Raw genomic sequence first — 132085 nt, 5'->3', positions numbered from 1 at the left:
TGGAGTGCGACTTGGCGGCTATTATTCGTTCCGGCCAGCCTCTTACAGATGCCCACTTCCAATCCTTTATTTACCAGATCCTCTGCGGCCTCAAGTACATCCACTCCGCCAACGTTCTTCACCGAGACTTGAAGCCGGGCAACCTGCTTGTGAATGCCGATTGCGAGTTGAAAATCTGCGATTTCGGCCTTGCTCGTGGCTTCTCTGTCGATCCCGAGGAGAATGCCGGGTATATGACTGAGTATGTTGCCACGAGATGGTACCGTGCGCCAGAGATTATGTTGAGCTTCCAGAGCTACACAAAAGCTAGTACGTTAATTTCGGTCTCATATCCCTAGGATTATTCTTCCTGATGAACGAATTCTAATCAAAATCGCAGTTGATGTATGGTCTGTGGGCTGCATTCTTGCTGAGCTCCTGGGAGGTAGACCGTTCTTCAAGGGTCGTGACTATGTCGACCAGCTTAATCAGATTCTGCACATCCTCGGAACACCGAATGAGGAAACCCTCCGCCGCATCGGATCGCCTCGTGCCCAGGAATACGTCCGCAACCTACCATTCATGCCTAAGAAGCCCTTCCCAGCTCTGTTCCCCGATGCCAACCCCGACGCCCTTGATCTTCTCGACAAAATGCTTGCCTTTGATCCTTCGCAGCGTATCAGCGTCGAACAGGCGCTCGAGCACCCGTACCTTCACATATGGCACGATGCGTCTGATGAGCCCGACTGCCCCACGACGTTCAACTTCGACTTCGAGGTGGTTGAGGATGTTGGTGAGATGCGAAAGATGATTCTGGATGAAGTTTTGCGTTTCCGACAGCTTGTGCGAACAGCCCCTGCTTCTGGCGGTCAAGCCGCCGCTCAGCAGATGCAGGTCCCGATGCCCCAGGCTGGTGGTCAATGGACGGCAGAAGATCCGCGACCGCAGGAATACTTGGGCCACGCCAACGGGCTTGAGCAGGATCTTGCAGCAGGCATGGACATTAGGAGATAAATGCGTTGAAAGCAATCAAGTTACAGTTTAGCATGCATGTCTATTGGTGTTTGAAACAAGAGTTATAAAGAGGTCTTATGTCAAAAGGCTCCATCCATCACCCATGGATTTACAATGGGACAGAACCGCGAAAATACAAGAGAGGGGAGTTACTTTATTGGGAAGCAAGTTTGCCGACGCTGGAAACAGTATTAGGCCAGCCAAAATGCGTGTGTTGAAATGGAGCGAAACTTGGGACGAATTCTGGACATCTACGATACACTTTCCATAGCCCATCCGAGCATAATTTTCTGAATGATTAAAACAGCCTTTGTGCCCATCCTTTTCGTTAAGTCTGCTCCTTGTTGTTGCAACTAACTCACTCTTCTTTTTTCCTAGTGCTGATACTAACAGGCGAGGCTGACTTCCACGGTAGTTGTCGTAACTAAACGATAGAACTAGGCCGTGCAGCCCATGTAGTGTAAAGAAAGACAGGATCTAGGGAACATTATAGAATACAATGTAGGAGAATTTAATAATCTAGCCTCAAGTCTTGTGGCGTACGATGTTAAATTGCCAATGCTACCTAGGTTCTCGTGAGATTTTAAAGCGAACTGGGGGGCTGAACCAAAGCCAGGCTACGAATTAGCGAATCAGCTGGTCAGTGGTGGATTTTGAACAGTCTTAATCACCAATTACCAATGGCGCATATTTTTGGACTTGCAACGATTCTTTTGAGAACAGCAGAGTGTTTGATTGTAAGGACAACCCTGTAAGTATATTCTCTCCTAACATGAAATCTATGCGTAAAATAACTCCTAAAACGACCGGAACTATGCAAGTGAGGTAGGAACCTCTCCCAAGAAACAAACTCATGTATACATTTGCTTGCCTAAATCTTTCTTATTGGTGCCCAAAAGTCGTCTTGCTTTGCCAATAAGAACTCCTCCCAAAGGATAACTAGTAAATCGTCGGAGAAAAAAAAAATGAAAAAAAGAAAGCCAGTTTATCCAATTCCAAGCCCCTTGTCTAATATTCTTTTTGTTCAATCAGAAAGGTATAAAGAATAATGAAAATTAGAAATTAAAAGGAAAATATAGAACGCAAGAGAAGAGCCTCTTATTTGGGGCCGTAGAACCAGTACTGGGCAGAGTAGCCGGTGCTGTCCTGGCCAGCAGCCTGAGCGCAGCCGTGAGAGTTTCCACCGGCAGTCTCAACGCGGTAGACGAGAGAAGCACCGCGAGAGTTTGCGTTTGCGTCGAGGGCCAGCCAGGCCACGGCGCCGGTGCCAGCTGGGCCGGGATCAGCGCTGCCAGGAGCCGGGACGGAGGCCTTCTTGGCGGCGACGACGTTGATGCTTCCGCGCTGCAGGATGAAGGTGGGCGCGCCGTCCGAGTTGAAGAAGTGGCGGCCCAGGAAGGGGATGCTGCCGTACTCGTCGCCCAGGTCGAGGGGCGCGGCGCGGGTGAAGGGCCGCTTGAGAGAGGCGCCGGGGCCTTCGATGCTGACGCGGCCGACGGTCGAGTCGTTGAAGTGCAGCGGGATGTCGTGGTGGTTGAGGGCGAAGGCGGGCAGCTGGTTGAACTTTTCGATGGTGAGCGCGTTGGGGCCGGATTCCGGGTAGAGCAGGCTGATGTCGTAGAACATGGCGAGGGCGCCGGTAGAGACGGCGGTGGCGCCAACGGAGGCGCAGGTGTAGTTTTGGATGCCGAGGCCGAGGGCGATGACTTTGAGCTCGAGGTTGTCGGGCACGGGAGGGAGTTCAGTGGCTGAGGAATTTGAATTAGCATTTGATGTTATGTAGATGTATAAGAAAGCAAATCTTGTAAGTGAAACTTACCGCCGCCAGTGGTGGGCAGAGGAGGGTCGGGTATGGGAGAACGGCAGACAACGTCTCTCTTCTCTACGGGAGAGCCGAGGGCCAGAGCCGCAGAGGCGAGGATAAATAGAGATTGGCCGAGCATCTTGCTGATAGTAGGATGATTGATGAGTGGTGGTCGTGTAGGTAATCAGAGGTGTATGTATACGACAAGCCTTGGGAAGAGGAAGCTGGAGTGAACTAGAGAGCTGTCGACCCGAGAAGCTGGGGAAGCTCAGGATAGTTATAAGCAGGGCGAGATGGGCTCAAGAGGACCCTGGCAGCGCCATGCCATGCAGACAATGAGCTAGAATAGGCCCTACAACCGAACGAGAGCAGAAAATAGAAATAGAAATCGGGACTACTGTAAGCACAAGGAACCACTTTCTCACGCCCCCCCATGAAGGGTGTGGTTGAGCAGCCACGGCCAGCGCAATGGTCAGGGTCTCCGCTTGGGCGCTTAGAGCGGCGGGATGCAGTAGTGCGGTCTGTGTAATGAAGTTGTGCGAGGATTTGAATTCGTACGAGGACTTGTTTTAAGCAGGACTTATTTTAAGACGAGTTCTTGTATCAAGCATGAGGACTTGTATTCAACATTGGGGCTGGTATTGAGATCCATCAGGTATCAACAGTCTGGAGCGGCTGGAGTAGATCCTGCGTGTGTCTAAATCATAAACAATAAAAAGAGCTGGGCTTCTTCGCAGCATGCAAGGGCCTGGATTTGGGTAGCAAGAAGATGACTATAGAATGGTGTGTGGATGGACAGTTCACGGCGAGATTGTATTACAGAGACGCCCCCTTTCTTCTTTTTTTCCTTGGGGGCGTCTTTGTGTCTCTCATTCTCGGCTGGCTGCATCCGGATCAACAGAGGGACCCAGTTGCGATCCCACTCTTCTCAACCTGTGTCAGCCATTGCAGATTCTGTGCGACAGGACCGGGTTGCGGGAATCTGCAGTAGCCAAACAAAAGCACATTTGCTTCCTTTTGTGTCTCTTCTATTTCTGTTTTATTATTGGCGGCTGTACGATCGGTATCGCCGTATTGAGCTGAGAATCGCTTGTTGTTTTCTGTAGTACTCGATTTGGGTGAGACGGCATGGCTTGGCGGCGGCAAAGAGAGTGCCTTAGCCACTTACTGCCTACGATCTCTACTACGCAAATTCTCCTTGTTTGTTGGTATGTTATTGTTATGGCTTCATCACAGGAATAAGCCACCCGGTAATACACATCTCCGGCCTTTGTCACCGCCCACTGGCGATCGCTGCAGTATAATTAGCATTTTGGAATCACAGGTATTGTTGTCATGGGATTGAGGTCATACCTGGGGCCGTCGGGTCCGGGTTTTCTGGGAGCGTTGAAAATAGAATGCTGACCGAGGTGAAGGCTGGACTTTAGCGTTGGGGGGGAATGCTCCCAGCTGCCTTTGTGGTCAGAGAAAAAGGGATGAGAGTTTTATTCTCGCCTTTTTTCTTCTTTCTCAAATGTTCAAGTTTATGGCGATCCGAGACGCAGTTTCTCTATCTTGCCTTTCCTATCCCGCGTATATCGTACATGCATCCAGGTCGAATCCTACAGACTGTAGCTATCGCATTTCGCTGCTAGTAAGAGCTAGAACAGACACCAGACCCCTAGCAAAACAAAATATCCCTGTTAGGTCGCGCTTGGGTGGGAGGGGTGCAGGGCTTAGCAAGGCCATTGGCCGCTTAGCGACCCGGGCTGCTTCTGCTTTGACCGTGGCTGGAGGTCTAGGCTAGAAAGACGCAAGGCTGGAAAGATTCCATGAGGCCGGCTTGATTCCAAAAGGGTCTTGGCGTCTGCGTGAGATTTTGTTGTTGAGGACGGAAAGTTTGATACCCGCGGCTCAGCCACATGGCATGGGAAGCTTTGGGGGAGTCTACTAAACAGAGCTCCTGTTTTTGAAAATGATTGCTAGTTTGACTGATGATTCTTGGTTTTCTAACACGGCGATATTACACCGGTGCAATTATGGAGAGAGATTGAAGGCAATCAATATTTGGGGACTCTATCCTTTCAGCCAATATAGGCATGTAATATTCTGCTTACTGGTTGTTACGGTAGCATCGAGCTGCCGACAAGGTCTCTTTGCACGCAATCTTCCCTGTGTCTGCTCCACGCTGGCTTAAGCTGCTGTGGGCCACCTGGTGCTACCACGCGCAAGGCTTCGAGGCTTCTCACCCACTGCAGATTCACTTCGGATCAAATCCTATCCGATTGAATGCAACGCTACTTTACTCGCAGCATTAGCATGTCGTACTATCGCCCGGCGTTCTGCTGTGAATAGATCGCGGAGTCCCCCAAACAGACCGTTTGGCGATCTTGGTGCCCACCACGCTCGCTATTTTTAGACGCGCCAAAAAGTATGGGACCTCTTTGGCTTGAACCCTCTCCCCATCCATTCAGTGTCTTGAGTCTCCACCTGTCAGCGGACGGTGTCTTGAGCCGGCGAGATAGACGAAGGAAACGAAAACCGAAAGCGGGCCCCAAAGTGAAGTTGTGCGTTATCTGACGCCGATTTTCCTATGCGGAAGGTCTATCGCTGGAGTTGATTCCAGAAACTATCTTGGCATTGTAAATACAATTCCTGCAGGTCGAGAATCGTTTGTAATTGAAGCCTTGTGTTTAATGACCAAGCCAGGTATCGCTTCCTGAGTTGAGATAGCCCAGTCCTCAATCCCTACACAGACGCAGGTGTCAAATTACTGTGCTCAACTTGTTAGCGTACAAGGTTCTCATCCTCCTCATCCTTCAACTAGGCGATTTAGTCTATGCAATCTCATTTTCTCCAATATGTTGACCGAATACAGCAATAGTTAACCTTTTGTGCAAATTGGAGGAATACTATGTCGTGATTCCAGTTGGCTTATAACCACACCCGAAAAACGATTGTATCACAACAACAATAACCCATGATCTAGTCACGACGAAACACATGCCCTTTGCTTAACTCAAATGGCTATACTAGAGCTTTACGAAGCGATTTTTTGCTGGTTCCCGAACCGAGTCGTACATGGCCAACAAGTTGTAAGTAAAACAGTAAGTCTGCCTTGAACAAGCGCCGCGAATATGAAACTTCGAGTACAGGCGGCTACATGGCCGGTGTGGCTCTGCCAGGCGACTTTTAGCCGCCCTTTGAGCGAGAAGCCATTTATTGAATGCGCGAATCTTCAGCCACATAGAAGAAAATTGGTTGTATTGGTGATTGTTGTGTGGTTGGACTGTTCTATACACACACTAACAATTTGTGCGCATTCAACATTGCAGAAGTTCAATATTAACAATTATCTTAAAGTACTCGTAGCTCAAAGAAGTACATATTTGCCTAGAGAAGATTATTACACATTATTTTTATTTTGTGAGGCAATACTTGGTCTGCCTTAACCCGGCTCAGTTCATAATCTCTAACCCTGTTCACGAAGCTGCGGGTGCTGCTATACATATGGATAACTCAATAGAAAGGCTTTCCCAGGTCTATACCAATTGTCTTCCCCATGAATATTGTTTGCATCCCGGGGATCAAACTCAACGTTGAAATGATTCACGCGCTTTACAGCATCTGCTCTGATATCTTCTATACTTTAACACGGCGAAATCATCAACGACGACGAGTCATCATCCGCCCGCCTCCCCTGTTTCGATGTGAAGAATGCCTTTTGAGGAGTCACTGGGCGTATCTCGTCGTCATACACGGTCGTCTGAAATGCAGTAATATTTGCTGGCATCTTCTCTCGCTGCCGGCTCGATATGCGCTGTGCAGGCGGTTCTGACATTGTAGAATCTGGGTCCCCTGATGCTGACGTGGAATCTTGATTGGCTTTGGCGCGTTTATTCGACTTCCGCTTGTTGAAGCGATATAGAAGAAGCCCGCCAACCAAGAGAACGAGACATACGCCAAGACTTACGCCCCCTTGAATCGGTGGTGTGAAGCCTGAATCGGAGTCGCCTTTGGGCATTGAGTCGAGTGGCTGGTTTGAGGGTGCTGGAGGAGTTACATATGTGAAGACTGGAGCTGTGGCTGCTTGAGTTGTGGACTCAGCTGCTGGCGGTTTAAGCTGAGTAGATTCGCTGGCCGGAGTAGCTCGAGGCTCTAGCGAGACAATTACAAGTGCTGATTGAAATCGCATGGCTGTGATATTCCTCAAGTTTTGCCGTAGAGGGAATTATTCGAGGCAGATATCCTTTGATGTAATACAACATGAAGAAGCAGCAACTCTTGATTTAAATGCGCGTAGGCCGCAAAACTCTTTCAAACTGCCTCGTGGTTAAACTGGTACAAGACATTTCCCGCGGTAGCCTGACTCATATCCTCCAACAGTCAAGGCACAACCATCAAATCACAGCATCGTTAGCCTCCCTCGCTGTCTGCAAACGAGGTAGCAGATGCCCCACGCTTCGAACCGAAAAGGACTAGGCAGGAGAAGAAAGGATTCGAGTGTTGGAACTAAATAGATTGCAGCTGTTTAGATTGGCTATAATGCGTAAGGAAGCCGGTTGATATAGAAGAAGCCATACTATATTAGGTCCCGCCGAAAGTCTTTGCACCCAAAATCGGAATGATGCACAAGTTAATAACATGCAGCACCGCACATGATCAACTCTGGGTACGTTAATCATGCGGCTAACGGCTTGAGATAGCCGAACAAATTTTAATCGATAGGTAGCAAAGATTAAATGGCATAAATCAAATCGACGTTTACTCTTTATTCATTTGTGAACTGTGTATGTAAAGAGATGAAGCCAAGCCTCGCGATCTGCTGATATAAGTGAAGTGGTGTTCTAGGTGGCCATAGCTCAAGCTCCAGCCGCCCCCACCAAATCTTCATCCTCCAAAGCCGAGCTCGATCTACGTCTCCATCGACCTTCAGCTTCCGCCAATCTGCATACACCAGCCTCACAACCGCTAAAATGTCGCGCCGTCCAGCAAAAGGAGATTACATCGAGACCGTAAGACAGCAGACGAAGCTTCCCTGGCCAGCATCCTTGCAAATTAGACGCGACATCTGCTAATAGCGATCCCTTCTTTCTACTAGGACACCGGTAACAAGGTCTCCCGCAAGGCCGTCCTCGTCGGTACGCAAAACATCATGCTGGGCGGCAAGACCGTCATCCAGCCCGAAGTCATGATCCGAGGCGATCTCGTTCGAACAGCAACAGCCCAGCCGCCGTCTGGTGGAAGCGCCGCTCCACCAAATACCACCGCCGTTGCCATCGGTCGATACTGCTTTCTGGCCCGTAGTGTGCTGCTTCGGCCGCCCGGTCGTATCTACAAGGGCGTCTTTACATATATGCCGCTGAGGATTGGCGATCATGTCTTTATTGGGCAGGGAACGGTGGTGCAGGCTGCGAGCATAGGCAACCACGTGTACATTGGAAAAGGCTGCGTGGTCAACGAGTTTGCCATCATCAAGGACTACGTCAAGGTCCTGGACGGGACGATTGTTCCCGCGAACATGGTCATTCCGAGCTTCTCCATCGTTGCTGGCCAGCCAGGGCGTGTTGTAGGAGAGCTGCCTGATGGTGCGCATGAAGAATTCGAGCTGAGAGACCTGTATAAAACGGTCGGCAACAACCCACAACCCGCGGCGGCTTGAAGGGTTCTATGGACGGCATTTCATCGCACAACGATAGAACGTTGACTTAATCCATGGAGCATCTCGTTGGATATCAAAAGAGTATCCATCGAAAGAGATTACGGCTTGGACAGCCCACACAGGCAACGGATAAACGCTCGGATTTCGAGCTACACAGAGTAAAGCACGACACTCTGCTTGGCGCCTGCACCGACCCATCGGGCCCGTCACCTATAAGCGACACGTCTTCCTGTATGAGGTTGGATTACTATTCCAAACAACAAGGTAGTCATCGGTTCGACTACCGGATGGCACCCTGACAGCCACAAAGACGCCCGAGAACCGACCGGACACATATCCGATGTCAAAGTAGAACTTACGGAAAAGTAGCCGCGCACCTCGGAATACAGCGTTATCCGCACGGAATACTACAATTATTAGATCTCATATCTATATCTCCCTTGCTGCCGGGAAGCGTAGCAGTAGCAAGATGAACAACAGGGCCTCTACTACGCATGCAATATCAATTTCACGATTATTTAACGTGAAGCCCCCCTGAAAAGAATATAAGTCTCTTGCCAGTCATAAGGTTCCATTAGTTCTATAGGCCAGTACGTTGCTTTAGCTGTCGAACAAGTTTCGCGCATTTGTTATCAAGGACAATATTTCCAGAAGTGTTCGACCGAGGCACGCTCTGTGCAAGAATATACAAAACGAGAGATTGGGTGCTCCAGCTAATGCAAGTTAGGACATTGGGTTTTGGGTCTCATGGCAATTATTGAATAAATACCTTTATTTGTATTGAGTGCGATGCTTATCGAACCTTTTTGTCAGTGAGAGAAGGTGGGTAAGATTAGTAGTCATGATCTCCGCCCTAGATGTATTCTAATTAAGCACAGCTGTATGTCACATCCTTCGCCACGGTCGAAGTGTGATGGCGTCTTGACCCTGTACCAGATCTGCCCCTTCGCCTTTTGAACTTGTGCTTCTTCTCCTCACGACGTTTCACAACGTGAAGGTGACCTAAGCAGCACTTGATCAGTATTCTCACCAGCTAATTCTGCAGTTCATATATTTTGTGAGAAGTGGCCAATCTTCGAAGGAGAGTCAAGGAGAGCAGATCAGACCCCGAGAGTAATTGTAGTGGGAGTTTTAAGTGAATAAATAATCGCTAGAGCTTTTGCTTGGATTTTGAAAGATAAGCATACTCTTTAATCTAGTAAGTCTAGGTTAGGGCTCCTCTCAGCGTTGAGTTACTATGGCTATGGCGTTCCTGAAGTTGACTACGGCGAGTGGAAGACGCAGCTCGAGGACTTTGTCTCGGTCGGCTCGGTTGAGAAGGATCAGGAGCAGAATGCGCTCATACCATTGCTCCATATGGCCACATCTGACCTGCCCTCCACTACGCGCGCCCCTGAGCTGGACGATAGGAATGCCGTGGTTACTCTTCAGAGCGACGCTGATCGCTGGACGGGCGTTGATGACAGTGCTGGCGAGGGCATTGCGCGCGAGGATATCAGATGGTATTTGAGATTCTTGGTAACGGTGAAGTTATTGCCTTGGCCGGCCAGTCGCGGAAGCAAACTGCCGCCTAATTCAGCTGATGTTGCGCAGACCCAGGCATTACGGGGAAGTGGGTGGTCGTGGTGGTGCGACTTCATAATGTTCCCAACGCTGGAAGTGATGGTGCGAGATGGAAGTTGAAGCTCAGAAGGCTGCGAAAAGTTATCCTGTTTAGAGCAAAGCACCAATGTGCTTGGAATAGCATATACTCTTAATTGCCATTGTCCGATCTGCCTTGTCAATAACCTGGCCACATTACTCTAGGTGGCTTGAGAGTATTCAGTGAGTTCTGAGAAGTAATTATGGTTGAGGTGAGATACATGAACATAGAGGGAAGAAGGGGAGGCTGGCTTTATACAATTTTCGTTTACGCAGGATGTCGGCGGTATCAACCTTGGTGTTGGTATACTCTGCTTTGAAGAAGCGGTCCTCTTTCAACTACTTGTGAGGGGCTGCTCGCTGTTTGGAGCCAAGGGGAGGAGACAGACTTCTTCCTGGCTCGATTCTAAGGCTCTTACTGTGTGAAGCGCTAAACAAATCCTGCATGGTTATTGCTGTGCCCGAAGATCAAAAAGGCAACGTAAGAGAGATGTTTCTGAAGAACAGAATAGCGTTGCTTACGGAGTTGGTTGGAATCTTGAAGGCCGGATCGCCTAGATCTCTGGAAGATGGATGAAGCCCTTCTTCAGAGAACAACTCTCAATCATACAGACCACTAGGTTAATGACTCAATACTCATATGATCAGGCTTAAGCTACGACTGCAACAGTTCTTTACAATGACATGCTAATGAAAGTGCAAGTATGCCTTTCGGATGATATCTTTTACAGAAGACACCACGCATTACTTGACCACCATGACCTACAATTTTGTGTCAAAGGCAAAACGGAAAGAAAAAGAATACTATCTTGTTGACTGAGAGCAAGCAAAAGGTGAAAACATACACATACAAGAGGGATCAGTAATAGGCTACAGTAATGGGTAGTTTATCTCTCTACCTTTTGCCCCTGTATAGTCTAAAGTTGACAGAGAGTCACCCCGTCGGCCTTTTCGACCTACCATGTTTACTGAGCCGTCTATTTGCGCAATTTACTCCTTCCCAAGAGATAAATTATCGGGCATCTCGCGCTTCGGCACAAGTCACGAACCTCGGTACTATCGCCGTTATAAAAGATTACTGAATGTTGAAGCGAAGACGCAATTCCAAACTCATTACAATCTGTCAGCCGATCCCTAAAATGTGCTAGGCACCGTACGGTGTAAGCAGGGGTAAATTTCCCTCGGTTCCATCGGCGGGGAGATTTCCACTGCCGTCTTCTTGGGTCCCGATCCTATTATGTTGTTGGGTCAGCCAGGTTATTGTCGGTGACTTTGCACATAGCGCTCATTAGCTCGATTGATATGTTTGTGATAGCTTGGTAGCTGCAGTCTTTTCAATTTGAAGTCATGTTATGAGATACCTTCGATATATTGGGATAAGTAGACATTGACTCCAATAAGCAATAAATTCCTCTTCCAAGTGGATATAAAACTTCTACTCAAATAAATTATGTGCTATTCGTCCCGTATTCGAGGCGGGCAATATGTAAGAATAAAATGTTCTGTTTAAAAATGACAAACGCCATGTGTAATTATCAATTGGGTATCTCTACTTCAGCTTGGGCGAAAACATTCTATGAAAATCCCGATACCTAGTTCCAGCTCCTAACTCAGATGCGCCTAGTCCTAATAAATTTGCCTTCCCAAGAAAAAGAAATTGATTCTCTTCATATCAGCTTGAATCCGCGCTTCCGGCACCCCTGATAACATGGCCTCGCTCGTTCTGTTTCTTCATGACTTCCACTAAATCCCACGGGTGGCATTCAAGGACATCCATGTCTGCTGGCTGCAGCCAGCCCAAGGCCTCGACGCCTTCGAAGCGCTTATTCCACGGCTGTAAATCGCATTCTGCTGCTAGGGTATCCATGAATTCGCATAGCCTTTTTGCTTGGGACTTTTGAACCAGATCTTCAGGGTCTAGGGATCCGAGAGCCGGGCGATTTGACCCTAGCCACCATATTCGACGCTTATCGCCGCTGTTATTAGTATCATTGTTGCAGTAATTATTCTTCTCTTCGGAAGCTGAACCATCATCTATGGACCCGAGTATGTTCTTCCATTGTGTTTTACGCTCGTCTTTCTTTGCTGCTTGTGAGTGCCAGCTGATTTGTTTATCGGACCACGTTTGTACTGGCCTATTGGTGTCGACGCCGGCCGTCACTTGCATACTCAGATGATTCGGAGACCACCCCTCAATGATGAGATATAGCTTCCATATTCCTCTATATTTAGCGTCCCACTTATGGTCTGGGTGGATGGGCCTGTGAAGCTTATCGATGAATTCTGGTATCAAGGACAACTGTGCAGCGTCGTCTTCGCCTTCGCCCTCGTCAGGATGGAGGTTATGCATGCTCATAATCTCCGTTGGTACACATACGGCAATTCGTCTTGCCGGCTGTGACACCCCAGGCGAAAGGGTAAATGCATTCCCGGGAGGAAGCTTAGCAACTTGAATTGGGGGGAAGCACAAGACAATCAAGTCTTCGGGAGGGATCCAGTCAAAGGTGCGGAAATCAGGCGCGTGAGTGCAGTCTTTGATCCTTGAGCCCGTCACAGCGCACGTCAAGCCTTGCCATTGGCGCGTGTAGTACGTTTGGGCAGCCCGTCGTGATTCTCGACAGGTCGATAGGAGAGTGTATACTGGTCGATAGCCAGAGTCGCGAGCCGTAGTAGCACGCACGCGGAACTCTTCGCTAGACCAGGAGGTAGCTAAATGGCGCTTGCGCTGGTGATTCAAGACGTCAAAAAAGTGCACACTTGGTTTTTTGGGAAGCAGTTCAGCCCAAATCCGATGCCGAATTTCTGGCGGGAGTTGCTTGAATCGATGGAACGCTGGTTTTGTCGGCCGGTCGTGTCCTTGAGAAGCGACTTGCCCTCTATTAGATGTGTTTGACTGCTTAATCTCTTCCTCAATCATGGGAATCTGGTCCAAGGCCCAGCGAAGAAGCAGCTCGTGGCGCTCCGATCTATCCAAAGCAAAGCGATAGGCGTGTGTTTTGCGGGCAAAATCAGCAATGACATAGGTCCGTTTGTGAAGAGACCTCAAGCGTTCCTTTGCTTCCACCAGCTGACGATCCTCCTCTTCCGATTGGTGATTTCCAAGAGCATTTCTCCACTGAATCTGCTTCTTTGCATTCTCACACTCCTCTTCTGCCTTGCGACGCTCTTCTCTCCTCCTGGTGATCTCAATGCTAGTTGGCCGGCAAATATCGGTTGTTGGTGTTCGTATCTTCTCAAATGGCCTCAAAACGTGTGCTTCCAGCAGCTGGGCTAGTGCTGCATCATAGCCCGGCTGGCAAGTCTCTAGCCATTTGTCATATTCGTCATGCCTCGTAAATTCGTAATTCAAGTATTCAATCCATGTTGCTAGCTTGTCTTGTCTGTCCAACTGCCTGCTGAATCCGGATGCAGACTTCTTAAATGAGTGAGGAAGCTCAAAGTTGTGGCGCTCAAGCCGTTCATTGAGCTCTTCGACGTAACTGGGAAATCGTTCCGGCTCTCTAGATGCCCTCTGGTGTGCTCGAAACATCTGCCATCTTGATAGTTGCTTGCCGAAAACCTGCCACTCGTCTGACTGGTCTTGCCAGAAAGCCAGAATGTCGCGATACTGGCCAGGTGAAGCAACAATGGTCCGCAAGTGGCTCAGCGGGTGTGACGGCCGACCTCCTTCGTTGATCAAAGCATGATAGGCGATGGACTCGACTTGACGAGCCTGCATCAAAGCATCAAATCCATGGCCTTGATCTGTTGACGGAGATGGACTTGATGCTTCAGACGAAGGGTCGTCCACGTCCATCATTCGGCCTTCCAGGGATGCCAGCAATGAGAAATGAGATTAGATAAGACGGAGATGCTGAAACGGTAAAATGGCGATAAAAGGCAGAGAAATAAGTAAACTGCCGAATAGAGGCTCGTGAGTCCTAATTAAAAGATACCAATAAAACGGAGTGAAAACCACGAGACTGATTCGATCTAGATGAGGTGATCAAGCGCCTCTGAGGTTCTCCTTGTAGAGTATGCTTCTGCCCACAACCGAAAAGCAACCCTTAGGCACGAGGCAACATCCAAGTGTGCGCCACCAAAGACCTTTGAGTTTCTGCTGAGTCAGATTTCACACTGATTCTGATGTGGACGAAGCGATTGATTTCTGGAGTTTTGGTCGTGATTGGTGTCGGAATCGGAATACAGTAGGCGGCGCTGACTAAGGCAACGGTATTTCGGAGCGATGAGCGGCCGATGAATCCTGCGACACGTGAGAAGAGAAGCTGAAGAGAAGAAGCAGTATGGCAGTGTATTTTGCGAGAAAAGAGAAACGAAAAGAGAGAAGAAGTAAAGGATCAAGCTAAATGCCAGACCGAGAGCTGTTCATTAATACTAAATGTACCTACGAGTAGCTGCTCTTTTTTTACTGGGCCAGTATACTGAGTTAGGCTTGTGGACCTCCCCCCTTTCTGGATGTTAGTGGAGGAGCTGAGAACGATGGATGAGAAAGGGCTGCCACTTTGACAAAACAATTTATTCCATGCGTGGCTGTCTGGGGCTATGGATGGCTGCAGATCCGAAAGGCTCGGTCGTCGGCCATCAAGCCGCATGGAGGCGCTCTTGACTGTGTGTAATTGTAAATTGAATATACTAGTAGATATATGTAAATGATTACAAGCACCAGCGTTACATGCATAGATGCCGGTCATCTTCTCCGCTGCGATATGCGATATGCGATATGCGATCGTCTTTCTTCTTTTGCCAACGACGAGTCATACGTCTGTTTGGTGGGAAAATTATTGAATTGTCTGCTCCAGAGTGGCATCAAATACCTCTTTTCGCTATGATGACTGCCCGTCAGCATCGTCGGAAATATTGCCGCGCGCGAGCATGTAATTCCTCCGCCGTGGACTCAGCTCCCCGAACCTCAGACTCGTGAACTTTCGGACACAGTGATAAATCCGAACAATGGCTGTTCTTTATTCAGTTTGTATGGCGGAAAGGATGCTAAATGGACACGGATCCATCTCGATTACTCAACACTTGTCACTGTCTGTGACTGCATACACGCCCAGCCCAGCCCAAAGCAAAAAAAAGTGATTACTATTCACATCAAATCTCAAACGAACACGGCATTGTAACGCCATTTCCCTCTGTTATCTCCCCCTCTCCCCTCTCCATCTCTCTTCTTCTTCAGTCGAGCCCACTGATGAAGAAATCCACCACCTTTGGTCCGGACTCTCGCAGGTCGTCGTATAGATCAAAATGGTTCTTCCCTGATATCACAAACAGTTCCTTTGGCTGCCTCGCTCCGTCGATGGCCGTCTTGCTGTAGTGCAGCGTCTGCGCCGTTGATCCTGCAATCATCAACAACGGCCTCGGCGCTATCAAATGCTGAAAGTTGAATGAGTCGTAGCTGATCATCAGGTCGTAGCTCTGCGGAGGAACTTTGTGGGTACTTCGTTCGTGTTTGCCGCGTTTGGTGCCGTAGTAGGCTGCTGCATCTCTGAAGAAGGAATCCGAGTCCTCGTCGACTTTGGAGGGGTCTGTCTCAAACATGACGGGAGCATCAGGCTTTGATGTTGGGTTCTTGGCCGCGTTGGCGCGCCATTGGCCGGCGGCCTCCAGAGCTGTGGCGATGGCCTGAGGGTTCTCCTTGACATATGGATGAACGCTGCCGTTGCGTGTCATGCGGCCCACACAGGCTGCACTCACGGTCGCGAGGCACTTGATGCGACTATCGGACTGCGTAGCGTAGGAAGCATAACCTCCTGAGGCGCAGATGCCCAGGAGCCCGATCCTTTGGGCGTCCACTCGGCCACTGAGAGTTGTCAAGTAGCTGACCGCCGCTTTGATATCCTCCACTCGCTGGTGGGGGTCTTCCAGACCCCGAGGCTCACCACTGCTTTCTCCCTGATACCCGGCGTCAAAGACGAGGGCGTAGAAGCCGGCTGTGGAGAGGAGTTTGGCGTACTTGGTTGATGTCTGCTCTTTGACGCCGGTCATAGGATGGCTGATGACGACGGCTGCTCCCTTGCGATTCGGTGATCCTGACTCTGGCGCAAAGAGCTCGCCACATATCTGCAGCTGAAATGCGGGAAAGAAGACCTTTGTAGGAGGGGTCTCGGTCTCTATAAACGACAGCATTGTCGCGACTGCTCTGTGAACGGAGATCTGATATAATGCTCGATGAAGGTAAGCACTTTGAAATTCTTTGGATAGAACACCCAGATTCTAGAATGTCGATGCTGTCTTGGCATCCGAAACGTTAAAATCTCTTTACCACTATTCCGGCCTTGCTACGTTTATGTGACGTCGGCGGTGTTTGTGCGGGACACGCAAACTCTCTCTGAGGATTCGAACTGATTTTCCGCTTTCGACGAGACTCATTTAAGGTTTGCACCACCGCCCCGCCATTGAACAGTGCCTAGAACGCATATAAATCGTATAGTTGAACTTTATGGCCGTTTTGGTCCTTGTCAAGTGTTTAATATGAAGCACTTGACAATGTGTGGTCGAGCCAGATAGCAGTCTTGATGACGAGCCCCGGGACCGAGATGTTGGCGGCCGGAACTCCACTTCCGGCGAAGCCCCACAGTTCCCGGAGAGTGCCCTATGTCTCAGAAGGTTTATGGCATTCGTTTGTAGTGGAATTAGAAGACGAGCGATAAGAATAAGAGATAATCTATTCAAATTTTGACCTTGAGAAAACATGGATAACATACATTTGTGGCATCTACCAGTTTTGAGTGTACATGCTATATAGGTATAGAAAGCCATCCAGATAACACTTGTCCGTTATACATCCCCATATATCCAGCCCCAGCTTCAATCCTGCTCATGGCTTAAAGTGGAGAGCCATTGCATCGGACAAGTTGTCAAACATCAATTTTCTCTTCTCCAAGAAAATCTGAACATCTTCTGCGGCAGCGCCGTGAAGGTTACCAATGATGATTTCCTCTTTGCCCGAGGCAAGCGCGGCGTATGCTTGTTCAGTAAACTCAGCGAGCGGCATGCCCACAGCCCGGCCGCGCTCAACGCCCATGTAATCGTGAAGTTCAGCTAATGAGGGCAAAGTAAAGAAGAATTTGTTAGCCTAGATGCAATGCACCATGACGATAAACGAGGATAGAAAGGGGGACGACTGTAAAAATATGTGAAGCGCTTACTTTGAACGGCGGGAGGCAAAATTTCGATAAACTTGATCTTTGAAAAACCTTGATGCTGTCTCCGAAGAGAGTCCCAGAAGGCTCGGAGAGCGGCCTTGGATGCGCTGTATGCCGGCATCAAAAATGCGGGGACCAGTGACAGAAGCGATCCTGTAACGATTACGCTGGTGGGATAGTCTTTCTTCTCAAGGTGCGGCAGAAACTTGATTGTGAGGTTCACGACGGAAATGTAGTTGACTTCAAATTCGTGGTGGAAAGCGTCGAGATCAATCTCAGCTGGCCGAGTTAGCTTGGCTTGAGTCTGGGTTCCTGAGTTGAGGAAGACGCAGTCCAAGTCGGGATATGTTTCGACAACCCTGCGGCAATTCGCCAATTTTTAGCATTTATTTACAACAAAAAGGTAACTGGAAGCAATTATTCTCTTACTTGTTGACGAAAGCATCAAGGCCAGCGCGGTCAGTAACATCGTATTTGATAGCGCTGGCACGCTCTGGGCCGTGCTTGGCAACAAAAGCGTCGAGACGCTCTTGACGGCGACCAACGGCGATGACTTTGGCGCCTTCTTCGACGAGCTTGTCTGCCATGGCTGCGCCAATGCCAGCGGTGGCACCGACGAGGAGAACGCGCTTATACTGGAACACCATTTTGGCTGAGTCGTTTGTTGAGTCTGTTTGTAAGTTGACTTGGACGAGTGTGTTGTAGTTATTCCTCCAAGTCGCGGAGAAGTGCCCTTTATATACATCAAGACGACTGTCGGGATTAATATGTAGAAATCACTAATACCGAATTTGTCCTATCCATTTTGCATTCACTTGTGCTCTGTCGCTTGACAAAGCCATCTTCAGTCTCCTCTTTCGCTGCATACATGGCCTGCTACCGGAACGCTAGCTGTATAAGGTCCAATATAGGACATGTAGTGTTGATGGAGATTGCACTAGTCTGTTCGCGGACTTGAATCCGCATGAATGATACATTAGTATACGTCACGTCAGTATAGAGAGAGCCCCTTGATCTAACGATTTCGAACCTCTCTGTCTAGAATCTGCGCCAAACATGTATCTGCATCATACATCGATTCATCGTGCCTGTCTTTTCAGTGGAGACAGATTTAACACTCCGGAACGCTAGCCCTTATAAGCCTAGCGCCCGCTGTTGAGATCTGGCCCATCTCCGACGCGGACTTTAGCTCCGAGAGCGAGGACTCTATAGGTTCCGGAAGTTGGGAGAATCGCAATAATGAAGCATCTTCTCTCAACAAGGACGACCGCATGGAGCTTCTGCGATCGTTGATTGATTAGCGTCCTGATAACTTGATTCTTACGCATTTAGTCATCCGCTAGAAAGGACTATCGGCTTGCTTTCCCCTCATGGTTTACCGAGGACCCTCCAAAGACTGCTTGCCATGCAGGAAACGCAAGCTCAAGGTACGATCTCCAATTTTTATCCTATATGTGGTACTATATAGGTATATCCGTATAATCTTATCAGACCTCTGCGACTAACAGACGCATGGGGGCCTCGTTAGTGCGACCTGCGCAAGGATGGATGCGGCCAATGTCTGCGGGCCAATATCGCATGCTTTGGCTACCGGGATACAAACGATCTCATCTTCCGCGACCAGACACGCAGCGTCCAGCGCAAGATGCTGTCTTCCAAAGCAACGACTGTATCTTTACAGCTTGGAGCTCTCAACCATGTGATATTGCCCAACGGCAGCCGTCTTTCACCGCAGCCCCAGCCGGCTTGGCATGTTCGTGCCCGTCATGACTTCTTTGCGCACTATGTATACGGCCTATCCAGCAGTTACGATATCCTGCCTGCCTTGTATGAGAAATCAAAGCCGGGAGACCACTTATCTGCTAGTGTAGATGCGGCCAGCCTTGCGTTCTTCGCGAATAATCACGCGACATCATCAACAGAGCTTCTGCGGCTGGCCGCTGAGAATTATATGCTTGCCCTGAGGCAGATTAACAAGGCCCTATCTAGCCGCGAACTCGCGAGTGCTGACTCCACTCTGCAGTCAGTGTTACTTCTTGATCTGTATGAAAAGATTATGGGCCGCGACCTCATGTCGGAGCAATCTTGGCTAGCCCACCTCAACGGAGCTCTGGCACTAATCAAGGCTCGTGGCTACAATGACATGACACGAAGCGAAGTCAGTAGAAAATTGGCCAACAAACTTTTCACGACGCTTCTCATCAGCTGCTACATTGCGTCTCAGCGGATACCGGAAGGCGTTGCTGAACTGGGGCGGAGACTGGACATGTTCCACGACAAGGATGACGCCAAGTGGCGGCTTTCCAATATGAACTGTAAGATGATCAATTTCCGAATCGATGTCGCAGAGGGAAAATTGTCCAAAAATGAAATTGTCGCTCAGGCTAGGCAGCTTGAGGCCGCTTATTACGAAATTGAAGAGACATCATCACAGAGATGGCAGCCTAGGCATGTCATGGTATCGGAGGAGGACCCCGACCGGTCCTCCATCTTTGGCGATCACTATGATGTTTACAGAGACCATTTTACAACACAAGTACGCAACACGGTTCGAATAATGCACCTCCAACTTCAGTTTTACATCCAAAGGTCCTTGATAGGCGACGAGTCCGACGAAGCCATTCGCATTCGCTCAGAGTCAGCCGTCCTTACGGAGCGCTATGCAGAAGAAGTCTGTGCCTCAGCACCTCAGTTCCTTCTCCCTGATGTTCATCCAAACAACTGCATCCCTTTCACTCCCGTCCAGGCTCTGAAATGCGGCATTCTCCTCCCGGCTATGTTTATAGCTGGCAGTGCAACAACGAACCCCAAGTTGCGCCTTTGGGTAATTAACACCATGAGGTTCATAGCCGAATCTGGCCATTTGCACGCCGCATCGGTAACAGCAATGATGTTGGAAGAAAATCCAATGCTGGATTTCAGATTCATGTATGCTAAATTGGGAGGGTATGCATTTACTTCCTGAAGCGTCCTTCAACAAGCGGTCAATATATAACACGATGTTTTACTAGTCTCATTATTACTTTCAAGTGCCACGATTACATCGACTGAGGGTTGGGTATGTGGACCTTGCAGTTTCTCTAATGTGTAAACTATCTCACGCAATTAAGGATGCAGCAAGCATGACGAGTCCTCCAAAACCATCTATTCCCGAACACCACTCCTCCCAGCTGGCAGTGCTTCTCGGCTGGCCCCTAGTCTCCAAGCATTTGTACGGCAACCAAGCATCGCTGCAAGACAGCTCACGATCGTCCAGCTTGACAAGTCCACCATGCGTTGCCAACCCAAAGGCAGTTTTGGCTCCCATCTCTCTCTGCCCCGCGGCCTTCCACACAAACTCATCGCCTGCTTCCCATAGCTGTTTCTTCGCCGGTAGTGGCGCTAGAATGAGGTCAGAAGGCAGATCGCACATGGCCATTGGATCGAAATAAACGAGCATATTCACGACTCGATACACGATTCCTAGTCTTTGTTCAGTTAGCATATCAGCATAGAAAGTTCGCAACGAGGGAGAGGTCCAACCTTCGTCTTGATTCTCTAAAAACCCATTCTTTCCAACTAGTTTCCAACCCATTGTTGCAATGCGCGCACTCTGTATGAAATGTTGCATCGTCAAAGCCGTTGAACCGCTGAGCTGTTACCTATGTTCCATTTTAGACTCAAGGCAGTAGAAAAAGCAGGGGTTTGGCCTACAGTTACAGCTTTCAGCAATAAATTATCAAAGTTATTGTAATCTGTTGCTCCTTCATCCAGTCGTATAAGTACGTAGATAAGGAGTGCTTGCATAGCAGTGAGCAGTTCATATTTGTTTAACTTTATATACTAAAAAGGCTCACTAGTTAGCCTCCCAACACCTCGTTTTTAATAATAGTCAGGACATTCAATGTACCTCTTCAGATAGACGTTCACATTCCATCCGTACGTTTTTCCAGAACAACTTCCGACTGGTCTGGATCCCGGTGCTGATCATTTGAACCAGACTGAGGCAATTGGTAAGTGACTCCAGGTGTAGATTCTCGTCATTAGAAGCAATCATGCTTGGGTGGATAAAAGGCGGAAGAGTGCTGGAGCGCAACAGCATCAAGGGATAGGATTGAAGTGTGTGGGAAATTAGATTGGATACCCTTTGGGCTGCGGTATGTGTCCTTTGTCGGCGGATCATTGACCGGGCAGCACCCGGCGCCAAGGGTATGGAAAACTTGAGCGATGACAAGTCCTGAGCTTCTTGGGCCCCGCTATCTGTTGGAGGCGACAAGTGATGAACTGAAGGTGGCTGCGCCGCTGAAAGGTGCGAATTGTTGATATTGGCTTGAGGATTCAAAAGGTCTTCATTAGGGCCGATGGCGATGTCATCCAAATGGAGATAGTTTCCTTCCAGGTCTGCGAAGCCCAGTTGTGGCATGAACAAAGTATCGTCAAGAATGATATCATCGCCGTTGAGATTAATGGAATCTGCCACCAATGAGTCTGTCGCTTTCTGCCGCTCAGTAGAGGCGCCATCGCTATGCGGAGCCTTTAGCACTGGAGCCCTGGATGTCTTTGCTGGATATTGGCATTTAATCCCCTTGGCTATGCATCTTGAGCAATCAGGCTGCTTCGCATCACAACGCGCCTTACTCTTCGCGCAGAGAAGACATGACCGACGCCGAGGAGTACTATCACCTCTTTGAGACCGGCAGTAATACCCATGTCGCTTGAATGTAGACTCTATATCCTCTGAGTGTCAGTATGCGAAACAAAGTCGAGTACAAATGGCAGCTCACTTTTGTTGAAAGGCTTATTGCATTGCTCGCACCGTAGGATGAAGTCCATACTGTTCAATTACCGTCAGAACAGAGCTAGTATATCTTGGAGAGTTTGTGAGCGGGATGTTGTCGTTTTGTCGTTGCAAAATGTCCGCGCTGAATAATAACATGATGGCTGTCCAGCATTAGTAATGCCTGGAGAATGGTTAGTGCCCCTGATAGCACGCGACACTAGAGTGCTTCAATTGACGTGAGTGCTCCATACTTACCCGAGGAATAGGGGGTTCATCCTCCATATCTGGTAGTTACCTATTTAGGCAATGTGGTATTCTGCAGATAGATGCTGTTTGCATTCCATGACGTTCAGAATACATGGCTACGGAGTACATATCAATCGATGAAGAGTCTTGTATATGATCATAGTAGATGCAATTGCTTTGTCAAAGATACAAGAAATGTGCAGCGCTTATTAATCGCATCATCTACTCCATTCTAATTTAGAGCAAGCCGCCGGGCGGAACAAATTGTAACGGGGAATGTTGTAAAACTATTCAATCTTGCTTCAACCACGTTTTCTTTGACAAATTGTAACTTTATGTCAGCAATTCATAACCACTCTGATAATGACGTTCTCATATATAAAGTCAGTTATTGCTCTCAAAAAACTCTACTCATCATTCACCACCTTTCTCGACCATCATCATAAACTACATCCGCACTTCTTACAATCATCATGGCTCAAGGTCTCTCTTTTCCGTCCCCAACTAAAGCTTTTCACCACAAAGCACAGCCATCTACACTCCCTAGTCGTCCCGAGGTATCTGCCAAAGGCAAATCTGTGCTAGTCACGGGAGGAGGCACCGGCATTGGCGGAGAGACAGCTCGCTACTTTGCTGAAGCGGGCGCCTCGAGAATCGCTCTGCTCGGCCGCCGGGAACAACCACTCCTCGACAATAAAGCCTTCATCGAGAAAAACTTTCCCGGTGTCGAAGTCATTACTGTGTCCACAGACATCACCAAAAAGAGCGATGTGGATGCGGCATTCTCCCAGTTCGCCGGCAGCGGGAAGATCAACGTCCTTGTTCACAGTGCAGCCGTAATCGGACCCAAAGAGGGTGTTGCAGAAGCAGACGGTGAAACTTACCTCGAGGCAATTCAAGACAATATTGCCGGTGCGCTCTGGGTTGCGCAGGCATTCCTCCGACACGCGACTCCAGATGCAGTCGCCATCATTATCAACTCGTGGGCCGCGCATTGGAGTGTGAACGATGTATTTTCCTCGTATTGCGTCGCTAAGTTGGCCGTCTATCGGCTCTGGGATACTATCACCATTAACAACCCGAATTTGAGTGTCTTTCATACGCAGCCTGGCGTGGTACTTACTGAGATGAACCTGCGCGCGGGAGGCGCCGCGAGCTTTGACGGCATTCAGACTGACGATGGTGAGCGGAATGATTCCAATGATGGGCGTATGAGCCAAACTAATCTAGATGCATTTAGTCTCTCTTCCGGCTGGCTTCAATCTTTGGCTTGCAAGTCCCGAGGCCCGATTTCTGAGGGGTAAATTTGTATGGTGCAACTGGGACGTGGAAGAGCTGAAGGCCCAAGCCAAGGAAATTGAGGAGGGAACGAAGTTTAGTATTGGGATGATGGGATGGCCATTTGAGTATGTTAGCTAGAAGACTCATGCTGTCACCCGGAACAAACGAGAAAGCATGGAAACGACAACTCTATAACAAGCTACCCATGCATTATCATGCGCTCATATACACAATATCAGGCTTATTCATTAATATCCACCAACAAACCAGATGAGAGAATCCGTGGACAGTGCAAAGTAATAGATCATCAATCCAGCAGCCGAACAATAGGACCCAGCCAAGTATCATAATCTTCGATTAGTGTAGCATCTCCACCCAACCTCAAGATGCTAAAAAACCATCTGTAATCACCAGATCCTAGCGTGACATTTGCACCGCTGTCATCTTTGACTTTTAAACCTTTGCCTCCAAGGGAAATAGATTCGGGTTGTGTCAGTCCTTGTGCGATCCAAAGGTTGCCATAGCTTGGCTCTCCAAACAGTGTCGACTTAGGCTGGTTTGAAGAAGCAAGGTATGTGTAATTGGACGGAAAGGTAAAGTTGGCAGCATTGAAGTGAGCCTTCAAAGTTGTGTTTGCCGGGACAATATCCACCCTCGAGAGATTTGTGAACTGTTGGACGTGTACGCTGAATGAATATTGCCTGGATGAATCGACAGAAGAAAACCCATCGTTGTAGTTAGTTCCACTGTTATTTGGGAATGAGAGCCATGGAAGACCTGGATATGTCGGGGTAGCATTCAGATAAGTGATATAATCCATATTGTAGGGCGAGAAGCCAGGACCAATATACGGGATGCTCAGATTGACCCCTGTCTCGGGAACTACATCAATATAACCCGAAAAGAGGGGTAGCCGGCTCACATCGATACCAAGAGGTGGATAAGACAACCGTATAGGGATCTCCGTAGTCTCACCGGGCTCGAGCTCTAAAGTAGGAGTTGCAAACTCTGCGGTTCCAAAATTGGCCATCTGGTCCCTTTCGCCGTAACCGACGTTCTCAAACGTATAGCCTGCTCCTCGATGACCAAGCGTGTATGTTTGAGTAGAGTTTCCGTTGTTTTCAACAGTGATATTGACTAAGCCGAATGAAGTGCTATTGTTATCTGTCGCAGCTAGCTGTCCTGGAGAAACGCGAGTGGCTGTTGTAATGGCATCGTATACATTGACTAAGCCTGCTCCCTGTTGAGCAGTGGCTGCCAACATGCTCTGATTCCATGCCCAAGCAGTTGGCTGAGCCGTAGTCTGCAATGAAACCAAGATTTCATCGACTGACCAGTCAGGGAACTGAGACTTTACCAGCGCGAAGCAGGCAGCAATGTAAGGTGTTGCCATTGACGTTCCAGAGATGACGCCATAGCTACCAATGCTCTCTGGGAACGTGGACAGAATATGGCCACCTGGAGCCGCGATTTGTGGTTTGAGCTCATACGTTAGCCTAATTGGCCCCCAATCACTGTATGAGTCAACAATTCCACCCAACCCTTGCTTAGGGTTGATGTATGTTGAGTTACCGAAGAACAGCTTATACTTGCCATATCCGCCGGAAGCATTGTAGTTGCTGAAGAAAGTGTCCGAATCGGGCTCTAGCACGGTGTATGCTTGGGTAGACCCGTTATTAAACCGGTATGGCAAGATACTTTCATAATCTAGATCATATGGATTTGTATCGTTACCGTAAAAGCCAAGTAAGTAAGGCGGGGCTGTGTTGCCGCAGCACGATATGCCTGACAACGTACAAGACGCGCTGACACTCAGAGCAATGACGGTGGTGCTTAGATTACCCGATGTCTGAATGTCATCGACAACTCCGTTCCAGTCAATCGTATCACACGCATCACCCGGAAGCAAGTAGACATCAAGTCCTTCGGTTGCCGAAATAGGATGCGGATTTGAATAGTGAAATTTTGCGCCGTACTTGTCCGTTGCTGTATAGACCAGTGGGTAGTTCGAGTTGGCAATTGAAGCAACTGCAACAACACTTGAAAGCTCGCCGGGGAACGTTTCGATGTAGAGGTTGTTTGCGTATAACGAACCTGATGCGTCATTCCCCATGGCAACAATAATCGCAACGCCAGCGTTCTTGATTTGCTGCGCAGTCGCTGTCACAGGGTCATACGATGGTAGCCCTCCAGTCATTCCCCCATTAATCGACAAGGACATACTGATAATATCGACCCCATCTTCGAAAGCTTTGAGCATTGCCTGTAAGACCAGATCGGTAGTACCCCCTTCTCTAGCGCCTCCGCCTAAACCGCAGCCGAAGATGCGATAAGCATACAGAGATGCCTCAGGGGCAACGCCAGATATAGGGAAGCCATCCGGGGCCTGTAATGGGTCCATTCCAATGATGCCTGGGTAGAAGTTCTTAGCTACTGCCTATTGTCATAAGTACTTGGGAAGTTTCTTTACTAACCTGCCACATGTGTCGCATGGTCTGACTGAGGACAATCAGAATAGGGATCGTCGCTGTCAACTAGATGTCCTTCATCCGTAATGAAAGAGTATCCGCCGACAATCTTTTTGCCACTTCCAAAGCCTCCGCCAAGGGCAGGGTGATCATAATAAACTCCAGTATCAATGAAGCCGATACTTATTCCCTTTCCCTTGATGCCTAGAGCGTGGGCTTTGTCAACGCCTCCCATTTGTAGAGTGAACCCCAAATCTCCAGAGACATCCCCGCGACGTGTAAGTGAAGAGCCAGCGCTTGGAGGAGAGACAGATGTGCTTTTTATCGGAGGGATCTCATATTGGATAATATCGGCTACGCCGACGACGCCAGGTATCGCGTCAAGGCGTGATTTTGCTTCTTTCAAATCACTGCCGTCAGCTATATCGATAGCAATGCCGGTGAAGATCCCGGGGGTTTTGAAAGTACGCCGGACGGTATAGTTGATGGCGCTGGCACTCTGCGTGAACGCATCTAGAGTGGTTGATTTCTCATCTAGTTCAATGATGAAACCTCCGCCAGACTTTTCAGAAGAGCTTGCCACAAGAGCGGCTGCCAGTGGAACAAAAAGTGACCGTAAGAGAACCATAGTTCAAAATTCGCATTAAAGGACAAGCATCCAGAGGGGAGCAGCCTACCTTGAAACATTAGCTAGTGAGAAAAGCCAGCCTTGCGTGCTCTGGACGCCATTTTATATATATATGACGTTCTCTAAATCTTCTTTTTTTTTCACTCGTATAGATGTAGAAATGCCTGTGGCACACATTTTTCACAACTGCAGAAATTGTATAAGTCTATTTTCCTGTTGTCTGTATCTTGAATGAGACCGTGACCCATCCATTGCCGTTCTAAGCGCACACCTGCAGATGCATCGACAATTCCGGCAGCTGCAAAAGCCCTAAATATCCCAGACCATTCGAGAACGCCCAACAAATATGATCTCAACATGGGTTGCTGCATCGTGAGTGGTTAAGAGTAGTTAATCACCTGGACGTAACGTCTCTTTGGGAAAGCTTAGCGTTTGCCAAGGCCCGGGATTTGGGTGCGTGATATTGACGAATCCAGGCTTTTGCGATAGGTAGCAATCAAATGATAAGGCTACATGTTGTAAATGGGGCAAGATATGATGTTTAGTATGCGACCGCAAAATATTGGTAGACGAAAGCGGGGAGTATTAACACCCTTTGGGAGTATGGACACCCTTTTTGTCTTTTTTTGTGGAACGGCCAGGCAGGGTCTACGCATTAATGTGAGGGGCTCAAAGCTTTGAGATATTAAAATACGAGTAGTATTGCGGTGAAGAGGAGACGAAGGATTATGATACAATATTAGAGAGGAGCCTTATGCATAATCTATGGTAATTATCTCCCATGTCTTTTTTTCTCCGATAGCACCCCTGGTCAAACTTATGTCAGCTAAGGTATAATACTTGTTTGGAAACTTCCGACGGTATGATTTGATATCTCCGTTTGAGTCAACTTGGCTTAATGACTAGAAGCTGGCTGTGTTTCCCATATTCTCCGAGATGAAATAGCAACGCTTCTGCATTTAGGTTTTCAATATCTTAATAGGCCATTTTGACCGGGACATCTGTTCTTGTTATTTCTTAGAGGCAGAAAAAACAAGATTGGTTTCAATTGTAAAGCTCTCTCAAGGTGTATTACTTTTCAAAGTAAAACTTTTAAAATACTCGCAGATTACTCATTAAGTGTGAGCAGTCTCTATGAAGACAAAACTTATACACCGCGTATATTCTCCATACTGAGGGCTACAATATAAGTCACTATAAAACAACACCCTTTGCCATACTACGCTACGTTGCTGAGAATTCAAAGGTTTTCTTTACGGCCAGGCGTTTTGGGCGTAGTTACAGATATGAGATATTTGCAAACTAACGTGATATATAATTCAAGGCTTATATCCTTACACCATTATTGGGCTGCGTGTCACTAGTATAGAAGCATATATCCCTTTGATAGGATTGATAGATGAAATTGATGTAGTTCATAGTTTGATGTATAAAGGAGAAATAAGTAAATAGTTGGCATATCATCCAATATTGCGGAATTCCAAAGAATCTGAGATTCTATTGGCACTTGCATCTTTGATGTGATGAAGGAGCCTTGAATGTTACTGAAATCGAACTTGTCTCTGGAGAGAGACGAGTGACTTGCCAATTAACTAACATGGTCGATGATCTACAGTATTGACTCAGTGAATATGGTGTGCCATTAGGTCACTGAGTATGAGCCCAGAACCATTTCAATGCCAGATAATTTTGAGGAGATATTGTGAAACGCCTTCTCCATTCAACGGCCGGGTACGAAATCAATTTTGGTATTGATCATTTAAGGATTATACAAATGCAGATTTGTTGTTAGAATTGCAAACAACAAGCCACCTACACACTCCTTCAATCTCTATTGTGGCTAACCTTGATGTATTGCTGAGTTGATAAAGCAGCCATAGAGACTTGGTCCTATCAACACAAACACTTTCGCTCGCACATGTCCTCGATGAGTCAGAGTCCATAGAGGGACAAAACAGTGTTCACATTGTCACTTGCAGCACTGTATCCAATGTTGAATCACCGTCAGACGTGCATCATATCTTGACAACTTCTAACTCAGTCACAAGCACCTTATTCAGGCGTCAACTCAAGCCCAACCCTCATAAACTCCTCCCCAAACTGCAACTTGGCCCTCCACCTCTCCGGCACGCCATCAACACCATCCCTCGCGCCCAATAGCCCTCCCGCCACGGCACCATTTGTGTCTGTATCGTTGCCTATCCTCACAACGTCGACCAGCACATCCTCCAAGGGCCTCTTATCCAACACCGCCGCTATCGCCAACGTCAATGTCTCCAGCACAAACCCGCTACACGCACCCTTCAATTCGCTCCGGTCGGGACCATACCTCGCCATCCGCGCGATAGACACCGTCCTTGCAAGTCTCACAGCCTTCAGCACAGGCCCGTCTTTCCCCTTCTCAAGCCTCTCTGCCAACATTTCTCCGGCATCAACTGCGATTTCTGGACTTGTGTCTCGTATCAGAGCCGCAACGATATGGTTATACACTGCACACGCAATCGTGCACCGCTCGTCGTTGTGCGTAATCATGCTTATCCGCATGCTCTCCTCCACTAGCCTGTCTGGATCACTCTGGAATAGCCCCGTTGCCAGACATCGCATCAAACTGCCGTTGCCTGCCTTTCCCTCACCCGCGCCAGCCTTTTCAGGATCACGCGTCTTTGAGAACTTCTGCAGCCCTGCTCTTGTGGCCAATCCCACATCTCTGGGCCGCGAGCCGGGTTTCCTTCCAGGCCAATCTCCCCTGTACCAGCTCAGGAAAAGCTCCCCCGCGAGGACGGCGACATCTTGCTGTGAGCTGTCATGGAGCTTACGGTAAGCAAGGAGCACGGCGCGCGTCATGTCTGTGTCGTCGGTGGCATGGCCGGCCGGCCAAGAGAGTAGTCCGCCGCCTACGATGTCACGGAGGCCATTGGGATATGCGGTGCGTATCTGGGTGTGGCATTTGAACTCGAAACTGGCGCCAAGGGAGTCGCCGGCGTGGAGGCCGAGCAGGGCGCCGACGACTTTGGATTGGCGTGGGGTGAGGGGCCCAGCGGGCTCAAGGGCCATTATGATGCTGTTACAGACAGAAACTATAGGGACGGGCCATTTGAGCTCGGTTTGAGACAGAAGTTTGTGCGAGCCTGCGGGCAGTATATCTCCGTGTGGCTGTCATCAAACTGCTGCCAGAAGGTATCTTCAGGTGTAATACATAACATGAGCCAGCCACACGTATGTTGCCACTGGGGCTTGCTGATGGCTTAGAAGCGGGTGGGATTTCCTGCCGCTCATTATGTAAGTCGTTTTTGCTTTTAGTTGAAAAAGCATATAATATAAAAAGGAGGATTATACATAGATATATGCTATACTGTGGAATCATGATATTATCTGAGATCATGATACTACCATCATGACTATATACAGTAATACTTTAGTTTTATCATGAAATAGACAAATGAATGTTGCATTCATGCAATACATACCTAGCCTACCTAGTACTCCATATGGGCTGTATCCCTGTCTGAGTAGCGTGCATATAATCCCCCCGGCGCCCGTCGAATGCCCGCAAGGTCAATTACATGTAAATACATGTACTCTCCTCGTCTAAAAGATCAACGTGCTTTGATCTTAGAAGCTTTCCCAGCTTGGTTCTACCCACTACCGGTAAACATCATTTCACCACTGCAACGACACAGCACAAGATGCCGAAGCCACAGATAAACCAGTTCTGGATATGGACCCTAAGCTCTGTGGCAGTCATGGTCCTCTTGATCATCACATTGCCTGTACTGCAGTCTCTGTTGACAGGCTTGCCTACCAATTTTTCGAAGCCTCTAGGTGGGGAAGACACACAGCGCACCATTTACAATCCAAGCGATGATGTTTTACGTGGTTCCAGCGCTTCTAAGGGAAACTCAAATTTTCTCTTCGAATTCCTCGAGCGCCCTGATATCGAGTCGCTTGACAGCACCGTTGACGGAGCATGGAACCAAGCGATGAACACTCCTCTTGGTGGCTTCCTCCTGGTCCGGCATAACGAGACGTATAGCCAAGGCTGGGGCGTGAGCATGTTTCACAGCATCCATTGCTTGGGAATATTACGCTCAACAATGCAAAACTACTTTGGTCTTGCCCCAGAGAATGGTGGCCATGCAGCGCATGCGCATGGCCAGCGCGACGGTGCAACTTTGCATGTAGACGAGAGAAAGCATGTCGAACATTGCTTAGGATATATCGGTCGAGTGCGTAGCCGTCCTTTTTTCCCCAGCTCCTAAAGATGAACGTCTGCTAATAAATTATTACTCTAGGCCCTACTATGCAATGGAGACGACACCTTGGAGCCCCCATTTACAAAATATGATGCTGCGGGCAACATACTTCTGAGTGGCGTCAATGGGCAAGGACATCAGCATTCTTGCCGCGACTCGACGCTGGCTTGGAAGACTGTACTTGAGGCAGAGGAGAATCCTGTCGAATCCTTCGACTGGTCTCCGGGAGCTACAATTCGGAGTGTATTTGGGAGACAATAGGTGAATGAATTACTTACGGGATATCGAGAAGAGGCCTTGGCTCTTAATGATACTGGCATTTTAGAAAAGTGTACAATAAATTCTCTGCAGATGCATGCTGCAAGCATCAATATTCACAACTATATACAACAACAGCGTGTCTATTCTTTATATCATTCCAAGCGACCCCATAATGATGCTTTCTTCCCTTCTTTTGGCTTGCGTCTCGCATCTTAAAGGCCAATCAGTGCCAACTATCGACCCTATAGTCTCCTGGTCTAGGGAGCAGAGTGCGATTAGAGTCTGGAGTAACCATGTGCTCCCTCATCCAACCATGTAGGGTCTCGAAATCGCGGCAGGTGTGCGTCCGACTGAATTCAGGATCTGTTCCGCCATCATCACCAACCCAGAAGAAGGGGACCAGCCCAACGTCGGCGGTGCACATGAGTCGTTGGCGCAGACTGTCTATGCAGTGGTCTAGAAGAGAAATCCCATTCTTAGCATGCCAAGACTCAATGATACGTGCTTCATCGGGGGTTACTACATACCGACATGGACAGACAGGGTTTTATCAGGGTGTCGAAATTCATCAGCTCCGAGCTTTCGATAGTAGTCATGATTATACCACGTCGCCTTGCGAATGAGGTTCTGCAATTTACCACTTAGTCAACAGTCCTGAAAAAGATACAAAAACGGTCGCTATACCAAGCAGTGTATTTGATGAAATACTTCAACATTGGCAGGATAGCCTTTCAAGTAGGCTTGATCAGCACCGCCGGCGAAATGAATGTTATTAGTTGTCAAATCTGATTCACTTGCTTGTTCCTCAGGGATCAGAATGTACCCAACTACTTGGAGGTCAGTTTCGCAGTGATATAAAAGGTAAGTCATGGAAAGCAATAGAATACATATGATACATACAGTTGGCGCCTGCATAGTTCCATGCGGCATCCGTCTCCGGCGATGGGGGCTTACGATAGCGACTCCCTTGGCTATAGAATGTCGAATCAAACTTGACATGTATTGTCTTGAGATTCAAGTCTCGAAGCATTGGCGTCAGGCGTGGAGGCTCTGCCACTGACTCTGTCCTTTGGCATTGTGGTCTTGCCGTTGCTGTGATCCAAAACGTAATGAGATTGGTCGCGCATAGTAGCGCTGAGAAACCGATGATAACTTTGTACCATCTATACCACCGATTACGTGAGCTTGTCGATGTTGTTGAGCTGCTTGTGTCTGTGTCTGTGTCCGTGTCTGTGTCTGTGTTGCTCTCTAGAAGAGCTTTCCCCAACTCTGCATCATCAACGTCTGCAAATATTTTGCCGCCAAGCTCTTGTTTTTTGACTTTGTTCATGTTTTTCTCTCTTTTCCTTTCACTCCTCGGTTATCTCTGGCTGGGCATCCAGACTGGTGCCGAGTGTATGGCATTTGTGAGTGGAATAGAGGACGGGGAGGGTACCTTTGCAGAGAGGTCTGTGGACTTACACCTGCAGCACATAATCAGTAGACGAAGGTGGGTTCAGAGGCCGTTTGCCTAAGTCGATACGAGGCGTCCCATGAAGCTAAACTATCTATCTGCGAGCCTGCAGGCGTGGTGGCCTTCAGATTCGCGCTCGCATTAATACACTGGGCGAAGATCGATGGATCAACTGGTAATTTAGTCCCGAACAGGCAACTGGCCTGCTTCCGGACTGGAGCTCGCAGTGCACTAGACAAAGGTTCAAAAGTCCGTTGATAATCTACCCGATATCTTCTTTTGATAGGCAACTGCATGCAGCTAGAAGCCTGTAGATTAGCACTCTTCATGCATTAGACGAGGGGTCAAAGATAGTGTGCCTATTGGAGTACTTGAAGCGAGCTATCCTATGGTTGAAGATGGTAAGCAAATAATGAGCTAGCAGTCCTTTTGCCGTGGGGTCGAGTGAAAACACCATTGATCTGCCGGTATGGATCCGGATACGATAGGCATTTGCTTAGGTACCCAAACAGCCATATGAGGTGTGATCACTGCAGTAGCTTGCAGTGCTAGTATCACTAGCTTACTCTAAACTGCAGAATCTTGCCGAGCAAACTGGAGCTTCTCCTCACTTACTAAGTACTAGGCCTAGTTCAATATCATATTTTGTCATGAAGTCCGATTCAGCCCACAGAATAGGCCTAGAATTAAAAAACTTGATTGGAATCGATGACCATCATAAAGACAACAACCTTGCTCGATGAGAGCGGGATGAGTTATTATCCAACAAAAAAGGTGTCCTAGTGAGTCCATTTGTCAACTTCGCCATCATCAGCAACAAATCGCGTGATCGCTTAGAACGGGTTTCTTGTCGCTATCAGAATATCCCCTTTGATGAAAACAATATTTTTTTGAAGCAACCCCTCCATCGTATCCTCGTAAATGCTTGTTGAGGCGGGGTAAAATGTGTTTCACCCGTCGGTCCCGCTATCCAAGATTTACGTACAGGTAGGTAAGCAATGGTGGATAGTTGAGATAGTAATCATGCATGTATCTATCTAGCATCTACAGGCATATTTACACCATGGCAGTTTTGATGATATCAATTCTACAGCATTGGCCAATTAGCTCGCCCAGACTGTATTTCTACATCGATAGAAGCCAAGCTCCACTTCATTAATTGCATCATCTCCTTCAATGTGTCCCTCCACAATCTGGTCCGCGCAGTGCTTGGAGTGGTGAATGCTGATTGTTTTGTTGTCAATGTACCGCTCCTGGTTCTCCATGGCAAACATGACCTTTCGCCACTGGAACAAACAATGTTCTGAGTGGTAAAGATGCGTGTAGACTTTGATATTGTCGCCACGCCAGAGTGCTTCCGCGTCAAGCTCATTCTGGTCAATAGGTCAGAAATGCGTCCAAAAATATTCCAACTCCAAAGTGAAGGAAACAATGCATTACATACAACCATATCCTGTTCAAGGAACCACTTTCTGTCCTCGAACACGGGATAGCGATCAGAGAGCTCCTGATATACGCACTGCCTTGGCATCCAGCCATAGAATAAAGGCTCCATGACACATCCGCGTCTCACAGCTTCTGCGCTTGAACGTCCACAGTGATTCCAATCTTCATCTAGAGCATTTCGAGGACCGCGTGTGACCCAAATCCAGACGCTCAGGTTGGCAACAGCTGCCAAAGCAAACAAAATTGTCACTGAGAGGGTGAGTTTGCTCGGTCGTTTGGCACGTCGTACATTCGATGGGGCTCCCACTTCTTCATAATCGATGTAGTCTTGAGTTTCGTCTTTTCTCTCCATCTTGGATACGGATGATTGCCAAAACAGCTAAGAGGCAGAAAAAATAGTCGATACGAAGTTGAACAAAATTACAATGAAAACGAAGAAGACGTGCGAATAGAGTGCAAAGGGAGCATGCGAATTTCGAATAAAGAGGTTAGTTAGGCAATGTAACAACGATAACAGATCCAGCCCCAATCCTAGTCCAACGGGGCGTATCCCACTCCGTGTGGGGTGCAGTTGGGGTGCAATTGGGGTGCAATTGTAGAATGAGGGGTGGGCACTCAATGATATCTGAACAGCAGGGATTGCTGGAAGATCAATATTGGATTCAAAAACTCCGCGTCAGGTAGTTCTGCGTTGTCACTCAAGCATTACACACCTGCTGTATTGAGTCAAGAACGGCCACTATTAACTGCAGGCCAGGGTTTTAACCACAAGCATACTTGATGTATACCCAATCTAAGTAGCATCTCCATATACTAAATATCGTTATTTTTTAGCCTGGTTTCAAAGCTTTATATTACTGATATATTATGCATCTTGACGTAAGTATATCAATACCAAGCTAATTGTAAGCTCGACGTTCCTCCTTGTACGGTTGTAAGTCGCCGGGAAGTGACATTTGGAGAGACAAATACCCGCGGTTCATTCGTCTTATTACCAAGATGGGAGTGGTACTTGCATTTAACATGCGTCGGAAATTTCATTCCTCTTGGTATGATCAATATAAACGTGGAAACAAACTCGTGCTGGGTTTGTAGTCGGGGTAGGACACCACACAAATGAATACCGGCCGGTCTCTAATGGCAGCGGGTATCAAGTCTCGGTCCAATGTCCACATACAGTTAAGAAAGAAACGCAATCATGATACGATATGCTAAAATCGGTACGATATACCTCATGCCTGCTAGTTTTGGACATGCTTGCTTTTAGGTGTACTCTAATACGGTAGTTAACATAGCTACGCTTGCAACTAACGGTCAATGTTTCGTAACCTTTCCTATAAAGCTATTTTGTGGATACTGCGTCTTTTAATTAATTTCAAATACGATAGATGAAGGGAGGGGAGACTGTATCTAGTGATTATTGCTTTTTCTAGCGTCTGAGGGGGAGGCCCATGGATCTGAGCAGCAGTTCATCCATGTTAAAAGCTGCCCCCGTCAAATCTTTTAGGGTCACATTGTATCACTTTTGACATTTTAGTCGACTCAAACTACCCATCAGTCAACAATCCAATATCTTATTCCATACATCATCTCAAGATGAAGGCTACGCTCGCCCTATTTGCACTTTCCTCAGTGGCTCTTGCTGCGCCAGTTGCACAAGACGGTATGAAACCATTATATCCTCCACAGCAGTTAACATTAATGTTTGTCAAAACAATGTATTTATACTAATATCTATCCCATGGTGTAGCCAAGCGTGAACAGCTCCAAAATCTCTTCTACGTCCCTGCCGGAGCTGAGGGCGAGACTCCAGCCAAGCGCGAGCAGCTTCAAAATCTCTTTTACGTCCCCGCCGGTGCCGAGGGTGAATCACCGGAAAAGCGTGAAGCTCCCACCAAACGTGAACAGCTGCAGAATCTCTTCTATGTGCCCGCTGGCGCTGAGGGTGAAACACCAGCAAAGCGTGCAAAGCGTGAGCAATTGCAGAACCTGTTTTATGTACCTGCCGGTGCGGAAGGCGAGACTCCAGCCAAGCGTGAGCAATTGCAAAACCTCTTTTATGTTCCCGCTGGCGCTGAAGGCGAAACGCCAGCCAAACAGTAAAAGAGAAGCATATTATTCATCCACAAAAACATCTTTGTAACTTAGCTTAGTCTCTATATTTAAGTATATGTAGCTATGTTTCAAAGTTGGAGTCACATTAATGAATTTCTGATGATAGCCTCTACTCGATGACATTGTATCTAAAGGCGGATGCAAAAGCCATATCCTAAAAGCCATATTGTGACGTCTTCAGAGAATTTTGGTGTTTCTTTTCCAGTATATCTATCACATGCAACCTCCAATCATCCCAGCTCTCCTGTGTTAAAAGGGGCGCAGGCCATGATGCCGCTTTTTTAATGGAAGCATCCTGAGGCTCACCCGGATAGAGTTGTTTTTGGATTCCTAGCCACGTTAATTCAGATGACACGTTGTTGACATCATAGAGATCGCGACAGTCATTCTCGAATATAATATGGCACATTTTCTTCCAGATTGTGAGCAGCGACTCATACCGCACGAGAGTTTCCTCGGCAGCTTTTTTGTAAATCCAACTGTTATCTTCCATACAACATACTTTGTAACACTCGGCTTTCACAAAACAACTGTGTTTTCGATCGTCTGCCACAGTGGTTCTCAGACGAAGTTCTCGTAAGATGCATGGTTCATCAAAATTGGTGTCTCTGCTGCTCTTTTTCAAACGGGCCCCATGGTAGCAGAGGTATTCGACAATTTCTGAATCTAAAATGAGACCAATCGCTAAATCTAATGGTCATTGAAATGTATGAATGATTTTAATGGGGGGTCTTCGGTGACCAAGTGTGGTGCTATCCAGGTCTTTTTCGGAGATGGATTCAATTGAAGCTGAAGCAGCGTGCTTCGAAAGGAGATTTTTCAAAATAGGAAGCTTTCGAGAGGCTAAGGCTGGTAATATCGCTAATTGAGTGTTTATCCGAAAGACTGAGGGTCGTAATTTTGGAAGGTTGGTCTTCAATTCTGAATACTGATTGTCCAAATAGAAGTTGAATTCATGAATAATGTGAAGAAATATATCCAGGTCGTGTATGTTCTCTTTATATATAAGTTCAGCGCATTTTTTAAGAATGGATTGATTCATTTCTGAACAATCTTGCGGGGAGCAGCTTATTTTGCAACCTCTTTTGATATATGACGACCATAAATTCCACGACGTCTGTACTTCTCGCCATTCATCGCAAGAGGCCAATCTCAGGAGTGACCGGAAGAGGAAGATCAGGCTCATTCCGGGTACTAATAGCAAGATTTTCATGGTATTGAATCTGGCGTGATATTGCGCGCAGGTCCATAGCACTTTCCATACTTGTATGAGTACTTTTCTTTCGGTATTCTGTATGCCTGTCTGTAACAAAACAATATCATCTTCCTCTATGGCAGCTACCAAGCTTTCCAAGTTGTCGGAGACCCGCTCCAATTCGAAATCTATGCGCGTAAGAAATTCTCGAAGATGTTTTGTGTCTTTTTTCAACAATGAGCAAGATATTAAGCAGCCCTGAGATACTGGATGGAAGGTTGGGGAGCGAACCCCAAAAGCTTTAAAAAGCTCTGAGAAGGCTTCAAAAGAGTCGGAAAGCCAGTAGATCAACATCCAGATACAATGATGCTCCAGATTCCATTGCTTAGAAAGAAATTAGGACGCTGTTTATATGACTCGACAGCGCGATCAACCATTGAGTGAAAAGAAGAAGATACGTGCATGGCTGATGGGATTTGAAGTTGTTGTTTAGATCGGATTAAGGTATTGATGTCCTCGTAGGCCATATCAAAGTTAAATGTATGGTCACAACAAGCGTGATTAGCACCAATACAACTCTGTAAAATTGCAACTGAATATATCATGGATGCATCTATAGGGCGCGGTATAAGAGACCGTCGAATCACAAATAGAGATTCAAAAATCCAGTCCAAGAGCCGCTCGTCTATTTATAGCGCATAAGTATCTCTTAATCTATGAATCGAACTATCGAACTAACCTTGCTTTGTGAAGAAATTTATTGGAAGATCTTTGCCGCGCATTTTATCATTGAATTCGTTAGATATTGCTATCAGAAATATGAACATAAGCAGCTTGATTGGCGTACATGGAATTTTTGTGCTTACACTTTTTAAAGATGTCTTGCCCTATAGAATTTTGTAAAATCAAGTTAAACCTATCTGCAGATTGCTCATTTGGCAACTCGACGACCACTATGCATTCAATAGGCAAGTTTAGCACATCATCTTGGTACTCGGCAAATCTGTGAAACTCATTAGCAGTTAATCGCGAACTACTTCCAATAAGCTTGCCTTTGAAATAGAATTTGACCATCTTGTGTCTGCCATTTCAATTCTTGCTGATTGCTTGAGTGTTGACGGCTTGGTGTGAGAGCTGTAGAGATTCCAAACTTCCAAACTGCATGTCAAAAGATCTTCTAACCGGGGCGTAATTATTGAAAGAGATTTGAGTTTAGATATGGATCCTTGTTTTTGTGTAAAATACCATTAGTAAACAATGAACAATATATATTTTCGATTTACTTGCTTGAGTAAGGCGCTGGATATGGTGCGCTCGGCGGTCATTTGATGCCCCCAGGTGATATCGTTGAGGGTGTCTGTCTATAACTTCAGTCAATATCCAGCATGCTTTAAGCAAATTTGCATATCCTTGATTGTATATAGCCCTCTCTTCACCAATTTGCAGAGCGACTGTCAGCTGCGATTGCGCCTGCTCTCTTTCATCAGCCACGATCGCATGTGGTAGCATATTTAAACACTCTACCTTCATAAGCCACCATTGCCCTATTTGAAGCCAGCTACCAATACCAATTGAGGCACAGGGCCGATTGTCAGGCTCTGCATTCTGCAGAAATACATTTTTCAGCTCCATCAAGATATTTGGATCTAATGACGCTGTAAGCATCGGCTGATCTCGCTGAGCGGGATTGAACACGATTAATCGTCGTAGCTCGTCCAACTTTCTGTCGGTTTGCGCATTTTGTTTTTCTATACGCTCTAAAGATGAACTTCCAACATTTAGTTTACTTCATGATATTTCCAGCAATGACTTACTTTTGAGCACCTTGCAGGATAAGAGTCAGATGAGAATTATGAAGCATTATCTGTAAGATGTTCAGTGCACGACGCTCGGTCGAGGCTGATAAGATGCTGTTCTTACTTTGGATCTCAAATCATTGATTTTTATTGACCTCCTGTGAAAACTTCAGTCTGTCCCAATAAATAAGCAGCCTGCGTCGCTTTCCTTGCGCGGTAGATGGGGTTTGGAGATCTGGATAACGCTTAGAGAGCTCCAGCATATCGTTGAGGGTTTCTCCTGAGTGTAACATGATTTGACGAACGATGCCGTTTCGAACTTCCCCAGAGTTTGACAAAATTGAGTCTTTGTTCTTGAGCTCTTCTAGAAGTAGCTGGATAGAATTGTGAAAGTTTCCCAGCTCTTCATTAAGTCCACGGAGTTCTTCGGGAGCATTTCGCGAAACTTTATAGACTTGAGAATAAAGTTTCCAACAAAGCTCTCCCACCGCGATAAAATCGCCTATTAGCCAAAGGACATGGTAATTTTTGCAACGGGAGTTGGACAAAGCGCCAATGTCAGATCCAAGGTGTATGAGAGGTTTGTGCATCGCGAATTATTAAATACCAGGTAGAGTGGGTCTCAGTTGGGTATCAGATGCCCAAGAGTGGTTACATGTATGTATGATTGGTGACTGCTCATAGCCAGATGAGCGATTTCAGTACCTAATCCAGCAGGCAGAGTACAAGGTATACCAAGGTACATGTACCTACGTATATAAAGTACCTAGGTACGTTTCCCTTAACACACGTACCTAAGGTATCTTAGCAGATTACTACCTACCTAGGTAGTAAACAAGGTAGGTACCTATCCGTCTGTGCGGGGGGGCTACTTGGCCAAGATGGCCATTTTGGACAGCTACCTTACCTAAATCTACGTATGAGTAGCAGTATCTTGAATATTTAATGAGAGACGTCAATTATCTAAACGGCAGTATCATTTACGAAACTGTGCGAGTAGAGATTTTGCATAGCTTTCAATAACGAAACCAGAATAATGATAATGACGTGAGAAGTCGGGTGTTGATGGGTGCCTTATACATATATTCTTTACAACAGTGGCCAGCTGCTGCTGCTTTCAATCGCGTATGGACTTCCTAAAGCTAATTTACCACGCAACAAAACTGTTGCTTACACTTTCGAAAGTATTTTTGAAACTGCAGAGAGTAAACTCCATAATCAGCCATTTTTGTAGCCTTCAACACAGTTGTAAAGAATCCTATAGCTTCTTGAAAACAATATTTGCTTGAACCGGTGCAGGAGAAAGGACGAATCTGACAATTTTCCTACATATACTAGGTTCTTGTTCTTCAATAATAGGTTAGTGATTATAAAGATAGCGCAGTATCGCTAAAATTGACCATATCACGAATTGCTTCTTTAACGATTTCCCCCCATCTTTGTTGAGATGAGAATCATGTCTCATGACTAAAAAAATGCTTCATGGACTTTTGACAGGCGAGAGTGTTGTCAGTATAACTTTGAGTGGCAAAGCCAACGTCAAGCAGGATTGTAAACAATTAAAACAGCAAAGACAGTAGTCAGATAGTTCAAAGTCTTTTCAAACTCGGTCAAATATTGAGGCCGAATAAGTCTGAATGTGCCTGTAGTATTTCGTAGGTTTTGCTTATGGGGTGGTCTTAGCTACAGTTAGCCGTCCGAGGCCGTGTTTTGCCATAATGATCTCTCCGTCGTCGGGCTCTAGCAGTGTTACACATAACGTACTGTTCACATGTAATACACCAAAAATCGCCGACTCAGTAGGTGGCTCTGCAGCTTAGTTTTCAGCGAAAGTGAATAAATTTACTCAAACAGCTTGACTGTTGTCCGCCTTAGCATAAACAGAGGGTCTAGTATCTCCCGGTTGGATGTGTACTTTCTTCCCTATTGCAGGTATTACCTCGTTTCTGGGAAATAATCCACGCTTTTTAGGTATGCAACTTCGTATAACTTTTTAGAAGCAGTTGCATATCAGGTGATCGAAGAGATCCTTCACAGCAGCGCATTATGGCAAGTGAAACAACACCAATAAGTTGGTAAAAGGAGGCCCATGTAGCAAAGCTTGGAAGAGCAAATTACGACTGCATAGGTACATTTACAAATGTCTTACAGGCCGTCGCATCAAAAGCTCAAAATCACATCTATACCACATAGAAGTAGTGAGATATTGCCAGTTCAAATACGATATTATATGTGTACCTTTCTTCTTTTCTTTGGAAAGACTTTCTCTCCACACCGCGCTCTGGCCTGACAAATCATAAGTCTGAGTACGTCTGCAATTTGAAAGCTATAATTTGATCCCACGAGAATAGTTACAAGACACGTCTACGCACATGTGGACTATCATACATATACGTGGCCGCAATAAAGTTTATTTAAGCTTACTTATGGGTGTTTTTCTGGAAGGGAAACTAAAAGTCGTGTCTGCCTACATGTAGGTATCGCTGCAGCACTATAGTAGACGTACCAAAGCTGTCTCGGGCGCTGGAGAAGCTGCGCAATTAGTGACACCTCCACCTGGAGGCATGTCCCGTGATTCTTTGGCGAATTTGGCCCAGAATCTAACAATTGAAGGAGGTGGTCTGATCCATCGCTGGAGACAAGATGGCAGTGCTGGCATGGTCCGTGAACTGCGCCGTGAATCCAGGCCCGACTTCCGAAAGAGCCCGTGGCGGGTGGCAAGACATGCTTTGAGACGTTTTTTGTTTGTGGAGCGATGTTCCGGTCGTTGGCCGAGACCCCCGTCCAAACATGTGAATAGACGTACGCTACGATACGATACTGTTGTATCATTTAGTAGCATTCATAGCGTAGCATTTGCATCTGAAAGCTGGGGATCCGGGGAAGTAGCCCAGCTCTAATTCCTGCAGGCACAAGAGATCAGCGTAGGAGCGGACTAGTTGTCAATGCAAAACATTCTGAACGGGATCCTGTTAACACTACCTACTAAGTACATGTAGTTAGAATGCCAATGCTAGGCAGTATCTGGCGATTTTGTGTAGCATCTGCGATGTATTGCTTCGCGGGTTGGAGTCTGAGGAGCATGACGCGCCCTGCTTAATAGTCTAATCCGAGTAGTACCTACAGCTCCGTTTTTGCCAAGTTATCCTGTGTATGGGGTAAAGTACAAATACATCATACTAAATCATGGAGGCTTATGCCAAGAGCCAAGAGAAAAGGACGCAAGTTGATCTTTGCTTCCAACGCTAGTTCTCCGTGTTGAGAATTGATAAGAGTCTTGGCGAAACCTCCACTTGGAGGACAATGAATGCTCCTAAAAGACGGTGTGGAGAGAGGCAAGAAGAGAATCAATTTTCCCGATTCATATAAGCAAACAAACAAATAACTCGAGTCTTTTCTGTGCGTGGAGTGGCACTTGTAGAGTACCGCACGGAGTAATTACGCATCCCAAAAAGGCGAAATATTGAACAGGGAGTATACTGCGTACATGTACATGTATACAGCCAAGAGCTTTCAGTGTTCTTCAGTACTCACATTATCATGCACTTTTTGGTGATGATTCGTGTACTTTCCATCGATGAGCCAAATTAGAGCTTTCTTGCACGGATACCGGCACGAAAGAATGCACTTTGCAAGGACTAGCAGATGGCGAGATCTGTAGATGGAAAGACGTCAGCTGCTACGGGAGCAATATGCCGCTCAAACAGCTGACGATTTGAACACTGACAACTGAAGCATGGGAAAACAAGTCTGCTGAGGTTGTATACTCGTCAGAGTTCAGAATAAGACCATAGCGCAGTCCATCGCTTCTCTTGCACAGCTACCAGCTCCTCAGCTCCGTTCTTGTCCAGTGGTCAGCCGCACATGATGAATCCCGTCTCTTTGCGTCCGATGAGAACGTGCCACCCAGCGGCCCTTGACCTCAGGATTGGGGTAAATCACGTCAAAGGCCCAATTAGGCAGGTCGAAATGCTTATCCTTGGTACCGACAAATAGAAAAATCGAAAGCCGAGTGGCGTGGCGGGTCTAACAACCTTAAGATAACCTAGAACTAGAGAATCCACAAAAGCGGACGAGGCTTGCTTAGTGCGGGCATTGGCGAGTGAAATAATCCGTCGCTTTGCACGGTAGAAGGTTGTATGAGCTCAAGACTCGCTGTTGCTGGCTGGGAGACGCAAATGGGCGGATGAAATGAAGCCTGAGAGACGAGGTTAACTGCACTTACAAATTCATATTGAATCTACACGTTATCAGTCGCTTAGAAGATTCGGAGAGATAAGAATCGGCCCTGATAAGACTTGATCATCAATGCACCCAATGCTAGGGAGCAAATTTGCGCATCTCGGCGCCTAAAACAGGCACAAGCATAGCGCCGGAAGCTCGCTGTAGGCTGCTGCTAACGGTAGCCAGCGGCCTAAACAGTCCCTAACAGCGCTAAGCGAAGTGCTTATCCTGCTAGCTCGCACTTCTAGAACTCTTCCTCCGCGCCATGAAAGCGTGGCGCTTTCTAGCAGCCCGTTTCTCTCTGTTCAGCCAACCAACCACAACCCAATCAATCACTTGCAGGCACCAGCATGGCTCGCAAAGGCCTTGGCACGTCTGATGAATGGCTTGGGCTGCGTATTCACGGAGCCCGCTTGCTATTGATTCCACGCTGTGTCTTCCAGGATTCTCCAATTCCCCAATTCATCCCAAGTTTCCCTGGTACGTAACCAGAATTGGCCCCTCGGCTGATGCTCTCTGGGTTTCGACAGCCTATGAGATTGGAATCCAACAATGGCTTCGGTAAGCTGAGACAATGACTTTGGTCTATTGCTTCTACTTATAGCTACCACAAATGCCGTTGTTGATATCACTTACTAACAGCATCAAGCGAGTAGATAAGGGGCTTGGGCCGCCAGCGGGGCGAGATAACGTGGGCGATGCTCGATGGCAAGGAACGCAATGACCCGACTCGTGGCAAACTGCCAGGGCCTCGGGCCTCTCCAGAATGCTACCATCGGCTCAAGTCTCTCCGTGTTCACTCACTGCTAGGCGACGACTCGCGTACGGCCAGCCCCTACATCCCCTCGCATGGCACAGACAAGATTGGTACCACTGCCACCAGGCCCGAGTCAGGCGACATGATCCGCTGCTGCACGCAATCAAGACATCAACACTCACTTGAGACAAACCAGCCGTTCCTCCACCTGCTCGAGTGGCTGGAGAGAAAGGAACCAAGCGATGAAACGACAGCCTTACAGCGATCGTTCCGAACCACGACTTCAAGTACAGTATGCTACACGGGTATTTACCATGTACATTTCGGCCAAAGAAAGCAGAAGAAGAGGAAAAAACATACAGAGAGAACGCAAACTCTACGCGGCCAAAGCGCCATCACCCCCAACTTTCCCCAGCAGCCAAGACCGACCAGAGCGTCAACATCTTGCCAATCTACAGCATTTGATGTGTTGAATGTGCCTCCACCAAGCTAAAAATAAGAGTTAGCTCCCTTGGCGGACGCTCCAGTAGTACTTACATACACATACATCGTACATACTACAAAGTGGCGGAAAAGAGCGGTCTTCCAATCTCAATCGACTAAGCCTCAAGGGCCTCGCCCCCGGTCAATGCAGCCCACGAGGCCGTGTTCTTTGCCTCTCTCAGCTTCCTTCTCCACCGCCGATGATCCAACTTCGGACTTTTTGCTCGTTTCTGCTTACGGCTAGTCCAGCGATAGGCCTAGCCTGGCGACAGCAAGGTCGAGATTTGGGCACGTCCCCATGGCTCGGTATGGGGTAGCCTCGGGGCTTCCTTGTGTACTTGTACATGCTGTCAGTGCGCATACATGGAGGCTGGAACGTGGAACGAGCCTGTCTAACTGGGTAAACCTAAACCCAACGCTTAATAGCCTGTGGTAGGTGCAAAGGCATACTCCGTAATTCTCCATATTAGGTACATACATCTTTGATCGATGCCAACGGCCCTAGTACCCAGCCGTATCGTTTATAACCTTCCGGGGCTGCCTCTTCCGTACGAAGGCCTTTCCTTCTAGCCATCGCGGTCTTCTCTTCTACCCTCTGTCGCTCATCATCTCCTGTCGACGACTCTGGTGGCCAAGAGTATCTAGGAGCCGCCGCCAGGTGATTATAGACTATTTTTTGAAGTTCAGGCTTCTCCTCCTCTCGCGACCGAAACCCGATCAGTTGTTAAGAATCTCTCCGCCATGAGCTCTCAAGACGACGGGCTCTACGCCCATTCTCCCAATAATACCGGGTATGGCCACGATGCCGAGAAATTCAGCAACGGCGAAGGCAACTTCGAAAATGTTCACATCCGCGGCTTGGAGACTTCAGCCGAGACGTCTCTGCATCGCGGTCTCAAGGCCCGTCACATTTCCATGATTGCCATCGGTGGCGCTCTCGGCACAGGTCTCATCATTGGTACTGGCAAGGCTCTCGCTCAAGCAGGACCTGGTTCATTGCTCATTTCGTACTGTTTCGTCGGACTTCTCGTCTTCGGTGTTATGGCATGCTTGGGAGAAATGGCGGCTTGGTTACCTATGAGTGCTGGATTTACGGGCTACGCGACGCGATACTGCCACCCATCGTTGGGATTTGCTCTTGGCTGGACGTGAGTTGTGAATCTACTGCGATTTACAGATTTGGAGGGTGAAACCGCTAATGGAAGCCCAAGATATTGGTTCAAGTACATCATCACCACTCCGAATCAGTTGACGGCTGCCGCCTTGGTCATTCAGTATTGGCTGCCTCGAGACAAGGTCAACCCAGGTGTCTGGATTGCCATCTTCTTAGTCATTATCATTGTTGTCGTATGTGTATTTCTTTTTCTTGTCTCTTCTTCTCAGTTTTCCTACCGTATCCTAACAATTTCACAGAATTACCTAGGGATTGAGCTCTTCGGCGAGCTGGAGTTTTGGTTGTCATCTTTCAAGGTCATTATCATCGTCGGTATTATCATCTTCTCTCTCGTTATTGCGTGCGGAGGTGGCCCCGGTGGCGATGCTCCTGGCTTCCGATACTGGCATAATCCCGGCGCATTTGCTGAGTTGTACGCCGATGGCGCTTTGGGCAAATTCCTCGGCTTCTGGTCTGTCATGGTCAACGCAACTTTTGCTTACCTTGGAACCGAGCTGGTTGGTGTCACTGCTGGTGAAGCCCAGAACCCTCGACGAAGCATTCCTAAGGGTATGTCTTACTCCTCTTCCTGCCGGTTGCACTTCCGTATAGCAGGCGCTAACGAGTTACCGCAGCTATCAAGCTTACTTTCTTCCGTATCCTCTTCTTCTACTGCCTCAGTATCTTCCTTATCGGCATGATTGTTCCCTACAACAGCCCAGATCTCGCCTTTGCCAACAAGCAATCAACCAGCGCTAACGCCTCGCCTTTCGTTGTCGCGGCCACTGTCGCCGGTGTCAAGGTCCTCCCGCACATTATCAATGCCTGCATCCTGGTCTTTGTCTTTTCCGCCTCCAACTCTGATTTGTACATTGCGACCCGAACTCTCTATGGCCTTGCGTCAGATAATGCAGCCCCAGCTATTTTCAAGAAGACGAATAAACGCGGCGTGCCCTACCCGGCGCTTGCCCTCTCTTCAACGATTTGTTGTCTGGCATTTATGAACGCATCTACCAACAGCACGGTGGTACGTTTCTTTGGCTATCCCTCGTGATGCGTAAAAGGATCTATTCTGACACGATTATTAGGTCTTTGGCTATTTCGTTAACCTTGTTACTATCTTTGGTATATTGACTTGGATTTCCATCCTTGTCACCTACCTCTTCTTCCTGCGCGCTCGCCGCGCCCAGAACATTCCCGATAGTGCCATGCCTTATGTCGCTCCTCAAGGATTCTGGGGGACCGTCATCTGCTTGGCCTTTGTCATTCTTATTAGTTTGACAAAGAACTTCAACGTCTTTATCCACACCAAAGACTCCGAGTTTGACTACAAAAACTTCATTACAGGATACCTTGGAATTCCTCTATATATTGCCATGCTCTTCGGACACATGCTCCTCACCGGCAGTCGAGGTGTCAAGCCTCACGAGGCAGACTTTTACACCGGAAAAGACATCATCGATTCGCAGGAGGCGGACTACCTGGAGCAAGAACAGATTAAGAACGCAGACAGCCAGGGCGCGCATAAGTTTTACAACCGCTATGTTGCATGGCTTTTCTAAAAGTCATACTGGAGTTATGAATGGTCCTGTTGCTTTGATACATAGCCGATTTTGGGATGGTAGTAGATTGACCTGGTTCTCCCATTTTACAATTATGATTACAAGGTATAGGATATAGTATACCTGATGCTACGAAATATTGTCACTATTATGATTAGATGCGTATAGATTCTCAATGAATACCCTACTGGCTCCTTAAAGCATTAGACTCGGGCGGGCCCAGCCTCTCCATGATAGACAACTCGAAGGCGACACATTCAGAATCACAAATGCTTCATCATCATTCAGCGTATTCTAAAATATCTGCTATGCAAATGCATTTTTGCAAAATGAAAAGAGAAAAAACGAGGAAAAGAGAAACGCCACCAACTCACACACATTCGTTCATAAGAACGCCCCGTCGTGTGCTATATAAAAAAAGAAAGAAAATTCCACACCGGCCGTCAAAAACGTACGCATGCAGGAAGACAGATAGTTACACAAGTCAAGCCTCCTCTCCTCTGCTCTCCTTCTAGCGCAAAAATTCCAGCATGTCGTCGGGATGTGTGTGTTTTCCCTTCCAGTCATAGAATGTATATATAAAAGGGGGTATAATTCAAAAAGAAATGATAATAGCACCATGTTTTATCGTAGCCCGCTGAGAGCTTTGTATATTTTTTTTTTCTTTCATCTTCTTTTTCCAACTTCATTTGTCAAATTCGTATAACCTTCGATGGGCCTTACCCAGGGTCTTTTTAGACACCTCTGAATAGACGGACGATGAGGAACCACATGGCGCCCAAGAATTTGAAGCTGCTCAGGGCTGCAACACTCCAGAGCACGACGGCCATGTAAATGTTGGATCGCTCTGTTTGCTGGTTCTCAATGTCCTGCTCGTTACCAGGCGTGATCCTCTCCAGGCCAGCAGAGCTCAAGACCACGGCTGCGAGGGCAAAGTTGGAAATCATCCAGATCAGTACGACACCAGTTCGTACACCTCTGTAGTAGTCCATCTGCTTCTCTTGCAGCTGGGCTTCTGTGGGTTCTGACTTAACTTCCTTGAATTTGACGCTGAAGACGGAGACTTCTCGCTGGTACTGCGCATTCAAATCACCCTCGTCGGGAAGATCTGTTTTGCCCTGGCCGTCTTTGGTGTTGACGGACGGCAGCTTTTCCACTTTGTCGTCACCCTTGGTACCCCAGGAGACATCGTGGGTGTTGCAGAAGGCGTAGACATTGAGAATGTTGGTAAAGGTTGGCGTCAGGAGCATGTACTGAAGGAATGATGTAACCATGTGCCATGGATCGAACATGAGGATGGATGCGATAAGCCAGATACCGTAGGTCGACATGACGGAAACGATGAGGGTGTAGAAAACCTGGTTCTTAAATATTTCGCTAATGCTGAACCCGCCTCCGCTATGAATATCTGCGATAATGGCTTTGACGGCAATAAAGATGGCAGCAAACATCAAGTATCTGGTCAATTCGGGTTAGTAAACGTCCAGTTAGAAGGAGAAGGGACAAAGACGTACATCATGATACCAGCCCAGAACCAGACCATAGCAGTGTAAAGCTTGCCAGAACCGGCCGGCCGATTACCCAAAGACAAGACGAAACAAGTGATTAGACAAACGCCATACAACCACTCAAATACAACGCCCAGGATATTGCCAACATTGCCGAGGAGATCGTCTGAGCCCAGACTTGTAATCAGGATTTTGAAGACCAAGAAGAAGTTACCAATTGCGAACCAAGCAAAGATCATGTTGATGGTATTGAAGACAAATTCAATGAAGAAGGCAATTTTGCGGAAGAACGAGTGGTCGGAGCGGAAGAAGTCGTGAAAATGAGCAATGGCATAGATGGCGGCGAAGAAAGAACCGTTGAGCCAACGACGTCGCTGGAGGACCAGTTCCGTCACTGTGTCGGGCACATCAGTCTCGCCAGTGGCAGACTTGACGTACTGCAAGATCCAGTGACAGTTTCGCTTAGTGACCAGCTCGAAACAGAGAATACGATCCTCGGCCAGGTACATGTTGGACTCGAAAAGGCCTGCTTTGTGGCCACCATGCAGTGTTTCACCCAAGAAATACTTTTCGAGAGGGCCTTGGCCGTTCTTATCGTTCTGCAAGGCGACATATCGATAAGCTGAAAAGGCGCCGGGCAAGACGGAGATGAAGCCAAATGCCGACTCCAAGGGCTTATCCAGAATGTTGCTCATCTTGTACTCAAAGTTTTGCGTTGCAACCAGAGGGTTGATCAAGTTTTTGCCACCAGTTCCCAACATGGCCTTGATCTCACCACAGGCGCCTCCGCACATGGGTTCCAGATCGAACGCCTTCCACAGATGGTAGATGGAACTACCACCCGGTCTTGTACCGGCATCAATGAGGACGCAAATGTTTGGGTCCAGAACGCGGCCAAATGCCTGGAAAAACCATCTGTGTGAGTTGATCTTCTTTGCATTCTTCTCTTTGAGACAAAAGAGCAGCTGAACAGGTGTTCGGCGATGAACGAGCGAGACAACGTCCTTGGTCAGCTGCAAGTGCGTCTGGGTGGTGTATTCATAGATATGCGCCGTCACATCTTTGTTGTTCACTTGCTGCTTGGCGATACCCTCTTGGTAGACTCCAAGACCAGCCAGCACTGCCCTTGTTCGGGGATTGATCTTTGAACGACCGTCGCTGACAATGCAGACCACAATCTTCTTCCAGGCGTCCTTGCCCCAGGTCTTGCTGTTTGGACGGTTGCACATGTATTCAATGTTCTTGAAAACACCAACCATGGTTCGTGCAAACAAAACGTCGTCTTCATTGTACATGGTAACAACGATGAACAGTTCAGTGTGGCGAGGCTTGCTGAAGAGTCTCTGACGCAACGTAAAATTCTCATCGTAGAAGTCTTTGGGGTCGCAGGTCGCAGCCGAGTATCGCATATGTGTAAACTCATCACGCTCGCCGTGAGGGTTTTCGCGTAACATTACAGGCGGCACCGGGCAATCAAGCACCAGATTGCCACGGTATAGAAGCACCTGCTTCACCGTCTTCCATCTTTTGATGCCGCCCTGGGGCGTAACAGGCCGGGTCTCTTCCTGCTGGGTGAGCGGGTGGTCGGAGTTATTATGTGAGAGCATCGGTCGTTGGTCGTCATAGTCGTAACCCTGCTGGTCGTAACCTTGTTGGTCGTAGCCGGGCTGGTCGTAGCCCTGGTGCTGATCGTAGCCTTGGCCGCCGTGCTGCGGTTCATAAGGAGCGTTGTAGTAAGCATCGTGATGGGCCTCTGGGTTTAATGAGTAGTCGGACGGATTCTGGCTGTGCTGGTAGGATAACGCATCAACCGAGGCCTGGGACAAAAACTTAGTCAGTTGCCGCAACTCTTGGACGGTTTACGAATAGCATTATGTTGAACACTCACAGCGGGGTTGATGTGTAGCTGATCGCTTGGGCTTGCCAGCCGGCCAATATGAGGAGGCATCTGGGCATTCTGAGGATGATGCTGGCCATAGGGATTCTCTTCCATCTGGTATCCCTGCTGAAGCGGGTGTCCAGGCGACGGAGTCCTGTATGGGTTGCCCCGAGGATCCATCTGGTGATATTGGTCGTCCTCGTGGTTGTGGTCTGCGTGTATAGTTGGTTAGATGCGGCGAATGGTCAAAAGAGCGCAAGCCAGTCGTCGAGTGCAAAGAAAACGCCAAACAAGGAATAAGAACTGAGTGTGGTAAGAGAGAAGAAGAGAGAGGTAGAAACAACGCAGAGATGCGCGACCCAGCCAACTGTATGGCAGCTAGCAGTATATATCACGTATCACGTAGCACGTAGCCTGCCGCACACTCAGGGATCTTGGGGAGAAGCTAGCCAAGAGCGTCGAGCATCGCAATGGGAAGAAGGTGAGGATGTCGCAACAGGGAGTCGTAGGGACGAAGTGGGCAAAAGTGGGTGTTCGAGATTAAGCGGGCAGGGGGTCGAGGGCCAAGAGTCGTCAGAAGGGGCAATTGGAAGATTGCAAGCATACATACCTAGGCGATTATACGACATGGTTGGCGCGAATCAGTTGGCCGTGCTAGTGATGGACGGTACGAGGTAGATACTGCCTAAGTAGAGGTAGAGGTGATGTAGTGAGCGACGTAAATGGCGAAGATGAGCCGCGGGTTCTTGTTCTTCTCTCCCTTCCACGTTGCTTCCGGTGGCGCGTGGAATGGAGTCGAGTCCAAGAAGGCGGCGCAGCAGCAACTCTGCGTCGTCGTCGTCCGATGGTTTGGAGGAAGCAAGGGCCTGTGCGCGCACCCTGGGATGGTTCAGGGCCTTGTCGATGAAGCTCCAATGGGCGGCTTTGGGGTAATATGCAAGGTACGTCGGGGCCGTGTTTCTGTCGACTTTCGCAGATCACCTGTGTCGCGCGAAATGCTAGGGTTGTTGGCAAAGGGTACGAAGCAGATACGTAGGTACAACGGGGGATCTTCTCGCTAGGAGCTAAATCGTAATCGTAAATAGCTGCAGTGATCTCTGGGGATGTCTCGCAAATCAGAGCGCAGAGCGCATGAGGAAGAAGAGAAAATGATGAGGATGTGAAAAGACCAAACGGCGGTTTCACAGCTGATGAGTTTCAATGAAGCTGGAGCCGAAGCCCCAAAAACCCCTTCAGATGACCCCCTTGGCCCAGCTGTCGGTTTCAGAGGTGCTAGTGGGGGTTTAGTGGCCTGTAGCGTCTCGCCGGAGCTTGGTGGCCCTGGCGGAAGGCAGACTGGCGGGCTTTTACTGGTCCACGGCGCGCAGCACCCCACCAATTGCCTTGGCGACGGGGGAGCGCAAACAGTGACGTCGATAAGATACCACATCGAACGGATCAAAGCAATGCTGCGTGTTTTGTAACACAAACTCAGGGGGTGCTCTCAGAGTGCGTTGTGCGCTGTCCTACTACATACACGTACCCCCAGCCTTGATTTCGTTATCATGTTATTATGCATGTGCTGTATCTGTTCTGTGTGAGAAGAGTCTATCAGCGCATGCACCTGCTCCACCAAATATGCCCACCGGGGAGGGGAGTAGAGAGGCGCTACTGCAGTCGACAAAGGGCGGCTAGATGGCGGCACGACTCCTCCATGCTGCAATGATCATCAAGCGCGATATCACATTCAAGCTTACATAGGAATACCGATGAGAGTGCGAGCCAGCTACATGTCTCTCACATGATCCATAGTATTAGTAGGCGGTTATTCGTCGTCAGCGCCACCATCCCGTCGATATTCATGCGGCAAGCTTCCCCGACTTCCACAGACTCTCCATCACGAGAGAGAGCTAAAAATAAACATTTGCCACGGATCTGAAAGAAAGCCTCCCGCCGTCAGCTGTAGAAACAAAAACCCCCATCAGAGCTCAGCCTCGTCGGCAACCACCCAATCATGGTCTCTGGTGGCGTCGCATAACGGGTCAAGGGCCTCCAAGCCTCTTGTCCACGCGTTGCCTTTGTCGTCACGGCTGATGCGTCTAGCAAAGTCAATCGCTCGACCATGGCCAATCTGGGGATCGCCCTTTTTGGAAAACTTTTTCTCCTAATGAAGATCAGCATGGTGTCGTTGAAATGCTCCAGATTTTATAATGGGCCTTTTTGTTTGCAGGTAAATGGCTGATAGAGGATGGCAAAGATGGAAACCCGCTCTGAATTCCCATATCTACTACACTTCTTGATTCCACCCAAGGCAGCGAATTTCTCGACAGCAAACTTGACTGTATAACAGTGCATGAGCAAAAGCGTTGCACAATATCAGCAGCCAGACTTTACTAGCCTCTATCTCTTCCCTTCAGCCTCAGATCTAGACTACTGACTTTTCCTTCTTGACCAAACAAATGCGGGGCTTTCAAACTGCCTCGCGGGGCATCTTGAACTTAACGCTAGGATGTAGCTGACGTGTCGAATTCCTTCAGTGCTCTTCCTGCTGCCATGACATGGGTGTCCACGGCTACAAGCTCCCCAGTCGTCTTGTTCATCTACGAAATATACGAGTCTACTAACAGCAAGTGACTATGGGTAGATTATGAAACTCACCGGGAAAAAAAACTACTTGACATGTCATAAGCTAGAATCGTGAGTATTCGTTAACATGAAAAGGGTACCAAACCCGTCTGCAGCATCGATTGCGCCACCAACTGCGCAAGGTAGATATAATTAGCTGGCATTGCAAATACGTGATTCTATATCAGAAGGCGGAGTGAATAAGCTTAATTAATAATCGTATTCTCCGTGTTGTCGGCAGCTTTCTCTTTCCAACGCTAGATACTACGCCGAGTGTTTCTTGATATTTCTCGTCAGTAACGTGAGTTGGCGTTACAAAGCACAGCTATAAACAGCGAGGCACAGTGACTAAACAAGTATTTAAGTGATATTTGCACAGGCGCTTGCTTAGGCATTGCTTAGTTCGCGTCGCTAAATGTGTCTTTCACGCATTTCTTCTGACATTGTCCAAGGTAAGCGCGAATTCGGAGAAGGTTGCCGAGGCCTTGGACTAATCTATATGCACGTTCAAGTCCAAATTCCCGATTGCGACGCATCCAAGCTGTTCTTAAATTGTACGCCATCAAAGCATATGATGACCGACATGGCTTGGCTTCCAACTTTCTCAACTTACTGATACCTTACTAGACATCGGTCATTAGAATGTAGCAGATAATATAAAACAGCTCTTTTTTAACAAAATCTGCAAGCAATGTAGCAGGATTGACAGCGGGATAAACGAAAGAAATTGATTTCTCCCTTGCAATGATGTAGGGTTGATCATATGACAGAAAGATTCAGAAAATACAAGTCGTATAAGATCCCCGTATACCAAAGAATGCGCAAGTTCCAGTCGATTTCCTAACAGGAAGGCCTCAAATGCTCTAACTTTGTCGTTTCAAAGAGCCATGTCACAATACAGTCTGTACCAACCTGCTTCGCACACTCAAGGCCTATATCTGCGCTTAGAAGAGGCGCGGGGTTCACGCGATGAATGTCGGGGGCCGCTATTGTGTATACAAGGCATTCCGTTACCTGAGACAGTGTTACATCACCAACAAGATTAATACCGCAGTGGCGCAATCATATATTTTCTTTTTTTTCCCCCTCCTTTTTCACGACTTCTTGTTTCAATAGACGAGATTTCAAAGGCGTCCAAATGTCGAGCATCTAGCCCAAGGTAGTAAGTATCTATCTAATTGCTGCTGGAAAAAGATAGGGCGAGAGCGGGGTCCTGCGGGCGCAACCGATCCTCGACATCGCCTCCAGTCTACCTGTATGAAACAAAGAGCGCAGACCTAGCATGTAAGTAACGGAACCTTTGAATATTATATGAAGGGCTAGGTCGTTTACAGCAGTAGTGCTATAAGTTGAGACTTGATAGAACGCGAATGTATCGGAATTGATCGACCAGAAATAAATGGATAAATTTATCAAGTCCGCACTTGAGCTCTAACATTTTATACCGTACATGTTCTCATCGACTTCCTCTCACCAAGTCGCCTCCTATATTACAGCTTGTGTCACGTTTCCATAGGTAGTTCCGCAGAGGATCAGGCATATATACATGTAAGCAGGCCACTAATATTTATAGTGCATCCATCGCTTATCGCAATTGGCCTATAACTTCAATTTGGAATCATATACACACTGCATAAATCAATACGCGTTAATTAAAAGAGGGGGATAGCTGCCGAAGGTCTATCAAGGTGGCCTCACCGGCAAAGCACACATCCCGCTTTCATCAGTCGCTGCAATCAATCGCAGGCAAGCTCGAATTGCACATAGTCCATTCTCCTTACAGAAAACAAGATGGAGGACTTTTCCACATACCAGGACGTCTTCGGACAGCTCATGTTCCTCAAAACTTACACCCAAATCGTCCTCGGCTTTCCCACACTGGAGCCAGTATCCGACGAAGCTATTACGAAGAACCTTGAAGCAGCGGCAAAGACGCTCACAGATGCATTCCCTTGGCTCTCCGGGCACGTTATCCGCGAAGGAGCGGCGCCAGGAAAAACCGGCCTCGCAAAAATCGTCCCATATGCTCCAGGGACACGCCTCACTCCCGTTGTGGCCAAGGACTGCCGCAAGCTTTGTCCGTCGTTTCAGACAATCGTGGACGCAGGCGCGCCAATGTCGATGCTTGACGGTGAGATCTTGTCTTCACGAGAGGGAATCCCCATCGGGTATGACGAATCAATCGAGCCGGCTCCGGTATTCCTCATCCAGGCCAACTTTATTGAAGGTGGTGTACTCGTCACATTCGCCGGCCAGCACAATATTGTCGACATGAACGGCCTAGCCCAATTGATTCGGCTGTTCGCAAAGGCCTGCCGGGCTGAATCGTTTACGCAGCTTGAACTTGAGCAAGGAAATCGAGATCGCAGGACCGTCATTCGACTTTTGGGCCCAGATGAGCCTAAAACCGACATTACTCCCTTTCGCGTTCACGGTGACCATCCGGAACCAGATGTGCTTTCCAAGTGGGTGTACTTTCACTTCCCTGGTTCGAGTCTAGCAGAACTCAAGAGTGTTGCCTCCACGCCAGGCTCCTGGGTCTCGACTGATGATGCGCTGTCTGCGCTGGTGTGTCAACGGATCACGGCTGCGCGAATCCAGCGTCTTGGATCTGGTCAGCCTGGAGCAACTGCGACTTTCTGTCGCGCCATTAATTCGCGGCGCTATGTAGAGACGCGAGTCCCTCCGGAGTACATGGGCCATATGGTGTACTGCATCGACCAAAAATTATCACTGGATGATGCTGCGGGTGCCATGGATCTCTCGGTTCTCGCTGGAAAGTTCCGTGATGATCTTAAAAATCTGCAGCCCCTTCCAATCCACAGCTTTGTAACAGCACTAGCAGAAACTGAAGACAAAGGCTCCTTGGTGTACGGAGCAACGCTGGATGCTTCCAAGTACGACGTCATGTTTTCAAGTTGGGCTGGGCAGGGGCTATACCAGCAGTCCTTTGGAAAGCTGGGGAAGCCACAAATAGCGAAAAGACACAGGTTCAAGCCCATGGAAGGTCTTATCTATTTTATGCCTAGGACGGACGCTGGAGATATTGACGTGGCGGTATGCCTAAGAGAGGAAGATATTGAGCGCTTAAGGGAGGATGAGATCTTGACAAAATACGGAAAGTACATTGGTTGAGAGCTTCAAGTGAATGGCTGTCAATGTCGATAAGATCCATGAGTTAAAACTAGACAATTACAGGATTAGCAAACTCAGAAATATTTGAAAGTCTTTGGTTGCCACTTACCCTCTTGGCTGAGTCAAGATGGCGCAAAAAGTTTTCTGCTCAGTCAATTAGAATAGGTCATCTTCCACAGTGCTACCGTCGCCAATATTAAAGAAACAGAAGGAGAATTTAAAGAGATCATACCTGAAATTTTCCAGCGCCTTGCAAAGTCCGATACGGCATTTCTGAGGATACTCCTATCCTCCGCCGGTAATCCATCTACACAAAGCTCGTCCAGGTGAGCGGCGGCGCCGTATAAGCAACATAGTCCTATGAAGCACGGTCTAGTGCTGTTGAACCAGCCGTTTTTTTCTAGCCATTCGGATTCGGCACGGCATGTTTCAATGATCATATTGCGTGTGCAGGTGAATGTTAATATGCTTTTCGGATTCTGCCTTGCTACCTTGTAGTAGTCGTTCGTGCGATATAGCATAATCATGGCACTGGCAATCATGGTTAAGCCCGGTATTCCAGTATATTCACAGATGGATGGTGTGCCGCTCACCTGAGAGTCATGGCAATAGTTTCGCAAATAGGAAACTTGCTTCCTTCAGACATTTGAACGTAATTACCAATTTCATTGCACATCACTCTTTCCACCGCTTCATATTTGGTGAAGTCGTAACTTCTTATGGCCCTCAGCATATCTCCCATGCGAATAGAATGCTCGGCTCGAGCCAAGAAGTTCCGGATAGGATCTTGTGAGTAGAGATCGGCTTTTGTGACTCTTAAGATGGCAGAATTTGGGGGGAGGTGGGCTTCCTCCACTAGGTATGGCAGACAGTGATCAATGGTAGACAGAGCAATAGTGCTGTTGCGTTCAGGTTTAGATTGGTTTCAAGATGTTGAGTAGGTAGCTGTACTTGTAGCTTACCGATCCAATAAGATAATTGCGCTCCAATGGAGATCTAGCTCATGTTGGCTGCGATAATCTTTGACTGCATTATTACTTGAACCTGTCGCAAAATATTCGCTGAAGCCGAGTCGACGAATGAGACCAATGCATAACGTCAAGGTTTCATACGCTTCTCTGCCCAAGCCATGGCCGCACGCGTACATCGTCAAGATGATGCCGCATTGCAGCAATTGAATATCCGGAGACGACTGAAGAACGGCAAAGAGCTGCCGCGCTGTGCGGTATAAAGCGCTCTGTGCCGGATGAGGCGAGTACTGGCATGGGCTCTCCGAGAATATGTGCATAGAGAGCAGCAATAGAGCAAAGTTGTCGCGACTAGCCGGACCGCCCGAGATGAAACCGCTCGAGGTAAATTGCGCTGCTTGGCTGTATACAGTATCCTTGTCCAAGAAGGGAAACCAGTGATACGCAAGACTGAAATATTTGGCCACAATATCTGTTATGTCAATGGAGGCATGGCCGAATATGTCTCTGACGAGAAAAGATAGCGATGCTTGGGGGGAGTCCCCTTCGCTATAGGAGCTGTAATTTGAGCAAGCTGCCCAGAGCAGATTGCGCTCGCCAAGAGGCGTTAGATGAAACCCACAAGGACTGGAGCATGGCAACAGCATGTCAGCCGTGCTGTTGGATATCGGCGCGAGCCCGCGGGCTGCCGCATCATTCTTTGTTGGATAGACACATCGAACCGCTTTCCTAACAGCCATGGCGTTAGTGATGTGCGATCTTGTGATTACTGTAGCAGACACGAGTGATCAGCACAAGAGGCCTACCTACATGGAACAACGTGAGCATTGAGGAAGAACCCTGTCGCAACGCTGCTTTTGACGGCGGCAGTTTAAGCACGTTCCGGGGACGTAACCGGTCCGAGCAGCGGAGACTTTGACCTCATTGCCGCTCGCCGCCAGGACTGCCAGGTCGGCCATTCAAAGAGCAGGTGATAAAATGGATACGTGAGTTGAGAAGGCAATGCGAGGATACGATTCAGGGCAGGACAATTCGGGCTATCGCTGGCGAGCATGTAAGTCGTAGGTTTGCGTACGGAAAGGACCAGGAGACACAAGGTTAATATGCTATCGGCCGACCCTTGTCAGATCTAGTCCGCCTCCTCCGGAAGCTAAACGTTGATTAGTACAGCCTTAGTGCTAGACTTGCTTGAATACAGTGCCGGTACACAATTTAGTGAAGAGACTCAAGGTAAATGCTGCATTGCTGAGCTAGCTTTCCAAATATCGACACAGAGATAGAAACGTCTGCGCGTGGTGACGCCGTGCGAGCATTGCTCAAATGTTGTCTAGTTCTACAGTGCGCTCCAAACTGTCGAGCTACCAAGCCGTGGAAGCATGCGTCGGACGATCCCTGTCAGTGGATCAGAATGCCGATTGGGCAGCATGTAAGAAAGAATCCTGGCAATGCACCGCTAGACGACGGCTACTCCATGATATGCCGTGTCAGGTCGGAAGGATCTAGATTGCACAGACGCTTACTGGGATGCCAGATCTGCAATGAATCATGTCACTGGGCATTATGCAGCTCTGACAAGACCAGTTAAACAGTCACTCTATATTTCTAATCATCTTCAAATCGGTCCGGGAACTTGCTCGTGGTGCTTTGTAATTCTGTTACACCAAATATTTTGCATCATGTAACCTCGTTCTCGCACCCTCTTGCACTTGTTTTACAATATCAGCGGCCGGTTCTAGTTTCTTGACCAATCCCACTCCCGCCCCTGCCCATATGCAAGCAATGTCTCTCATGTTGACTTCCTCTGCCTGGGACCGCCTGGAATCATGGTAGAATTGCGTCCGTATCGAGTCCATATCCATTCCCTTCTCTCGGTTGTCGTAAATTGCGCCCCTCAAGCATCTGCCGTCGTATAATTGCGGCCATGGGTTCGCGCCCCAAATGTCGTCAAATACCCGAGACCTCACGGTAGACTCTCCTCCGTCAGAGGCTGCGAGAACTTCCTCGCGAACATCCAAATCCATATTCGCTTCCTCTGCTCCAATGAATCGAGTGCCTAGAACTGCGCCTTCAGCTCCAAGAGTTATAGCTGCTGCCACTCCTCTTCCGTCCATGATGCCACCAGCTGCAAGAATGGGGATGTGAGAGAGTCCATGATCTTTGAGAGCGTCTGCCACTTCTGGAACTAGTGTTACCACGCTCGCTCCTTTTGCATGGCCGTGGCCTCCCGCATCGCTTCCTTGCATTACCAAAGCATCTGGCTGGCAGCTCTGAGCTGCTTTCAAAGCGGCACTGACGCTTCCAACCTGTATCCAGATCTTGGAAGATGGAGTTGTTTCTCGTATCCCTTCTGTCCAGGCTTTCATTTGCTGTGTACTTCCAAAAGACAGCCACACTACCGCAGGCTTGAATTTTGCAAAGATGGGTAGCCAGCGTTGGGGCTTGCTACCAATGACGATGATACCAACCCCTACTGGAAGGGCATCCAGAGTCTGGTTCGTGGCCACAAAGTCTTTCAGCTGGGCTTGAGCATTCTCCAGCTCAGCTTCCAATCTGAGCGGACTGCCTGTGAATCCAATTTGTCCTAGTCCTCCGCTCAAGGTCACGGCCACTGCGAGTTTGCTGGTAGCAACGCCGCTCATTGGCGCATTTGCAATAAACGGAAGCTGGATCCATGGAAGATCGCGCTTCATTCTGCTGATACAAGACATGGTGCTAGACGTTGGATACATGTAAGTGTTGATGTAAGACGAGGGAGAAGTCAAGTAATAAAGAATTACTAGGGATTTGACAAGGCACAGAATCCGTACCCTGTATACACGCATATTTGCTGTCCATACAACTTAGTATACTAAATAATCATTATACCGCGGAAAGTTTTACCTTTGCCGAAATGTATGTAAACATACCGTAGCTGAAGAGCGGAAATCGACTCTCACAGCTCCACCAACGATCCGCACAGTATGTATGCTTTTGTTGCACCTAGTCAACAATTTGCAGTCGAAGAGACCCAAAACGCCAAGTACTACTCCAAGCATCGGACTTGGATCGGCACAGAATCCGGCTAGAAACGGAGTAACAGTTACTGGAGTCTCTCGAAATAGATGAAGATGGTGTTGAATCTGCCGTTTCTCTGCTAGAGGTTGGGGCCCTTCGTCGGACCGTCGCAGGTTAATGCGGAATACCGCAATTCGAGCATTCATGTGTCTCCGGATCGGCTGTGATCTTCGGCTGTGATCTTCGGCTGTTAATAGGTACAGATGACTATTTAAGAGGGTAAATTTCCCGTCAACTTTTTGCATGAATGAATGTTTCGTAGGTTTCTTCCTTTGAACATATAATCATCAACTATTCATCTAAAACACTTTGCCCAAAATGACTCTTTCTGGAAGTTGCATGTGCGGAGAGATCGCATACTCTAGCAGCAGTGAGTTCCATGCTTACCGTAACTTCAACTTTACCCAGCTGTCTCCTAACACAAAATATCACACAGGCAAACCCAAGGTGACGGCTCTTTGCCACTGCGTGGATTGTCAAAAGGTATGAGCCCCGAGCAAAAGTAACCGAAATAACACCACTAATACCACACAGTGGACTGGCTCAGCATATACCTCAAACGCTGTGGTTCCCGAAGATAGCTTTCAAGTCACGAAAGGTAAACTCATTTCCCCCATTGCTCTTGAAGTTCTCCACCGAAGGTCTAATCGAACTTAGGTGAGGCTAAGTGGTACGATACTATCGGAGAGTCTGGGGGCAAGAACAGACACTTCTTTTGTTCCAACTGTGGTTCTAGCCTATACGGAAAGCTCGATATCATGCGTGGCGACATCGTGATCAAGGCAGGCTCATTGGATAACGGGGCTACACACCTGAACGGCAACATTGGCGTTGAGTTCTACTGTAAAGACAGAGTGGGATTTGTCGCTCAGCGAGAGGAGGCTAAGCAATTGCCTCGATTTATTGGGTCGTCATAAGCACAGCGGGCTTCACATTATGGATTGATTTGCTACTTTGAGTGTATTAGCTTTGTATTACTCCACTCAAAAAGGGAATCACCATGTACTATAGACGTCATTGTTCGAGCTGCGTGAAGATGGAGATACGGCTCAGACGTAGATGGCATTCAATCAAAAGACTTTGGAATTTGGACTGATGCGAAAGATCCGATTCGAAGAGTATACATCCACTACTAATATATTGTAACCCATGACGGTCGATGCATTGTAGACAATAGCCCCATGAAACATCCTCAACTCGTAACGGATGACACCTGCAGGCGCATTGGCGTATCACCTCACCAACATGGAAGCTGTATTGACAGTGTGAGCGAATTTTGAGGGGAGACGGTGTACGAAGTGCTAGCAGGGGTCGGCCGACGCTCTCTAGCTTCCGCTCAAGAATAGCATTTCCGTTGAATTGACTGGGGTCGGCCGACGCTTGCACGTTAGTCGAGCCAATAAAGTCTCTGTCACTTCCTAAGTGACACTCGAATGATTCTATGCCGTGGAGCTCTGTTTGGTATGATTTTGTTGCAGGACCCTCATTTGAAATCAAGCCCATCAAGCCTTAAAAAATTCGGACAACTAGATCGCCATGTGTCTCATCTGCTCTAGGCTGAATTTAGCAGATGTGGAAAATTAGGAAACGAGCCCTATCTTACAACGCTCTCTCCAAGCCACCATGCAACGTGCAACGCTAGATGTGGAAGCTAAAAAGGTCGTCACACTTACAATGAGATGACTTCACTCTAGGCGTAGAGGCGTAGGGAGGGTTACAACATGAGTGATCTATCATTAATAATGCATAATGTAACTAATGTTGCCAGAGCAATGCTTGACATCGAACGGCCCTCAGGAAAAGGTAGAGCGGTAAGCTCCTTGGACTATTCTTGCCTGATAACTGGGGCGAGTCCACAATGAACCCGCTTTCTACATCACGATATATATATCTGTCGATGGACGCCAGTTGACGACTTCTCATCATTCATCATACAACCCAAAGCATTCTCAAGTTACTGCAACACCAAAAGTTCAACCTCAATAACTTTATATCCTTTTAATTCTATCACAATGGGTCTCCCAACTACTACCCGAGCATGGTCCATCACCGAGATCAAGAAAGACAGCTTCGACACCGTCGTTCTGAAGGACAGCGTTCCTATTCCCAAGCTCGGCGAGCGTGAGGTCTTGATCCAAATTGAAGCCGTGTCTCTCAACTACAGAGACCTGGCCATCCCCAAGGTACGTGAACCTGGCAAAATCGCAATCTCGGTTTCTGGGAACTAACTTGGCTGATAGGGTCTTTACCCCTTTCCCATTAATCTTCCCGTGGTCCCCGGGTCTGACAGCGCCGGCATCGTTCTTGCAACCGGCCCCAAGGTCACAAAAGTATCCAAGGGAGATCGAGTTTGCACGCTGTTCAACGAGCACCACCAGGCTAACCCGATCACCCCTGAGGCCGTTAAAAGTGGCTTGGGCGGCGCCGTCGACGGCACCCTGCGCGAGTACGCCGTTTTTGGAGAGCACGCCCTTGTCAAGGCCCCATCTACTTTGAACGCCATCGAGGCCAGCACACTTACCTGCGCCCCCCTGACCGCATGGAACGCCCTCTACGGACTGCAGTCAAAGGCTCTCAAGCCAGGCGAGTGGGTCTTGACTCAGGGCACCGGCGGTGTCAGTCTTTCAGGCATCCAGTTCGCCGCTGCTGCTGGCGCGACCGTTGTCGCCACTACGTCTTCAAAGGAAAAGGCCGAGGAGCTGAAGAAACTAGGAGCGACCCACGTTATCAACTACAAAGAGACTTCCAACTGGGGCGAGGTTGCCCGATCACTGACTCCCGATGGCAATGGATTCGACCACATCCTCGAGGTCGGCGGCCCTGGAAGTCTTGAACAGTCGCTCAAGGCCATCAAGCTGGAGGGTGTCATCACCATCATCGGATTCCTCGCACCCTCTGATAAGCAGCCCACTCTGATGGAGGCTCTTAACCACGTTTGCACTGTCCGCGGCATTTTTGTCGGTTCTAAGCAGCAGTTTGTGGAGATGAACCTAGCCATTGACTCGAACAAGATTAAGCCCGTTGTTGACTCCAACATCTTCTCATTCGAGGATGTCAAGAAGGCGTATCAGTACCAGTGGGACCAGAAGCACTACGGAAAGGTTGTCGTTAAGGTTGCAAATTAAATTGAGAATAAGCACTAGCATTAGTATTACAAAAGTATGAAAAGTTCTTGATTTAAATCCTATATCCTTAGTTGCTAGCAAGTTGTATGAGCCGTTTAGTAGTCTCTATGGACACGCTACTTATCATCTCCATTTCTTGATTATGGATTCGATGAGTGTACGTTGATCAGAGATACGTGACAGAATGTAAACCATCTTAGAATCGTTTCATAAAGATATGGGTTTGATGTTATCAATGCCTTTGTTCATTATACTCGGTTCTTTTTCGTGTTGTATGCAGAGTGTAAATTACCAAGATCCCGCAGAAATTACTAATAGCCCCGCGGAGATCTACAAACAATGGTCGTCAAGCCAAGCGAGTGTATAGGACACGGAAGAAAGGCGCAGTAAAGCAGTTATGTGTGAGCTAAATAATATGAAGCAATGCGGCGTTTACTTGATGTGGTGATATACAACTACCCTTTTGTCATAGAGGTTGTGCAAGTACGATATTGAAAAGTTGTGTTAAGCTTATACACAACTACTATGTATGGCTGTCTCACTAGATTCAGGTGTTAACAAGGGTCAACTAAGCTTAGTGGATGCATGTCTATAGAACGAAGGAAGAAGCTAAAAAGTTCTAGTATACGATTGCCATGCTGCCAAGCATATGCACGCATAGATCGAGCATTTTCTCAAAAGAGTAACAGCCAATTACCCGTTACGTCAGCTAAATGTTGTAAGTGCGAAATTGAAACGGCTGCGTTTAAACAGCTGGGTAAATAGTAGGCAAAGCTGCACTCAAGCTTAACCCCGCCTTCGTGTTGTTACTAAGATATGTCGTCAGTTGAATGCTAAGAAGGCTTCACTTGATACATGTACATAAAAAGCTCATACTGAAAGCACAGAGTAATCAATTATTCGACTATGGAAGCCAAACTAGCGGCCCTAGAAGATGATGGCTACTTTGATCTTGGGACCTATCATCGCCCCATTACAACAGATAGTCCTGACGCCCAGCGATGGTTTAACCGAGGTCTCATTTGGGCCTACGGCTTCAACACGCAGGAGGCGTCAAGCTGCTTTGAGAAGGTTATCCTAGCAGATCCCAGCTGTGCCATGGGATACTGGGGACTAGCATACACCCGCGGCCCCTACTATAACAAAGCGTGGCGTTTGTTTGATCCCGAGGATCTCAAGACGTCCCTTGACGCCACTTATACCGCATCGCGAAAGGCTTTGGAACTCGTGGAAAATGCCAGTCCGGTCGAACAGGCTCTCATCCATGGGCTCGTTGCACGATTTCCACAGCGCACTCCGACAGAAGACTATTCGGTATGGAATCGCGCGTACGCTGATGCCATGGGAGTTGCCTACGAGCAATTCGGCGACGACTTGGACGTCGCTGCCCTCTATATCGACGCCCTCATGAATCTCACTCCATGGGCAATGTGGGATCCATACAGCGGCAAACCAGGACCCAACTCTCGCGCTTTTGAAGCTGAGGCAGCTATTTCGAGAGCTCTGAAGCAAAAAGGCGCCAGCGAGCACCCGGGATTGCTTCATCTGCATATCCATCTCATGGAGATGTCGCGCACGCCTGAAGCCGCCGTTCCTTCGGGCAACTTTCTAAGGGGACTTGTACCCGACTGCGCTCATCTGAATCATATGCCCTCACATCTCGACATTCTCATTGGAGACTATCAAGCCTCCATTACCGCCAACACCGTCGCTGTCAAAGCTGATCGGGAATTCGTAGATAGGGTCGGTGGCATGAGCATGTATTCTCTCTACCGAGGCCACAACTATCACTCTCTAATCTACGCCGCCATGCTATCCGGGCAGTCGAAAATCGCCATTGAAAACTGCGAACACATGGAGGATGCACTCCCCGCAGAGCTGCTCTCCATCAAATCCCCGCCCATGGCAGACTGGTTGGAAGCTTTTATTGCAGTCCGACCTCACGTCTTGATCAGGTTCGGCCGCTGGGACGACATCATCAATCTCGAGCTTCCGGCAAATCAGTCTCTCTACTGCGTCACAACCGCCACAATTTATTATGCCAAAGGTGTCGCTTTCGCCGCTACAGGAAAAATAGACGAGGCGTTGATACAACAAAGCCTATTCAGAGAAGCTGTAAGGCGTGTACCTCCCTCACGAATGGATTTCCCAAACACTTGCATCGACATCCTAGCAGTCGGCGAAGCAATGCTGGCCGGCGAGATTGAATACCGCCGCGGTAATTACGAACTGGCCTTTGATCATTTGCGTCGCTCGATCGACCTAGACGACCATCTCAACTACAGCGAGCCATGGGCTTGGATGCAGCCGTCTCGACACGCCTACGCGGCGCTGCTGCTGGAACAGGGCCGCGTCGAAGAAGCCGCCAAGGCGTATGCAGAGGACCTTGGATTCGACGAGTCTCTGCCGCGTGGCCACCAACATCCGAATAACATTTGGGCGTTGCATGGCTACCATGAGTGTTTGACGTTGCTGGGACGAACTGCTGAAGCCAAGATGCTTGAGCTGCCACTAAAGTTGGCGACGTGGTTAGCTGATATCACTGTGCAATCGTCCTGTTTCTGTCGGACGGTCAGCCAGGGCGACGCTCAGAATGGTGTGACGGCGAATAGCAATGGCAGTGGCTGTTGTTCGTGAGTTAGGGAATAGGTATGAAGAAGTCGCTGTGCCAGTCATATATAAGCTCACACGTTTACATGGTTCAAAGCATATGTCGGGTGCATTTACACAGCGAGGCAACATGCATGCGAGCGCCTCATATGGATTGCTATTTGAGTGAAATAAAAAATACTTCATCATGTCATAAAAAGGCCAATTTTAAACACCCTCTAGAAATACCCCATATCCTAATCTTGTATGCATGTCGCTGATTTTCAATATGACTCGTCTTCGTATGCAGAATCATGAAAACACAAATATTTCTCGAGGGATTGCTCGTAATGTTCATGCCTAACAGTAAGAGCTCTTGAATAGTTGTGGTTGATACATTTCTGGTCGATGGCCCAATATATCTCGTCGTAAATGCGTTCATAGCCCGGGGCAGCCAAGCGATATTTTTGGTATGTACCATGTTTCCTATCAACCGTTCCGATCGAGGCTTCTATTCCATTATCTACAGCTTAGATCGTAAAGAACTAAGCCATCCGGCCGATTTGTCGACTTTGCGCGCGTAAGGATGTCGAAGCCCGGGCACCATAAAGTTAAGACTGCTGGTGTTTACAAGATCCGGATGCGCGTCCCTCATCAAATCCGTCATGCCACACAGACGCATAGCCGTCTCGATTTCTTCTTTCAGAACTGCAAATGTTATTAGTTATTACATATATTCATATCAAGTTCATATGGTTAGATAGACAGAAACGGAAAAACTTACTCCATGCTGCATGCTCTACACCTTCTTGACCGTAGCTCAACGAATAGAGAAACGGCCTGCCCATCCCAACCGAAGATGCGCCCAAACAAATCGCTTTGACAATATCTGATCCTCGTCGGAAACCACCATCAATCAGCACTTCAAGCTGGGCGAATATCTCGGGACACTGCTTCTGCAGCTCTAGTAGGACAAGAATAGAAGGCGGCGCAGTATCAGCTGCGCGACCGCCGTGGTTACTGATGACAATGCCCTCAACTCCCATTTTCGCAGCCATCATGGCATCTGCCGCGGTCTGGATGCCTTTAATAACAATGGGCAGCTGCGTGATGCTCCGTAGCCACTTGAGATCGTCCCAGCTAGTCGTCGGATCGATGAATGATGCTGCTTGGCGCGCAAAACCGGCGCCCTTCTTGTCACTTGTCTCGGTTCCGAAATTCGTACCGACTCCCGATACTGCCAGCTGTTCTGTTGACTTTACGCGCTCGTCGTCTTCTCGTTTGGGTATTACGGGAACGTCAACCGTCAGCAGAATGGCCTTTACTTTACCGCTAGCCTCGATCGTCCGGATGGCAGCTTCAGACTTGGCACGGTTCTTGTCCACGTATAGCTGGAAGAAGGCTTGACGCTTGGTCTCGTTTAAAACTTCGGTATGCGTATATGATGAGGGAGTCGCGAAACAATGAACGATTCCCGCCGCATTCGCTCCTCGAGCCAGCGTCAACTCACCCTCGGCACCGCCAGCTCGTGCAGCGCCAGTAGGTGATATGAAGACGGGTATGTCAAGCTCACATCCAAAAAGTTTCGTGCCTGTTGTCACAGTACCAACGTTGCGCAAGACTCTCGGGCGCATCCAGATCTGGCGAAGCATGGAACTGTTGGCGTCTCGTGTGATGTTATCATTCGATCCTCCCCAGATATATGCCCAAGACTTGTCGGATAATGCAATATGCGCCGCCTTTTCGAAGTCATCCATGTTAAAAATGTCATCAAGTGCCGGCTTCTCGCCTGATTTCACCAGCGCAAGTTGGGTTGAGGGCTGATTGGCAGCTTTCCAGTCTTCTGTCATGGTGGATTCATCGAAGGATCCGATATGGCCTTTCTCTCCCAGAGTCTCTCGGATCAGTGAAGGCGAATGTACCCGACTATATTCCTCAGTAGCATCTTTTCCGGCAAACTTATATATAACTAAAGGCGCGTGAGCAGAGTGTATCTAGAGTACTGACACCGTTACCGAGTGCTGTTGATGGTTGAAACGTACTCTCTTGCCCGCCGGGGTGCTCTGGTGCGAACTGAGTTATGTCGTACACTTCTCCTTCAACCACAATCCATACATCGCCCCTCTTGTTGTGCTGGAGAATCTCCGATGCGGCCACCTTTCTCGCCATGATGTCTTCTTCTGCGTGGCTGATGATTAGAACGTTGGCGGTTTTTTTTCTTGGCGAGAACAAGTCCAGAGATCCACGGCTAGTGTTTTATATAAGCCAAGTCGGTGTACAATGCAGATCTTAGCTGTCTCATTCCCCCGCATTATCTATGCCTTCCACGGTACCTAGTCGAAGTGTAAACGCGGGGTGGAATGCTGCCATCTCAGCACAAAAAGCTGCTGATTTTCCCAGTAAGGAAGTACAGCATATATCGATCTGCCGACATCGCATCTCGAAGAAGCGCCACACCCAGGGATTAGCGGGCCTCGCGGCTTGATCTCGCTGATCGCTAAGCCGAGATCAAAATGCGAACATTGTTCGATCTCAATTAACGGCCATTTCCTGCGGATTTAGCGCGGATATTGGGCAATTTACAAGCGAATAGCCATTAAGATGAAACAAATCTGGCCAGACGCCAACTATTTGTGCACCCGTGCAAATGGGGTGAAATTCACCGGACTAATACACACCGAATTTGGTGTTTTGGTACGGGCATCAGATCTAGTCTTTTGCCGCGTGCCATTCAGCGCACTCTCATTCTCATATGAGATTTGCGGCGATTCCCAAAGACCGACAGGATTCTTTCTAAATATACTGAATTAATAGCACTTGGGCAGATTGTACGGTAAGCAACTATTTAATGTGAGGGAAAAATCGTTGGGGTCCCGGCAGATGGCCGAGGTCAATGAGAGATAAGAGGCGGTTGGCAGCGGAACAAAATATGCCGTTTATGATGTAGTTTGACATCAAATATATACTAGTATTGCCTGAGACGACTTGATGCTCTTTGACATTAGAAGATTAGCAGAGTTCATTACTTGAAAGGGTAGTATTTTCGGATCTCTAGTGGTACCGGAGGGAGGTCATACACTTGGACACAACCTTGGTGAATGATAAAAGGTTTCAGGGGTAACAAGCTGTAATCAGATGGAGTGCGTACATACATGCATAGAGCAGGTCCCTTTCATATCAAGATAAATACCAGGGAATAGCATTGTATAATACAGCGATCGGAATAGAAGATTAGTGCATCAGAATGCGGTAATGGATAGTACTATAGTGAAAAGAATGAATTTTACTTCAATAAGTTTTCTAGAGTGTTCTTGTTTGCTTTATCGTAGATATATAGCCATATCTCTAACGGTTTTAGGAATTGCAAGTAGATACAAGCTATCAACCCCTTCATACTTGGATGTCAGTACCACTCCTGCAGCGTATACTAGTATGCTGAACGCAGATAATGCAACTGTGCCTACATATTCTCGCATGCAACAAGACTCAAAAGTAAACACATTTCAGTTGGCTAGGCAATGGCCATCTGTCAGGCTAAGCGCAGATATCCGCGCCTAGGAAGCCTGGCACCTGCCTGCACCCGAAATACAAGCCGGTTACTGCTTGGGTGCCTGAGGTATGCTGCTATTTAATCCCCCCTTCTAGACTCTCAGAGATCTAGAAATTTCAAACCCTACATCTGATGTGCATCTTCTCCATCCAATATTGGCACAGCTTCTACCCTTCACAGCAGTCTGATCCTCCTCATCCCTCTATCGAACCAAGCAGGCCGCTTGCAACCGCCCTGTATCATCGAACAGTACAGTCACTCTTTCGTCCCAGATTTTCGATCCTTTTTCACTATTTCTGCCACTTTCCTCGCATTTCCTTCACTATATTTTGCCTTCTCTTCATTACCTCCTCTCAACACCAAGGTCACCACTGCGCTGAAAAGACATTCCTCCTCAACACCACGGATATATGAGGAAACATTTCAATCATCGCCATTCGTCAAGACTTCTAGTTTTGAGACATCACAATGACAGCCCCAAACATTGAGGTTGTCAAGGAGGCTCTGATGGTAAGATCAATTTTGTCTGATTTCGCTCTGCCTTCCATTATTGGCGTGGATGGAGAAGGCCTATTCCCGTCATTTAGAGGGACGGCAGCCTGATGCAAAAAGGCATACACGAAGGTGTGCTGACATTCCTCAACTCTAGGCCGACCTCGGCAGAAGTAGGCAGGACGAGCTTCCACTGAGTGACCGCGCCAAGCGGCCAACCTATCTCCCTGGTCGATCTGGAACAAGCCACATCCCTCAGGCTCGCAAAGAGCAGCTGGGGAGCAAGTGGGGAGGTAAGCCAATGAAATATCGGTGTCAAAGCCTTGCTCTGTCTAACCATGTACAGTCAAAATCGTGGACGAGGAGAGCGAGCAGATGGAAGGCCTCGAGCTTGGCAATGCTCGACCTTGGGCGAAGTTGACAAACCAATTCATGGCACGCCATGCGGTTGAGTCGTAAGTCAAGACGCCACTTCCAAAACACGTACATTGCAATCGTGCTGATCCTCCAATCTTAATCCTAGAGCACCACCTCGGTATCAACCAGAGACAAAGCCATTCAGACCCTTTGCGATTCCCAAACCACCTTCTTCTATCAGGTCTACGGGGAGCATTGGCAGGGTTCCTGCATCAGCTTTGCCTCCTGCTTCAAACAGGAAGGCACTCCCTCATCATAACACACAGGCCAGCAGAGACACGGCGGTAGCAAACAGTTCAAAGGTACCAGTAGTACCCAGCGCCAAAGGACCTCCGATCTCCACAACGGAATCAAAGCCAAATCCTTCCACACCGCTTCAAGCCCAGGAGCACTTATTGTCTCAGGGCAACTGCGAGACCGTCAATGAGTCGGACAATTCTTCTTCCACGATAAAATTCATGTTGAAAGTGCAGCTCCAAAAGAACAAAGGTTTGCTGGTGATGCAGTTGCCAGACAAGGGGAAATCGGTTCACGATGTCCTAACTCTTGACACACCGGTGATACAAGGTCCATTCTGCCTAGTCTTCAATGCTCAGCGAGAGCGCCTTTACAAGTTGAAGTTTCGGACTTCTGTCGCCGCAGAAGGATTCCAATACTTGCTCAAAAGTCTGCAGCAATCTGCTCTTCGCTTCAAAGAACCTAGTCTTGTTTCTCCAAAGGAAACCCCGACGCCAACTGTTAACAAGGCTCCCACTGCTGACAAGACGCCTAATGATAGCAAGACCCCTACTGCTAACAACATGTCCACCACTGACAAAGAGACCGAAGCTAATACTCCGAACACTCCATCAAACACTGCATCTCAGGTAACTAAAACAGCTCCGACGAGGGATCATGGCAACGATAAGGTTTCCTTGCAAGCAGCAGCTTCCACCGAGACATCGTTACAGCGAGACACTCGAGAAAGCGTAGCCGGAGAGAGCTTGGTGGACACAGGTGATGATTTTCCTTCCAATCCAGCACTCACCATTGAGGCCGCTGCAGATCACATGCAAGGTTTAGTTCAACAAATACTGTCTGAGATCACTGCGACCGGTATTCAGGTTCCCGAAAAGGGTATTGAGGAAATCGAATCAACGGCAATTTCCAACTGGATGGCGCAAGGCTTCATGACGACAGAGACGGAGTCTGATGAGCTGAAAGATGAACTCGCCGAACTTCTCCGACTCTTGGTTCGAATCAAAAGAAAGGTACAGTTTAGGCATGGAAGCAATCACATGAGCCACATGAATTCCGTGACCATCTCGAGCGAAACGCTGCAAGACCTCCAAGAGATTGTTGAAAAGCCGAGCAAGAAGATCAAGTATACTCCTACCGATATCAAGGAGCTAGAAGCACAGGCCGTGTCGCGCAAAGATAAGATCAATGCTTCGGGCTTGCATGAGATCCAAAAAGGTTCGCTTCCCAAGAAGAAAACAGGTTTAAGCATAGCCAAACAAAAAGATCAGGTACCCTCTAGTTCTCGTCTGAAAGCGGCTGGAGGACTTGCGACATCTCGATGGGCCAGCTCGAGCGGTACAGCCACCCCAAGCGGTACGGTCACTCCAAGCGGTAGTGCCACTCCAAGTGGTACAGCCACTCCAAGCGGTATGTTTTGCCAAACACAAATATAGGTGGTCGCATGCACTGACTCTGCTCCTAAAGGGTTGTCGGCCATGAATCCAAAGCTAGAGTCTGTCAAAAAGTTGATCGATATCCCCCTAAAAGCTCCAACGACGACGGTTGCTCCTAAGAGCCCTGCTCCCCTGGAGAGCCAGAAGCCAAACTCAAAAGGCCTCAGCTCCTCGCGGTGGGCGGACAAGCCCGTGGAGAACGAAGGCAAGTTTGCTGGTTTCTAATAACAGCGGTATCTGAGGACGGTGTGGGAGGGGAAAGATTTTGGTGGGGATAATTGGGATTGTTAACTGGTAGATAATATTGCGGTTTTGTATCTGAACGGAATACTGAAGGGACAAAAAAGGGATGGGCCTATTTAGGCTGCTTACTATCTTGTAATGTGACTGAGGAAGGCCTGTTCAGTGTACAGCTATAGTTGAATGTAACAATGAACTCGAGAAATGGGCTGTGTAAAACGAGCTGGTGTTGATTGTAGGCGCAGCGCACATCTGAGTGAGTGATCCCAGTCTTTCATCGTGGCCGTGCTAAGATGGCGGGCGTTCAATCATTTTGTTTCATTTTTTGTCTACATCTCGATTGATACATGGACAGAATCTGTTTTGTCTCCTCATCCAAGCCCCCTTTGTCGCCTTCTGGGGTCAAGACTCGTGATACAAGGTCAACGACCTCTTGATAGCGGCGAAAGAAGTAGAGCTCCTCTGCGGCATGAAGAACCTCTTGGACATGCTGTTTGTTGGCACCAGGCTCTAGAGGAAGAGTGATGGTTTGCTGAATCTAGATGAGAAGCACTTGGTTACGATGGGGATTCGAGTCTATATCTTGAGAAAAGAAGAGGGAATGGACTTACATTGCCATTCTCCACCTTGGCGCGGTAAGTGTTTTTCACGGCCTGAAACTCATCTTCAGTCTGGCCGGTGCGCCGGGACTTTTTCTCAACCTTGTCGTCCTCAGAGTCTGAGACTTGAATGTTGAAGAGATCGTTTTCATCTGCGTCGGACATGGTTGGAACAGGAAGGTTGGATTTGGACGATGGCGAAGCGAAGTGAGTCTGGGTGACAGAATCTGAATACGGGGGATTGAATGAGATCGGTGGAGACACTGTTATATCGCTAGCGGGCTGTATTAGTTTTCCTCTTGCCGTTCTGGGTCTATTTTCTATGAGAATGGGGATTGACTGATAGTACGTGCCAAGCAAAGAGTTATTTTGATGAAACGAAACACAGCCGCTGAGCCACGCGGGTGGCTTAGAAGGCGAATAAGCTGGGCCGCACGTTTGGGGTTCTGCTTTGGGAATTTCTGCCGACGATGATGGTTGAGGTCAACGCAACACCAAACGGGCATTACAGGGGCCTGTCTCTGCTTAGTCATTGGTTCGATCGTTGCGTTCTCACCGAGCGGCGCAACATGATTGGCCACCGCCGGCCTGTCGCCTGTTCTTTCACATGCCTTGATTCGCACAGCGTCCAGCCCAGCTACTACGCCACGTCCAATCAAACCGGAGGTCAGGTCAGCAGCTCACCAGGAAAATCATGCCAGCAAAACGAGGTGTCGCTGTCACTGTCGCTGTCACTGCCACTGCTGCAACGGGTTCCCTGCAATTGTCGTGGCATTGGCCAGTGCGTGGCGCAGTGAAGCTGCTCGCCGCTGACCTGACGGAGTAACTCTGGCTCCAGAGCCTGGGGACGGACTACGGCATGGAGTTGGCAGTTAGCGCCAGCTGGAGCTCCAAGCGGCCCCTGGAAACTTGAAATCCGGCTGCAGCTGGACATGACATGATACACGACTACGTACCTATATATTTCTCCTTTCCGCTGTGTGCGATAGAGCAGCCTCTTGTTATTCTATCAGCACTGCTACTGCTACACTGCAACTTTACAACAACCATCGGCATCAAATCCTTCTCCAAATGGCAGACGTGCAGATCGACGGTGCTGGCCCGGCCCACCCCCCGCAACACACCTTTACGGGCATCCTCAGCGACATCGATCAGCAAACGCCACACACTCACAACGACAGTGCTGCCCACAGCCATGACGAGGCGGACGCTCACGACAGGCACTCGGACAGGGCGTCGTCGCATAGACATTCCAAGCCCTCATCAATCGACATCGACAAGTCGCAACCACAGGATTTCGATGGCGAGCTGTCGACGAACAACGAGCTGCCCTCGGCCGAGGTCCAGAAGATGATTGAGAACTACATTGTGCTGGACCGCCATGGCAAGTCGAAGACGTTCAAGAGCCTGTACATGGGCGAGAACAAGGCTAGACGAGTGCTCGTCATCTTTATTCGGCATTTCTTCTGTGGCGTATGCATTCTCTCCTGACGATAGCCCTTCATCCTAGTATACCTGACAGCTAACATTCTTTCTTGCATTTAGAACTGCCAAGAATACCTCCGCACTCTCTCCGAAGCCATCACCCCCGATTCTCTCCTCCGACTACCCATCAGCACCTTCATCACCGTTGTGGGATGCGGCGACCCCGGCCTGATCGACATGTATGCCAAAGAGACGGGCTGCCAGTTCCCCATATACACCGACCCGACCCGGTCATTGTTCGACGCTTTGGGCATGGTCAAGACGCTTCAAATGGGCGCCAAGCCCGCATACACAAAGAAGAGCACGTCAAGGGGTATCTTTGACAGCATCGTCCAGGGCCTCAAGCACGTACCCAAGGGCCTGGCTCTCAAGTCTGGTGATCACCGCCAGGTGGGCGGCGAGTTCCTCTACGAGCCTTACAATGTCGCGACGCCGATTTCAACGCCGACACAGGAACAGCCGCCCAAGTTTGGATCGCTTGCTGAGCCAGCAACCACACAGGACAAAGTCGAGGGCGAGCGGGCTGAGGATAAGAGGATCACTTGGTGCCACAGGATGAAGAACACGAGAGATCACGTAGAGCTGCCTGAGCTAATGGAGGTGCTGGGCCTGGACGGCACAGCCCATAAACCTGCGGTCAAGGACGAAAAGAGCGAAAAGAGGTGGGAGGAGGCGACGCGGAGTAGAAAGGGTACGGGAGTGACGATGGCCCCTGAGATGAAGAGGCTGAGCCTGGCTGCCCGTGCAAGTGTTGACCAGCCTCATGAGCAGGCTTTCCATGAGCCGGTGGTGCCAGAGGACAGCTGAAAAGCAGTTTGGTTTGGTTTGGAAAAGCTTGTGTCTGCTTGTACCATTGGGTGTTTGGGGTTTGCTATGGATTGCATCTGTTGGATTTTTAACACCTTGCTAATGTATCATCCTTCTTTCTACTTTGATAGTTTTTCTTATGGCGAAGCTGTGTTAGCATTTGCTTGGCTTACATATCACCTTATCTTAGTTCATTACAGGCTTTTCGAAGGAAACAAAAGATCTTGTTCTCATCGATGAATATATTCCAAGACTGTCTATTCATGAACCCACGTGCCGTCTTCTCTACTTGTTATCAGCTCTTGTACTTGCAATCTACAATCCACAATCTCCTTCCCGTTAACCAAATCATTCTCCGTAGCTCTCTTATCACCCTCCTCTATAGTCTGAGCAATGCCTGCTCGCACATGCCTCTCCCTCAACCTCTTCCTCGCCACCTCAAAATCAACCTCCACAAACCACAGCTCATCAAACAACAACGCAGCATCCCGCCACACCTCCTTATTCAGCGCCACGTAGTTCCCCTCAATAACGACAATGCGATGCGTCGGCAGCACGGCAATGTCATTCTCCTTGGGGTCCTTCACAGCGTGATCAAAAGAGGGAGCGTATATCGTTTGCTCAGACGAAATGGGTTTTCTTAGTGATTGCACCAGCGTGTGGAACTTTTGCGCGTCAAATGTGTAGGGGGCGCCGCGGCGAGCATGGGCGGTTACTGGATCTGGCATGGCGGAGAGCTCGGCGCGGGTGAGGTGGAAGCCGTCCATGGGGACGAAGATTGCTGGGGGAGAAGCATTTGGGGAGGATGCGGCGAGGGCGTTGAGTTTGGAGGTGATGGTTTGGGCGAGTGTTGTTTTGCCTGGTGGTTTGTTAGTGATGATGGGAATCAATGGGTGAGGGTTTATTTGGGTGGACGTGCCTGAGCCTGGGATGCCGCCGATTCCGATTACTGGATGAATGAGAGCTGTTAGCATAGACTAATCATATCATGTGCGAATGGTGTAATAGTCATTTGACTGAAGCTGCAAGATATATATTTGGCTGACTTACACAGGCGCTGGTCCTGAGGTGTACTTAGGTAGTTCTTCCGCACCTTGTCTACCAGTTTCTGTACTTGAGGCTCCATGTTGGCCTATAGACCTCATCTATCTTCAGACTATTAATCTGCAGAGAGGCTTCTCTGTGAGGTCCAGTCTTTGATTGATGTTTGAAAGGCTTCTGCCTGGGAATCTGTGAGACGTATGAGATCAAGAGCCCCGCCGTTTTATCAGGGCAACCCCACGTCTCTCCACTGGGAAGTCATTCAGGCCTGTCATGGCTGCAGGTGCCCAAAGTATGCTGCTACGATGCATAATGCGGATGGGTAGTATTGTATGTTGTACTAGGAGTACAGCTATTTGGCCAATTATCCAAAGTACAAGCTCGTTGGCGGATTAATGCTGCCATGGTGGTGGTGGTGGTGGTTATGCCGAGGATACAGGTACTCGAGACCAAGGATTGATGTCATACGCAACTTTTGAAACTGACAAAATTAGCTAGTCACTCTTCATACCGATTAGCTGTACACTTGACCCTTTCCCGCTATACCTAATTTTGTCAGCGCCTATGGCGGGGTTAGCCGCTGCAAAGCCGCATCTGCCAAAATTTTAGACCTGCACATTCAACATAGTACAAGTCAGCCAAGATGGCAGCCCAAATTCCCACTGAAGCTCTCAAGGAGCTGAAAGGTGAGCATTGCTGTTGAATTCCAGCTTGTGGAAGCGCCGTACATGCTGACTCGATGCGCAATTGCAGTGGCCGACGGTACCCAGCCCGCTGGCCAGGCTGGTACGACCAACGGCCAAGCCGAAGATGCGCACGACGAAGACTCCGAGGACGACGCCGAGGATGCCACGCCCGCCGCCGGCGCTGCCAAGAAGAAGAAGAAGAGAAAGCCCAAGAAGAAGAAGAAGAATCCCACCAGCCAGACCGAGCCACCTCGCGTCCTGGTCAGCCAGCTGTTCCCCAACAAGAACTTCCCCAAGGGCGAGGAGGTCGAGTACAAGGACGAGAACAGCTACCGAACCACCAACGAGGAGAAGCGCCACCTAGACAACCTCAACAGCGAATTCCTGGCTGACTACCGCGAGGCGGCCGAGATCCACCGCCAGGTGCGCCAGTATGCGCAAAAGGTCATCAAGCCCGGCCAGAGCCTGACCGAGATCGCCGAGACCATCGAGGACAGCGTGCGCGCGCTGACGGGCCACTCGGGCCTGGAGGAGGGCGATGCGCTCAAGGCCGGCATGGGCTTCCCCTGCGGTTTATCATTGAACCACTGCGCGGCGCACTACACCCCCAACGCGGGCAACAAGATGGTGCTGCAGCAAAACGACGTCATGAAGGTGGACTTTGGCGTCCACGTCAACGGCAAGATTGTCGACTCTGCCTTCACCATGGCCTTTGAGCCCAAGTACGATCCTCTCCTCGCGGCCGTGCGAGCAGCCACCAACGCCGGCATCCGCGAGGCCGGCATCGACGCCCGCGTCGGCGAGATTGGCGGCGTCATCCAGGAGGTCATGGAGAGCTACGAGGTCGAGATTGACGGCACGACCTACCCGGTCAAGAGCATCCGCAACCTGACGGGCCACACCATCCTGCCGTACAGCATCCATGGCACAAAGGCGGTGCCCATTGTCAAGAGCAACGACCAGACCAAGATGGAGGAGGGTGACGTGTTTGCCATTGAGACATTTGGCAGCACGGGCAACGGCTATGTGCGCGATGACGGAGAAGTTTCGCACTATGCAAAGGTCGGAGACGTGTCGCACGTTGATCTCCGGTTGAGCTCGGCCAAGTCGTTGCTTAATGTGATTAACAAGAACTTTGGAACGTTGCCGTTCTGTCGACGATACCTCGATCGCCTGGGCCAGGAGAAGTATCTGCTTGGTGTAAGTTCACTTTTTTACTGAAAAGAAATGGTTTGACGCTGACATGTTCTTTTCTTCACGAAACAGCTCAACAGCCTGGTGCAAAACGACATTGTCGAGGCGTACCCGCCCTTGGTTGACAAAAAGGGCTCGTACACTGCTCAGTATGAGCACGTAAGTTGCAATCTCTACTCGCATGAACAGCACGACGCAATGACTAATTTCATGTATAGACTATCCTTATTCGACCCACCGTGAAGGAGGTCATCAGCCGCGGAGACGACTATTGATGAGAGTTCAAGATGGAATCTGGAATACGACGTTTTTGAAATCTAGCAGATGGTTTGTGCTTGAAAAGCTATAATGAATAAGAAAAGGTGGATTGTGTCATATAGCGGCGATGTAGCAGTGCTATTATAGCTGTATGTGGCTTCAGCAATAGTGCAAAGACAAATAAAGTAAAAGAATTAAATATACAAGAGATTACAACATTTGATCAACTGTTGGCAAAACATGTTGAATCTTATCCAGTTCAATGTAAGTCATATATCTTAGTATAGGTATACCTCTATATATATATATATATACCTTCTGTGTTCAACGTCTTAGCAATCAGCTCTCCATCTCCTTTACCAGACTAGCTGATACAACAGGCTCTCGCTCCGCAGCATAGTCCCTCAAGATTCTCAAATCCGTAACAGAATACGACATGCCAAACCGATACCCCCGTCCAACCCGCAGCGGCGCAATCAAATGCACCTCCTCTCCAAACACCTCCGGAACCTTCACCTCCGCCGCTCCAGCCCAAACATCCACAATGTTCAGGTTATCCGTCAGGCTCATAGCCAGCTCGTCCACCGCCGGCCTGTCCTGCCTTGCAGCCACAAGCTGCGGAAAGTAGCGCCGCATCACAGTAGGCCTGTTAAACACCGTTCTCGGGTCGGCGACCTTCTCCTCAAGCTGGATGCGCGCCGTGGCGATCCGCTCTCCATGCGCAGACACACTCGCGCCGAAACGACTCCCCGGCGCAAGCGGCGCAGCAGCAGGACTGGGCGCCGCGAAACTGCGCGTTTGGAAGACGGACGCGTGTTTCTTGGGGAATCCCTGTGCCCAGCCGCGCGCAATGGCGGCGTCGTTGTCGACGAAGATGTACGGGCAGTAGTTGACGGGCTTGCCTTCAAAGATGGCTTCGACGAGGATGAAGGCCTCGCGGTATTGGTAGCGGGCGGGGTCTGTGAGCTCGTCGTCGGAGCCGGTGAATTGCCAGTCGAGGAACCATAAGAAGGCGCGGCCTGGGGAGGAGGGGTCGGCGGTGAGGCCGGGAGGGAGGAGGGCGGCGATGGCGTTTGGGTCGGTGAAGTATTCGATGGCCATGCAGTCGCTGGAGTAGTGCCAGGGGGGAGAGGAGACGAGGGATGATTTCCCAGATGGGGTGAGGGGGACTGAGAATCCGTTGAGCATGATGGATATATGTGTATATAGAGATGTGTATATTTATAGAAATAGAGAAAGAATGCAGTTATATGAGATCGAAAAGAGCCGCAAAAGCTAGTGTTTATATATGTGTGTATATACTTGTTAGAAGCAAACAGTGTTGTTTGTAACCAAGAAACAGAAGCGAGAACAACTGTTCTTTTATAGAAGAAGAGTTACATTGTCCAGCAGTCCCGTTAAGAAGCAAGCCCATCAAAAAGCCAACCATTGCTATGTAGAACTAGAAAGAACTTCGACGCTCTTCCGAGTTAACCACACGAATACACGCACAACCAGGCAGTGGCATACTAATCGCTAAGAAACAAGTGAATTATTAAGAATTATGGAGAAACCAACAAGGAATAATAAGAAGTAGCGTTAAAACCTAGATATGACTTAGCTATTCGAGTTATTTTTGTCTTCTGAGAGTAGTTGGCGAAGCATCAACCTCTTCCGGAGATGGCCATACGACTACACGAACATGTACATTACACTGAGAGGCAGAATGAATTATTAAGAATTAATAAGCATTGTTAAAAGAAGTAGTCAGTTCTATTTGAATGACTACCGTCTTTATGAGGAAAGTTGACGAAGTTCCGGGCGAGTGGGGCCGCATCGGGCACATATACGAATATACGGAGGGTTTGGGCGGGTGGCGCACTCTAGACGGCTGAGGCAAGTGGGTTGCGAAGAGAAAATAGTGGCAGAGATGTTTGGCTGTATTATAACTACACATCTGAGTACGACTAACAGATCGGGCTGCTGTTAATGGCATTTTCGTTTAGTGCATGCTGCATTTCATGTTGCTGAGAGTGGCATTCTCCGGTAAAAGAGGGTAATAGAATCGATACAGTCGGGGGTCAATTCATCTGGTGGTTTTCAGCTACAAGCCCGCTAGTACCGCTGTTTCCAGTGAATAAATACTGGCAAAAATCATTAATTATGATAATTTCAACAACAAAGCGAGATAAACAGAACCAGCTTATCATGGCTTGTCTACGCTATTAGACGAGCAGTGGTGAGTCAAGTTGGCGTCCACCATCATCCACCGTAGGGCTGCGAAGTCGGTAGCGGGATAAGACGTCGCGTTACATAGCTTCAATCTCAGTAGTCAAGAAAAATCTCAACAATCACAGTCTTCAAATGCAATCAAGAAGTCCCGTCAAGTAAAACTTGCACCAACACATTCCGCAGGTTCCGAGACCGGTAGGCATCTCCGGCTCTCAGCCCGCCGTATCTTGCCCTATGACAACATGGCACAGCGGAAGCTAGCTCTTAGCGCCCGAGAGCCGTCCATTTACACGGATAACGTCGTCATTCATATGTAGTAGCTCATTCATATGTAACTCGGGTTTATATAGCTTCAATCCTGTCATCAAAGTACGTCTTGCAAAACCATTCTTGCAAAACTCAACTCAACCATGGCCAAAGACACGGTCGACATTCTCATCGACTCCCTCAAGGCCGCCGGCGTCAAATACGTCTTTGGCGTCCCCGGCGCCAAAATCGACTCCGTCTTCAACGCCCTCATCGACCACCCAGACATCAAGCTCGTCGTCTGCCGGCACGAGCAGAATGCCGCCTTCATTGCCGCCGCCATGGGCAAGGTCACGGGCCTCCCCGGCGTTTGCATTGCCACGTCCGGCCCGGGCACCAGCAACCTCGTCACCGGCCTGGTCACTGCGACGGATGAGGGAGCTCCCGTAGTGGCCATTGTGGGAAGCGTCAAGCGGTCTCAGTCACTGCAGAGGACGCATCAGAGCCTGCGCGGTGTAGATCTGCTGGCCCCCGTCACGAAAAAGGTCGTTTCGGCCGTGGTCGAGGACCAGGTTGCCGAGATCATGCTGGATGCCTTTAGAGTCGCGGCGGCTTCTCCTCCTGGGGCTACGGCTGTGAGCCTGCCCATTGACTTGATGACTCCGAACAAGAGCACATCCACAGTCACGGCGTTTCCAGCAGAATCCTTCGTTCCTCCAAAATACGGCAAATCCCCAGAGACAACCCTCCAAGCAGCCGCGGACCTGATTTCTGCAGCCAAAGCCCCCGTCTTGTTTCTCGGCATGCGGGTTTCTGAGTCGGACGACACCATCAGTGCTGTCCACGGCTTTCTCAGAAAACACCCCGTGCCGGTTGTCGAGACGTTTCAAGCTGCTGGAGCCATCTCCAAGGAGCTCGTCCACCTCTTTTACGGCCGAATCGGTCTATTCAGCAACCAGCCAGGCGATCAACTGCTTCAACATGCCGATCTAATCATCACCGTCGGATTAGATCAAGCCGAATACGATGCAAACATGTGGAACGCGCGTGATACTACAATCCTGCATGTGGACGTCCAGCCAGCCGACTTTGTAGCTCACTACAAGCCCAAGATTGAGCTCGTCGGGTCCTTGGCCGACAACATCACAGACCTCACGAGCAGACTGGACACAGTAGCTCGTCTCCAGCTCACCGAAGCAGGAGAAACCATCCGGACAAACATGTCGGAATGGCAAAACAGCCCCGAAGCATCAGGACGATCCACCGGCCCCGTCCATCCGCTGCACTTCATCCGCCTCTTCCAGAGCATCATCGACCCCTCCACAACAGTCATATCCGACGTCGGCAGCGTCTACATCTGGCTCTGCCGCTACTTTTACTCCTACGCGCGCAGGACCTTTCTTATGTCCAACGTCCAGCAGACACTGGGCGTAGCCATGCCGTGGGCCATTGGCGTCTCCCTCAGCCAGACGCCCCCGTCTTCCAAAAAGGTCGTCAGCATCAGCGGCGACGGCGGCTTCATGTTCAGCAGCCAGGAGCTGGTCACGGCCGTGCAGCAGGGCTGCAACATCACGCACTTTATCTGGAACGACGGCAAGTACAACATGGTGGAGTTTCAGGAAGTGAACAAGTACGGCCGCAGCTCCGGCGTCGATCTCGGCGGTGTCGATTTCGTCAAGCTTGCTGAGTCGATGGGCGCAAAGGGGCTGCGGGTGAGCAGTGCGGGCGACTTGGAGGCTGTCATGAAGGAGGCCTTGGCTTATGACGGTGTTTGCCTTGTGGATGTGGAGATTGATTACAGTCAGAATCACAATCTGATGATGGATCTGGTCACCTCGGATGTGTCATGATGGTAACGAAGAGTTAATAGTAGTTACAGTTTGATTTCGTTGAAAGATACTCCGTTCGTCGGCGAGCACCACTTACACAAGAAATAAATTCCATCAACTCAGAGATAACGTCCGAGACTCAATAAGAGAACATACATGCACTCTCTTCGGGATTAATAGGGTCATGTAGCTACGTATCCACATTATAAAGATTTGGTCTAGACGTGTGATGTCATTGTTCGAGTGTCCAGCGTAACTAGACCAATTGGCATGCTTATAAGAGCATACAACCGCCAACATGCACGACTCATTCAACCTTCACTCATAGCCATTGTTACACTTTTGCTCGCTTTCACGACTTTATAACTTGCATAGCCTTTGACGATGGCACCAAACGAGCTGTACCAGTACTCCGTCCTCTCCGCGCTCATGAGTGGCGCCGCAACATCGGGTATCTCGTTGTCGCAGATTCTGAGCTACGGGAACCATGGCCTAGGCACTTTTCAAAGACTGGAAGGCGAGATGATCGTTCTCGACGGATCAGCGTACCAGATGAAGTCCGACGGATCTGTCATCCCCAATCTTGAAAGAGACCACGGCGAGCAGATCATCCCCTTTGCCATGATCACTTCCTTCCAGCCCTCTGTCACCGAGACCATCACCTTCGACAGCAAGCAAGACCTGGCAGACAAAATATCAGCCTTGCTCCCCAAAACACAGAACCACTTCCTCGCATTCAGAATAGACGGCGAATTCTCACAAGTCAGCGTCCGCACAGTCGGCGGCCAACTCTCACCGCACGAGAAACTCATTGACGTCGGCAAGCGCCAAGCAACGCACACCTTTGAGTCAATAAGGGGGTCCATCATAGGGTTCCGCTCGCCGGCGTATTTTCAGGGCATCAGCGTCGCCGGCGACCACATGCATCTGATTTCCGAGGATCGAAAGTTTGGGGGGCATTTGCAGGCTTGCTCGGCAACGGAGCGGGTGACGCTTGGTGCGGCGACGATTCACCGGTTTGATCTACAGTTGCCCGAGGATGGTGATTTTAGAGACGTTGACCTCGCCGTTGATAATGAAGGAATTCAGTCTGTCGAGGGTTAGACTTGCTTGTACAGTTGCTTTCCATTTTTAATTTGCCCTCAAACAAAATACAAAGTCTTTTGATCAAGAATAGTCTGATGCGATAGAAGCATCAGGACTTTGCACACATCGATATTGGTGTTAGATTTGGAGGAATCTACGAATCTACTAGTGGCTTCAGTTCAACTGATATGGAACTGGTTTTATGCCATCTCTCCTGAGTGAGTTTGAGAGTAGTAAACCCGCCGTAGGAGACCTCCAGAAGTCTATTGCACACCAGCCACCAAGACGGCAAACTCGTCCTTGGCTGACAAGCCACCTTGCATAGCAAAACAAATAACTTTGCAGGGCACAAAGAATGGAAGAAGCATGATTCTCCTCTTGCAAACACAGTGCATGGATACAGTACATGTATAGTTATGCAAGTGTCGTATAGTCGTATAGCTTAGCTTGCTGAGGCACAGAAATAGGGCGTGGTCCTCCTCCAGCTTCCGCGGCGTTGTGCTCAAAACCATTGATAGCTTACGTTAGTGGCATTTGAGGTGAATGTGGTGAGCATTGGAGTTTGCTTACGAATTTGACATAAGCAGCCGAGGTAGCATTATTATTCCCATGTTCTCTACATGCTCAAGCTCTTATATACCGAATACTTGACGGTAAAATGGACGGTAGTGTGCAATACTTACCTACTCCAATGAGCTTCTTGTACCTCTTCAACTGCTCCTAGACGTTCTGTTCCAGAATCATGCCTCTGTATCAAGTTGAACATTCTGACCCCTTGACAAGGGCAGAAATGGACGAGCTGGCAGTAAAAATAACAGACATTCACAAAACTGCATACGGCACCCCTACGCCTTTTATAAGCGTAGTCTTTGAAGACATCTCAAAGACAAACTTTTACGAAGGAGGTGTACAAGTATGACCAACGCTGTCAATCTCAAGCTCATCACGTCTAATGGACAATACAGAAACCGGGCTACAATCGTATATTTGCCATTGTGCGAATAGGCGGATCCCGGACCGCGCAAGACTTCAACGAGCTTTGTGTCAAGTTGTCCCAGGCTTGGCGCGAGGTTGTCTCCGAGAATGATGCGTCGACTGGAAGTGTAGAACGGAAATTAGCCGGTGCATTTGTACTGAGGAGCATCAATGCGCTGTGGGAGCACGGCTTTGTTCTACCCGAGGTTAGTTTGCTTCCTAATAGACCACGGCTCTAGATATAAGCAGAGGTTCTGAATTAAGCATGTCATATGACCACTGATGCTAATATGATCGATTCACGCAGCCTGGTGAAGATGGAGAATGGTTCAAACAGAACAAGACGGAGTTTCAGAAAAGGGCCAAGGCTGGAGACGGGACAATGATGCGGCTATTGAAGGAACTGGGGGTATCTTATGAAGCGTAAATACCTCCAGGCGCATGTGACGGCCGTACAGCACTGCTCTTATGGCTCAGCCAGTCGTCATGAAGAGCACAAGCAACTACATGAATGAATATACAGCAACATACATTACGATTGTACAGTATCTTCCATTGCAGTTCAACGATTCAGTGGTCAATTACAGCGCAATGCTGTAGTCATCGCATCTTCACCCGCCTTATCTGCGGGGTCCAGCCCGTCGCCCGAATGCCCGGCTGCAGCCCAGCCCTAGATCGATCTAGAAGCCGCCGCTGCCCTCCCCCAGGATCGAAAACCAGCGTTCCATGATCTCCATGGATTTCCATGGATTTGCGTAGCCGAGCGCCAATCAACAGGCGCCTGTGTCAAACGACGATCGCAGTTCCCAGCCACAGCCCGGCTTTGCCACTGCCTTGGACGGAAGAGCCGTCATGGCCACTCAAAAGTCTGGGGCCGATCGCAGGACCCTGAAGGCCGCTGGAAATAAGGCGCTGGCACCGCTGCAGCCGAAAGTCTCTTGTACCCGGCCCTTTTTCCAGCTGCTTCCCTCCCCCCTCTCGTACTTGCCGATTCCCGCACCGCCGAAGGCCAATCAGGTCCACTTCCGGATTCCACCGCTCCGAGGATTTCTCGCTCCATCGAGGCCCGCCTAGCCGTTTGCAGACTACGTCATGCCTGTTGTGGCTTAGACTGGCGATAGCGAGCTTACTAAGGGCCAAAAGTAGCCCAGGCAAGAAGACTTTTTCCGGCCCTGTCGCTTGCTCCGATACCGAAGAGGCTCCTCTGTGCCAGCGAGCGCCGTTCACATGCGCGGCTATCCATCTGCTGCCTCCTAACAGCGAGAAAAACCCTCACGGGCTTACTCTAATTTTTTTTTTAACCTTTTCCTCCTCTCCGCAGATACTATTTAGCAATTCCCACCCCCGGGTTCTTTCGTTTCAATCTTTATTTTGATCTTCATTTTCCCAAGATCTGTTTTTTTGTACAGACGGCAAGAATTGTTTCTTGTTTTCCATCCATTCCAAGACATTCATTGCTTGAAACGCAGTGCGAACGTCATTATCCGTACTATTGCCTGAACCGGCGCCAGAAAAAAAAAACTAGAGTCATTCAGCAAGGCACGCGACTGGGTTGATCGTTACCCTAGCCGAGATAACTTTGACGAAATTGATTGGGTTTTTTTGCCATCCGCGACCCGCCACAGATCGGAGCTTGTCTCGATAACAATCAAGACCCTTCCCTTTTTCTTCATCCTCTCCCGACCACCTTCAACATCCTTCTCTCTTCTCCATCTCCTCTCCCTACATCCTACAGAGAGAACCCGCCACCGAACATGAAAGTCTTTTCAAACTCCGTCACCTACGAGTACTCGTGGGACGAGGTCTCAACCGCCAACTGGCGCAAGTACGGCCCGTGGAACAACAAGTCCGAGCACGTCATCGCCGTCGACACGCTCTCGCGCCAGGTCGATGCCGCTACCGGCGTCCTGCGCACCGAACGCCTCATCACATGCAAGCAGGCCGCGCCCGACTGGATCAAGTCGCTGCTGGGCGGCAACATGGAGGAGAGCTTCGTCTACGAGGCCAGCTACGTCGACCCGCAGAGCAAGACGGTCACAATGGTCAGCCAGAACCTGACGTGGAGCAACCTGGTGCGCGTGCAGGAGGAGGTCGTCTACAAGCCGCTCAGCGAGCACCAGACGCAGTTCACCCAGACCGCCCGCATCACCGCCCTGTGCGGCGGCTGGCAGCGCATCAAGAACGGCATCGAGGACTCGCTGTGCACGCGCTTCAAGGAGAACGCCGTCAAGGGCCGCGAGGGCTTCGAGCGCGTGCTGGAGATGAGCCGCATCGTCTTTGCCGAGGAGAAGGAGAGGCTGCAGCAGCAGCAGCTGGCGCTGATGTAATTCTGCATCCCACGTCATCGTCAATGCTGCTTACGGCGTCCCCCTTTTCCTCTCCCTGTTTCACGCCAAACCAGCTCAACTCTGCAACGCATAAACAGCATAAACAGCACCGTCCATCATACCCCGGACAATCACTAAATCCACTCTCCACTATCACGACCTGTGTTTTTATTACATCTTCTCCTTTGTATGGGAAAGAGATTTGGCGGGGTATTCTTTTTTTTTTCTCCATTGCTTTTCTTTTTACGGCGCGGCGTCACGGATACACAAAAAATGGGACAGACATGATTGAAAGACACCAGAGGGCCAACACGGCGAAAGAATTACAAAACGGTGGCCAGGATTAATGGGCATTTCGAGAGGGAGATACCAATTTCTGCTTTTAGACGAAAAAATCGGGGATTCGAAGTACGAAGTTCTGATTTTTCTTTTCTTTTGTTTTTTTCTGAGAGCATTCAGCATCAAGCAGAAGACGGAGAGGAGACAGAGCAAACGTCCGCACGGCATATACATATTTTGTTTTTTTTTTCTGTTCGCGAGACCAGCGTGCGGGCGATGATTAGAACTTCTACATTTGTTACACTCGGTTTCTTTTGTCTTTTCTCTATTTTAGAAAGACTTAGATCATTTGTTGTATTTTTAGAATGCAGCTGCACATAGCTGCGAGTCACTTTTTTTTTTCTTTTTGTTAGAAGGCGGTTGAAATAGATGCCATGACAGCAAGACTATACTGTTCGAGATTGAATTGTGTGACAATGAGTGATGCCCGATGTGAATGACATGAGCTTTTTTTTTTGCATTGACTTCGTTATTATACGCCCTCAGCTCGAATGACATGCAGCTGAGGTATATACAACCAATGGTCAGATCATTCCTAGCCACTTTGCTACATGATGAACGTCAAACTTCATATTAGATGTAAAGATCTAGCCCTTAAGGTGTTGACTCGCTCTTCAAAGGCCGCTCGCTATATGCCAAATCCCACTGATTCATTTCCATCACCTTATATACCATCTACCTTTCATTCAACCAACTCTCCTCGTCATAGACCTCTCCACCAGACAAGCTCATCATTCTATCAAACAGCGGCGTTCCCCATCCCGTCACCGGATCCCATCCCTTGACAGCGCTCCAGCCGGCGTTGGGAATCACAGGCGATGCAAGGCCTGAAAGAGATTGGCCTTGGCATCCGATGGACTTGGACTTGGTGATGCTATCAGTCATTGTTTTATGGTCAGCATTTTCTGTGTGATCATGGCGAGAAGATGAGAAACATACTCTGTAAATGCACGGTTGCCAAAGCTGTAAATCCACGGATTCAAGAATCCCATGCGAGGCAGCCCGCTTTCGGCTCGATGGTCGTTGAGCATCGCAACGAGAGCAGCGAATACCGGCGTAGAAACGCTGCATCACCATCATCAGTCAGTCCAATGACTGTTACCCGTACTTAGCAGCACATACCTAGTCCCCGTCGTCAAGTCCTCCTTGCCATGATTCCAAAAGCGATAATTCACTCCCTGCGCAGCCACATCAGGAAACCCCCTCCCGCCAGCATTATAATACCCCTTCCACTCATTCCCATACAATTCGAGATACTCCCCCACAGCTTCATCCTGCCACTCCGGACGCTTAAAGTAGTCTGAAAACCCACCCGCCGAGAAATTCGCCGCCTTCTCGGGCCCAATACCCTCTGTCGACCCCACGCTCGTCACATACGGACACGTCGCCGGGAACGAAGGAATAAATCTTGCCGCTTTGGTGCCGTCGTTGGACTGGCAGGACATTCCGGGGCCGAAGTCGCCGGAGGATACGATGATGGAGACGCCGCGGGTGCCGAGCTGGCCGAACATGTCGCAGACTTGCTGGGCGTAGGGCTTGGGGAAGAGCTGCTCGTTGGCGCCGTAGGAGATGGAGACTACTCTGGGGAGGTGCTCGTCGGGGAGGCTGAGGAGGTGGCTTGCGAATTCGAGATATGGTTCGAGATATTCGTTGGTAGGATCAGTTAAACTAAACAACGTGTTCTATATCAGCATCACATCTTGAGGTTTATCAAAAGGGAGGAAGAGCATACTCCAAGTCTGGAATGATATCGTGATTCTCGCCACCAGTGGCATAAAACCGCACTGGTATCTCGTGTGCCATTGCAACGGCATACTGCATATCTTGGTTGGCCTCGCTCGACGGGAAAGTTGTTCCCTGAGGATTGGTCCCTCCATTCACAAACGCAACGGAGACGTTGGCAGTGGCGGAATAAGGCGCAAACTCGTGTAAAAATTGGCCCAATTCGTGATATTGGACAGCTTGCTGAAATACCAACCTTGTGTCAGTGAAGGATCGAGCAAAAGCGGCAGCGAATATAGACTTACACCGTCAAAGCCAGCCACACCGAGAAGATTCCCTTCCTCATGCCTTGCTTGATAGTTCTCGACATAGTACAACTTTCTCAAACAGGCTGGTGTGGTTTCAGTCTTGCACCTCTCCCAGTCGGTATGGATTTTAGTCAAATACTGGCCAAAATGATCCTGTTCTGTGTCCGAAGTTAAGGACGTATTTGACTTGGGTGTAGAACAAGCTGCTCGTTCATGTACAGGTGCATATTGAACAGTCATTACGTGATCCTGGACTCTCTGAGGCAAAGAAGAGAGAGAAATTGTCTGCGAACCAAGTGTCGCATTTACGCTGACCTCCAAGAGGGCCTCGAGTCTGTCGACGCCAGTCTGAACATGAATGAACTGCCCATCGCTCAAGATATGGCCACTGCGGATGCCAGCCTGAGATAGCCACCTCTTGACGGCATCAGTAGAGGATTGCCGAGGACGTAGCAAACCTTTGGCTTCTTCGCGATCAAGATACTGTCCATAACGTGAGCCAGAAGGACTGGAGAGCTCGTGAAGGGTTTGCTCAAGGAGCTGGCGGGATTGCGGCTGCAGGGCGATGGATAGTTTCACGATTTGTGCTGGCTTTGGTGACTCTTCTGACTTATGGATAGGATTCGCAGCGACTACTGCATTGATGCCGAAAAAGAGGAGAAGTGATGCTTTCATTTTGAACACTCGAGATGGAGATGGTGTTGATGAAAGAGAGACGCTGCGGAACTGATGCGCTGGAATGCTTTCTTTCTGCACGAGCCATAACTTCTTTATATCTTCTTACCACCTCAACGCCAAATTCTCATTAGAAGACGAGAACACTCAAAGACTTTTGTTCATTGGTCCATCTCACGTTTGGCATTCTTTCAGCCTCGCCGTATATTGATCCACCAGGCGGCAGGGCTGCCGCGTGCAAGAACAATACCAAGGCGCGATATTATGGCCCCTTGTCAGCCCCTGCAGCAGAAACAATATTATGCAGCCATCCGTATCGACTCTGGCCATTTATTCAGAAACATGGATTTAATGGGATCAAATAAGGTGCAAATTGGCATGATTCACCTACCAGAAGGATTTGATAATTCGCCGCCAAGCATGCGAGTACCCGTGAAACTAAATTAGCAGGATTGTCGCGTTCAATGGAATCATGGAGAGACCAGAATTTTCATAGGCTAGAGATTACCTTTCAATCATCAGCTTGGCTCCTTGAGAAAGACGCGGTACATACTACTAGTAATTCGTAGGCAGTCCAAGACTGCATATCCACGTCTCACAGTTTGTCACGTCTGCAGAAGAATGCTGATACTGGGGCTCCTTTGTTGTAATTCAGCTGCCACTACTAATCTCCGTCTATTCTTTGATGGCATGCAGAATAAAATTTGTTTGCCAGCTACCTACTATTGGTTGCACAAGGCACGGCGTGTCCGAGGCACCTGAAAGTCCGCACAGACGGCGACAGCTGTTCAACCCAGCTCCCTTGCCCTGGTACGTTTGTATCACTACCTAGTAATACGAACAAAACCCCCATGAGCATATCTTCATTAGCATCAGGCTGAACAATAAGACTTTGAACAATGACAAGGCTGGCTGATGTGTACTAGTATCTTTGTTCAGACCTGGACATCACATCAAGCACTCCGTAACAACACGCTTATATAAAGCGATATGTTATCTCTCAATCGCAACATGCAAATATCCTCATCAAGCTCAGCATCTCTTCTATAGACATCATTCTCAAAGCTTTGGGCACGTGTAATTACAGTTTGCACATACCATCTTGTAATAACAGGCTCGTCATCATGCAGCTCGTCAATCTCCTCGCCGCTGCTACACTCGCCGCAGCCACCACTGATTTTCAGGTGAAGAGTATGCGTCATCCACTCGTCTCAACATCAAGTCTGTGCGTGCTGACATGGAATGCATCCAGCGCACATCTACTACAACACCACGTATGACACCAAGTCTGGATACGACTCGCCTCGAACCGGCTCGATCTGCCTGAGTCCCAGTACTGCCGACCGGCTGGGTATAAAGTTTCCGACAGACCCGTACAATTACCACGAAATAATCTATCCCCATCCCTACGTCGGCGGCTACGCCCCCATCAAAGGGGACGACTTCAACTCCTGTTTCAACTGCTATCGAGCGCAGTATGGCGGGAGGAGTATCTATTTCCGGGCGATGAACACCGCCAAGGACGGCGTGGACTTGGGCAGACTACTCTTTGAGAAGCTCTCTGGTGGCAATGCTGCTGAATTGAAACGAATCGACGCTATGCTTAGTATGGTCGACAGCGAGTTCTGCAACTTGGGAGAGCAGCTGTTAAACAATCGCTTACCTGGCGTTTTACCTAGTATAACTGAAGGATACTAGTACTAGTAGCACTCATGACTACTGCCTACGTGCATGTAGTTAGGATGTCTAGATAGAGAGAGCTCTTTGCATTTGTCATATAAATCGGTCAAAATAAAAAGTAGCATAGACTGCACTCAAATATCCATCATCCCAGCCACAAACTCTCAGCTCTCGCTCACACTGCAATAATTTCCAGCCGCAGGGTAGGCAGCAATAGCAACAACAGCAGCTGCAACTGCAGTAACAGTGATTCAGGCACCAGCCCCACACCACCCAATCACCACCTCCCACAAATTCTGCCGCCCCACCACAGCTGCAGCTCCCTCACCGCCCCCACCCTCCTATATATTCCTCGCCCGCCCCCGAGAAAGCGAAGCTTTTTTCTTTTCTTTTCTTCTTTAGCTCTCTTTGCCTTTTGGCTTAGATCAAGTGTAGTATCTGTTCTTTTCAGTTTAATCTCTGAAAGGTCTCTAAGGAGACCAATCGTGATTATTCTTATTTTTGTCCTTGGGGCGGTTTCCTCTGTGCTTGCACACGATTCCGCCCACAGTGTCCCTGGTATTACACTGCCTCCAGGCGACGCGAACACTTTCTTTCTTTTCATTGCTTTTGCTGGGGCTTGCCCTGGCAGCGAAGAAGAGACTCATGTTTTCGTAGAGAGATGAAATCATCGCCATTGCCACATGCTGCAATTTCGTCCACGTCGCGTGTCGTGAGTTGCGTATTCCCATCTGTGTAGCCTCGCGTCGTAAATTCTAGATCACATTTTTCAGTGCAGCCTCGCCATATCCAAATCGTAAAAATCTCTGCCCTCGTCACGCTGCAGTAACCAACGCCATCTCGAGCCTCTCTTCCTGCATGCCAACAGCCATAATTTCCAGCACTCTCAGCCACTAATCTGTGAAACATCTCTCCAATCAACGTCCATCTTCCATTTTCCTCTCAAGCCTCATCCTCCATCTCAACCACATCCCACCATCATCCCACCAACATCACCAGCATCACCATCACCACCACCGCCAAAATGTCCGCTCCTCCACCCTCCCTCCTCGATCCCTCCATCTTCTCCTCCCTCGAAGCCAAGCTCCAAGAAGAGACCCAAGTCCGCGACACCCTCTCCCAACTCGTCCAGCGCCTCGACCGCGCCGTCGCCACAGCCCAAGGCCTGCTCTCACGAGTCCACTCGACGCCTCGCGCACGCTGTACGTAGTCAATTAAATATCACGTAACACAGACAATCTAACTTGCTTTTTCTTATCTTTTGTTCAAAAATGCAGACCCCGCCCTCGTAGCTCAAGTCGAAGCCGCCGTCAAAGAAGAAGCCGCCATCATCAGCGAGCTCGAAAAAGTCGCCTCTCAGCACCCTTTCTACAAGTTTGTCTCCCTCTCCCCCTCTCTCTCTGATTTTGCTCTCACTCTAACTGACTCAAATCAAGATACAACCAAAAATGGAACCGCTCCATCCAACACGCCATCGGCACAACAATCTACTGCGCCTGGCTCGGCGGCTTTCCCTCATCCTCACCCTCATCCTCATCTGAGCCTGAAGCAGCCTCCAAGCCAGCAGCCGAGATAGGCCGCCTCCTCACTCTCGAAGAAGTCGGCGCCATCTTCTCAGGTATTTCCCATCCCATGTCTCTTCAATTCAGATGTCCGTTTTATACTCTCACCATCAAGAAAAGATAAAATTAAAAAAATTTACTGCCATTTCATCTTCATTCCACCATATCTAGATAGCCTGCTAATACAAGGCAGTCCCAACAAACCTCAAAGACCGCGACGCATTCCACCTCACCATAGAAGAATACCTCCTCTCCCTCGTCGACCTCACCCAAGACCTCTCCCGCCTCGCCACAAACGCAGTCACCCTCGGCGACTTCCAGCTGCCCCTCACCATCAGCGCCTTCGTCAAGGACCTCTTTGCTGGCTTCCAGCTGCTCAACCTCAAAAACGACATTATCCGCAAGCGCGCCGACAGTGTCAAGTACGAGGTCAAGAGGGTCGAGGACGTCGTCTACGACTTGAGCCTTAGGGGCTTGATCCAGAGACCAACGGCTGGCGATACCGAGATGGAGTCTGCTTGAGTATAGTTCTTTCACAGCATGGCTAGATAACAAGAAAAGCAATTCACATTTACATTCACATTGACATGTCCACAAAAAGTGATCAAAAATGCCCAAGGTGCCCATCTCGTGCGTTCGTTCAAGTGGTATATAAGAGTACAAAATCGGTCCGTTTGTATCCCTGACGCCTCTTGGACGTCCTCGTTGATCCCATCTTCATTATAGCTGCTGCCATCAACTGCCCACCAAGACGAGTTGAAGCATTGATATCTATTGTACAGGCACTCAAGTGCTCCATAAACTGTATACTGGGAACTTTCGTCCAACTCCCATCCGCCGTTTCTAAAATCTTCCAACGCCTGCCATGTTTCCGGTATTCCCTTATCCACTAGTAAATATGTTTGAACCGTGGCTGCTTTTGATCTGTGATAATGCAAATGAAAAACTTTAATAAGAGCAGCAGTAATAACAACAAAATAAAGATTGTCATCATCTTCAGCCGTGCCTAAAGGTGCACTTATCGCCTCTAGCACACTTGCCTTGTTGCCAAAAAGTACATGGCTTCGTCCCAATTAGAGCTTTATTTGCCGGTTTGTGGGGTGGCAGTGTGCCCTTCTTTTTCCTTCCCTCCTTTCCGTGCTGCTCACTTCCCCTCTGGCCATCGTTCCGATCCCAGTCTCGCTCAGGCCTGTGATCAAAGGACGATGGCGGAGGAGGTGGCGGAGGAGGCGGCTGCTGGCCTTGCGCCATCTGAGTGAGCATCATTAGCTGCTGATATGATGGATCGTTCGGATTCAGGTAACTAGCAATGTTTGCAGCTTGTGCTGGGGCTGCTTGCTGAGGTTGATTGATGGCAGCGAGAATCGACTGCAGCTGTCCGTCAGGAATCTGAGGATGCTGGACTGATGGCGCCGCCACTGCCGCCGCCGCCGCCGCCGCAGCTGGTGGAAGCTGTCCACCAGTCATTTGCTGTAGCAGTGCCATATACGGAGCATAATTCTGTTGCTGTGCGTACTGCCCTGACCAGTCCTGAGATTGTGTATTTGCCGAGTTGGCAGCGGCGGCAGCAACCTTGAGTGCGTTTGCCTCAGCCTCAGCCTTTGCCTTTGCCTCGTCCTCTTTCTTCTGCCTGACGGCAAGCTCCTTATTATATCCAAACCACCACTCTCTGACCCTTTCTTGATCAAACGAAAGCCAGTCAGGAGGAGACGTTGGAGGATATGCTTTGCTAATCAAAGCTTTCACGACCTCTTCAACCGCATTTCCATTCAGTCGAACTGTAGGATCCGTATAGTTATAGGCACGAACTGAATCGCCGTATAGGACAGGGTTGGGATCACGCCAAGCTTTGGTCTTGTCTGACGCAAGTATCGCAAGTAGCTGCTTCTCCGCCGCGGCGCCCAAGAGAAGAGGAAGCGAAGAGTGGCTGTGCAGAGAGGCCATGGGCTGAGAAGAGGACGCGGATGTCGATGTACTTCCCTGAAGCCGGCCCAAAATGGAGTCCAGCTTGCTAGAGGGGCTATGCTTGGCATCGAGGCGCTTCATGGCGGAGCGCAATGCCTCGTCCAGTCCGTACTGTTGTTCGTCTCGCCACCTAAGCTGGATTTCTTCAAACTTGGCATCTTCCCGAGGGAGATAGCCCATCTTGGCTTCGGTACTGACAGCAGTCGCCGCCTCTGGTAGTGGGGACTTTGGAGTTGCAGGAATATCATCAATGTCGGTGTAGATGGCCATCAACTCTCTCTGCTCTCTCTCTGCAATTCGTTGCTGCTCGTCAGTCGTAAAGGTTACAGTGCCACCGCGGGTAACGTAATTCTTGGCTCGTACATCGTCGGCCAATGCTGAAAAGTCGATTTCGATGGGCCCAAGCCAAGGCTGATAAGGAATATCGTCGTCGTCGTCATCTTCCTCGACGTTTGCACGCTGCTTCAAGACCATACCTTCGGAACGATCGTCGGCTGCATCTCGTGTCAAGTTGCTTCCTCTGCCTTCGTCTTCCTCGTCATCTTTATGGAAAATTCTGACTTGCACAAGCTCAGTCTCCGGCTTCCAACTGACCCTAAGCTTCCGACGTGCCTCTTTTCGAAGCCTTTTGGCCTTTTCTTCCGGTGCTTCTGGTGTATCAGAATCTCTTGTCTCTTTAGTCGCTGGAACGGGGGCTTCAACCGGCTTCGGTGCATTAATGGAATCAAGCAGAGAGGCGATTCCCGACAAGGCGCTCGAGCTCGAGGCGGAAGAAGCCTTTGCTACGGGGGGCTTTGATTCAACTTTAGGAACCGTCGACCTGCTCGGTTCAACCTTTGCCACCATCTTCTTGACGTCTGCCTTGATCCTATCATCGCTAGATGTCGACGGGCTGTCCGCATCTGCCTTGACCACGGGTTTGGATATCGGTCGTGCCTTGCCCGGCAGGAGCGAAGAAATGCCTTTGGGCGCAATGATCTTGGATACCGCTGGTTGTTGGATCTTTGGCTGTGCCAGCTTCTTGCTAAGAGAGCTGCTGCCAGGCTCCACCGCAATCTTCTTCACCGTGCGAGAATCGGAGTCTTCATCTCTGGGCCTCTTGGCCGAAGAGGCATCTGCAGACAATTTGTTACCTGCTTTCGCCCTACTAGCTGCAGATGTTCCAGTATAACCCGTGGCCGTTTCTGCCTCGGCCGATTTGAGTGCCTTTTTCATGTTTGCGGCAATTTCGCGCGCCATCTCCTTGACTTCATCATCGCCCTTGTCTTCAAAACGTTTTCGGACCGTTTCAAAGTTTGTAGTCTCGGCAATCTTCTTAGTCATGCGAAAGTGGGTAAAGATTTCCAGCAGCGCCTTGGGCAGCTTCCCCGAAAAATCACCCGCCTTAATGGACGAAATCATGGCGTTGACCAAGCTAAGGACTAACTTCTGGTGACCACCAAGATTATCCAAAACGACATCATCGGCGTGCTCGATGGTGACATCCAGAGCGCGATAGAAGGCCTCTTTCTTCTGTTCGAATACCTTCTTTAGCTCCGCAAGTTGAGGCTCCGGAACTTTATTCTTCGTGGCGTTATCCACGTCCAGCTTGGCCTTGTTCATGTCCCCACGGAGTTTGATGAAGAATTCACCAGCCTGTTGAACCCTTCCAGCAATAAGAGCCGATGTGCGAGCCACAGAAGGCTCAATGTTGACGATTCCAATAACATCCCACGCAACGGCTTCGGTAGGATCAGCCGGTCGAACCAGAGGTCGGATCTCGACAAGTGTTAGTAAAAATATTAGTTGTTTCATCTTGAAGGTCATCAATACATACCGGCTTTACTCGATCATCTTCCTGTTCCTTCTTTGCTCGCTTCTCTGCCTTATTTTTCGAAGCTTCGTCAGATTTGAGCTGTTCCTTGAATGCATCTACAAGATTTTAGAATCACTGCGTCATCAGATTTACATCAAAGGGGCCTTTTTAAACATACGAGGATACTCGGTGTACTTCGGCCGGCGTTTGCCAAGGCTGTACATGGAGCGATCATATTCAGCCAAAAGCTGCCTCGCCTCTTCCCGTCGCTCATCTAAGCCAATCCTATCTGCAGATGGCCGATACTGTGCGCTAAACTTTCCTTGAATCTCGCAGGGTAGATACCCTAGCTCCGGTACCAAGGAACGATCGCTATGCGGTGGCAAGGCAACGCAAGGAGACAGCTTGTCGTAGCTCTTAGGCGCTAGCGATGACAAAAATTCGTTATTATCGTGAAACAAATAGCAAGAGGGCAAGCGTAGCTCAGAGCAGCTACTTACCTGGAAGCTTAATCGTGCCATCATATACTAAAAAGGGAAGTCCCTTGATAGACGGATATTTGTTCTGGGCAGCCTTGTTCCGCTTCGCAAACTGGGCAATCAGCTGAGCTTCTTCTGCTGATGGCAAAGGGACAGATAGGATTTCGGGGTCTTCGCTCCTTCTTGGGAGTATATCAACCGGGAGGTCTATGGGGTAAGCCGGTTGCTCTAGAACTGCCGGCTCCGGGGTGCTCTTGGTGGCACGCTTCCTCTTCTTCGGACCACTTTCCACCGGCTGAGAGAAACCAGAAGGCACTGCTGGTGGCACGGTGGAAGTAGCAACAGCACCGCCATTGAGGGGCTGCTGGGCTGCTCCATACTGGGCATTGGGGCTCACTCCCATCGTCGAGTGAGCGGAAGACGACAGACCAGGTTGCTGTGGACGAGGCTGCGGTGCCAGCGGCTGCTGCTGTACAGGCGTGCCCTGCTGAGGGGGAGTAAATGTATTCGGTTTTGTTGGTGCATATGTCTGCTGCGTAGAATATTGGGAGGAGTTTGGCTGCTGGTAGCCGAGGCCGTTATTGAGCTGATACTGGTCGGAAAAGGGCTGTCCCTGGCGATAGGGAGGCTGTTGTTGATGCTGTACTGGCGGCGGCTGGGGCGACTGTCCAAAGCGAGCGCCCTGAGGGAAGCCTCCATGCAGGTTCTCGAAATGCTGAACTGGAGTGTTGCTTCCCTGGCGCGATGGCTGGGGGACCTGTTGAGGCTGGCTGTACGGACCAGGAGTGTCGTACAGCTGGTCGTTCTGCGAGGTAAATGGAAAGTCGTGCTGGTTGAAGCCCTGGGGATGGGCGTGCTGGTGGCTCTGAACTTGGCCCATCTGGCCGATTCCATCTCCACCCAGATTGACTTTGGGCTGGTGTCCATACAGTTCAGGGTGGATATTACTGAAGGCAGGATCCAGCACATCCTGGCCAGGCTGCGAAAACTGCTGATTCAACGAGAGCGTGCCATGGCCAGCATGGAACGGCGCCTGGCTGGAGGCAGTGGCATGAAGGCCGCCGCCCAGGTAGGCATTTGCATTCCCCTGGTGAGATGCCTCAAAGAAGCTGGACGCGGAGGGATCCTGCGGATCTAAATGGGAGAAGGGCTGCTCAGCGCCCGGCTGCGGCCAACCCTGGCTGGGGTCGAATTGGTTGTTTTGGTCGGAAAATTGTGCGAAGCCGGATGGCCAGGAATTATGTCCATCATTTGCGCCATTCTGACCAGAGCCAGGCCAGGACTGCATTTCGACAAACTTAATGCTGATTCAGACAGCAACATACGCAAATGGGAATAAGGGGGGGTATCTTTTTCTAGCACTATTGAGACTCCATCAGCAATCAGAGATTGCTCCCATGTTGAAAGGGATGAAAAAAAAAAAAAAACAAGATCAAGAAGCAGAAGCTGGGTCTGCTAAAGTGACGTCGCCTGCAAGAAACGCGAGACGTGCATTTCGCCTGCCAAGGTCGCGTGTGTGGCTGGGGCGTTCATGCAGAGTTGCTGCAGGGCGGTGCAGAGGCAGCTTGTCACTCACCTGGGTAACGACGTGTGGCGGTACTTGGAGCAAGCCACGCGAGGATTGTCAGCGGCTGATTGTCGGCAGGTTGCGGCCGCAGAGCGCTAGTACGTATAAGGGCAAATTTGCATGGGCTGGGGCTTGGAGCAGACAATTCTGTTGGAGAAAACGAGAGGCGGGTTAGCATTGACAGAAAAAAGGAAAAGAGGGAAATTGTAGCTGTTTGTTCGCAACAGAAGGGAAAACGAAAAAGAAAAGAAAATATTGCAGGCGTGAAACTGGCCGTGCGGAACCAGGACGATGAGGGATGCGATAAGGGCCAGAGCGCCTGTGCAGCGCTGCCAGTACAGAGGGTGGAGCGCTGGCTAGGCCGTGGATCGGCAGCAAACAAGACAGAATCTGGCGGCCGCCATCAAGGGAGTCAAACAATAGCCCAGCCCCATTAAGACGGCAGAAAAAAAGCTGGATATCGAGAGATATAGCAACAGTACAGCCTTCGAGGCAGCATTTTGTTTGTTTGCTCTTGTTCCTTGTTCCTTGTTCCTCTTCTTTTTCTTTTTCATTTTTTTTTAATGCTGGACCAGGTGGCGGCGGGGGTTATGCAAGTCAAGTCCCAGCAGACCAGGCTGTGACAACTCCAGGTCCCTTTTCCACGGCCGCCGCGACAGCCTGGACGGGCGTCGCGTGATTGGCAACCAGGCCGATGGGCTGCGACAAGGCGCATCGACGTGGTACTTTTAATCGCCATGCCAATGCCCTTCACATCTTAGTAGGCCCGGCGCGGCTCGGATGCAGGCACGGCTGAGCGCCGTTCGGTGACGACTCACGCAACCCATCGCGGCCGGCTCCCTGAGGTTTTACAGAGGAGCCTCAGGTCCACCGTCCAAGGCTCGCTTTCGCTTTTTGCTCAACGCCTTGCATTTATAAAGGTAACAGAGGGATTATAAGACGTGCGGTCCATGGATTTGGTCATGGCCGTCACACGATACAAAGAAGCCACTCCAGCTTTTCATGGCTCGCCAACACCAGGAAACTGTGCAGGCGCCGAGGAGATTTGAACATGATGATGTATGTATGTGGTGGGCTGTGAGATGCAAGATGCGCAAGGCATCGGGAAAGGAGTGCTGCTAGATGAGGGGATTGGATCAGGAGGTGGGCATACCCTGCGTCTCGCTGCAACTTGTCGCAGCAGCTTTAGTCCTTTTTTTTTCACAGCCTACTCTGTCCTTTGTAGAGGCAGAAACTTCATGGCCCCTTTCCACCAGTTGTTTACACTATTATCCGGAGGCGAACACGTAGCCCGCCCTCTCCAGAAAGACAGGAGGGAGAGTCGGGAAGACAGCAAAGAGCAAGAAAGGTGGCGTCGCAGAAATGACGTGCGCAGATTCAAGTTTAATCTCAGCTGCCAGAGATGCCTAGAGACGCCGCGTTTTGATGGCGCCGATGCTGGGCTTGTCGCAACCGGATGGAAACCTTGGTATAAGGCGATTGATGTTGAAGGAGCGTTGCCAATGCCGTTAAAAGTCCAGACGTGTTTGGCACAGGCGTGTGTTGCGCCCTCAGGCACCAATGCGATCGGCCAATGCAACAGAGCTGTCAGGCCCATGTCATACTGGTCTAGCTCCACCGCAGGAATCCGCTGGAATTCACAGGTCGGCCATTCAGTCGGCCCGTGGCACCAGCAGCTCGACGCTGGCCACCGCGGCGATTTAGCGCGCTGCAGTGACCTGCTGGGGGGCTGTTATAGTGGAAGAGCTCCAATTTCACAGCGATTGGGTTTGGGGGGGTAGTTCGATATCGTGGCCTCAAGCTCAGACTGTGTGATACCTCTGACGCAAACTCCTCTTAGCTGCATATTGATCTTCTCTGGTACTTTGCGATTGCAGGCGCATGTGCGGCCACGATTGATTCATTCCCTGCTACACCTGTGGAGCGGCGAGCGAGTCCTGGACGGCCTTGCATCGTGGACCAGCGGCATACGCACTCACCTACGTCAACTCCAGCTTCATCTAAGTCATGGCGTCCAAAGCAGTGTCCCTGCGCGATCGCCAGATAGGTAAGCATGCACAATGAACTTCACGCGGTCAACAGCAATCGCTAACCCCAATAGCATCTCTCAAAAAGATCCTCAATCTCAACGAGACCATCGAATCGAGCGAGGCGGACGAGGCACATGCCAACGGACTTTTGGCTCCTGTTGCTCCCATTCTTGATGCCGAAGGAAACCCTATCTGGAAAGTCCTTGTGTTTGATGATCTAGGCAGAGATGTCATCAGCAGTGTTATGCGAGTCAGCGACCTTCGCTCTATGGGAGTGACGATGCACATGTTAGTTTTCTGCTGTTATCCAATGACGATGCGACTGAATACCAAATCTAACGATGCGATGCGATGCGATTCACAGGCATATCGGCACGCCGCGATACCCTATACCAGATGTGCCAGTCATCTATCTGCTCGAACCGAATGCGCGCAACCTACAGCTCATGACCGAGGACCTGCAAAAGGGGCTGTATTCACCAGCTTACGTCAACTTCTTGTCGTCTCTTCCTCGAGTCTTGTTGGAAGAGTTTGCGTCGCAGACAGCTGAAGCAGGGACGTCAGAGAAGATTGCGCAGCTGTTCGATCAATACCTCAACTTTATTGTTGCAGAGCCGGACCTGTTCAGCTTGGGAATGCAGAATGAGCATACCTACTGGGCTCTGAACAGCGCAAAGACGAGCGACGCCGAGCTAGATGCGGTTGTGGACAGAATAGTCAGCGGCTTGTTCAGCGTCGTTGTGACCATGGGTGAGTCGAGCGCAATTGAGTCTCGAATTGCGTGGTCGTGTACTAATTGCTTGCCGCTATAGGCGTTATTCCAATTATTCGATGTCCAAAAGGTGCCGCCGCAGAAATGGTTGCCGTACGCCTCGACCGCAAACTTCGCGATCACATCCTCAATTCAAAAGACAACCTCTTCTCCAACGCACGACCGACGGCAGCGGGCACGCCAAGCTCCAGGCCTGTGCTCATCCTCCTCGACCGCAATGTTGACTTGATACCCATGCTGTCGCATTCTTGGACGTATCAGTCCCTCGTTCACGACGTCCTGTCCATCAAACTCAACCGTATCACAATCGAGACACCCGTTGAGGAAGGCAACCCTGCCAAGGGCACATCAAAGAAGGGCTACGACCTGACTGCCAACGACTTCTTTTGGATCAAGAATGCCGGCGTCCCTTTCCCGCAGGTAGCCGAAGATATTGACGCAGAGCTTACCAAGTACAAGGAAGAGACGGCTGCCATAACAAAGACTACAGGAGTATCAAGCTTGGAAGATTTACAAAATGACACGAGTGCAAGTGCGCAGCACCTCAAGGCCGCGATAACGTTGCTGCCCGAGATGCGGGAACGCAAGAGCATCCTCGATATGCACATGAACATCTTGGCGGCATTGCTATCTGGCATCAAGGACCGGCAGCTGGATAATTATTTCCAGGTGGAGGAAAACGCCACGAAACAAACAAAAGCTCAGATTCTAGAAATCATCAAGGATGAGAACAAGGGCAACGACCCAAATGATAAGCTGCGACTGTTTATCATCTGGTTCCTGAGCACAGAGCAAGAGGTTGCGCGAGTGGATTTCGAGTTGTTTGAGAAGGCACTGGAAGCGGCTGGTGCAGATGTCTCATCGCTGCCCTACATTCGACAGTAAGCTTCACATGGATCAAACTGCCTGTATTGTCTCTTTTGCTAACATGTCTCAGGGTGCGCGCTACTACAAAGATGACGCAGCTGACTACTATCAACAACAACTCGAACCAGCAAGCTGCCTCTTCCGACTTATTTGGACGATTTTCATCCATCTCCTCCCGCTTGACAGACCGTCTCAAAGAGACCGGTGTTCCGTCTGGCTTAACATCCAACTTTGATTCTCTAATCAGCGGAGTCAAGAACTTTTTGCCCGCAGATCGCGATCTTACAATTACCAAGATTGTCGAGTCCATCATGGAACCTTCTACGGCCTCATCTTCGGCAATTGCCAAGACAGAAAACTACCTGTATTTTGACCCGCGCTCCGCCAACGCACGCGGCACTATGCCGCCGCCCAGTGCTATCCGGTCAGGAGGTGCAGGCAGCGCGCCGGGTGGTTTACCAGGGTCTCAGAGCGGCCAAGCAGCCAGTTTCGGGCAGCGACGGCAGGGTTTCACTGAAGCAGTGGTATTCACAGTGGGCGGCGGCAGCATGGAGGAGTATGGAAACTTGCACGAGTGGGTTGGCAGAACAAGCGGCGATCGCGCACGCAAGCGAGTGGTGTATGGCAGCACGGAGATGATTAACGCTGGGCAATTCATCAAGGAGGAGTTGGAGAGACTTGGGAAAGAGGTCTCGTCGTAGTTGGCCAAAGAATACTGAGGGAGAATAAGGCGATGATTTGATGACATACTAGTGAAGTGGACAATTCGGTGTATGGAAGAAAAGATATGGCGGTTAGTATGTTTGCAGCGGTGGTGAGAAGACCACAAAGGTCAGGTTTATACATAATACTGGATGAAGAATAGAAGAGCCTACCAAAGAGAATCAAGGAGGCCCAAAGCAAATGTACTATTGTAAGTGATGCAAAGTGAAGCTCATGTTGTTTCGACGCCTCATGCTGCCGCTATCTACCCTGTATCTTTTGCGAGAGGGCCGCTGGATGGGTATCTTGAAAAAGAGAAATTGTATTGAAACGCGAAAACAGGAAATCAAGCAATAAGTTATAAGACTCCTTCAACTTCCGATAATTCTCGGAGCATGAAAAGACGCTCGTTTTTGCTGGTATCTAACCCCATAGTAGGCTCTAGACAGTAGCCTTCAGTGCATGCGCCGGCCCCTAGCAAAACCGCCGGCCGCCCTGCGACGCTCGCCGGAGCTACAGCCCGCTGCACCAACCTCGAACGCGCGAAAAAACTCGAGCGAATGCGGCTCGTGAAGAGGAATCGCGCATCGCCCCTTTGCCTTTTCTAACTTGCATCAGCCTCCTCCTTTGAATCTCCCTCCCACTTTGATCTTCTCAATCTCTCGTTAGCACCCGCTTTCTCTTTCTTCTCTCCTTCACACTTTAATGCGTTGACGACCACTGTCTCTTTTACTCTCTCTGCCTCCATCGTTCTATTGCCGTCATCGCCAACACGCCCGCCGAACTTCGTGGCTTGATCTAAGCAAACTTCAACCGGCCAACTCTTCTTTTCTCGCCTCCATTCCGTAAACATCGCGCGACGCCCTGCTTCAATCCCACGTCGGAATCGCGCATTCCGCCACCGCAATCACGATAGCTTCATCAACTCTGCCAATCCACCCCCATCCGGCCGCCGCGATGGCTGATTCCCCAGCCAAGGCCGACGGCGGCAGCGAGCGGAGGCCCGCGGGCTACAAGTCGTGGAAGAAGAAGTACCGGAAGATGCGTATCGTGTTTGACCAGAAGATGCACGAGTGCGAGGAGCTACACAAACAAGAGGCCAAAGCCGCGTCCACGGTAAAGCGCCTGGCCATAGAGAACGAGTATGTTGGCAGCAGTCATTCCCATCCCAATGCGCCATGGAGTGAGCCACGAAAACTAACTGAGCTGTTCTCTTCTGCAGCCGACTACTAGATCTCCTCGTAGAGGTCAACAACTCTCCACAGATCCCTCCAGAGCGACGGATAGACCTCGCCCTTGAGCCTCCCTCCGATGAGAGCGCCCCCTGCCTGCCGATAGACCGCGAACGCCAGTCACACAAGGACGAAGCCATGAAGAAGCTCAACAAGCTGCTCGACATGCCCCATCCGACCTACGGCTCTGCCAAAGAGTCAAACTCGACGTTCCTCGCCGATCTGAGCACTCTCGATGGCGAGTCCCACCCCGCACACTTCCTCTCCGCCGACGACGTCGACGACTACATCTACCTAATCGACACCGGCCTCGACCCAGACTCAGCCTTGCCCACGATGGCGCCGCTCGCCCACCCAGCCGCCAACGCCCCTTCAAACCCGCAAGCCAAGAATCCCACTAGCGTCACGAACTGGCTACGGAAGCACGCCCCAAAGATCTTCCTTCAAGACGGAGAAACACACGGCGATGCTGATGATGAAGCGGGCGCAGGCACAGGGCCCGGCAGCGGCCACTCCAGCGCGCGAAAGCCACGCGGCAGCGCAAAGGGTGAGCGTGGCGGCGGCAAAGCCAGCGGCGGCAAGAGCAAGAAGACGGGCGCGGCATCGCGGATCAGCGCGGCCGAGCGTGGAGACGCAGATGCCAGCATGGACGACGATGGCGAGTTCGCGGCGACGCCCGTAACGGCGCGCAGTAAGCGGAAGAGGGATGATGATACCGGCTACAAGCCTAGGGGGTCTTCGAGCCGGCCGACAAAGAAGAAGCGGAAGAGCGACGTCGAAGCGACGCCTACGGTGCGCAAGTCCAAGAAGGAGGCCGCGGCTAACAAGGACGATTAGATATGTTGGAAGACCCCTTTTAATATTGTGTGACTGTTACGAGTTTTACTAGAATGCATGTTCAAGGACAAGCTTCTGGATCATGATATCTTAATCTCTATCTCCCTGCCTTGACGACGGCGCTTTTGAAAGAAGAAGAGGCATGGAGAAAAATGAGGAGGCTTCATTTATTTGACGGATACGGTAAGGGGGAAAAGGAAAAAAGCTCCCTGCAGTTTTTGAGGTAACTCTCTAGGGGACGGGACGGGAGGGTTGTATTTGTACCAGAATACCAGGAACTTTTCTCGGGGGTTTCTATTGCATGTTTCTTGTTGTCTTTTTTCTCTCACTTTTTCTTTATCCTTTCATTATTCTTACTTTTTTGAGAATTTTCATGCGTGTTGGTAATAATAGATGTACTCTAACAGACGAGGAAAAATGGATGGAAGAAAAGAACAAGCCAGCCAGGACTGCGAATAAACGATGATGCAGCACTGGTTGTGAAACTGCTTATTTTGATTCGTACCCTTATTTCCATTTTCTAGACGGCTCAAGTCTAAAAGTTCTATATATGTACATGACGTCTCTACCTATATAGAAAAGAATAACTTTCAACTTCAATGGTACATGTGGTATACAGTGCATTCCTCCCCCCAACATCAACTTACATTCTCTTTCTCATCTCTCCACATTTTTTTTTTTTTCCATTTCTTATTGTAATTGTTTGCCCTTTAGGCCCAATAATCCAGAGAAAGCGATTCTACAGCTTCTCCTTCAGCGAAGCCTTCAGCCTCCTCTCAACAGCATCCAGATACTCATTCGTAGTGACATAGTCCTCGCGGCCCGTCTTGCCGCACGCCAGGGCCAAGTCCTTGGTCATGATGCCGTCGACGTCAACAGTGTCGACGCAGGCCTTCTCGAGGCCCTCGGCAAAGGCCACCAGCTCGGGGGTGTTGTCGAGCTTGCCGCGCTGAATAAGGCCGCGGGTCCAGGCGAAGATGGAGGCAATGGGGTTAGTCGAGGTCTCGCGGCCCTTTTGGTGCTCGCGGTAGTGGCGGGTGACGGTGCCGTGGGCGGCCTCGGATTCGAAGGTCTTGCCGTCGGGGGTGATGAGGACGGAGGTCATGAGGCCGAGGGAGCCGAAGCCCTGGGCGACAATGTCGGACTGGACGTCACCGTCGTAGTCTGTGAAAAGAAGTCAGTTGTGTGATAGTTGGAGAATGTGGGGAGGAAAAGCCTCACTCTTGAGGGCCATGATGTAGCCGCCGGAGCTCTTGATCATCTGAGCAACCATGTCGTCAATGAGACGGTGCTCGTACCAGATGCCCTTGGCCTCAAACTCGGTCTTGTACTGCGTGTCGTACAGCTCCTGGAAGATGTCCTTGAAGCGGCCGTCGTACTTCTTGAGGATGGTGTTCTTGGTGCTCATGTACAGGGGCAGCTTCTTGTCCAGGGCCAGCTTGAACGAGGCGTGCGCAAAGCCCGTGATGGACTCGTCCGTGTTGTACTGGGTCTGGGCAACGCCACCGCCGTTCTTGAACTGGAAGACTTCAATCTCCTGGGGCTGGCCGCCCTCGGGGGTGAAGACCATGGCCAGCTTGCCGGGGCCGGAGGCAACGAGGTCCTTTGCGCGGTACTGGTCGCCAAAGGCGTGACGGCCGATGATGATGGGCTGCTTCCAGCCGGGGACGAGGCGGGGGATGCGGTCGATGACGATGGGCTCGCGGAAGACGGTGCCGCCGAGGGCATTGCGGATGGTGCCGTTGGGAGAGAGCCACACTAAGAAGAAGGTTAGCCGTACTGTTGAGAATATCCGCTTGAGTTCTTAAACTCACTCTGCTTGAGGTTAAACTCCTTGACGCGGGCCTCGTCAGGGGTGATGGTGGCGCACTTGACGCCGACCGAGTACTTCTTGATAGCCTCGGCCGCATCGAGAGTGACCTGGTCATTGGTCTCATCACGATACTCCAGCCCCAGATCGTAGTACTTGAGGTCAATGTCGAGATACGGGAAGATGAAGCGGTCCTTGATGCTCTTCCAGATGATGCGGGTCATCTCATCACCGTCCAGCTCCACGACGGGGTTCTGGACCTTGATCTTCCTGGCAGTGGCCATATTGCGAGCTGAGATTGCGGAAATGGAGAGAGTCTGGACGGCGCCAAATGAGGCTGGTCGAAGAGGCTGTAGAGGACGGAGGGTAGCGGCCCGGCGAAGGGATAGAGAGGAGAGGAGACGAGGAGCGGCGGCACTCATGATGGGCGAGCTTTTAATCCAAGAATTTCGGCAAACACTTGGTTAGGGGGGCAAAAGGTCAAACGAGAGGGTGAGAAGAGAGGCCGGTTCGCGGTTCCAAGGAGGGTTTCCCGAGGTATCGCAGACGTTGGTAGCCGAATCGGCGGGACGATCCGTTTGTATGACGAGCCGCTAGTAAGTAGGAGGCTTCTAGCTTTGGTCTTCTCTTTCGTTTGGTTTCGAATGTCTCTTTTTCTTTTCTTCTTTGCGACGGCACTAGAATAAGAGAACTAAGTCACAGGCTGCTTGCTTTTCTCTTTTGTTTTGTTTCCCCAGGTGGCGACGCTGGGCTGGCGCAACGGATATTTAGCCGATGCGATGCGCTGAGATGCGATTGCGACAAAAAGTAAGGTAACCTCAGAAAAGAAGGTGGGGTGCAGCAGCGCTTGAATCGGAGAACGCGCGGGGAGCCGAACGGAGATCGACTGAGGGGAATTGACTTTTGGGGCTGCGTGGGATTTTTAATATCAATGACATGGAGGATGATTGAGCATATTCGACATACCTTGAAGCACAAAAAGTTGTTGACGGTACGGGAAGAAAGAGAAGAAAGGACGAAGTGATGAAACTCGTTGCTATATAAATTAGTAGCTCGATATCGTTATCAATCGCCGACAAACGGAGCCGGGACCCATCGTCAATCCCATACTAAGAGCAGCAATTAATGACTACTGTACCAGATACACTGATTAATCATGCCCTCCCGTCACATCCAACGCGGCAAAACTGGGAAAATAAATGAGTGGTTTTTCTTCATTTGGTTGCTCATCTCTGCTAGGCACTTTACTTGTCTCCTTTGTTGCCTTGTTTTGGGATTTAAGCCGAGCCAATGGTGTAAAACAGCAGCTCTTTTCCTACAGACACAATGGCGCGTGCCTCTTCAATCAAGGCGGGGGGTTCCACTGCCCAGGGTCCGGGAATTACTAGTAACTTTGACAGGATTTTATTACCAGAGTCAATCTCTATTTCTCTGCTTCTCTTTATTTTTTTCTTGTAGCTCTAAATCGGGGCCGATGTAGGAGCCTTGGCTCAGTCACTGCTATTATGTATGTACCTGACTACTATGCTAAGATAAGATAAAAAGACACTGACGTAGGTTTTCCAATGCATGCTTCTCTATACTGTCCGTGCTGCAGAAGCACCTGTCAATGCCAACTCTAAAGTGTACTTGTAAGCCACCATCTCCAACTTTTTTCCAAACCCCATGCTACCACCACCACCACACACACTTTTACATCCCTTTATCCGAGCTCAGCCGCACGACTAGAAAGACAGAGAAAGAGAATCTTAACCAGCTGCTATAACCACACAAAACTCCGTGCGGGGGTTGGTTTCACCTGAGGCCCCAAAATGAGGAGAAGCCGGCCACGAGCGTCTTTTGGAGTTGCAGCCGTGCAACCACACCCGTTAGGCAAATCATGATGCCAATACTACTACTTAAATCGCAATGCAAGGGGAAAAAAAAAGATATAGTACATCATTGCACATCATAACGCCGTTGTAGGATCAATCTAGCTGAGACTCTCCTCCGCCCCTCGTGACGATGCACAACTGCACGCCATTTACACGCGTGCCTCGGCTGAACCTCAAACACCAACACCAATCTTCATATCATTGTCTTCACTCAGGATACACCATCTTCCGTGTCACTCCCCCATCCACCACCATCTCAACCCCCGTCACGCCCTCACTCTCCACCAAATAAACCACCGCCCTCGCAACATCCTCCACCTTGCCAACCCTCCCCGTAAGCTGCCACTTCATATCCGCCTCGCCCAGCCCGTCCTCCCACTTCGTCCCCTTCTCATCCGCATCCTTACACTCATCTCCAACGTGAATCCAGCCCGGCAGCACGCTACTCACGCGTACGCCGTCCCTCGCCAGCGACACCGCCATGCTCTGCGCCATACCCAGCAATCCAGCCTTTGTCGTCGAATAGGCCTCGTTGTCCGGCTCGCTCATGACGGCCCGCGTCGACGAAACATGCACCACACAGCCTTTCGCGGCGCGCAGCATCCCCAGACACGCCTGCGTCATGAGCATCGGCGCCGTGAGGTTCGTCTCGATGCTCCGGTTCCATTCGTCCAGCGTCATCTCGGCCAGGCTCGTGCCGCCCACGCCGCCCGTGTACGCCGCGTTGTTGACCAGGCAGTCCAGCCGGCTCGCAAACAGCTTGTCGGCCTGCTCGACCGCGGCCGAGATCTGCCGCGGCTGGCGGAGGTCGCACAGCGCCGTGTCAAAGTCCTTTCCGCGCTGGTGTGATTTTGCGAGGAGCCCGGCGGTGTGGTCCAGCTCGGTCTTGTTGCTGTCCAGCAGAAACACGCGGTGGCCGGTTTGGAGGAGAATCCGGGACAGGCCCCGGCCGATGCCCCGCCCGGCTCCGGTGATGAGGAACGTCTTTTGAGCCGGCGCCATGGTTGAGAGATGGAGGGAAAAAGAACGTGCAAAGGTCAGCAGGTAAGTGAAGGTAAAGAATCTGAATTTTAATGAAAGCTTCCAGGTTCTTTTAGCCTGACCCCACGCTTATACAACAGCCCTGATGGGAAAAATCTCCGTTATTCGTCGTATGATGTCACTTTCGTTGTACCAAGCATGTAGCAACGCTTGCGCTCCGTAATCATTTTCACAGTCGATGAATCGGTGATTTGGCTGAGATAAGCTAATTCATTCGTCTATTTCGTATTCATAGCATCGGTTGCTCAAATGTCAAATATATCTCCAATTCCCTGCCCTCCTCCTCTGCGCACATCCACAATATCCAGCCTCCATCCCTCCCAGTGCTTCAACGAGCGCTTGATCTCCTTGATCCTTTCGATCCGCCTCTTCGCCTCCTCTTCGTGCGCCTTTCTAAAGGCTTCCTCATCAAATTCCATGTCGTCATCCGCCAACAGCTCATCATCTCCACCTCTAGCCAGTGCATTTAGTCCGTGGGCGATGAAATCACCAATACCGCCAGTCGACCCCTTCTTGTGCGCAGGAGGGTGGTTGTTACCTGAGAGGTCAACGTCGTCGAATCCAGGACTAATGGCTTCCATTTCGCGCCGTCTCTCGATCCAGGCACCGCTGCGAAGCTCATGAATCTCTGCCTCGAGGCTGCGAATCTTCTTCTCTAGCTTGAGTCTTCCTTCGTCTTCGAGCTCATCAACGCCCTCGTCGTCAAGGCCACCACCTCCTTCTGCAGATTTGCGACTTCGAAGCTTGACATTTTCGCTTTCTAGATTCTCCACCTTGGATCGCAGCTCCTGGGCTTCATTTTCTGCCTTCTCCTTCTCTTTCCTTAGCGCTTGTGACCGAGCATCTTGCTCTTTGTGCAGCGTAGTCAATGTTGCGACCTTCTTTTCGAGCGCTTCCGTCTTCTTCTCTAGCTCTTCTTTGGCCTTGTTAACCTCGTCCAGGTCGTGTTCCAGAGTCTTCACCTTGGTCTCTGCGCTGGTTCGTTCGCTGCCTTCACGAACGGCCTTTTCTGTCGTACGCTCTAAATTCTTTTTCAAATCTTGCAGCTCGCGTTGAGCTTTGCCTGCCGCAGCTTCGGCCCGGGCAACCTTGTCCTCGAGGGCAGTGATTTGCTCCCTTTCCGAAGATGCGCCGCTCTCTTGGCGTTCAACTCGGGCTTTCAGCTTTGAAATCTCAATTTCCATAGACTCAATCGTGGCTGATTTGGCATTCAATTCGGCTTGTAATGATGGCGGCGATGCTGTGATTGATACTGACTGGCGATGGCCATGGCCTATATTCCGCGATACTTGTTGCTGCAGCTGAGAGTTTTGGCGCTGAAGAGACGCGATTTCCTCCTTCTGCGGCGCCGTTGGTAAGTAATTATGGAAACGTCTGGGCCGATGCAAGCATGCTGTTTGCTCGGGCTATACGTACCAACGTCTCTGTCTGGCTGTCCTTGCCATCCTTGCCATCAGACTCACGTAGATCAGCCAGCTCTTCCTCTGCCTTCTTCCATCTCTTCTCCGAGTCGGCAGCCTCCTTGGTGACACGCTTGTTTTCCTTTTCTAGCTCTTCTATCCTTGCGACGTGCTTCCTGTAGATGTCGGGTGCTGTGTCGCCTTCGGGGCTAAAGGGCCCAGGCGACATTGGCCCCGGGCTTGCAAGCGAGCCGGCGCGGAAAGAAGTTGATCTGAGCTTTGATTGCTGTGCTAGGGATGGCGTTTCAAACGGTGACGACTCGCTGGCCTTGTCCTCTGGCCTATCTTCTGTTTTGTCTTCTGATTTGTCGTCTTGCTGGTCTCCAGGCTCGTCCTCAGCCTTGTCCTCAGCCTTGCCTTGTTCGACAGCCGTGTCGTCTGCATCCTGGCTCGGCGGGGGTTGGTCTGCGGTGTCTTCGACAGCTTCGGGCGCGGGCGCTTCTACTTCCTCTTTGGGCTCTGCCTTTGAGCCGGAAGTCTCCTTATTCTTCTTCTTCTTCTTCATTTGCTCGACCTGGAAGCGTCCTGTTAGCTACATGCACATGCACCCTGATGGGGCAGCTTGGCCGAGCATCCGCTGGGGCTTCTCACGCGCTTCCTTGCGGCAGCAAGCTTCTGCTTTTGTGTCTCGTCTGCGTCTGCCATTTTCAGTTGATTGGGTATGAAAAGGGACAGCGAAGCTACTGTTGTTGGTGCTGAATTGAAGAGATGTGCAGCTCCCTTGGCTGGAGGTGGTACTTGGCGCTTCTGCCGCCCTGATGCACCTTCGTCATAGGTGGCCACTGGAGCTTGCACAGTAATGGCTCTGCGCACTGTGGTATTGCATACTGTAACCCACTTGCATCGGCTGAGCTGAGCGCACCTTGACCAAAGCCAAAAAAATCATATACACGCGACTATATCAAAGTAGATGGAGATTTCATTCAGCCATCAAATCGAGGCTTATACATGTCCCAGATATGAAAAGTATAGTTGAGAACAATGCATACCCACCGTTCGTGTTTCCTTTGCACATATGCCCAATTGGATAGGCAGGGGCAGAATCAAACGCTGTATACCTACAGGTAGTAGTCGCTGCTCACCACGTATTCGGGAGAGCTTCACAGGTCTGCATGCCAAAAGACGCAAGAGTCCATCTTTTCCAATATCAAAAAGAAGTAGAAGCAAAAAATGCCTTCTCTTAGGCCGGTATTTGTCCGATATTGCCTGTTCGTGCCGCTGCCTTTCAGTGAATGGCGCCAGTGATGGGAGACCTGTGGCAGGTGCCTCCTGCGGTGCCTGTCCGCTGCGAGCATCTCCTTGCTTGATTTTTCTTGCTCTTGGATTGCACATCAGAATCTCTGCCTTGCAATCCCCTCGTCTCGTCACAGCATTCTGCCATACCGCTGTATCCTCTCATCATCTCCTCTCATCCATCATCTCCATCTCCGACGCCGAATGTAGCCGTTTCCTCCTTTCGCTCCAAGAATTTCCCAGGCCCTGCTTCTCTATTTCTTCGCAAAGAATTCTCATCATGAACTGGGTGGGAGGCAATCTCTCTCGGCATCGTCGAGGAAAGGGCCGGAAAGAGGACTTGGCAAACCAAGAGCAATATTTCGCAAAGGCCCGCTCTTGGCAGCGTGAGCAAGCAAAAACCAGCCCTGTGGTTCTATCTGCCGCCAATTTTATTCCCAACTATTTCGTCGCATCGAATGCAGCTGCTAGGGTGGCCAGATCAAGCTCTCCCTCTGCGCTACCAGTGCCTCTGGGCACCTCTGAAGAAGCATCGGCCAACTTGGCCAGTCCATCGCAATCCATGCAACACGATGCTGCTAAACGGCCGTCAAGCGTTGTAACACCGAGCCAGACGAGCGGGCCAGCCGTGTTCAATAATCATTCGACAAAAGACCATCTGGTAGGCACCTCTGGCCTAGAGGCGGAGCGGCGGAGACTCCTGAAAGAAGAAGATTTCATGCAAAGTAAACTGCCGAAAGTTTCAATAGTAAAACCCGCGCAGAAAAGAGGTTATTCAACCGCTGCTAGGCAAGTTGTTGGGCAGCGGCAGCGGCAGTCTGCAAATCCCGCTAGCCATCGCGAAATTCAGCCAAGCGTTGGTGACCAGAGAGGCATTAGAAAGAGGAGACTGAGCCAGATGATTCCTCCTCCCGTCGATACAACGATTAGGATACGAGTTGGAAGCAAAAGTTATCAATGGAGCGAAGCAGGAAATTCCATACGCGACCCTACGTATAATAGCTCGTCGCCAAGCTCAAGTGCAGATGAATCTCGGTGCATCGCAAGCACTATGGACAATACTTCATACGTCATTGACGAGTTTATTCCAGGGCTCTCGTCATCTACCATGAGTCCATTACCATGTTTTTCTCCAGAAAACAATCGTCCCGCATATCGCCGCAAGTTTTACGATCTGACAGAGCACTTTGATAGGGCAGGACCGGCAAAATCTCAATGCCTGATGACAACTTATACCGACGCGCTATCACCACACGCAAGACCGCCAGCGACGAGCGCGACTAGCTCCGTTAGTAGCATGGCTGTAGAGGTTGGCAATGGCCGAGAATCTGCCAAGATTGGCATGAATGAAGAGGATGTTTGGAGGGCGTGGCTGAACCAAGACGTGCCCGAGTTCCAGGTGCCCAAAGGACGACAGATATGAATGCCGATATTGACAGACCTCTCCCAACACCCGTGCCCCAGGGACTGGCAATTGCGATGCTGCCCATCCGTGCTGACTGCGACAGCGCCCTCCAAGAACCTAGTGTGAAGTTGAAAAGACGGTTTGGCGGCTGGCCGTGAACAATTTGCGTGTCCATGCCCTTTCGAAGCATATAACCGAACTGGTGACGAGAACGAAGCACCTGTTACAGTAAGGAACCAGACCCACACCAAGTCGAGAAAACACAACTGCCGAATTTTTAGTGCAGTCAGAAGCTGCAAAAGCACCAGGACGGATGCACTCGGATGGCCAACAAGTGGGGGTCATGGGATTGCGCCGCTATTTGCACTTGCAAGGATAGAGCTTGCTGAGAATCCCCAGCCAACGGATTCTTGATGGGAAATTTCTTTGCCCTTTGGACGGGGACATGTTTCGAGGTCCAAGCCATCCTTGATATGTGGGATGAAGTCGCGCCGTAGCTTGGCGGACACAGAACTCACACCAAGGCGGCAGCTTGCGACTCCACCAGCAGCCGGTTCCGAATGGCACGGTGGAGCTCATGTGGGATACGCAAGCCACGGCCACGTGCCGACGGAGGCCAAGCACCGGCGGGATGGCCATCGGCGGTGATGTTCCGCGCCTGTGTGGCCGAACAAAGCGCCGTGGCGCTGGATGCTGAATTTAAGATTGGCATGAGGATGGCAATAAGCTATTCAGCGGTGCAGCCAAGGGTCCTGGCCAAGTCAGGGAAAGCGAGGGGGGCAGCTTCGTCTCACAGCACCTGTCGCCGCGTGATTCGTCGGATTAGCCAGCCGTATATTCGTATAGCAGTCCCAACTGCTGATCTGATTCGCCTGACCGTCCAGCTGCCTATTCGTGCAGTGATGATGCCATCACCTTCCGCCATTGAATGCCGCAAGTCGTCATGAATGGGTGTATAGGACTCATACCTGTACTGTAACATTCGCCATTGCAGAATTTGGAATGGAGACAGAGCAGGAGAAAAGGTACAGGTCAAGAGGCAACACTAATAGGACAATGCCCGAATTACCGCTGATGATGCCGCTGATGATCCGACGGCAAGACGGAAAACATGCGAGGGGAGATGATTAGCTCACCTCCCCTTACCAGCCTGGTGACAATAGGCGTATACTGGTATATCCGCCAGGGCAAAGCTAAGACACAAGGAGGATCGAAAGAGCGACTTGTTTGAAAAACGTGTCTCGAGCAAACAGCATCGGGAAAGCATCCAAATCGATGCCGTGAGCAAGCTGCTGCCGCCGCTATACGTATGCATGGCTCGTACGTGAGCTGCATGCATAGGGATACACGTTAGTGCTCCCAGAGCTACCCCCATTCTCCAAAAATCTCCAGAGACAGATAGTCGCCACCAGCCTTACGCCAGTGCAGGAAGAGACAGCGGAGCACTACTGCTGCACTCAGAGCCCTAGAGAGAGGGGAACTTTGCCGACCTATCCAGTGTCTGCCTCGAGCAAGTCGGCTTCAGCTCACCCCCAACTGGCTTGGGATGCCTACTGCGTGCGTGCAAGCCTAAAAGCTCCTACGTACCTAACAACTTGGCCAACCGGCCGCGATGGAACAGCAATTACTGGGACTAAACACTCAAAGTTTACACAAGCCAATCTCGCAGGTCCAGCTAGCCCCTTCGGCCTCGTGTTTTGGCCGTGGCGTACGGAGCCACGGGCCATGAAGCTGTGTGCTGGTGCAAAGTTAGTTTCGACGGTGGCGTTTGAAGAGTAGGTTAACGTGGGCTAATTGACAGGTGAAACAAAGGTCAACTGATTGGAGGAGTAAACGACTTGTGCAGCAATGGAACGATGCGCAGGGATGATTGGCCAGAGACACGAAGTCTCATCTACCTTGAAGGCAGTGATACAAGCACAGTTGTAAGAGACAAAGAGACAAAGAGATTTCCGAGAGCCTCTGTTTGTGATCTTGACAACTAGGTTTCGATAACACTTTTGCACAGGTGGTGCTGAACAAAGCTCCGCCCCGAGTTCCCTGATACCGGACGTTACTCCGACACTATCGCGTATAGCCGCCGCCGCCACGCCTGAGCCGCAGCGATACCCGTCTCGTCAGCCCAGGAAAATGAATCGTACCCGAGTGTTTATTTGGCCCACCTAATACTAGGTGTGATATGCGCTGGGGCATCTTCAACGTCTAGTCCATCACTGCTGAATAAGGCAAGTCCAAATATAAGAAAATTCCCAAAAACAGGAAACCCCCAACAGTAAAATCCAGTATTTAGATTGAAGACCGAGAAAAACCCAGGATTTCGCCGGAATGTAGCTTCCGTTCCATCCCAAACGCCCACCTGAGAGCTATGCCTTTTTCTGATCCTCAATGTTGAACTGCCGAAAGTGCCTATGCTTTGTTCTTCTAAACCATTCTTCCCAAAACGTGTTAGGCGCTACGTACTTTTTGTTTTGGACTATCTAGCCCACCCCTTTTTAAACACCCGCTGTAGTAACCTAATTGATCCCAAAACGAGATTCAACACCCCCTCGTCAGTTATTCCCATTGGCTCAATCGAAGCAATAAAAAATTGCGCCACCAAATAACGGCTTTTTGTGTATGTAACGTATTTAGCCCTTTATTTTCTTTTCTTTTCTTTTTTCCTGCTGTTGTTGGTTCCAGTTGCCGAGATTGCCAGCCCCAGCCCCAAGATTCTCCGTCCCATACTGTACCTAAATCAATGTAAATGTACAATCCCTGCTCAATTTCTTGATAAACGGTTGATTATTTTCATTTTCGTTTTCGTTTCTTTCTTGCAGGGCTGACTGTGACTGGGGCCGTTTTTAGTACTTCGTAAAAGCGACCCCGCTTTTTATTTCTTTGCCCATAGTACTTGTAGTAAATAGGTTAAAGAAAAAGACGAAGGATCTCCTGTACTTACTAGAGCAGGCAACCCAACAAGAAAGGAATAACAAAAAAAGGTACCAAAAAGGGGAATAATATTGTCAAGTGAATCAAACAAAATAAGAAAAGGTCAGGTGCCAAGCACAAGGCAGGCGCCTTCTCAGCCATTCAGCCACCGGCCACGCGTTTTGGCCAGCTGAACGAGATGAGAAAAACAATAACGGCGTGAGACTCAGAGATCAAAAGACCTAGAGACAATTCAATGCAGTATTAGCTATAGGTAGCTAGTAGCAATAGCGACATGTAGTTACTCCTGCTGCTAGTGCCGCAACAGACCATATTCCGAACAGGCGAATCAGAGGCTCTGCAGCAAACCGTACGGTAGCTACTCCGCACCAGAGAGACAAGAAACGGAAACGGTGCGGAGTAACAGTACTTGCAGGTAGTAGTAGTATCAAGAGATTTTGACAGCTTGTATAGTAGTAGTAGTAGTAGTAGTAGTAGATCTGTCTGTCTGTATTTTGCTGCTAGGTACTGCCTAGGTGGTATCAAGATTCTTGTATATACTCCGTAGTAAAATGCAACACATGGGATTCTTTGCCTGCATGTAAAAAAACAAAAGATCCCTCCCCAGGCTTATGCTAAGACAAAAAAGAAAAATAGTAATAACAAGTCACGGATAAAAACAACAAAAGCCCTTTTTCGTAAGATTCATTCGGAAGTATAGCCGCTCTAATGGTATGTCGGCAGATGTAGGTTGAAACTTTGACGGATCCAGCGCCAAAGCTGTTTGGCTAGCTTGCGCAGGACCCCATGGTACAGTACAGTATATGTTGGTATTTCAGTAAAGAGAGAGAGAGAGAGAGAGAGAGGTAGGGGTGCGGCCGGCGCGGGTTTAGTCATAAAGGGGGGTGGAGGGGGGCGTAGATGACTGTAGTATGCGTGTACGAGAGTATTGGTTGGTGATAAAGCTGTCCCGCGGGTGCGAATTTGGGGGCTGGTCGCCGAGCTCCTCTCTAGTGTTGCTTTTCTGGCTACTCTCGCCGGCGAATCTCCTTCCGCTTCGCTTGCAAGGATGTCTTGCAAGTAGGGCATTCGTAGCCATGGCGGCTGATGTAGATTCGCTTCAGGCACTTGGTGCAGCGCCACCAGGTGATGGAGGCATTGCGGCCCTCGAACCAGTCTTCCTTTGCCGCCACGCCGCGCTTTTCAATGTCCTCTTTGTGAAAGTCCCTCAGGTGGTCGCGAAAGTGGTCGCGGCGATGAAAGGGATCGCGCCGCCGGCCGCAGCGGGCGTAATCGCAGTGATACGCTTCCTTTTGGGAGGCCGGCGCATGCTTGTGCTTGTAGTGGCGGTCGAGATCGGCGCGACGCTTAAAAGGTTTCGCATCGCAGCCGGGATGTAAGCAACACACAGGATAATCGCGGCCATTGGAGGCAAACCTACGCTCAAAATGGTTAATCGTAAAGTGCGATTGGCGGTTGGGCGGCACACGAAGCAACTTACGTTAGTGAGTCTGTTGGTGAAGCCACTTCTTGGCTAGCCGTGGCATCTGGGCTGCTATAGGCCGACGTTGCAGGCGTGCTGCTGCTTGCATATGACGGGAAGCAAGATAAGCTGGGGGCCGGCGAGGTCTGCTGTGAGAAGAACGAGTCCGTAGACACCGGCGATGCGGGGGAGCTCGCCTCCGAACAGCCCTCTGAGCCTCCATACGAAGACAGCGGCTGTGAGTGTGAATCGCAGATTTCAGAACCATCTGCCATGGAGCTGTAGTCGTTTACGCCGTAGGAGAACCAGTCGCTGTATGGCAGGTTCTCTTCGCACAGAGGAGCCGCTCCATAAATCTGGCACTCATCATACAACTGAGCTTCGCTGAAGAGCTGGTATAAGCTGGATTGCATCTCCTCGCTCATGGTGCTCGCGTTGGGGGGAGTCATTCCCTGAAGCTTCTTTATGATAAGCAATTGCTCGCGCAAGTCGAGCAAAACCGAATATATATATGTATAGAGAGAGAGGTATAAGCGTAGTGGTAGGTATGCGCGTTGCTCAGTATTGCCAATTGGATCAAAATTGGTCAACCAGCGTCACCTTTGATGTAGAGGGAGGACAAGAGAGAGGAAGAGGATGATTGTGATGATCAAGGCAGTGGGGATGGAGTGATATAAGAAAAGATGCTTCAAGACAACAGAGCGTCAAGACGAGGGCAGTCGAAAGCTTATGAGTCCACAGCTCCCAAGGGACGATACATGCCCAAGTATATATGCGTGGCTTGTCAATCCCAGATTTGACAGGGGGGAGGGTCGTGTATATTTGCACCCAGTACTAGAGCAACAGATAACGAACCGTCTCTGGAGCTTGCATGTACTCTCGTACAGTACTTGTCCGGCGCTGTAGATACACCACCCCATCGTTATGGTATGGCCCGGGCTTCTAGAAGAGATGTTAGATTTAGCGCGGATAGGATCCGGCAGGGCGGAAGTGCAATGGTGGGGACTCCTCAGAAAGTGCTCTGAGGGTGACGTAGAACTGGACGCTAAGCGTTATGCAGCATAAACCCTATGCAGAGGGGCGTCACAGTGGTTGAGGGCATCGTATCGTATACATGCCAAGTTCGGAGGCACTACTGGCCACCCGTGGCCCAGAGCCGTAGACGGGTAGAGACCGGGGCATGGCAACGTGCGGAAGGCTAGAGCTCTGTGGAGAGGGTTTGGGGGCCCCATTCGCATGGGCTTCTGGCCTCTCTGTTGCTTTCTTCCTCGAGTCTTCTGCGCCGTTGTTGTTTGCTACTCTGCCGCCGTATGCCTTTTCGGGAGTCGACTGAATTGGCCAATCGAGGTTGAGGAACGCGAGCAGAACCTAGCGCTGCCGAATCTGCCGAAACCGACAATTTGCGATGACCACAGCGTATCTCGATTGTCGTGACCTTTAGCGCCGAGTCTTCATGTACCTCGCGCTCCACCGACTGAATAACAGGATGCTGAATTGTAAGATACCCATGGCATCTGGTCGGGGAAGATTTTTTTGATATTGATTTAAGTGAGTGGGGGATTTTCGGGACCCCTAACGCAAAGAATTGCCATGCCAAGGGACTTGATACAGGCAATTACGAGCACTACTACTACTAAGTAGGTAGTCATGGTAAGTACAAGCTTTGGGCCCGGGTTCGCGTAAAAGGGCCACTCACTAACAAGAGGTAAATGATATGGAAACATGTGGCTACCAGGTTCAGCCGCACAAGCTGTCAAAGGAAAATTTGCTGGAGCTAGACAAGCTAGTATCGCGGATGACACTCTTTTGAGAAGGCATCCCGCCCACAAGGCTTTGGTTGACCCGATGGCCGAGATTTTGGCTGAAGATGCCACCACTAGGGGGGGAAAAAAGCCATCGTTGTCGACTGGTAGTGGCTTGCCATCACCACATGTCCTGCCGCCGAGCTTCGGGTTTTGGGTGCCACGTTCTTCTTTATAACGTCTGTCTCTCGATGTCAATATCAATATCAAAGCCGGCAAGGGTCTCACGAAAAGGTTCTCTTTCAGGCCCTATATCTTTGGTGATGAGTGATCGAATACAGCCCATACAGCCCATACAGCCCATACAGCCCATACAGCCCATAGTTACAGCATCAAACAGCCTGCTGCAAGGCCGGTACAGATGCTGTAGACACCGCCCAAAAGATCAGTTGCCCGTCTTAGAGCACTGGCTGCTATCTGCCGAGTCGGCCAGACTATTGCGAAGTTGTAAAATCCCTATAAAAGACGAGAAGCCGTTTCGGGTAGTAAGCTATCTCCTGGTAGGGATTAGCATCTTGGCAATTTTCGCTAGTTGCTAGCATCGTGGCCCCTCTTACCTGGTCCCCTCCCCCCACCTTACGTGCATAGGTGTGGGTGTAGTGCAGCGAATCCCATATCCCATATCCCAGACGTCCAGCACGGGAGCCCGACTATGGGCCTCAAGGTGTGTGTCCTCATGTACGTCGGCAATAGATATCGCAGCCAATAGCGAACCGACAGCGAGCTAGTGACGCCTCTATTCCCGGAGAGGGAACGACCACGGAGGGTGTCAGTCCAAGTACTGGTAGCAGCAGCGGCGTCCACTGAACAGACAAGTCGTCGTTGTCAATCTCTCACAAAGCACCAAATAGCCTACACGATTTGCCTTATTGAGACGTCCAGAGTGTGTTGAACCAATGGCCGTGTTTACACACGTAAAAGGGAAAACCAAATAAACCGAATCCCCGTCGGGTCATTCCAAAAACTCCTAGTCCTGCCACCAGGTGGCTGATGTGCTCAAAACTCTACAGATGTCAGTATCGTGAGCTCTCTGAGGACTCAAGCAACTCAACTGAATAGATTCAGCGAGCCCGCTTTAACACTATTTCGTCGAGCACTGATACCCTTCCTTTTCTCTTCTAGACTGCAGCCACGATCGAGATCACAACCTCTTTCTGGCCGCGTTCCATAGAATAGAGAGAGGTCTGGTCTGTATTCGTGTAAGCGTACCTGGTCGGGCGTCCTCAGAGGTGAGACCTGGCGCGTGCTCCGTATGGCTGAATTTTCTCGTCCTGCGCCCCATCCAGCTCATACTAGGGCCTACCCTTAACACCTTTAGCGATAACCCAGAGGATCTGCTGGGTTATGCAAGGGAATGGACAAACAGACAGGCCATGTCTTCCTGCTCCACTTGCGGGTTTACAGCGTAGTGTACGGACATTTCTGAGTATCAAAGCACCGCGCGGCACTGATAGAGAGGCAAGGTGCGGCTTCAGATGATCGTCGACCAGGACCGACCTTGGTCCCCGTCGCATGTGCTGAAACCTAGGAGATCGCCATGCAGAGCGCTGCGTTACAGGGCCCGTCCTTCTCTCCTAGTTCGCTCCGAAACAGCCCTAGGAGAGGCACGAGGGAAGATTATCCGCCATTGGTGATGATGGGGCCTGGGCGCGCCGCAACCACCGCCTGTGCGTGCTGTATGTAGCAGAGCAGTCATATGCACCTAGCCTCATTCCATCAGCATCTTATCAGCGGCCAGAGATGGGGGATCATGCACCCTCCTCCTACTGTACCAGCGACACTTGCACGGGCAGAGCGTGCTGACGGGCTGTCCAACTCCACAAGCAACAGCGCCTCCCCTCTGCCCGTTTAGCCTTTCCTCCCGTCCACAGGCATTCAATACCACGGCAAGCCCAAAGCTGATGCGGCCATCCCAGTCCAGAATCCGTTGAGAAAGTATAACCAGGGCCCTCGATAGTGTGCTAATTGCGATATCCCATCCCAGGGCAGAAGAGTAATAGCCAGGCGCCGCCGGAAGAACTAACGCGCGATGTGAGTGATACGGCAACAGCTTTTTTCCACTCATCCCACCCGATGATGGGGCATCGTCGCAAACTCTTACTTCTGGACCGCAATCTGTGCCAATAACATGGGCACGGGATGATGTCAAACAACCTTGAGGGTGAAAAAAAAAAAAAAAAGAATAAAAATCTTAGAGCCTCTGAGCCATCTGACTAGAGGCGGTCAACAAAAACTGTAATAAACACACACGTAAGAAACACCAAGAATGAGATCAACGCCCCGGTTGTTCTAGAAGCTCTCAAGCCTCCAAGCAAAAAAGGGTAAAGGGGGAAAATTAACAAAGAGAAGAAAGAAAATTTTTCATCGTGGAAGAGAGAAAAATCAGGGCAAGGGAGTAGTGGTAGTAAAAGTGCCGGGGTGTTCTTGCCTTAACCGTGTCGTAGTCTTACGAGAAAACGTGGGAAAGAGAAGCTTCCGCGTCTTAGTCCTGCCTTAATCTCGGGCTAGAAGCATTTCGATGACGGCAATTGCTCTTGCCGACTCACTGTGAATCGTGCTGCAACCAATAGATCTCTTGGGAAGACACACTTGGGTAGGGGCCCCTGATGGAGATTGATGAAGACTAAATTAATATCGCAATAAAAAAAAAACCTAACGAATTATTTTGCAGTAATAAATTGACAAGAAAAGCAAAGGAAAAAATAAATTTCCGTCTACATACTACACACAGACTACTAATAGGGCCGAAGGCACGATGACGTGTGGCGTCGTGGGTAAAAAGGAACATGAGCCCTGGATGGGCGAGACTAACCCCCTGGCTTGCATCCATGGATTGCTTCTAGAAAGCCTTTTAGCTCTATCATCTCTCATCTGTCTTCAGGCTAAATGCAAGCCGTAGATTAATAGTCTCCGGCTGAAAGCAAAACCTTGGGAGAGAGACATGCAAGAGCCCCCAAAGTTGAAAGCACTATACTGTATCATATCTCGCCCTGCATATGACCCCCAACCAAGGCCACCAACCCATCGGGCATGACCATCGTCATTTGCATCTATCGCTTCCCATCGCAGGAGGATTGTTGTCTCGTTGTTTGCCAAAACAGCCTAGATCGTTGTCTCTTTGTCTCCTTCGTCTTCGTTCTCGTTGCCGTCCTCGCTCCCGTCCTCGCTGCCCCCAACCAGTGCCGCGTCCCGGCCAGGCTTCCACCTCATCCGGTCCCTCGCCACGGGCACGTCGCCAAAGACCTGGACCATTGTGATCCAGTGCATGCAGTGCTGCAGCAGGTCGTTGTCGCGCTCCATCTTGGCCTCGTACGCCTTGACCAGGTCCTTCAGAACCCCCACCTCCTTGTTGAGGTCCTTGATCTTCTGCTCCAGCTCTTCCATAAACTCATACTGCGCGTCTTGCTCTTGGCGGAGCACGCCCAGCTCGCCGGTGGTGGTCCAGCCAATCTTGGTTCTGGTCTGGTTGCGCGTGAGGTGACACTGCTTGTTACTAAAGAGCTGCGTAAAGGTGTTGGCAACCTTGTTGAAGACGCCGGACTGGACGTCGACGTTGCCGGGGTCGGTGATGGGGGCATCCTTCTCATCCGTGCCCAGAGATGACTTTTGCTCTCCAGTGTCGGTGGACTGTTGCGTTTGCGGCTTCTCGTACCAAGACACCCACTCCTCGTTGGCACTCATCTTTCCTTGCTTTTTGCACTCTTTAGTTGTCGTAAAAGTCCTAGTCTTGGATATATAAGCCATCGTGGAATCCCCTTGTGATGGTCTTGTGGTCACTTACTGTAAACTAGGAGATTGACTGCTCGTGGATGAGCTTTGAGAGTATCTTATGGGTGCAAATATGTCGTGTTGTAACTGCAGAGTAGAGTTTGTGTTAGTTATCACAATATCAAACAAGCAGGCAGGCAGGCATACGCATTGCGAACGCATTACGAACGCATTGCAAACGAGTTCATTCACCGCTCACCTGCTTCATCCGATCTCTCATAATCAGCTACCGCTCCATCTTCTCGCTGAATCACTGCCATGCCCGCCTCAACAAGCGGAATCTTGCGACTCCTCAGTTCCACAACACCCGCATGTCACATCCGTTTGTACAGCAGGTACAATGCGCTTGTTCGCGTCTCTCAACCCATCGTGCTTCTCAACGCACGCAAGTTCCCACTCCTTCCAGCCTCCCACGCGCCAAGAATCTCTCCCAAAAAGTCTGTCTGCAGGAGAAACAGAGATCTCACATTCAATGTACAGTTGGCCCATAGAATAAACATTATCAAGCGAGTGAGATGATACTACTACTAGCATCATTCAGATCTTCGTGATTTAGCTTGCCCCCCCTCCCCCCTCTTTCCCCCCCCGGCAAGCAATATGTACCTGCATGTTAGTAGACGGGCATGGGGAGAATGGAGCGTGTGTACTGAGTCGGGTAAGATCGAGCTGCAGTGCAGTCTAAGTAAACGTAAGGCGAGACAGCTTGACGGCGGCGCACCCCACAGAGATCGCGACTGTTAGCAGGGTACAAGTTGCTGTCTGTATAATTCACTGATGCCTTCAACTCTCTGTCTCCAAAATAGTGAAAAGTGCAAGTTAAAGGACCAAAGTACTTCAATCAATCCTCATTGCTCAGTTGAATCCTTCCACTGTAACGTACCCAGCGAGTTCCCTGCTAACAACTGCGGTCCCTGTAGGGGTGTAGTTCACAACGTAGGGCTGGATCTGCACGCCTACCGCATAGGAGTGTCTGTACATAAAGCATAAAGACAGCAGCAGTACGTAGCAGCATGTACCGTTACTGCCAAATGTCAGTATGATAGTACATCCTCGCAGAGTCGCAGAGTCGCAGAGTGCGGAAGTTGCCGGTGGTGGCCCCCCGGATAATTCGCGAGTCATGGCTTGACATGATGTAGCATCCGCCACCTGCCCCCATGCAACCACGCGCATTTGTGACAGTTGATGGTAAAACTGCAAGTACGTTGACTCGAGAAGTTTTTGTGGGGATAAATCTTGTTTCCTTTTGTTTTATGTGGAACGGATATTCCCGAGAGTTTTCGACGCGATCGATCAGCACATTGCGATCAACACCTTGCTCAATGACGTCTCCTTCAGCCCAACCTTGTTGTTATCATGGCAACCCTAGAGCAACGGGATCAAATTAGGAAATCCTTTCGTAGTTTAGAGAGTTTGCTTGTGGCGGTAAGTTCCCGTAAGTTGAGCAGTTTGTGGGAAGTTAATTGTTACCTCGGTCTTATAAGGAACGGACATCCCCGATTGCAATTTTTCCATCACTTATCAACATCTGGCTCCATGACGTCTCTTTAAACCAACCTTGCCATGTCAGACAAATGCATTGCTGCAGCAACCCCAAATACCACGATAAATGCAAAGTACTTTCCAAGCTCACAATGTATCTTTATGGGCGGCAAGATCCATTTAGTTAAGCGGGCTGTGTGAAGTTGGTTGTGCCTCGCCAAGGCCTGCATGTTCCTTCTTGGGGCTTGGCTTTGTCCCTAAACAGTTCAGCTGTACCTAGGTAGTTCCCAGTTCTTAATGACAACAAGCGGGTTTACTCACTTAAGAGGTATGCATCTTGGCGAAGCTGTTTGGTTCTGTAGGTCCACTTATTGTGTCATTTCAGATAGCATCTCAGCAACAACAGCGACAACCACACTCGCCCATTCAGTATCATTCTGAGGCAAATATAAGAGAGACAAGAAAATGGCAAACAAATTTTCGACATGAAATTTTCTTGCCTCGAAAAGAAAGAGGTACGCCGCCTGATATAGATTATTCTGGCACTAGTCATTCCCTCCATTTGAGAAACCCAATCGTGGTAGTGCAGACTCGCAGCTACGATAATCATCTCTGAAAACTCCCATAAAGACAAAGAAATTAAAAATAAAGTCCAGTCATAGACAAGGCACAGATGACAAGAGCGAAGTCATAAGTGATAGTCCCAGCCTAGCCCGTGCATCCCAGATTCAAAAGCCAACAATTGACTAAATGTCATCTTCAAGAAATTTGTAAGCAAATTTGAAATCAGCCTTTCTTCGGTTCATCCTATAGTGGTGTAGAAGTTAGTAAGGGAGATTATATAACGCTGTTTACATAATGGCGGCGATCATCTTACCATGTGCTCTCGTAGTCAAAGAACCGGTAGGTGCCTTGCTCGAATTCCTCCGTAATATTTTTGGGCTCTTCGTGCCGTTGGAACCATGTTTGGTACTGCTTATGGAACCGCCAGCTTTGATCTTTCAGTGCCTTGGCAGCCAAATACTGCTGTGCCGTTCCTTGCTTGTAGTAAAAAACGTAAAACAGAGTGTCGGGATCTATCCTCGAGTACAGTCGGGGGTCATCGAATATGGGCAGCGGCTGGGTGGGGAACCCAGAACCAGTCTGCGGCACAGGCATATCGGGACGGTATGTTCGCGGGACGTCGGCTTCAAAAGCGCTGGGGTAGCTCAGCTGGCTCGCCTTCATCAAGCTCAGGGTCGAAGGTGATAAGGGCTGATACGGGCGTTTTCGTGATGTCTCATACGACTCAACGAGGTCCTGTAGGGACGCAGGGAGGTGATAGATGGATTCCTCCTCGGTCTCTTCCGTAGGAGACTTGACACCATTGGTGGAGCCATTTGCTTGGACTGCTTTGTTTAGAAGGGATCAGATATTAGCCAGAGGATACAGAAAAAAAAACCACCCATAAGGCACTCTCAATGACAGCTTACCAGCTGATGACTCAGCAGGCGGTATATCAGATACCGCCGGCTGTTTTCCTGACGCTTTAGACTTCTTTGCCGCTTTCGTACTTGGCGTGGGCTCGGCGTTCTCTGCAGGTGCAGGAGGCGCGGGCGCGGGCGTGGAGGTAGATGCGGGGGCGACAATAGGTGTAGCTTGCTTGGGTTCGGGTGCCTGAGCCGGCTGAACAAACGAGACAGCCGGAGAATTCGTTGCGCTCGTCTTCAACTGCGCAGGCGGTAATGGCGAGATGCCGGCAGCAACCCCTGGTGGCGGCGGCAGAGGAGCAATGCCGACGTTGTTCTTGTCTGCGGCTGCGGCTGCGGCTGCGGCAGACGCATACTTGAGTCCCTCTCCAGCAGGCCTCGTGGGGATAGAGGCAGGCTTCATGGCAGGGCTACCGCTACCCCCACTACCTATTGTTGATAGCGGAGTATGCAGCGTTGCCAATGCCGGTAAGGGTGATTTGGACTGCGCGGATTTCGTTCGTGTTGACGTGGTGGAGTCGGAGTCTTTGGTTGCTTTCCTTGGTTTGACCGGCAGTTCGAGATCATGGGTATCGTCTTGTATAGACTGAGTATCCTGAGATGAGTTCTTCTCGTTATCCTGGTTCATGCCAAAGACACCTTCCTCCTCCTCAAGGTCTAGGTCGTCGTATATTTCATCGTCGTCCATGTAGTCCTCGTTCATGCCATCAGACACATAGTAGCGGATTTGTTCCTCGAGGAGGGTGACATCGTCGGTATCGATGCCTCCGTTCTCGAGCGTCCTTCGAATCAGCTCCAGTTTGCCCTGATGCCACTTGTGCCTCTCGATTATCCGGTCGATCTCGGCCATGCGGTTCTCCTGGACGATCTTGTTCTTCCCTTTCTTCATCGTAGCTTGTATAGACTCGTTTTCGGCTTCTAGCGACTCGATCTGCAGCTCCAGTTCATCAACCATGCTATTCAGGAAGTCACAGGCCTCGACTTTGGCCTGCTCTTTGGGATCTAGTTTCGCTGCGGCTGAGAGACCCGCTTGAGAGTATGCTTTCGTCTTCATGGCCTTTTCCACGGCCTTGAATTTTTCCATTTGCTAAAAGTCGGAGAAAAGGGTATATTAGCATGCGACTCTATACTAGGCATGCATCAATACCCAACGTTACTGGGGCCCACCAACCGTCTCAATCAGTTTGCGATGCTCCAATAAGGGAGCCTTGTCCTTGATGTCGTTGCTGGCGGCCCATGTCTTGATCTGGTCGCGCAGTCTTTGCAGCTTCTTGATTTCGCGCTTGAGGTTGTCTTCTTGCTTCTCTTTTTGAGCCGGGTTATTTGACTGCTCAATCTTTTCGTAGATAGCCTCGAACTCGGAGACACCTTCCGCCACCTTCTTGAAGCACTTGTCGACTTCTTGTTGTAGTTTCCTCGCCGCCATTTTGTCGGTAGAGGAGGGGAGAAAAGCCCAAACGGCGTCCTTTCCGGTTGTTCTTGTGAGATCCGGTCGCTAACAGAGGTGCTGGAGTTGGATGAAGTTTGCACAAAGGGCGCAATCAGAATTCGCAGGTGGCTTGATCCGTTTCCGTGGGGCAGCCTTTGTGACCGAAGGCTGGGGATGCAGGCGAGGCTCGGCGTCGACCACGTGATGGGCGCAGAGCTGTCATGCACAGCAAAACGAGGCGGCAGAGGTGGTCGTATCAGAATCAACACCAAGGCGCTGACCGGGGGTGTTTGTGGCGATATTCAGCAGGATCGAGCCTTTAAGGCGATGGACGTGCGAGATTGAAGTTGGTGAGGCCAGGTCGCGAGGCTGCACCGAGCTAACAGGAGCACGGTACTTGGTGCTGTGCGATGATTAACCGAGCGAGCGGGAAATTGTGCGTATCTCGATTATAAATATTCTAAAACTCGTAAAGTGCGAGAAATGCGTGATATATTCACAATTGAACTTTTCTTATTTCCGTTTGCTCAATTCAGATCAATTAATCGGTCTTAATTAGATGGCTCTGGCTATCAAAGGGTACTTTGGCAAGGTGGGATGTCTGATAAGTGGCTACTACGCCGGTCTCTCACATGACACAGACTTTGCATGCGCGATTCATAGCATTTTAAGATTGATTGAATAACCGTTCCCTTTGAGGCTGCCGGTCTCGGTACAGAGATCCCCTTTGTCTTGTTTGGTCTATTCTCTCTCTGAGTTTTAGTTTCAGTGGGCTGGCGGCAGGGCTGTTGGAACAAGGACTGTGTTTCTTCCCTTATCATCCCTAATTATCTCATTCCTAGTGGGACAAGTGCCGGCACCGGCTACGAGTTGCTCACAATGAAGGGTAGGCCAAACTTTACCCTCTATCGCCCCCCTTCTATGTTGCTATTGAAGGCTTTTTATATACACAATAAAGTATAATATTGTGGCAATTGGATCTAATATGGTCATCTTGATGAAGCAATTATTCAGCGTGTGCTATCTGCGTCGGTGACGGTAGAAAAGCAGTTGGTGTCGTCCATTGGCCGTGGAGTGTTGGTATTTGCGGCCGTCGCGCCGGGAGACACAGAAAAAGAAGCCGATTCATTAGCGAACAAGGTTGTCAAGATGAAACTCTGGGATGACGAAGACGGGGGTCGGGTAAGTGAAGCTTTTTGCCCAGGCTGTGAGACACCTGCTGATGGTTTGATTGGTGGCGATAGTGGAAAAGAAGTGTCATAGACATCGAGGGCGAAGTGCTCTGTGGTAAGAAACAAGAAGTATTTACTACAAAGACAAAAAAATAAAAAGCTTATGCGATAACCAGTATCCCAATTTACTCTGTTGGCAAAGACCAAAAAGGGCACCAAGCCCGACTTCCATGGCGCAGCAAACCCCGAAGAAGCAAGCCGGCTGTATCACTACTTTGTCCAGAAGGTAAAGGACCTCTACATAGAGGATCGAGTCAAGGACGGCAAATTTCAGGCCATGATGGAAGTTGCTCTTGTCAACGATGGGCCGGTATGTCATATTTCTCTGAGACTTTTTGATCACGCCAAAAGTGTGCTGATGCATTACACAGGTTACCTTGGAGCTCCAGGCTGGTGCTCCCGTGTCCGAGCGATAGAGGTTGAGTGACACAGACGCTGAGAATACGATGTGGCGCATAGAGCGAATAGAACTGGTGCAATTGATGTATAGAAACAGCCATAGACTTTGCACTTCAACATCCCCGGTCTCCAATAAGCTTCCTTCCGGTACTCATTTTGCTGGCGGTGCTTGTCTGAGTACTGGCAAGGGACGACTGGAGGACACTTGCGATATATTTTTAGTTTAGAGCAAAAACCAACGAGAAAGAAAAAGCCCGTAATCAGACTGTTGTCATTAACATGGTGCTATGTTATCATCTTCAGAACAATTTGTGTTACTGAATGGCATGCATGCGTGAACCGATGCTGACTTATCATCAACGCCTGATATCGCCAAATGTTACTACAGGGAGCCACTCTGCTCACTCAGAGAGGAGATCAAGGTGCCATTCTACCTTACCAAGCTTACGCATGCTTGTAGACATGCAATGCGATGCTGTAGGATCAGGGTGAAATACTCCGTAGCATTGATGTTGCAAATAGGTGGCGCCAAATACGGCACTGCACGCAAGGCATACATGATGTGTACATGCACCCCAACGCAAATGCGTGACAGCGTTCACCATGCGCTGCGGCCCAGCGCTATCTGCTAGAAACTTCTACAGCGCCGGGGGGGCTGGCCACTAACGGCCCTGAAGCGGGACCCACTGCCGAGCTCAAGTGCTTGCAATCTCCAAAAAAAGAACAAAGAATGGAGGGGCAAATTTGCCGATGGAGGGGCAGCCATGGAGATACTGATGTCGGCTGGAATCGAATGTTGCGAATGATCAAGTTGGGCTGAGAAGCTCGGCATCAGCCCAAGCACAGCCGCCTGGATGAATTGATGGCTTGAATGCTCCAATTCCATTTTGCTCCGTAGTACCAAAGATTGACATCCGTTCCTACCTGGAAAAGCCAGTAGCCGTCACTCTTTCATCCGCCTAGGCATCCAGCATCAGGTCTTGATTAGGTCATTCACAGCTAACAGCTGCTGCGTAACAGCTCTCGACTGCCTCTCCTCCTCATTCCATCTGACTCCTCCTCTTTTTAATTTTCTCTATATTCCTTCTTCTCTCTAATCTCCCTCAACTCTCTTTGTCTCTGTCACCCCCCATTCTCCAGCTCAGATACAGAAAGTCAAAGCTTTGGCTCTCTATCGCTAGCTTGACCCCGCATCACTGTATCTAGAGAACCAGAAGGAATCTTCGCAGCCTTCTTTGGGCCAGGCACGACTCGCCATCTTTTAGGCATCGCAAACTCCTCCCTCCACTTACCTCTTCTCCATTACCTCTTCGCTATCGTCTAGATAACCAATTGGCCCTCTTTGCCACCCATCGCTCTCCCGCCGACTTATTCTCTGTCTTCCTTCTCCACGACATCACCATCATGGCTTCTGAAACCGAGACCAAGGCCACACGGCCGCGCGTCTTCTTCGACATCACTCTGGGTGGCAAGCCTC

General features: G+C 49.6%; 50 protein-coding genes across 50 annotated transcripts in view; 26 read left to right on the top strand and 24 right to left on the bottom strand.

Annotated features, from left to right (window-relative positions):
• The window catches only part of TGAM01_v202692 (CMGC/MAPK/ERK1 protein kinase), a gene marked incomplete at both ends in the record, with an annotated part of 1626 nt that extends 633 nt beyond the window's left edge, over positions 1 to 993 (top strand). The window contains 2 exons of the mRNA XM_018802147.1: positions 1 to 309; positions 380 to 993. The exon at positions 1 to 309 is cut by the window's left edge and continues 6 nt beyond it. Coding sequence (XP_018664502.1) covers positions 1 to 309; positions 380 to 993 — 923 coding nt within the window. The remainder of the gene's footprint in view (positions 310 to 379) is intronic.
• Positions 994 to 2091: 1098 nt separating this feature from the next.
• On the bottom strand, positions 2092 to 2936 carry TGAM01_v202691 (hypothetical protein; the record flags this gene model as incomplete). The annotated part of the gene is made up of 2 exons (XM_018802146.1): positions 2092 to 2741; positions 2813 to 2936. 2 exons carry the CDS (start codon positions 2934 to 2936, stop codon positions 2092 to 2094), a joined length of 774 nt encoding a protein of 257 aa, XP_018664501.1.
• An 889-nt stretch (positions 2937 to 3825) lies between these two features.
• TGAM01_v202690 (hypothetical protein) lies at positions 3826 to 4224 on the bottom strand (the record flags this gene model as incomplete). Its single annotated transcript, XM_024549047.1, has 2 exons — positions 3826 to 4090; positions 4151 to 4224. Coding segments are annotated over 2 exons (339 nt in total), but the record flags the coding sequence as incomplete, so codon positions are not given.
• Positions 4225 to 7752: 3528 nt separating this feature from the next.
• Positions 7753 to 8438, top strand: TGAM01_v202689 (hypothetical protein; the record flags this gene model as incomplete). The annotated part of the gene is made up of 2 exons (XM_018802145.2): positions 7753 to 7791; positions 7878 to 8438. 2 exons carry the CDS (start codon positions 7753 to 7755, stop codon positions 8436 to 8438), a joined length of 600 nt encoding a protein of 199 aa, XP_018664500.2.
• Positions 8439 to 11751: 3313 nt separating this feature from the next.
• Positions 11752 to 13875, bottom strand: TGAM01_v202688 (hypothetical protein; the record flags this gene model as incomplete). The annotated part of the gene is made up of 1 exon (XM_018802144.1): positions 11752 to 13875. The coding sequence occupies one exon, from the start codon at positions 13873 to 13875 to the stop codon at positions 11752 to 11754; it is 2124 nt and encodes a 707-aa protein (XP_018664499.1).
• Positions 13876 to 15254: 1379 nt separating this feature from the next.
• Positions 15255 to 16208, bottom strand: TGAM01_v202687 (hypothetical protein; the record flags this gene model as incomplete). Its single annotated transcript, XM_018802143.1, has 1 exon — positions 15255 to 16208. One exon carries the CDS (start codon positions 16206 to 16208, stop codon positions 15255 to 15257), a length of 954 nt encoding a protein of 317 aa, XP_018664498.1.
• A 691-nt stretch (positions 16209 to 16899) lies between these two features.
• TGAM01_v202686 (hypothetical protein) lies at positions 16900 to 17874 on the bottom strand (the record flags this gene model as incomplete). The annotated part of the gene is made up of 3 exons (XM_018802142.1): positions 16900 to 17123; positions 17231 to 17586; positions 17657 to 17874. The coding sequence occupies 3 exons, from the start codon at positions 17872 to 17874 to the stop codon at positions 16900 to 16902; spliced, it is 798 nt and encodes a 265-aa protein (XP_018664497.1).
• Positions 17875 to 18597: 723 nt separating this feature from the next.
• Positions 18598 to 20658, top strand: TGAM01_v202685 (hypothetical protein; the record flags this gene model as incomplete). Its single annotated transcript, XM_024549046.1, has 4 exons — positions 18598 to 18654; positions 18756 to 20173; positions 20258 to 20285; positions 20338 to 20658. 4 exons carry the CDS (start codon positions 18598 to 18600, stop codon positions 20656 to 20658), a joined length of 1824 nt encoding a protein of 607 aa, XP_024406161.1.
• Positions 20325 to 22039, bottom strand: TGAM01_v202684 (hypothetical protein; the record flags this gene model as incomplete). Its single annotated transcript, XM_024549045.1, has 5 exons — positions 20325 to 20694; positions 20750 to 20868; positions 20921 to 21049; positions 21117 to 21934; positions 21991 to 22039. The coding sequence occupies 5 exons, from the start codon at positions 22037 to 22039 to the stop codon at positions 20325 to 20327; spliced, it is 1485 nt and encodes a 494-aa protein (XP_024406160.1).
• A 666-nt stretch (positions 22040 to 22705) lies between these two features.
• On the top strand, positions 22706 to 23651 carry TGAM01_v202683 (hypothetical protein; the record flags this gene model as incomplete). The annotated part of the gene is made up of 2 exons (XM_018802139.1): positions 22706 to 23414; positions 23473 to 23651. 2 exons carry the CDS (start codon positions 22706 to 22708, stop codon positions 23649 to 23651), a joined length of 888 nt encoding a protein of 295 aa, XP_018664494.1.
• Positions 23652 to 23820: 169 nt separating this feature from the next.
• On the bottom strand, positions 23821 to 26609 carry TGAM01_v202682 (peptidase; the record flags this gene model as incomplete). The annotated part of the gene is made up of 3 exons (XM_024549044.1): positions 23821 to 25673; positions 25737 to 25925; positions 25988 to 26609. The coding sequence occupies 3 exons, from the start codon at positions 26607 to 26609 to the stop codon at positions 23821 to 23823; spliced, it is 2664 nt and encodes an 887-aa protein (XP_024406159.1).
• Positions 26610 to 28661: 2052 nt separating this feature from the next.
• Positions 28662 to 29663, bottom strand: TGAM01_v202681 (ADP-ribosylglycohydrolase; the record flags this gene model as incomplete). Its single annotated transcript, XM_018802137.1, has 1 exon — positions 28662 to 29663. The coding sequence occupies one exon, from the start codon at positions 29661 to 29663 to the stop codon at positions 28662 to 28664; it is 1002 nt and encodes a 333-aa protein (XP_018664492.1).
• A 632-nt stretch (positions 29664 to 30295) lies between these two features.
• TGAM01_v202680 (hypothetical protein) lies at positions 30296 to 31123 on the top strand (the record flags this gene model as incomplete). Its single annotated transcript, XM_018802136.2, has 2 exons — positions 30296 to 30835; positions 30902 to 31123. The coding sequence occupies 2 exons, from the start codon at positions 30296 to 30298 to the stop codon at positions 31121 to 31123; spliced, it is 762 nt and encodes a 253-aa protein (XP_018664491.2).
• A 223-nt stretch (positions 31124 to 31346) lies between these two features.
• On the bottom strand, positions 31347 to 32453 carry TGAM01_v202679 (tat pathway signal sequence; the record flags this gene model as incomplete). The annotated part of the gene is made up of 4 exons (XM_024549043.1): positions 31347 to 31567; positions 31651 to 31750; positions 31808 to 31950; positions 32024 to 32453. 4 exons carry the CDS (start codon positions 32451 to 32453, stop codon positions 31347 to 31349), a joined length of 894 nt encoding a protein of 297 aa, XP_024406158.1.
• A 1226-nt stretch (positions 32454 to 33679) lies between these two features.
• On the bottom strand, positions 33680 to 34374 carry TGAM01_v202678 (hypothetical protein; the record flags this gene model as incomplete). The annotated part of the gene is made up of 2 exons (XM_018802134.1): positions 33680 to 33949; positions 34021 to 34374. 2 exons carry the CDS (start codon positions 34372 to 34374, stop codon positions 33680 to 33682), a joined length of 624 nt encoding a protein of 207 aa, XP_018664489.1.
• Positions 34375 to 35618: 1244 nt separating this feature from the next.
• TGAM01_v202677 (hypothetical protein) lies at positions 35619 to 36125 on the top strand (the record flags this gene model as incomplete). Its single annotated transcript, XM_018802133.1, has 2 exons — positions 35619 to 35685; positions 35773 to 36125. The coding sequence occupies 2 exons, from the start codon at positions 35619 to 35621 to the stop codon at positions 36123 to 36125; spliced, it is 420 nt and encodes a 139-aa protein (XP_018664488.1).
• Positions 36126 to 45333: 9208 nt separating this feature from the next.
• On the top strand, positions 45334 to 47307 carry TGAM01_v202676 (amino acid permease; the record flags this gene model as incomplete). The annotated part of the gene is made up of 5 exons (XM_018802132.1): positions 45334 to 45740; positions 45804 to 45939; positions 46006 to 46315; positions 46381 to 46772; positions 46834 to 47307. The coding sequence occupies 5 exons, from the start codon at positions 45334 to 45336 to the stop codon at positions 47305 to 47307; spliced, it is 1719 nt and encodes a 572-aa protein (XP_018664487.1).
• Positions 47308 to 48041: 734 nt separating this feature from the next.
• Positions 48042 to 51323, bottom strand: TGAM01_v202675 (chitin synthase 3; the record flags this gene model as incomplete). The annotated part of the gene is made up of 4 exons (XM_024549042.1): positions 48042 to 48765; positions 48822 to 50632; positions 50704 to 50906; positions 51305 to 51323. The coding sequence occupies 4 exons, from the start codon at positions 51321 to 51323 to the stop codon at positions 48042 to 48044; spliced, it is 2757 nt and encodes a 918-aa protein (XP_024406157.1).
• Positions 51324 to 51425: 102 nt separating this feature from the next.
• Positions 51426 to 52157, top strand: TGAM01_v202674 (hypothetical protein; the record flags this gene model as incomplete). The annotated part of the gene is made up of 2 exons (XM_018802130.1): positions 51426 to 51635; positions 51882 to 52157. The coding sequence occupies 2 exons, from the start codon at positions 51426 to 51428 to the stop codon at positions 52155 to 52157; spliced, it is 486 nt and encodes a 161-aa protein (XP_018664485.1).
• Positions 52158 to 55089: 2932 nt separating this feature from the next.
• On the top strand, positions 55090 to 56433 carry TGAM01_v202673 (hypothetical protein; the record flags this gene model as incomplete). Its single annotated transcript, XM_018802129.1, has 1 exon — positions 55090 to 56433. One exon carries the CDS (start codon positions 55090 to 55092, stop codon positions 56431 to 56433), a length of 1344 nt encoding a protein of 447 aa, XP_018664484.1.
• A 43-nt stretch (positions 56434 to 56476) lies between these two features.
• TGAM01_v202672 (hypothetical protein) lies at positions 56477 to 58141 on the bottom strand (the record flags this gene model as incomplete). Its single annotated transcript, XM_024549041.1, has 5 exons — positions 56477 to 56482; positions 56543 to 56577; positions 56666 to 56964; positions 57027 to 57332; positions 57396 to 58141. 5 exons carry the CDS (start codon positions 58139 to 58141, stop codon positions 56477 to 56479), a joined length of 1392 nt encoding a protein of 463 aa, XP_024406156.1.
• Positions 58142 to 59056: 915 nt separating this feature from the next.
• On the bottom strand, positions 59057 to 60091 carry TGAM01_v202671 (hypothetical protein; the record flags this gene model as incomplete). The annotated part of the gene is made up of 1 exon (XM_018802127.1): positions 59057 to 60091. One exon carries the CDS (start codon positions 60089 to 60091, stop codon positions 59057 to 59059), a length of 1035 nt encoding a protein of 344 aa, XP_018664482.1.
• A 682-nt stretch (positions 60092 to 60773) lies between these two features.
• TGAM01_v202670 (hypothetical protein) lies at positions 60774 to 61372 on the top strand (the record flags this gene model as incomplete). The annotated part of the gene is made up of 3 exons (XM_018802126.1): positions 60774 to 60938; positions 60990 to 61053; positions 61113 to 61372. The coding sequence occupies 3 exons, from the start codon at positions 60774 to 60776 to the stop codon at positions 61370 to 61372; spliced, it is 489 nt and encodes a 162-aa protein (XP_018664481.1).
• A 1095-nt stretch (positions 61373 to 62467) lies between these two features.
• Positions 62468 to 63580, top strand: TGAM01_v202669 (zinc-binding dehydrogenase; the record flags this gene model as incomplete). The annotated part of the gene is made up of 2 exons (XM_018802125.1): positions 62468 to 62638; positions 62696 to 63580. The coding sequence occupies 2 exons, from the start codon at positions 62468 to 62470 to the stop codon at positions 63578 to 63580; spliced, it is 1056 nt and encodes a 351-aa protein (XP_018664480.1).
• Positions 63581 to 64486: 906 nt separating this feature from the next.
• Positions 64487 to 66217, top strand: TGAM01_v202668 (hypothetical protein; the record flags this gene model as incomplete). The annotated part of the gene is made up of 1 exon (XM_018802124.1): positions 64487 to 66217. One exon carries the CDS (start codon positions 64487 to 64489, stop codon positions 66215 to 66217), a length of 1731 nt encoding a protein of 576 aa, XP_018664479.1.
• Positions 66218 to 66692: 475 nt separating this feature from the next.
• On the bottom strand, positions 66693 to 68338 carry TGAM01_v202667 (hypothetical protein; the record flags this gene model as incomplete). Its single annotated transcript, XM_018802123.2, has 3 exons — positions 66693 to 66877; positions 66954 to 68138; positions 68212 to 68338. The coding sequence occupies 3 exons, from the start codon at positions 68336 to 68338 to the stop codon at positions 66693 to 66695; spliced, it is 1497 nt and encodes a 498-aa protein (XP_018664478.2).
• A 1849-nt stretch (positions 68339 to 70187) lies between these two features.
• Positions 70188 to 72526, top strand: TGAM01_v202666 (hypothetical protein; the record flags this gene model as incomplete). The annotated part of the gene is made up of 5 exons (XM_018802122.1): positions 70188 to 70229; positions 70369 to 70504; positions 70558 to 70666; positions 70735 to 72275; positions 72333 to 72526. The coding sequence occupies 5 exons, from the start codon at positions 70188 to 70190 to the stop codon at positions 72524 to 72526; spliced, it is 2022 nt and encodes a 673-aa protein (XP_018664477.1).
• A 130-nt stretch (positions 72527 to 72656) lies between these two features.
• TGAM01_v202665 (hypothetical protein) lies at positions 72657 to 73305 on the bottom strand (the record flags this gene model as incomplete). Its single annotated transcript, XM_024549040.1, has 3 exons — positions 72657 to 72699; positions 72889 to 73079; positions 73153 to 73305. The coding sequence occupies 3 exons, from the start codon at positions 73303 to 73305 to the stop codon at positions 72657 to 72659; spliced, it is 387 nt and encodes a 128-aa protein (XP_024406155.1).
• A 529-nt stretch (positions 73306 to 73834) lies between these two features.
• On the top strand, positions 73835 to 75432 carry TGAM01_v202664 (hypothetical protein; the record flags this gene model as incomplete). Its single annotated transcript, XM_018802120.1, has 3 exons — positions 73835 to 73962; positions 74154 to 74613; positions 74686 to 75432. The coding sequence occupies 3 exons, from the start codon at positions 73835 to 73837 to the stop codon at positions 75430 to 75432; spliced, it is 1335 nt and encodes a 444-aa protein (XP_018664475.1).
• Positions 75433 to 75689: 257 nt separating this feature from the next.
• Positions 75690 to 76558, bottom strand: TGAM01_v202663 (hypothetical protein; the record flags this gene model as incomplete). Its single annotated transcript, XM_018802119.1, has 2 exons — positions 75690 to 76381; positions 76483 to 76558. The coding sequence occupies 2 exons, from the start codon at positions 76556 to 76558 to the stop codon at positions 75690 to 75692; spliced, it is 768 nt and encodes a 255-aa protein (XP_018664474.1).
• Positions 76559 to 77116: 558 nt separating this feature from the next.
• On the top strand, positions 77117 to 78380 carry TGAM01_v202662 (methionine aminopeptidase 2; the record flags this gene model as incomplete). The annotated part of the gene is made up of 2 exons (XM_018802118.2): positions 77117 to 77159; positions 77227 to 78380. The coding sequence occupies 2 exons, from the start codon at positions 77117 to 77119 to the stop codon at positions 78378 to 78380; spliced, it is 1197 nt and encodes a 398-aa protein (XP_018664473.2).
• Positions 78381 to 78950: 570 nt separating this feature from the next.
• On the bottom strand, positions 78951 to 79799 carry TGAM01_v202661 (hypothetical protein; the record flags this gene model as incomplete). The annotated part of the gene is made up of 1 exon (XM_018802117.1): positions 78951 to 79799. The coding sequence occupies one exon, from the start codon at positions 79797 to 79799 to the stop codon at positions 78951 to 78953; it is 849 nt and encodes a 282-aa protein (XP_018664472.1).
• A 1433-nt stretch (positions 79800 to 81232) lies between these two features.
• Positions 81233 to 82918, top strand: TGAM01_v202660 (acetolactate synthase; the record flags this gene model as incomplete). The annotated part of the gene is made up of 1 exon (XM_018802116.2): positions 81233 to 82918. The coding sequence occupies one exon, from the start codon at positions 81233 to 81235 to the stop codon at positions 82916 to 82918; it is 1686 nt and encodes a 561-aa protein (XP_018664471.1).
• A 363-nt stretch (positions 82919 to 83281) lies between these two features.
• TGAM01_v202659 (hypothetical protein) lies at positions 83282 to 84001 on the top strand (the record flags this gene model as incomplete). Its single annotated transcript, XM_018802115.1, has 1 exon — positions 83282 to 84001. One exon carries the CDS (start codon positions 83282 to 83284, stop codon positions 83999 to 84001), a length of 720 nt encoding a protein of 239 aa, XP_018664470.1.
• A 724-nt stretch (positions 84002 to 84725) lies between these two features.
• On the top strand, positions 84726 to 85385 carry TGAM01_v202658 (hypothetical protein; the record flags this gene model as incomplete). The annotated part of the gene is made up of 3 exons (XM_024549039.1): positions 84726 to 84896; positions 84949 to 85164; positions 85266 to 85385. 3 exons carry the CDS (start codon positions 84726 to 84728, stop codon positions 85383 to 85385), a joined length of 507 nt encoding a protein of 168 aa, XP_024406154.1.
• A 1327-nt stretch (positions 85386 to 86712) lies between these two features.
• Positions 86713 to 87285, top strand: TGAM01_v202657 (hypothetical protein; the record flags this gene model as incomplete). Its single annotated transcript, XM_018802114.2, has 1 exon — positions 86713 to 87285. The coding sequence occupies one exon, from the start codon at positions 86713 to 86715 to the stop codon at positions 87283 to 87285; it is 573 nt and encodes a 190-aa protein (XP_018664469.1).
• A 1014-nt stretch (positions 87286 to 88299) lies between these two features.
• On the bottom strand, positions 88300 to 90329 carry TGAM01_v202656 (hypothetical protein; the record flags this gene model as incomplete). Its single annotated transcript, XM_018802113.1, has 5 exons — positions 88300 to 88498; positions 88564 to 88689; positions 88747 to 89292; positions 89357 to 89589; positions 89652 to 90329. 5 exons carry the CDS (start codon positions 90327 to 90329, stop codon positions 88300 to 88302), a joined length of 1782 nt encoding a protein of 593 aa, XP_018664468.1.
• Positions 90330 to 91453: 1124 nt separating this feature from the next.
• TGAM01_v202655 (clock-controlled gene-14) lies at positions 91454 to 92027 on the top strand (the record flags this gene model as incomplete). Its single annotated transcript, XM_018802112.1, has 2 exons — positions 91454 to 91520; positions 91582 to 92027. 2 exons carry the CDS (start codon positions 91454 to 91456, stop codon positions 92025 to 92027), a joined length of 513 nt encoding a protein of 170 aa, XP_018664467.1.
• A 1006-nt stretch (positions 92028 to 93033) lies between these two features.
• TGAM01_v202654 (hypothetical protein) lies at positions 93034 to 94093 on the top strand (the record flags this gene model as incomplete). The annotated part of the gene is made up of 4 exons (XM_018802111.1): positions 93034 to 93211; positions 93287 to 93383; positions 93446 to 93627; positions 93765 to 94093. 4 exons carry the CDS (start codon positions 93034 to 93036, stop codon positions 94091 to 94093), a joined length of 786 nt encoding a protein of 261 aa, XP_018664466.1.
• A 474-nt stretch (positions 94094 to 94567) lies between these two features.
• TGAM01_v202653 (hypothetical protein) lies at positions 94568 to 99098 on the bottom strand (the record flags this gene model as incomplete). The annotated part of the gene is made up of 4 exons (XM_024549038.1): positions 94568 to 97294; positions 97353 to 97447; positions 97510 to 97755; positions 97832 to 99098. 4 exons carry the CDS (start codon positions 99096 to 99098, stop codon positions 94568 to 94570), a joined length of 4335 nt encoding a protein of 1444 aa, XP_024406153.1.
• A 2286-nt stretch (positions 99099 to 101384) lies between these two features.
• On the top strand, positions 101385 to 103747 carry TGAM01_v202652 (hypothetical protein; the record flags this gene model as incomplete). Its single annotated transcript, XM_018802109.1, has 5 exons — positions 101385 to 101424; positions 101479 to 101695; positions 101772 to 102157; positions 102220 to 103060; positions 103117 to 103747. The coding sequence occupies 5 exons, from the start codon at positions 101385 to 101387 to the stop codon at positions 103745 to 103747; spliced, it is 2115 nt and encodes a 704-aa protein (XP_018664464.1).
• Positions 103748 to 104705: 958 nt separating this feature from the next.
• On the top strand, positions 104706 to 105817 carry TGAM01_v202651 (hypothetical protein; the record flags this gene model as incomplete). Its single annotated transcript, XM_018802108.1, has 2 exons — positions 104706 to 104890; positions 104971 to 105817. The coding sequence occupies 2 exons, from the start codon at positions 104706 to 104708 to the stop codon at positions 105815 to 105817; spliced, it is 1032 nt and encodes a 343-aa protein (XP_018664463.1).
• A 739-nt stretch (positions 105818 to 106556) lies between these two features.
• TGAM01_v202650 (hypothetical protein) lies at positions 106557 to 108049 on the bottom strand (the record flags this gene model as incomplete). The annotated part of the gene is made up of 3 exons (XM_018802107.1): positions 106557 to 106981; positions 107039 to 107575; positions 107632 to 108049. 3 exons carry the CDS (start codon positions 108047 to 108049, stop codon positions 106557 to 106559), a joined length of 1380 nt encoding a protein of 459 aa, XP_018664462.1.
• A 2738-nt stretch (positions 108050 to 110787) lies between these two features.
• Positions 110788 to 112647, bottom strand: TGAM01_v202649 (hypothetical protein; the record flags this gene model as incomplete). The annotated part of the gene is made up of 3 exons (XM_018802105.1): positions 110788 to 111882; positions 111959 to 112516; positions 112594 to 112647. The coding sequence occupies 3 exons, from the start codon at positions 112645 to 112647 to the stop codon at positions 110788 to 110790; spliced, it is 1707 nt and encodes a 568-aa protein (XP_018664460.1).
• Positions 112648 to 113515: 868 nt separating this feature from the next.
• On the top strand, positions 113516 to 114658 carry TGAM01_v202648 (hypothetical protein; the record flags this gene model as incomplete). Its single annotated transcript, XM_018802104.1, has 1 exon — positions 113516 to 114658. The coding sequence occupies one exon, from the start codon at positions 113516 to 113518 to the stop codon at positions 114656 to 114658; it is 1143 nt and encodes a 380-aa protein (XP_018664459.1).
• A 3917-nt stretch (positions 114659 to 118575) lies between these two features.
• TGAM01_v202647 (hypothetical protein) lies at positions 118576 to 119479 on the bottom strand (the record flags this gene model as incomplete). Its single annotated transcript, XM_018802103.2, has 2 exons — positions 118576 to 118984; positions 119049 to 119479. 2 exons carry the CDS (start codon positions 119477 to 119479, stop codon positions 118576 to 118578), a joined length of 840 nt encoding a protein of 279 aa, XP_018664458.2.
• A 4455-nt stretch (positions 119480 to 123934) lies between these two features.
• Positions 123935 to 124576, bottom strand: TGAM01_v202646 (hypothetical protein; the record flags this gene model as incomplete). Its single annotated transcript, XM_018802102.1, has 1 exon — positions 123935 to 124576. One exon carries the CDS (start codon positions 124574 to 124576, stop codon positions 123935 to 123937), a length of 642 nt encoding a protein of 213 aa, XP_018664457.1.
• A 2249-nt stretch (positions 124577 to 126825) lies between these two features.
• On the bottom strand, positions 126826 to 128974 carry TGAM01_v202645 (hypothetical protein; the record flags this gene model as incomplete). Its single annotated transcript, XM_024549037.1, has 4 exons — positions 126826 to 126886; positions 126957 to 127467; positions 127552 to 128635; positions 128720 to 128974. 4 exons carry the CDS (start codon positions 128972 to 128974, stop codon positions 126826 to 126828), a joined length of 1911 nt encoding a protein of 636 aa, XP_024406152.1.
• Positions 128975 to 130126: 1152 nt separating this feature from the next.
• On the top strand, positions 130127 to 130625 carry TGAM01_v202644 (D-tyrosyl-tRNA(Tyr) deacylase; the record flags this gene model as incomplete). The annotated part of the gene is made up of 4 exons (XM_018802100.1): positions 130127 to 130159; positions 130222 to 130264; positions 130326 to 130519; positions 130581 to 130625. 4 exons carry the CDS (start codon positions 130127 to 130129, stop codon positions 130623 to 130625), a joined length of 315 nt encoding a protein of 104 aa, XP_018664455.1.
• Positions 130626 to 132012: 1387 nt separating this feature from the next.
• Positions 132013 to 132085, top strand: part of TGAM01_v202643 (cyclophilin type peptidyl-prolyl cis-trans isomerase/CLD) — a gene marked incomplete at both ends in the record, with an annotated part of 1248 nt that continues 1175 nt past the window's right edge. Inside the window, one exon of the mRNA XM_018802099.2 lies at positions 132013 to 132085. This exon is cut by the window's right edge and continues 161 nt beyond it. Coding sequence (XP_018664454.2) covers positions 132013 to 132085 — 73 coding nt within the window.

This window comes from Trichoderma gamsii, assembly GCF_001481775.2.
Source record: "Trichoderma gamsii strain T6085 chromosome Unknown Scaffold_7.2, whole genome shotgun sequence".
In the NCBI taxonomy this organism is placed as follows: Eukaryota; Fungi; Ascomycota; class Sordariomycetes; order Hypocreales; family Hypocreaceae; genus Trichoderma; species Trichoderma gamsii.
This window is presented reverse-complemented; position numbering and strand designations above follow the sequence as displayed.